This window comes from Tachyglossus aculeatus, chromosome 20 (assembly GCF_015852505.1).
Source record: "Tachyglossus aculeatus isolate mTacAcu1 chromosome 20, mTacAcu1.pri, whole genome shotgun sequence".
In the NCBI taxonomy this organism is placed as follows: domain Eukaryota; kingdom Metazoa; phylum Chordata; class Mammalia; order Monotremata; family Tachyglossidae; genus Tachyglossus; species Tachyglossus aculeatus.
In genome coordinates, this window is record NC_052085.1 from 28,197,563 (window position 1) to 28,319,458 (window position 121,896).

The 121,896-nt window shown below is 44.7% G+C and overlaps 3 protein-coding genes across 3 annotated transcripts; 1 reads left to right on the forward strand and 2 right to left on the reverse strand.

The window, feature by feature from the left end:
• Window positions 1-4,146: 4,146 nt before the first annotated feature.
• On the forward strand, window positions 4,147-25,727 carry CHORDC1 (cysteine and histidine rich domain containing 1). Its single transcript, XM_038761683.1, has 11 exons — window positions 4,147-4,229; window positions 10,869-10,918; window positions 12,077-12,133; window positions 12,652-12,812; window positions 18,222-18,325; window positions 19,330-19,388; window positions 19,893-19,963; window positions 21,120-21,225; window positions 21,812-21,931; window positions 22,776-22,838; window positions 23,100-25,727. Exons 1-11 carry the CDS (start codon window positions 4,166-4,168, stop codon window positions 23,253-23,255), a joined length of 1,011 nt encoding a protein of 336 aa, XP_038617611.1. The 5' UTR covers window positions 4,147-4,165; the 3' UTR covers window positions 23,256-25,727.
• Window positions 25,728-27,983: 2,256 nt separating this feature from the next.
• On the reverse strand, window positions 27,984-66,828 carry LOC119941399 (N-acetylated-alpha-linked acidic dipeptidase 2-like). Its single transcript, XM_038761821.1, has 19 exons — window positions 66,750-66,828; window positions 58,687-58,792; window positions 57,724-57,910; window positions 55,661-55,762; window positions 53,781-53,906; window positions 52,420-52,606; window positions 50,960-51,053; window positions 48,097-48,195; window positions 45,652-45,737; window positions 44,937-45,056; window positions 44,074-44,156; window positions 42,620-42,683; window positions 41,496-41,563; window positions 38,526-38,617; window positions 34,909-34,999; window positions 33,294-33,558; window positions 32,071-32,152; window positions 30,977-31,069; window positions 27,984-28,215 (listed from the first exon to the last, which is right to left on the reverse strand). Exons 2-19 carry the CDS (start codon window positions 58,725-58,727, stop codon window positions 28,026-28,028), a joined length of 2,070 nt encoding a protein of 689 aa, XP_038617749.1. The 5' UTR covers window positions 58,728-58,792; window positions 66,750-66,828; the 3' UTR covers window positions 27,984-28,025.
• A 7,201-nt stretch (window positions 66,829-74,029) lies between these two features.
• Window positions 74,030-118,773, reverse strand: LOC119941372 (putative N-acetylated-alpha-linked acidic dipeptidase). The gene is made up of 19 exons (XM_038761780.1): window positions 118,408-118,773; window positions 114,235-114,343; window positions 110,876-111,062; window positions 109,530-109,631; window positions 103,181-103,306; window positions 101,411-101,597; window positions 98,627-98,720; window positions 94,594-94,692; window positions 92,924-93,009; window positions 91,150-91,269; window positions 88,853-88,935; window positions 87,793-87,856; window positions 86,443-86,510; window positions 83,942-84,033; window positions 81,449-81,539; window positions 80,245-80,509; window positions 77,674-77,755; window positions 75,760-75,852; window positions 74,030-74,722 (listed from the first exon to the last, which is right to left on the reverse strand). The coding sequence occupies exons 1-19, from the start codon at window positions 118,523-118,525 to the stop codon at window positions 74,533-74,535; spliced, it is 2,256 nt and encodes a 751-aa protein (XP_038617708.1). The 5' UTR covers window positions 118,526-118,773; the 3' UTR covers window positions 74,030-74,532.
• Between the last annotated feature and the right edge of the window lie 3,123 nt (window positions 118,774-121,896).

A 121,896-nucleotide genomic window follows, 5' to 3' on the forward strand; every position in this document is an offset into this window, starting at 1 on the left:
CACCTCAGAAGCTCACAGCGCCTCTGGCTTTATAATTGAACAGGGGTTCTTTAGGTTCTGTTCTATACAATGATCAGATGGGCAACTTTCAAGAAACTTCAATCACCTCTGACAGTGGTTAAAAATTATAAGCAAAAATAGCCTGAGTTAAGTTTCCAAGGAAAATACTAAAAAAAAAAAGAATGAGGTGAGGAAGAAAAGAACATTAAGTTGGTGAGTGGAAAGTACTTTTCCAGAGTTCTCAGGGCACCCTATTAATGAGCCCAAGGCTCTTAAATGGTGTTGGTTCTCCCTCGGCTCTCCATGTCATCAGGCCAAGGACTTGCGCTTAGTACAGTGCTCTGCATATGTTAAGCGCTCAATAAATATGATTGAATGAATTTAAAAAAGCCTTATTCCTGACTTTGTGCTCGGTTTTTCAACTCTGTGGTCCCACTGACAACAGATCTCTTTGGGCTTAGTCCAGGGGCCAAACTTCTTTTCTGGTACTATTGCAGGGCAAGTCTCCCTCTACCTCCTGACACCCACTTCTTAAAGGCAGAGATGCAGAGTCTCGACATCATCAGCGACGGAGGCCAGACAGAGATGAGACCTATCAGAGGCGGAGACAAGACAGGTGAGAAACATCCAGATACAAGATGTGGGATCAACTTTCATAGATCCCTCCCCTCTGCCCCATTGATTGATTGACCCTGCTTCAGTGAGTGATTGATACCTTACAAAAAATAGTTTTCCCTCTGGGAGGGATCCTGAGCAGTGAACTGTTTCATCCTACTCCAGTCAATTGGTCCATGGTATCTACTGAGTGCTTACTGTGTGCAGAGCTCTGTACTAAGTGCTTGAGAGCTTATAATCTAGAGGGAAGTTTCCAAAATTATCCCTCTCTGTGGAGGCCTGGACTGCGCTGTCCCAAGGAACAAAAATGATTAAAGGTTTGGGAAATAGTCCCTGGGTAGAAAAATGAAAAGTTTATTTAGTCAGGGGGAAAAAAAGGCTGAGGGATGGCTTTACACAGACTGGATTGATATTCTTGATGCTTTGATTAAAAATCATTTATTTAGGGCACCTTTTCACATTTTACATAATGCTGAGAGTAAGAAGCTCCTGGCCATAAGAATTATTTCAGAAGCCAGCAGTGAGAATCTTTAGTCTGGGCATCAAGATCTAGTTTTAAAATATATGAAAAGGTTCTGTGTGATGCATTCTCACAAGTCCGTCCCGCCACCCATCCTCGTCCCGCTGAGCAGCGTGACTTAACGGAAAGGGCACAGGTTTGGGAGTCAGAGATCGTGGGTTCTAATCCCGGCTCTTCCACTTGTCAACTGAGTGACTTTAGGCAAGTCACGTCACTTCTCTGAGACCTCAGTTCCCTCATCTGTAAAATGGGGATTAAGACTCTGAGCCCCAAGTGGGACAACCTGATCACCTTGTATCTATGCCAGCACTTAAAACAGCACTTGGCACATCGTAAGTGCTTAACAAATACCATCATCATTATTATTATTATTGAGGAGGAAGAACAGGGATTTAATCCCCATTTTACATAAGAGGAAATGGAGACATTCAATTGTATTTATTAGTAATAATAATGATGGCAATTTATTAAGCGCTTACTGTGTGCAGAGCACTTTTCTAAGCATTTGGGAAAGTACAGTATGGCAGTCAAGAGTGACAATCCCATGAGGAAAAGTGGGAAGGCCTCTTGGAGGAGATGTGCCTTCCTCAAAGCTTTGAAGAGGCATAGAGAAGTGAATTGACTTGTCCAAGGTCACACAGAGCTGGATTTAGGGCCTGGGCTCCCTGTCTCATTCATTCGATCGTATTTATTGAGCGCTTACTGCGTGCAGAGCACTGTACTAAGTGCTTGGGAAGTACAAGTTGGCAACATATAGAGACGGTCCCTACCCAACAACGGGCAACCCTTGCCCATTCTACCAGGCTACCTTGCTTGTTGCAGTGTATTAGGATTTAACCCTCAATGATCCGGCTCAGCATCTTTTCCCCCATCCTCCTCACCCTGCCCACTAGCCCCTCCCACTCCCCTTTCATTCATTCAGTCAGATTTGTTGAGCTGTGCAGAGCACTGTACTAATTCATTCATTAATAATGGTATTTGTTAACCGCTTACTAGTAAGTGCAGAGCACTGTACTAATTAATTAATTCATTAATAATAATAATCATCATCATCAATCGTATTTATTGAGCGCTTACTGTGTGCAGAGCACTGTACTAAGCGCTTGGGAAGTACAAGTTGGCAACATATAGAGACAGTCCCTACCCAACAGTGGGTTCACAGTCTAAAAGGGAGAGACAGAGAACAAAACCAAACATACTAACAAAATAAAATAAATAGAATAGATAGGTACAAGTAAAATAAATAGAGTAACAAATATGTACAAACATACATACATATATACAGGTGCTGTGGGGAAGGGAAGGAGATAAGATGGGGGGATGGAGAGGGGGACGAAGGGGAGAGGAAGGAAGGGGCTCAGTCTGGGAAGGCCTCCTGGAGGAGGTGAGCTCTCACTAGGGCCTTGAAGGGAGGAAGAGAGCTAGCTTGGCGGATGGGCAGAGGGAGGGCATAATAATGGTATTTGTTAACCGCTTACTAGGTGCTAAGCACTACTAAGCACTTGGGAAGTACAATTCAGCAACAAAACGAGACCATCCCTGTCCACAACGGGCTCACAGTCTAGAAGGCTCGCTCTAGCCCATCCCATCATCGACCCCTGGCCCACGTGGAATGCCCTCCCTCTGCCCATCTGCCAAGCTAGCTCTCTTCCTCCCTTCAAAGCCCTACTGAGAGCTCACCTCCTCCAGGAGGCCTTCCCACACTGAGCCCCCTCCTTCCTCTCCCCCTCCCCATCCCCCCCAACCCTACCTCCTTCCCCTCCCCACAGCATCTGTATATATGTTTGTACAGATTTATTGTTCTCTTTATTTTACTTGTACATATTTACTATTCTATTTATTTTATTTTTAAAATATAAAAATGATAATAATGGCATTTGTTAAGCGCTTACTATGCGCAAAGCACTGTTCTAAGCGCTGGGGGGGATACAAGGTGATCAGGTTGTCCCATGGGGGGCTCACAGTCAATCCCCATTTTACAGATGAGGTAACTGAGGCTGTGAGAAGTTAAGTGACTTGCCCAAGGTCACACAGCAGACATGTGGCGGAGGCAGGATTCGAACCCATGACCTCTGACTCCCAAGCCCGTGCTCTTTCCACTGAGCCACGCTGCTTCTCTGCTGTGCTAAAGCAAATATGTTTGGTTTGGTTCTCTGTCTCCCCCTTCTAGACTGTGAGCCCGCTGTTGGGTAGGGACCGTCTCTAGATGTTGCCGACTTGTACTTCCCAAGCGCTTACTACAGTGCTGTGCACACGGTAAGCGCTCAATAAATACGATTGAATGAATGAATGAATGAATTTTTAGCCTGTGAGCCCACTGTTGGGTAGGGACCGTCTCCATATGTTGCCAATTTACAGTGCTCTGCACATAGTAAGCGCTCAATAAATACGATTGATGATGATGATGATGATGATGATGATGATGATGATGATGATGATGATGATGATGATGATGGATGAATGAATGAATGAATGAATGAATGAATGAACCTCGCTAACCCCGCCCACTCTCCCTCCCTAGCCCCGCCCACTCCCTCCGTCCTCCAATCATCTCCCTAGCCCCGCTCACTCCCTCCACCCTCCAATCACCTCCCCGGCCCCGCCCCCTCCCCTCCCCTCCCTAACCCCGCCCACTCCCCCACCCTCCAATCAATCATCTCCCTAGCCACGCCCACTCCCTCCACCCTCCAATCAATCATCTCCCCGGCCCCGCCCACTCCCCCCCACCCTCCTGCCCTGCCCACTCCCTCCATCCTCCACTCCCCTCCCCGGCCCCGCCCCCTCCCCCTCTGTAGCCCCGCCCCTCCCTCCCGTCCCTCCGTCCGGGCCCGTAGCGCCCCCTCCCTGCGCCCCGCGGCCCCGCCCCCCCTCCCCCCCCCCCTCCCCCCCCCCCCCCCAGCGCCGGGCTGCGCCTGCGCAGGACCGGAAAGTTCGCGAAGGTTCCCGAAGCGGATCCAGGCGGCCGGCCGGCCGGGCCCGGAAGGCCGGTCACTTCCCGTCGGTTCCCCTCCGTGTCCCGGTCCGGGAGCCATGGCCTTACTGTGCTACAACCGCGGCTGCGGGCAGCGCTTCGACCCGGACACCAACCGAGACGGTCAGCTCCTCCTCCCCCCTCCTCCCCCCCCCCGCTTCCCCGGCCCGCGGCTCGCCCACCCGCAGGCCCTTCTCCTCCTCCTCCTCCTCCTCCTCCTCCAGCCCCCTCCTTTGCCCCCGTTCTGTCGCCCTCCTTTTCCTCCTCCCTTACCCCCTTCCCTTTCCTCCCTCCTTTCCCCCTTCCGTTTCCTCCTCCTTTCCCCCTTCCCCCCCTTTCCCCTTCCTTTTCCCTCCCTCCTTTCCCTCTTCCTTCCCCCCCTTTTTCCCCTTCCTTTTCCTCCTTCCTTTCTCCTCCCTCCTTTCCCCCTTCCTTCCCCCCCATTTCCCCCTTTTCCTCCTCCCTTTCCCCCTTCCTTTTCCCTCCCTCCTTTTCCCTTTTTCCCCTTCCTTTTCCCTCTCCTTTTCTCCTTCCCTTTCCCGCTTCCTTTCCTTTTCCCTCCATCCTTTCCCCCATCCCTTCCCCCCCTCCTTTCCCCTTCCATTTCCCCCTCCTTTCCCCCTTCCCCCCTTCCTTTTCCTCCTCTTTCCTCTTCCCTTTCCTCCTTCCTTTTCCCCTTTCCCCTTCCTTTTCCCTTCCTTTTCCTTCCCTCCTTTCCCCCTTCCTTTTTCCCCCCTTCCTTTTTCCCCCTCCCCTTTTCCCCTTCCTTTTCCCTCTTTTCCCTTCCTTTTCCCTCCCTCCTTTTTCCCTCTTCCCTTTTCCCCCTTCCTTTTCCCTCCCTCCTTTTTCCCTCTTCCCTTTTCCCCCTTCCTTTTCCCCCTTCCTTTTCCCCCTTCCTTTTCCTCCTTCCCCCCTCCTTTTCCTTCCTCCTTTCCCTCCCTTCTTTTTCTCCCTCCTTTCCCCCCCCTTCCTCCTTCCTTTTCCCTTCCCCATCTTACTATTATGTTCATTATGGCATTTAAGTGCTTACTGTTTACCAAGATATTTACTATTCTATTTATTTTGTTAATGACACACGTATAGCCATAATTCTATTTGTTCTGACGGTTTTGACACCTGTCTACGTGTTTTGTTTTGTCGTCTGTCTCCCCCTTCTAGACTGTGAGCCCGTTGTTGGGTAGGGACCGTCTCTATATTTTGCCGACGTGTACTTTCCAAGCGCTTAGTACAGTGCTCTGCAAACAGTAAGCGCTCAGTAAGTACGATTGAATGAATGAATGAACCAAGCACCGTTCTAAGCTGTGGGGTAGATAGAAGGTGATCAGGTTGTCCCACGTGGGGCTCACAGTCTTCATCCCCATTTTACAGATGAGAGAACTGAGGGCCAGAGAAGTGAAGCGGCTCGCCCAAGGTCACAGAGCAGACAAGTGACTCCCAAGCCCAGGCGCTACTCACTAGGCCACACTGCTCCTCCTCCTCCTCCTCCTCCTCCTCCTGGAAGAGCATCAGGACCTGCCCATCCTCATCAGATCCCTGTGGGCAGATCATAATAATAATAATAATGGCATTTGTTAAGCACTTACTATGTGGAAAGCACTGTTCTAAGCGCTGGGGAGGTTACAAGGTGATCAGATTGTCCCACGTGGGGCTCACAGGCTTAATCCCCATTTTACAGATGAGGTCACTGAGGCACAGAGAAGTGAAGTGACTTGCCCAAAGTCACACAGGTGACAAGTGGCAGAGCCGGGATTTGAACCCATGACCTCTGACTCCAAAGCCCGGGCTCACAGACACACACACACTCACTCACACTTTCTCCATCTCTCTTCCTTTCTCCCCCACCCCATAGGACCAAAGGTTTACAAGATCCATCATAGTTGCTCTTTTTTTATGGTATTAGGTGCTTACTATGTGCCAGGCACCGTACTAAGCGCTGGGGTTGATGCATGCTAATCGGTTTGGTCACAGTCCCTGTCCCCCATGGGGCTCAAAGGCTTAATCCTCATTTTACAGATGCGGTAACGGAGGCCCAGAGAAGCGAAGGGACTTGCCCGAGGTCACGCAGCAGACAAGTGCTGGCGCTGGGATTTAGAACCCAGGTCCTCGTGACTCCACTAGGCCACATTGATTCATTTAATCGTATTTATTGCTTCAATCGTATTTATTGGGCGACAGCACAAACCTGCAGTCCTGAGTGTTCAACCCAACTTGCTCCATGAATGGGAGGTGTTGAGGACAGAAGTTTCCATCTAATTGTTTTCATCTAGAAGTGCTTATTGAGCGCCTGCTGGGTGCAGAGCCTTGTACTAAATGCCTGGGAGGGCTTAGTACAGTGCTAAGCGCTTAGTACATTGCTCTGAACACAGGAAGCGCTCGATAAATACGATTGAATGAATTAGGAGCTGACATCGTAGCGGGGGAAGCAGACAGTAAGATAAATTATGAGTAGGGGATGCCAGAGTTTAAAGATATGTACCTAAGTGCTAGGGAGGGGTAATAATGATAATGATGGCATTTATTAAGCGCTCACTATATGCAAAGCACTGTTCTAAGAGCTGGGGAGGTTACAAGGTGATCAGGTTGTCCCACAGGGTGCTCACAGGCAATCCCCATTTTACAGATGAGGTAACTGAGGCGCAGAGAAGTTAAGTGACTTGCCCAAAGTCACACAGCTGACAGTTGGCGGAGTCGGAATTGGAACCCATGACCACTGACTCCAAAGCCCGGGCTCTTTCCACTGAGCCACACTGCTTCTCCTTGTGCTGGGGGAAGGCCCCTCAAGTGCTTGGATGATGCAGTAGGGGTGGGGAAGATGGGCGGTTCGTCAGAAAAGACCACCCGGAGGAGATGTGGTTTTAATCTTCTTACAAGACGTTGTTACTATATGGCATCGTAGTTGAGGTGCACTTGTTGTCAATCGGTCATTGTTTTTGGTTGAGGGAGAACTCCACGCCGACCACTGTACTGAGCCCTTGGGAGAGTCTAGGTAGCAGACACAATCCCTGCCCTGGGGGAGCTTACAGTCAAGTGGAGAAAACTGATGGAGTCTTAGGAGCAGTGAAGAAAGGTGGTGGGTGCACTTTATTAAGTGTTTAGCAGCTCCTCCTCTTTGGAGAACATGGTAGTTACTGAGAGCTCACCTCCTCCAGGTGGCCTTCCCAGACTGAGCCCCCTCCTCCCCCACCCCATCCCCCATGCCTTACCTCCTTCCCTTCCCCCCAGCACCTGTATATATGTATATATGTTTGTACGGATTTATTACTCTATTTATTTTACTTGTGCATTTTTATTCTACTTTTTTTATTTTGTTAATATGTTTTGTTCTCTGTCTCCCCCTTCTAGACTGCGAGCCCACTGTTGGGTAGGGACCGTCTCTATATGTTGCCAACTTGTACTTCCCAAGCGCTTAGTACAGTGCTCTGCACACAGTAAGCGCTCAATAAATACGATTGAATGAATGAATGGAGCCTTAATGCAGCATAAGATCAATGGGCTAAAATGTGATAAGAAAAGCTGAGAAAAGAAAGTAATATATTGGGAAGCTGAAACTATCAATCGGGGGTATTTACTGTGTGCTAAGCACCGTTCTAGACACTGGGCAGCACAATGCAGTGGAGTTGGTAGATGCATTGCCTGAGCTCACAAGGAGTTCAGAGACCAGAGGGTGAAATAAATTACCGAAAGGAAAATTGGAAGGTATAGGGTTATGTAGTTAGGTTGCTGTGGGGCTACTTGATCATATAAGGAGTAAGAGAAGATCAGAGCCGGGATCGCCGATTTATCGGGAGAATGGCAAGACTTGGTTATAGAATGGATGAGGAGACCTGGTGGCGTATGTCGACGTTTGGTTTGGGGAGATGAATGCATCATCATCGTCAATTGTATTTATTGAGCGCTTACTGTGTGCAGAGCACTGTACTAAACGCTTGGGAAGTACAAGTTGGCAACATGTAGAGACGGCCCCTACCCAACAGTGGGCTCACAGTCTAAAAGGGGGAGACAGAGAACAAAACCAAACATACTAACAAAATAAAATAAATAGAATAGATATGTACAGGTAAAATTAATAGAGTAATAAATATGTGCAAACATATATACATATATACAGGTGCTGTGGGGAAGGGAAGGAGGTAAGATGAGGGGGATGGAGAGGGGGACGAGGAGGAGAGGAAGGAAGGGACTCAGTCTGGGAAGGCCTCCTGGAGGAGGTGATTTCTTAGTATGCATTGCTGGATTAACTGAAAAAGTGGATGGGAGGAAGTAGAGCCCTGCAAGGATTTCCAGTCAGGCTGGGTCAGAACAAAAGTAGATCATACTCCACCCCTTAGAGCTTCAGAGGAAACTGATGGATGACCCCCGAGGCACTATGCGGTCATGTATGCTGGGGCAACTGGAATCAGCATTTCTGGGGACAACCTTAGCTGCAGAACTCCCTGGGCCTGGGTTGGACTTGGGCTGGGATGGAGATTATCATCAGCCTGTACACACTTCTAAGGGGAAGGATCCTGGGAGAAAGATAAGGAAGATCGTAAAGAATAGAGGTGAAATTGAATTTTAGGGAGTGAGTGAAGGGACAGGTAGATCTGAGAGTCATCCATCCTGAATTGGTAGCCAAGGGAGGAGGGAAAGAGCATAGGGCCTGGATCAGTTTGTGTGTGATCATGACCTCAGGTATGAGGAGGAAAAGGACAGTCGTAATTAAGCATAAAAAATATGTCCAGCTGTGTAGTTCTTCCGGATAATAGTGACCATGTACTGCATTAATATTATTTCACAGCTGAAGTCATAGTACTGATTAAGCATATGACAGCAAAAATTAGTCAGAAATGTTTTAGTCTAGCCGGAACCGTGTTAACATTCTTTAATTTGGTGGATGCATTAAGGCATTCTAATTGGCCAGAAATAGCCCTCTGTTACTGTAGTGTTTTGGGTTTTAGTGTTTTTAAAAAACGTGAAATTTGGTGGTTGCTCTCTGGTTACTTAACTTCTCTGTGCCTCAGTTCCCTCATCTGGAAAATGGGGATGAAGACTGTGAGCCCCCCGTGGGACAACCTGATCACCTTGTATCCTCCCCAGCGCTTAGAACAGTGCTTTGCACAAAGTAAGCGCTTAATAAATGCCATTATTATTATTATTATTGTTTATAGAATGTTAAATTTTTCTGAGAGAAAACTGATTAGCTGATAAGAACCTGCAAATCTTAACTGCAAGTTACGTAATTTTTCTCATATGCAGACATATGGTTTCATATTTTAAAGAATCCTTGCTTTTTATGTAGTATCAGTGACAGCACTATTTATTGAACACTTGTGGTCATTCACTGGGTGCGAGTTGTACAGAATCCAAGTGCAATGCTCATTATCTGCCATCAAGGACAAACTATTAGGGAACACAATGAGATGTGTGGTCATTGATAATTATCAGGTGTTAATTGTGCAATGTACAATGGTTAACAGACCGTGAGGATAGATATGTGATAAATATGGATAAAAACATCAGAAAAAAAGGATCGTATGTAAAGGCATTGAAGAGGTAGGAAAGATATGACTAAGATGGTGTGGAGATTAATCGGGGAATTACCGAGTGTGGAGATGGGGAAACTGAGGGCCTAGCAGTGGTTTGGAGATGGAGAGTTTAAGAATGAAGGATGATTAGATTACATTTGGAAGGAACACAGAGAAGAGGAACCTTTGGCATGCAAGTGCCAGAGTAGTAGCAAAGCAATCATGCTGTTTAAAACCCTTGAAGAATAGATGGTGTCCCACCCTGAGTTCTACTATATTTTTTTAGTATATTCTGCTATATATTTTATAATTCCTGTGCAGAAGGAATTCATAAGACCAGCCTCCCTGATGATTGAAATAGCATGAAATATGACAAATAGTTCTTATTTTGTTGCATAAGAATAAATCAGTTCTTCCCCCCCAACTAATAGTTTGTACAAAGGTGCGTTGAAAAATAAGAACTAGTAATTGTAGTAGATTTGCAAAAGTCACATGTGATTCATTTTATTTTTTAAAACGTAAAAGTCTTCATTGTGTGGTATCTCACACTGCCCAGGAAAGCCATCAGTGCTCATGGGTAAAATGTGTTTCACCAGTAAAAATGTATGGCGATTTCCGAGAAGATGGTTTTTAAAATACAGTACTCTATTTTGATATATAGCACACATCAACTCCGGGAATGTCATCAATAGCACTTACTGAGTGCTTCCTGTGAACTGAAGCAGTATATTCTGTGCTTGTGTTGGCGCGGGAGGTGTGCTATAAAAGAAATGAGCTACAATTCCTACCCACTGAGTTTGCAGCCCCTTTGGGATGAGCAGATACAAATTGGCAAATAAAATTAAGTAAAAAAAAAAAGAGAGAGGAAAAAGAGGATAAACGTAAGTCAGTAAAGAAGTAGCAAACAGGCACATAAGTGCTAAGGCAATTGGTTACATGTGAAGTTTTGATGTAGAGGTTTGAAGAAATTAAAAATAGAAGTTACAAATACCATAATTATTATTAGAAATGACTCAGCATGCCAGCATAGGCTTACTGGGGGCTAGGCACGTTTTGAAAATCCCTGAGCAGTCTGATTATCACTACCATAGCAACTATAACCTTTGAATTTCTGGCATCTGTGTGTATCATTTTAGCAAAATCTATGAACTTATTTTGATTATTTGAGGGAGGGTGTTGAAAAAAACAGTCAAAGGAATGAACAAACAGTGACTTAGTCTTATTCCTTATAAATCCTATTGGTGTCTTTATTTTTTAGATTCCTGCACATATCACCCGGGTGTTCCTGTCTTTCATGATGCTTTGAAGGTAGGCAACGGCCACCACACAAAATAGACCCTGAACAGTATTTTAAATGTTGTTTTTTATATATTTATTTAGCCCTCACATTTCTGCTCTTTTTAATGCCACTAATTTGGGATTGTGTGTAAATGTGAACACACTTGAGGTAGGGCAACAGATTGACTTTTCAATTGTTTCAACCTCTGTAGTTCTATAAATCCTGTATCTGTATCCTGTATCTACCCCAGCGCTTAGAACAGTGTGTGGCACATAGTAAGCGCTTAACAAATACCATAATTATTATTATTATTACACAAGTACTAAATTTTCATTTAAAATGGATTAACAAGTGGTTTACAGCAAATTGAGAAACTTGGGGAAAGATGACTGTTTTCTTTTTAGACACTCAGGTTTCTAGACGCTCTCTCTTTCCTAAAATGGTAATTTAGTGTTTGTTCCAAATTCAAGAATACAATAAATTCTCATTGTAACAAACCTCAGGAGCTCCTAGATTTATATTTTTTTAAATTGTCGTATTGATGTTAGGGTAGCCTGGTTTGAAAAACCACTGTGGCTTTTTAAAGTTTTCTCATTTCTTCTTAAATGAGAGGCAGTCGATATTTGTATAAATCAGTTGATTATATTTAGTTTTCAGTTAGCAAATCAAGTGTTTGAATCTTGCTCAGTTCTTCATTAATTTTTTTCTGCTGGCTTCTAACCTGAAACAGTGTTGAATTGTCCATATATCCTATTGTTTATCGTGTTTGTGTGTGTGTAGAATCACGTTTTTCCAAGATCCTGAGGCACGTTTATAGGATCTTTTATTAATGGTTCCCTTGATAAACGATCTCATTGGACCACACTTTACTTTTCTGAAGTCAAATGAATTGAAAGGGTATACGCCATAGTTCAGAGATTTCAATCATTTTGAGTCCCCAGTATAATCAGTCAATCAGTGGTATTTATTGAGCACTTACTGAAGATAGAGCACTGTACTAAGCACTTGGTAGAGTACAGTACAACAGTTGGTAGACACATTCTATGTGATTTGTCTTACCAATAGGTGCCCAAAGAAGTTGGCGAAATAGAGAAAGCTATGATTAGGGAGATAATGTCAGATTTTTTTACATTTGCTATTGGATGGGAATGTTTAAGTTAATTATTTTTCCCCCTTGAATTTCATAGGGTTGGTCATGCTGTAAAAGAAGAACAACTGATTTTTCTGATTTCTTAAGCATTGTGGTACGTATTACTGCTTTGTTCTGATGCTTATTTTAAAGAAGTAAATTATTGCAATGACACATTAGGCTGTCTTGTCTTCACAAGGCTTTGTTCTGCCCTGTGATGATTTTTAATTTTTGGTTCTACCAGCTTCTAAATGTCTCCAGGATTGTGTCTCTGACAGAAATGAACCTTTGGTAATACAAATTTGAATCTTTGTGTTAATGTACAGTGTAGTCTCTAAAATTATTGATTATAAGGGAATCGAGGGAGTCTTCCCGTGTTGAGATTCAAAAGTCATCTTAATCCATGTAATTTAGATGCAGAAATCTACATTTCATTAAGCCTATATATCCACTATATTAGCAATCTGGTTTTACGAGCAAATTAATTTGCATTGAGTTGTATCTCTAAACCTGGATTTTGTAAGGTGAAATGTCCCGGACCCGTGCCAGAATAATTTGTAGGAGTTTTGGGAAATGCGAAACTCTCCCTATTTAACACTTACAGAATACTTTTGCGGCTATTTTTGAGCACAGGGGTGTACCAAAGGCAAACATAGTAACGAGAAGCCCCCTGAGCCTGTTAAGCCCGAAGTGAAGAATACCACCGAGAGGAAGGAGCTGTCTGAGTTGAAACCGAAATTCCAGGAACACATCATTCAAGCCCCTAAGCCAGTAGAAGCCATAAAGCGGCCAAGGTAGAGTACTGGACGATTGTGCATTTACACCATATTTTGGAACTCCTTTTACTTTCTCCAAAGATGGGTAAAAAGCCTGCTAAATGCTCGCTCTGGTAGGAGCTCACAGAAAGCTGCAGGACTCGTCCACAGTAGCTCAGTGAGAACAAGTGGCTGAGCGAGTTAACAATGAAAGCAGAAAAACATGAGGGTAACATTAAATACAGTAAGGGCAGCAGACCAGAATTTTGGGGTCTCTCACCACTCAGGAAGGGGCTCTTCAGAGTCCACCAGTCCCAGTGGCCACAGCCTTCCCAACTTTCTAAAAGTTGACCTCCTGGTGGCTTTGGGGCCAGACAGCTGGTCCTTTTCCTTCTGCCTCCCTTCAGGGGAACCGAAAGGCCTTCACAACTAGCCACAGGGGTCCACACCATTCACCCCAGCTCCTTGGGAGAATCCCAGACCACGCTGCCTTGCTCCCACCTCTGCTGCCACACTGTATTTGGGGATTCAGAGGAAGGGGATCCCATTCCCACCACATAGGAAGACCGGGAAGCCCGCATGTTGTTTTCTTCCGGGGGGTAAATTTTGAGCTTATTTTATTTCTTCTGCTTTCCGCGTTCATAAGGCATAGGCCTGCTCCCTGACTATATGTTCAGTGGAGGCAACTGGGGAATGGGATGACAGCATGGGCGGGAATGTCAAATCACCCACAGGTGGTTGGTTGTGAACATTCCGTTCCCACATGTGTGGTGATGGGTCCGGGAATGTTTTTTCCTGTTCCCCAATCCCTCGAGTTATAAAATGAACTCAGAAACAAGAGGTCATTGCACATGGGCGTGCTTCCCTCCCTCCTTCCCTCCCTTTCGCTCTCGCATCATTATCAATATTTATTGACTGCAAACCCAAAGCACACTGGGCCTTTGGGAGGCTACAATAGAAGATGACGAATCCCTGCCCTTGGAGCTCCATCCTCTTGCTTTTTTTCCTTCTTCCCTAGCATCTGGCTCCTTCCTCGGACATTCAGAAACTCAGTATTGAATCATTCATTCTATAATTTAAAAATGCCCTACCTACTTTTTTTTTTAAAAAAACAAACCCTTATCTCCCTGCCTTCCACCCCATGAGTTTTCTCATCCTGACTTCTCCATGCTCAATTGGTAGCATGGAGGTTAACAATAATAATTGTGGAATTTGTTAAGCGCTTACTATTTGTCGATTACTGTTCAAAGCGCCGGGATAGCTATAACCAGGCCCCACATGGGCCTCACAGTCTAAGTAGGAAGAAGAACAGGTATTGAATCCCCATTTTGCAGACGAGGGAACTAAGGCCCATGGTCACACAGCAGGCAAGTGCAGAGCTGGGATTAGAACCCAGGTCCTCTGACTCCCAGCCTCTTGCTTTTTTCACTAGACCACACTGCTTTTCTAGCGGGGCTTCTAGCAGGAAGAAACTTCATGCTTCCCTGGCAGAAAGAAGCTAATCATGGTCATATAGACCTGTCCCTCTTGAAGCCAGCTCTCTAGGGCTGTTACGTTGCCAACTTGTACTTCCCAAGCGCTTAGTACAGTGCTCTGCGCACATTAAGCGCTCAATAAATACGAATGATTGATTGATTAGGGGTCTTCCACCTTGAGAAACAGAGCCTGACTCTTGCTTCCAGGAGGAGCAGTTACCATCTGGCATGTCCTTTATCTGTCTTTGGACCAACAAGAGGTGCCATAACTCGGGCTTAACTGGTGCTGCTGAGGAGGATGATGCTATTTATTAAGCACTTGCTGTGTGCCCGGTGCTGAGGTCGATTGAAGGTAATTCATTCAGTCGTATTTATTGAGTGCTTACTGTGTGCAGAGCACACTACTAAGCGCTTGGGAAGTACAAGTTGACAACATATAGAGACGGTCCCTAACCAACAACAGGCTCACAGTCTAGAAGGGGGAGACAGACGACAAAACAAAACATGTAGACAGGTGACAAGTTGTCAGAACAAATAGAATTAAAGCTAAATGCACATCATTAACAAAATAAATAGAATAGTAAATATGTACAAGTAAAATAGAGTGAGAAATCTGTACAAACATATATACAGGTGCTGTGAGGTAGGGTTGTGGGGATGAGGAGGAGAGGAAAAAGGGGGCTCAGTCTGGGAAGGCCTCTTGGAGGAGGGGAGCTCTCAGTAGCGTTTTGAAGGTAATCTAGGTCAGGGTGCAGTTCCTTTCAAGCTTTTTTGGGCCAAATCCTAAGGCTATCCAAGTTGACTACAAGAGAGATTCCTCTGTCACAACTGTGACAGATACCCCTTAGTCCTGGCCTGTCAAATTTGTTATTTATTCCAGATGTATGTGCAATTACCTAAGCACATCCCGTAAAATCAAAACAAAAAGGTATAGCCAGGTAACGATAGTGAACAGGATAACCCAAGGTTCTCAAACTTCCATCCTTTAATGCCCCCAACCCCACCCCCAAATGGAAATCTTTAGATCGTCCCTTTTGGACATAGCAGCAGAATTTAACTTCCTTAAAATATTGCTTGATAGACTTAGACCTCCTCCAGAGTGAGCTTATAGATGCAGTCCGTCTAATCAGGACTGACTTCCCTCCTCATCCCCTTCCCAGTTCTCAGAGTTGTCTGCCATAAGTGCTATTCTGTTAGCAGTCTTTCTGCTCTAGGAGGCAACAAAGCAGACATGCCTCCTTCGCTCTTATGCTCGAGCTGCTGAACGCTGCTGGCGAAAGTCTAAACACCATGCCAACCTCGTTCACTTCAAGTTTATCCTTTCCTGCCTTAACTCAGCCCTCTCTTCTGCCAGACAAAACTATTTCTCCTCCCTTATTGACACCCATGCCCATCACCCCCGCCAGCTCTTCCGTACATTCAACTCCCTTCTCAGGCCCCCGGTTCCTCCCCCTCCTCCTTCCCTCACCCCCAACGATCTGGCCTCCTACTTCATTAACAAAATTAAATCCATCAGGTCCGACCTCCCCAAAGTCTCTTCCCCCCCTTTCTCCAACCCCCCGGCTCTCAACACTCTCTGCTACTCTCCCATCCTTCCCAGCGGTATCCTCAGAGGAACTCTCCTCCCTCCTCTCAAGTGCTACTCCGGCCACCTGTGCTTCTGACCCCATTCCCTCTCATCTTATGAAATCTCTCGCTCCATTCCTTCTCCCCTCCTTAACTTCCATCTTCAACCGCTCACTCTCCACTGGTTCCTTCCCCTCTGCCTTCAAACATGCCCATGTCTCTCCCATCCTAAAAAAACCCTCTCTTGACCCCACCTCACCTTCTAGTTATCGTCCCATATCCCTCCTACCATTCCTTTCCAAACTCCTTGAACGAGTTGTCTACACGCGCTGCCTAGAATTCCTCAACAACAACTCTCTCCTCGACCCCCTCCAGTCTGGCTTCCGTCCCCTTCATTCCACGGAAACTGCGCTCTCAAAGGTCACCAATGACCTCCTGCTTGCCAAATCCAACGGCTCATACTCTGTCCTAATCCTCCTCGACCTCTCAGCTGCCTTTGACACTGTGGACCACCCCCTTCTCCTCAACACGTTATCTGACCTTGGCTTCACAGACTCCGTCCTCTCCTGGTTCTCCTCTTATCTCTCCGGTCGTTCCTTCTCAGTCTCTTTTGCAGGCTCCTCCTCCCCCTCCCATCCTCTTACTGTGGGGGTTCCCCAAGGTTCAGTGCTTGGTCCCCTTCTGTTCTCAATATACACTCACTCCCTTGGTGACCTCATTCGCTCCCATGGCTTCAACTATCATCTCTACGCTGATGACACCCAGATCTACATCTCTGCCCCTGCTCTCTCCCCCTCCCTCCAGGCTCGCATCTCCTCCTGCCTTCAGGACATCTCCATCTGGATGTCCGCCCGCCACCTAAAGCTCAACATGTCGAAGACTGAGCTCCTTGTCTTCCCTCCCAAACCTTGTCCTCTCCCTGACTTTCCCATCTCTGTTGACGGCACTACCATCCTTCCCGTCTCACAAGCCCACAACCTTGGTGTCATCCTCGACTCCGCTCTCTCATTCACCCCTCACATCCAAGCCGTCACCAAAACCTGCCGGTCTCAGCTCCGCAACATTGCCAAGATCCGCCCTTTCCTCTCCATCCAAACCGCTACCCTGCTAATTCAAGCTCTCATCCTATCCCGTCTGGACTACTGCACTAGCCTTCTCTCTGATCTCCCATCCTCGTGTCTCTCTCCACTTCAATCCATACTTCATGCTGCTGCCCGGATTATCTTTGTCCAGAAACGCTCTGGACATATTACTCCCCTCCTCAAAAACCTCCAATGGCTACCGATCAATCTGCGCATCAAGCAGAAACTCCTCACCCTGGGCTTCAAGGCTGTCCATCACCTCGCCCCCTCCTACCTCACCTCCCTTCTCTCCTTCTACTGCCCAGCCCGCACCCTCCGCTCCTCCACCACTAATCTCCTCACTGTACCTCGCTCTCGCCTGTCCCGCCAAGCTAGCTCTCTTCCTCCCTTCAAGGCCCTGCTGAGAGCTCACCTCCTCCAGGAGGCCTTCCCAGACTGAGCCCCTTCTTTCCTCTCCCCCTCGTCCCCCTCTCCATCCCCCCGTCTTACCTCCTTCCCTTCCCCACAGCACCTGTATATATGTATATATGGTTGTACATATTTATTACTCTATTTATCTATTTATTTATTTATTTTACTTGTACATTTCTATCCTACTTATTTTATTTTGTTGGTATGTTTGGTTCTGTTCTCTGTCTCCCCCTTTTAGACTGTGAGCCCACTGTTGGGTAGGGACTGTCTCTATGTGATGCCAATTTGTACTTCCCAAGCGCTTAGTACAGTGCTCTGCACATAGTAAGCGCTCAATAAATACGATTGATTGATTGATTGATTTACAGGTGTATTTGGCCTGATATTTCACTACTTAAAATATTAATCCTGGGAAATTAAAGCTTCAGCCTTGGGTCCGATAATCCATTTTTAACAGGAAATTTTAGATGTTGTACATCATCTATTAAATATTGGGTTGACTGTGCTTGGAAAGGGAACTTGGTTTAAAAGTGGTGGACTGTGGCCTGGTAACAGTTGAACTCAAGTCTTGGAGTGCATTTCCTTGGCCAGACGTTAGCTGCTTTAGCGTAAATTAGTGTCTTACTATGTACAGAAATGCAAAGGCGCACTTAAAATCAAAATTCAACATATGCCTTACCCAGTGATTTTAGAACCACCCAGACTTATGGCCTTATGTCCCAGTTAAGACAGTTTTATGATTTGGTTCTGTCAGAGTTTTGGTGCTTTCCTTCCTTTTTATAAGGTGTTGCTGAAACGATTTGCTAAATAGGTACTCTAAAATTTTGGCTGGAGAAAAATTGCTTTGCATTTTGGTTCAAAGAAAACTTTACTGAATGTTCTCCAGGGTTGTAACAGTGTTAACGTTTCTGTAGCCCAGATGAACCAATGGAAAACTTGCAGTTGAAAATATCTGCCTCTCTGAAACAAGCACTGGATAAACTTAAGCTGACGCCTGGGGGTGAAGAAGAAAAAAAGGGTAAGCAATCACATAGGTCCTGCTGCCTATAATGACAATAAACTCGCATTGTCCTCTCTCCATAATGGTAACCATGCCCAGTTTTGTTTTTTTTCCCTTACCCTCAGTCCACAGGAATAGCAAGATGTGTTTTAAGATTTCACATGGGAGGGGCCGAATTAGGGGAGAACTGTGATTTTTTTTCCCACCTGCTCCCACCCAATTCACATCCCCCCGCAATCAGACCAGGCTGTTCCACTCTCTCTTGGATTCAGCGTGTCCACCAGGGTTGCATAGTACGCATTGCGTCTGTGCTTGGGTGATGGACAGCGTAGCCATGTGACAGGAGGGGGATTTGTATGGCCTTTAACCCTTTCTGTATAGACAGGCTACTCCCGGAGAGAGGGGAATGGGGTAGTATAGGTTTGGGTTGCCACAAGTGTGTTTTTAAAATGCTGGGTTAATAATTTAACACAGTTGCTTTGTAGTGTAATCTACATTTTCAGTGTATACTTGTATGCCTGCATTTTCAAAGCTTCAGAAAATGCGAATGTTTAATACGATCAATGTGTGCAGGGTGTGTATGCGTCTATATGGTTTTGGTTTCAGATTCAGAGTTGCTGCCACTAGCGGTAAAGTTAACCTGCAGATGTGGACTAAGGCTGATGCAGGGGTGGGGCTATGATGTGCCAGCTCTTTTCAGCCCCTGATAACTTATCCTCAGTCTCCTCCAGATAAGGGACAACCTAACAGAAACAAGATGGGTTGGAAGGTGGGAAGCTTTTTTTAATGCAAAGTATAAAGCCTTCCCACATATGTTCCTGGGAGTGTAGGGAAAACGTATTCAGACACTTGTGGCTGCTGTCCTCTCCCTTTCGGTGGAGGTTATTTAGATTACAGCACAGCCCAATAGGACTGTTCTTTAGTAAAGAAAGCCATTTGCCAACCATCACGGTTGAAAGTATAGAGGGATTGAATAGTTTGGTCCTGGGGGTAGTGATGAAGTTTTTTTTTTCATGTTACAGAGGAGGACAGTGATGAAATCAAGATTGGGACGTCATGTAAAAATGGAGGCTGCTCAAAGGTATTAAGAAAAAAGCATTCTTTGAATTTTGTTCATTGAAGTTTTTTTAGGAAGCTAGGTTGATGAAGTTCAGTACTCACTGTGAAATCCCTAAAGCAAAATGTGGGTCAGGATCTTTTCATTTAGAAATGGAGCTGCTAAGGAGATTCTTGTTTTGGGCCTTGGGTCAGGTGGTTGGGAGATGCCAGAGACCTGAGGATGTTGGAAGCTGTTCCTGACTGCCAACTACCCACAGGGTCATGGTGGTTAAAATAGCACCACCAGTCAGAAGAGCATCTACAAAACTAATTTCCTGAAAACAGAAGAAACTGAGTCAAACCACTGGTCTTTTACATCAGGCGTTTATTTAGAAAAACCTTTCTCTTAGGTCTCTTGGGGTTTTTGGTTTGATTTTACTATTCCAAGTCTACTGCAGTTCTAGGAATTGACTTAAAAAAAATTGACTTAAAATTCCTAAATAATTGCATCATGCATACACTTGAAATATATTCTGTTTGATTTCAGACATATCAAGGTCCCCAGAGTCTAGAAGAAGTCTGCATATTTCATTCTGGAGTGCCTATTTTCCATGAAGGGTAAGCGTGATTCAGTGCGGTGCTTTGTCTTAGCAGCCCTGGATGATTATCGTAGAATTTTTGCCCTGATACTACTATGCTTTCTTTAGCCCAATTCTGCTGGGGAACATAATTCCCTCTATCAGTCCAGCTCCATTTGCGAATATTAATGAAAATTGTGTATTTATGTTCAGAACCAGAGCTGAGATGGACACATTATTGCTCCTCAACTCTCATCACAAACTCAGTTGCAATTATGGAGCGCTGACTGTGTGCAGGGTACAATATAACAGAGCTGATAGACAACATTCCCGGCCCACAAAGGAGCTTATGGAGGGAAACTGCTTACGCATTCCTCCAGGTTGCTACCTTTGCTCCAATCAGCTCTGTCATTCCACGCTGAAAGGACCTAGACTTCGGTGTAATGAAAGATCCTTGCTATGGCAGTAGAAGTAGAGGCAGCTGCATGAACAGACCAGCACTGGGTTCTGGTAAAAGACTGCCCAATGACCAGTCTGGACTTTTTCGTGGTGCGACTTCTACAAAGTAACAGTGTTGAAATCGTAGTGATGAGGAAGAGTTAATTTGCCAAGACGCTCAATAGCCAGAGTCTTGTTAACGTTGACTAGTTTGCTGTGGCATGGTTATTATCTAATGTAGTGACTGTTTATGTGATGTTGCCATCTATAATGACTGATTTTGGGGTAACAGCATGAGTAAACCAACTACAGCAGCTAATTGTACTTACACCCTAGGTATGTTTATTGTACGTCACTCTGGGCAGGGAATGTGTCTACCAAATCCTTGTGTCGTACGCTGCCAAGCTCTTTGTACAGTGCTCTTTTTAGACTGTGAGCCCACTGTTGGGTAGGGACTGTCTCTATATGTTGCCAACTTGTACTTCCCAAGCGCTTAGTACAGTGCTTTGCACACAGTAAGCGCTCAATAAGTACGATTGATTGATTGATTGCTCTCTGCACACAGTAAGCACTCAGTAAATACCACTGATTGATGGCTGTATGTTAATGCTGAATCTGCAGCTTTCTGGGTGCCTTTGCAGAACAGGCTCTAGTTGCCTACCATGTCCCCGTGGCATGTGGTGGAAGACGAGGTCTAGACTGAACCCATACCAATGTTCCTCCAATTTTAAATATAAACATTGTTTTGGAATTCACAGGATGAAGTACTGGAGCTGTTGCAGAAGAAAAACATCTGATTTCAATACATTTTTGGCCCAAGAAGGTTGTACGACGGGAAAGCATATGTGGATTAAGAAGGATGCTGTAAGTCAGTCATTTTTTATCACCAGGGGTCAGCCCTACTTAACATTCATATTGTAGGAGTTTGTACTGCCTTTAGAGGAAATAGCCTTTTTCATCTACATGATACTATGCATTTTGGTGGTGGTAATTGAAAAGCCTAAAGTGATCATAACTTTTCTCCCCTGATGTCTTCTATGCTACCTTTATTGGAAATAGAATTTTCAACCATTGATTCCACTTAAACTCATTGTCTTATTCCTGTCATAAGAAAATAACTTTCATGGGCATTCTCAGATTGTGATGGGTTTTTTTTATTACTATAATATAGATTCAACTATCGATCACAAGTATTAGTAAATATCTTGTTAGGAATATGTGCTACAATTTGTACTTGCACTGATTGTTTCTCCATAATATGTATTTAATGTCTGTCTTCCCCTCTAGGCTGTAAGCTCCTTGTGGGCATCAACCCAACTTTGTTTTATTGTCCTCTACCAAGTGATTTGGACAGTGCTGTCTGCACACAGTAAGTCCTCAAATACCACTGGGCTTTCTAGACACAGACAAATATTAAATCTGTTGTTTTTCTTCATCGATGTCATTGCAGGGGAAAAAGGTTATTCCTTGTAGACATGACTGGCATCAGACTGGAGGTGAAGTGACCATTTCAGTATATGCTAAAAATTCTCTTCCAGAACTTAGTCATGTAGAAGCGAACAGTACACTGGTGAGTGTTTAAATTATAATGCTGTTACATTCTTGCCCTGGCGTTTTGGACTGAGGGTTCCTCATCTGTAACTGGAGTTAGAGCCTACTCCTTTCTCCTTAAGAGACTGTGAGCCCCATGGACTTTGACCACCTGATTATCTTGTATCTACCCTCATGCTTAGTAGAGTTCTAATACTATTATCATTACTAGGGAAAGTGAAGGAGGTCTCCTTTTTTCCACCATCAGATGAAATTAAAACTGAACTCAGTTATTGTGGAAAATAAAGGAACAGCTATAATGCATGATGTGTTTTTCTAAGTTTTGAGAACTACTTTAAATTTTTAAATCAAAGTCTGCCTTCATTTTGAAATAGTTATAAGAGGTCATTCTTACCCTGCATACTGACCAACTCAAAATGCAATGCACTAACAAGAGTCCTATGTATATGTATTTTATATATTTTAAGGGAATTCCCTTCTCTTGCCCCTTCAGCAAAATGTTTACTGAACCTTCTCCAGGTTAACTTTTATGGTTAGGAAATCCCAGCCTTTTAAAACATGTTTCCCTTTTAAAAAAAAAAAAAAACCAAATCAGCCGGAATGCTGGTTACTTTAGTATGATTGATTTTTCAAAAGTCCTAATACAGTACGTAGTCTCTCCTTGGACTTCCCTGTATGACACTCCCTGGGTGCTCTTGTTTTCAGAAGATAAATGGAGTCTATTCAACCAAAGCGTGTTATGCTTTGCCTATCATGTGCTCTTCTCAACAGAATAGACAAGTTATTGCTATTGGTGCAAAAGTGGAGTTTGCAGAAATGCTTATCATTTTGAACATGATAAATTGAGTGCTTTTTCTTTCCAGTTAAATATTCATATTGTATTTGAAGGAGAAAAGGAATTCCATCACCATGTGAAATTGTGGGGTGTAAGTATTATCATATACTCCTTCCAGATTTTTCTAGTGGTCCACAATTCATCATCTTAACAGACATACGTCATTAAGAGGGGTGACTGGGTAGGGGATATGATTGTGTGCCAATTAGAGAAAACTGCAGTACCACTGCTAACCCCCAAGTTCAATTTACAATGCAGAAAACAGGGAATTGGGGGACCATTACTGCAAGTAAAGAACGGGATTATTTTGTCCTGAGCACACTTTCAGTATGCCTCCATTCTTTTGCTACAGGTGATTGATGTAAAGAGAAGCTGTGTAAATATGACGGCCACAAAGATTGAAATCTCTATGAAGAAAGCAGAACCCATGCTATGGGCAAGGCTAGAACTCCCTCCTCCCAAAACACAAGAAAAACAGAAAGAGGCTGGCTTAAAAGATCAAGAGTAAAGAAAGAACGAACTACTAGCTATCACTTACCCCTCTGGCATCCTGTTGCTGCAGGGTGGAATGGTGACTTGCTGCTGTAATCCGGTTGAAGTAATTTTTATTGCTTCTATCCATTGCGGGGAATATTCTTACCTTAATGCTGGACTTAGGCACTGTAACTAAAGGCAGGGAAGAGGAAAAGTCACAGAAAGCGTTTCCCAATATCACCTTTGAGTTAAAATGGGAAATACTAAGAGCTGTGTACCTCCTTTTTCTTCTTTGCTCCCTTCCCAACTTTTATCTCATAGTGACCTAGAATGGAAGTTATTGTAAGATTCATTTTGATGTTTAGGTTCTTGCCTTTTTTTTTCTTTGAAGCTTCAGCTTTTGAAAACATGTTTAATTTGCTGTGTTTCCCACGATTCAGACTAACTGGACCATTGGAATCGACGCTAGTGATTGGGCACCAGGAAAAATTTTACTCATCCACATTTCTAAGAGGAGAGCCTCAGTTTTGCCTTCCAGCACCCTAGCCAAATGGGGAATTAAGGACCTTTCATCTGGAAGGAAATAGTTTGTTCATGTGAGCTCTTTCTTCAGGGTTTTTTTACAAGAACATTTCCCCGATTAAGAGGACTGGTGTATCTTCCTAAATGGAATTTACCTGAGGGAAGAGGATTCTTAATTGTGTAATGAAAACAGGCATTACTGCAGAACTGGGTGTGCACTTCCCCATAGAACTTACCAGCAACTCTAGCCCCCCAAAAAAACAGTTGTATAAAGCAAACTGCCAGGTTCACCCACTATTTTCAGGCTGAGAGAAGCATTTTAGGAAACTGGGCAACTAATCAAATCCTAGATGTGAGGGTTGGTTTGTCTGACTTCTCTCTAGTGCCGGTGAAATGAGGACTACTTTGCGAGCTCTTGCGTTCTTACAGGAGGCAAAGCTAGGTATTCCTCTCTTCCAGCTGCCACACAGCAGATGGTTAAATCTAATTGAGGTAGCATACCCATTAAGGAGTAATTAGAATTTCACAATGTTAGGCAAAGCTCTGAGAAAACCACAAGTCTTCTGAGCACTTACTGGGTGAGTTACAATAATGCCCCCCAAGTCAAGTTCTAGGAGATGGTTTGTGTTCCCCCAACAATCAGTGAATGTAAGGGAGTGAATATTTCTTTGAAACTTGGGTCAACAAAGCTATGCTAAAATACATTTTTACCTGCATTCTCATCTTTTCAGCCCCCTATTTTCTAGATTAAAAAACTCCTGCCTCACAGACTGCTTATCAAATTTGGGGCTGGGAGCTGCTTGCATGCTTTTCCTCTCAAATGGTCTCTTTCACATGTGCTCGATTTTCTCTGAGATAGATATGCCTGTCTTTCGAGGGCGAACAGCCTTCTTTTAACAGAACAAATGCTTTTACCCTACTATGCTGGATTTGTTAAACCATGCCATTTTGTTTACCTTTAGTGATATTCCAGATTCTCATCCATTTCTGGTGAAGAGCTAGCTAGAACCTTTGGCTTCTGTTCACCTCCAGTGCTGAAAAGAAATATCTCAAGGAATGTTACTTCATTTAAGATCCCACCTTTCTGTTTTCAAAAAAAAAACAAAAAACAGGTTGCTTGAAAGGGAGCAAGGAAGTTTTTATAATGGAGAAATAGGGTTTTTTTTTGTTTTGTAGCAAATGATGTAAATACTTGTAAAAATGTAAACTCAGATCAACATACCCTAAATGACCATTGTAACTTGTTGATCTAGTTAATCCGTGTGTTACTATTATTAGATCTGTTCACACTAGTTAGAATGGCACAAGACTGTGCTCTGTGTACTGTATTTATTATCTGTTCTTTCAGAGCATTCTTTTTACCCTTGCTCTCATTGGAATGTTTAATTAGAGCAACCCACACCCACTCAACAGATTAATTCTCTCCCAAATACCTTGGGGATGCTCACCTTTTGGATCCAGGCTCCCTGGTTTTACTCTTTACTCAGTACAGAAATAGCACTGAAGTGATATCCATGTCTTCTGGTTTAAGGATTGTTTTTCTTACAGCTCTCCCTTTCTGTTCTTTTGGAACCAAATGACTCCTGCTTTTTTTTTTTAGTAATATTAATATTGTGACACTGGTTTGCTGAAACATAATGAAATTTTACTTCTGAATTGGTGGCCTGTCAGTGTTTTTCTTTTTGCATGGGAATTGTCTAAATGTTACAGATTTGTTTTGAGTTGAATTTTCCCCCTATATTTCTGAATAAATTATCATTATACCAGCAAACTGTTTACCATCTGCTAATCTGAACAATTCGTTTTAGCCATGGGCTAAATACATTAAAATGTAGTAAACTCCCTTTGTTATGCACTATGAAATGTTGGTGTCTTTGGATTTTCACTTTTGGAAACCTTGGTGTGGGTATAGCCACGGGAAGTACTCACTACCCACTACTGATAATTTTATAACCTGACCCATTAAATAAATGCAATAACTTTTTCACTCAGTCACATTTTCTCTTAAAAATATAGCCTATCTGGATTTTTGAGAACATTACATCTAGGAGATCTGTCCAGCTCCACAGGATTTCAGAGAGAAACTATGTTTCCAAGTCCCTTTCAAAACCTACTCACTCTTGGGAACAGGGAACCTGGTGCTGTGTAAAAACCACTGAGCATTTGTGGATAATTCACCCTTCACAAGATGGGGGCAGCTGACATTTGTTTCAGATCTTATTCCTTTAGAAGTGCTAACCAATAACGAGGTCTTTGCTGGGAAAAACTGAGGTCATGATTTTAAAATAGATTTTAAAAGAATCTTTTAACAAGCCAGGGTCTGAACTGGTACCACTAATCCCCCGTACCACATGGAGAATTTTAAATTTAGATTTGAGACAAGAGCCTAGTGCAAAGGGGGATTTCTCTACCCTTATTGGGCTTACTGTAGAAACTGTAGAGGGTGAACCCTGGAAAAGGCAGACATAGATTTCAATGCTCTAGTCACACTGGGCTGGGACTATAGGAGTCTCAGGTTGAGTTCTTCACCAGGTGTTATCTTGAGCAATCTGGCCTGGTGGTATTACTATTCTGGTATTTGTTAAGCACTATGTGTCTAGCACTGCGATCAAAACAAACTCATCGGGTTGGATTTGGATACAGTCCTTGTCCCACGTGAAGCTCACAGTTTAAGAGGGAGTAGGATTTAATCCTCATTTGACAGTTGAGGAAACTGAGGCCCAGAGAAGTTGTGATTTGCCCACAGCAAGCAATCGGAAGAGCTGGGGTTAGAATCTGGCCTTTTGGGCAGACAGTGCAAGTGGTGAAAGGCAATACCTTTCCCAAAGTGCATTACCTGGCCCAAGAACAAGTCCCTCTACTCAACTGGTCTCAAGAAGCTTCGGGGATGAGAGGGAAGCTTGTATATAAAGGGATCCACTACCTAAGCCACCTACTTCCATTTACAGACTGCAGCTCACAGGCAAACTGACAGGAAACTGATTTTGGTCAACAAACATCAATCACTACAGTCCCTGGGGTCTCTTGTGAGGAAAACTGCAGTGTGTAAGTTAACAGTCTCAATTATCAGCTCACAGACCAGAGCACTATTACTTGACTGATGGTAAAGGCAGTACAGAGTCCAGTCCCCATTTATCTTAGCCCAAATTCTATCACTAGCAGATGGGGGAAAAACACACATCCAATCTGGGACCAATTTGTGGTTGTGTATTGTACATACTCTGCTCCCCAATTAAAGCCAGAAGCTGTAATTATTGCTACAACAGCCTATAAAACATCCTTCAAAGGGCTTGGCTGCTTTAAAAGCTCGCCTCTCTCCTTTAATAAACATTTTAGCAGTGGGAAGTCCATCTGTGTCCCTTCCAAATCCTTTTCTCCTTTGCACAATAGTCTGGCAAAGACAAAGTGGAGCGTATCTGGAGCTTGTAGATACTCAGTGCTTAGTACAGTAAGCACTTAACAAATACCATTAAAAAAAATCCCCACCTTTTCTGGTGCCTTGACTGGTTGGGCTTATTCAAGATTGGGCATGTCTTTTTTTTTAAGAGGAGGAGATGCAGGCTTCTTAACATAACTGGAAGGCAACTGCTTTGAATTTGGTCTCCTTCAGCTTGCCAATGAATTTTATTCTGATAAGGGATTTCTCTCTGCTTTGATCTCCAGTGAGGTGGCTGGGCATTATTAAACATCAAGCAGATTTTTCCCTCAGGAATTCACTTCTCAGACTAGGAAATTCCTTAGAAAACTCACAGGCTAATATAGACAAATTTGGTGTGGGGGGGGAGGTGAGAAGTGAGAGAGTCTACCTGGGGAGCTCCTCATTTTAACATTGCCATTTCAGATAACTGGATTTGTGACTTGTTAAAAATTGTGGTATTTGTTAAGTGCTTACTGTGTGCCAAGCACTGGGGTAGATACAAGACCATCAGGTCAACACAGTCCCTGCTTGACATGGGGCTCACAGTCTAAGGGAGAGAACAAGCATTTAATCCCCATTTTACAGAGAGGGAAACAAGCAAAGTAGTTAAATGACTTGCCCAAGGTCACACAGCAGACACGGATGTTCTCTGAGAATGCACCCCTCGCGTTTGAGAAGCGAGTCATCACGAAAGACAGAGACCACAGTCTCCTCTGAACATACAGTACCTACCCCAATGTGCAGCACAGGGTTTACGCATACAGACGACCCTACAACGAGACTGGACACCAGAAACAGAAAATTTGGTTTACTGACCATAATCGTCCGAAAGCATCCTTATCGCTGGCACCTGTGGGCCCCTCCCTATGCCACCTCCATCAGGGTTCCCGCAGCTGCCTGGACTGTGAAGGCCGCGATGGAGATCTGCCTCTTGACTTCGGCCCAGGCCTTCGGGGGGTCGGCGTGGTTTCCAATATCAAACAGGGCGTCGAAGATCCCCGGGAACGACTCCCCTGCGTACTTATTGTGGCTGCTCGGAGCGAACACCACGTGCCTGTGAGAAAAAAACAAACATAAGATGCTTGGGAAAGAGTGACATCCGTGCCTGGACACCGGGTAACTCAAGGTAGGAGAGTCTACGTCTAGAATGCGAGAAGCGGGGGCTGGACCAATCGATCCATTGTATTTATTGAACACTGTACTAAGCGCTTGGGACAAGACACTATAGCAGACTTGGTAGACACATTCCCTGCCCCACCACGCGCTTAGAAGGCGAGACTGTGGGGCTGAGGGAGGGGTGAATAAAGGCAGCAAATCCAAGCTCAAAGGCAACATGGAGGGAGGTTCCTTCACCTCTAGTAGGATCCGAGGCAACCGGAGACTAGGTGAAGAGCCGAGGAGAAAAAGACAGGATGAATCAAGAATGGAGGAGGTAATAATAGTAATAATGATGGCGTTTATTAAGCACTTACTATGTGCAAAGCACTGTTCTAAGCGCTGGGGAGGTTACAGGGCGATTAGGTTCTCCCACGGGGGGCTCACAGTCTTCATCCCCATTTTACAGATGAGGTAATAGGCACAGAGAAGTGAAGTGACTTGCCCAAAGTCACACAGCTGACAATTGGCAGAGCTGGGATTTGAACCCCTGACCCCCTTCCTTCCTCTCCCCCTTGTCCCCCTCTCCATCCCCCGCATCTTACCTCCTTCCCTTCCCCACAGCACCTGTATATATGTATATATGTACATATTTATTACTCTATTCATTTATTTATTTTACTTGTACATATCTATTCTATTTATTTTATTTTGTTAGTATGTTTGGTTTTGTTCTCTGTCTCCCCCTTTTAGACTGTGAGCCCACTGGGTAGGGACTGGCTCTATATGTTGCCAACTTCTACTTCCCAAGTGCTTAGTACAGTGCTCTGCACACAGTAAGCGCTCAATAAATACAATTGATTGATTGATTGATGGACCTCTGACTCCAAAGCCTGTGCTCTTTCCACTGAGCCACGCTGCTTCTCATGGCCTCCCATCAGTGGGTGGGCAGGGAATGTGTCTGTTTATTGTTGTGCTCTTCTCTCCCTATAATTAAAAGAATAAGACAATAAAACCTATACATTTTACTTATAGTTTCTAAGGTTTTTCAGCACAACCAGACTGCTCTGATGTCTAAGTCCAGTAGCTTGTCCTTTTGACTGTGGATGGCATGAGGAAACGAGTGCTAAGCTTCCTGGAGGAGAACCAGGGTGGCTTAGCAGAGCATGAGCTTGTTATATTGTACTCTCCCAAGCGCTTAGTCCAGCGTTCTGCACACAGAGAGCGTTCAATAAATACAACTGACAGGAGAGTTAAAAGTTTTCTAACCCTGGCTATGCCAGTTGCCTATTATGTGATCTTGGGTAACATCTTTTCTCTGCTTTGGTTACCTCATCTGTAAAATAGAGATAATAATACCTGGTTTTTTTCTGTCCCTCTTAGATGATGGGCCCCATGAAGGACAGAGACTGTGCCCAGACCTGCTTATATTGCATCTACCCCAGAGCTTACTACATTGGTCTGTATACAGTAAGCGCCTAACAAATACCACAATTAATAATAATAATGACATTCAAGCGCTTACTATGTGCAAAACACTGTTCTAAGCACTAGGGAGGTTACAAGGTGATCAGGTTGTCCCACCTGGGGCTCACAGTCTTAATCCCCCTTTTACAGATGAGGTAACTGAGGCCCAGAGAAGTGAAATGACTTGCCCAAAGCCACACAGCTGACAAGTGGCAGAGCCGGGATTTGAACCCACGTCCTCTGACTCCAAAGCCCGGGCTCTTTTCACTGAGCCTCGCTGCTTCTCTATTACTACTACTACTATCACACAACGAAACACAGAAGGAGGGTAAGAGACTGCACTCCCTCTGACCTCTGATATAATAGCCAACTACAGATCTTTATTCTTTCTACCAGAAGACAACAAGAGTGCTCTGGTGGAACACCCTGATTAGCATGTACCCCAGCACTTACAACAGTGCCTGGCATATAGCAAGTGCTTAACAAATACCATCACTATTATTATTATTATTATTATTATTGTTATTATCAAAATAGCAACAGCAAGGACCTTGCCCGAGAGAAGCAGTGTGGCTTTGTGGATAGAACATGGGATTCAGAAGGACCTAGGTTTTAATCCCGTATCGGCTGTGTGACCTTGGGCAAGCCACTTAACTTCTCTGCACCTCAGTTACCTCATCTGTAAAATGGGGATGAAGACCGTGAGCCCCTTGTGGGACAGGGACTGTTTGCAACCTGACTAACCTGTACCTACCCCAATGCTTAGAACAGTGCTTGGCCCATACTAAGCGCTTACCAAGTACCGTAAACTATGATTATTATTATCCCCCCGCCCTACCTCCTTCCCCTCCCCACAGCACCTTTATATATGTTTGTACAGATTTATTACTCTATTTCACTTGTACATATTTACTATTCTCTTTATTTTGTTAATGATGTGCATTTAGCTTTAATTCTATTTGTTCTGACGACTTGACACCTGTCCACATGTTCTGTTTTGTTGTCTGTCTCCCCCTTCTAGACCGTGAGCCCGTTGTTGGGTAGGGACTGTCTCTAGATGTTGCCAACTTGTACTTCCCAAGTGCTCTGCACACAGTAAGTGCTCAATAAATACGACAATGCATGAATTAACCACCTCCATGATGCCTGCGCATTCTGTGTCTGCTGTCTTCTTTCTTGTCATTACAGACCAACTATCTGAGCAGTGCCTGACAACTGTGCTCCCTGATGGTTAATGCGGTTCACGCTCTTACCGGTAGAATGGCCTCCCAGGTAAACCGAGGGGATCGATGAAAGCTCTTTCCACCAACATCAACTGGTCATTGACGATCCTCACTGCCAGGGCGCTGCCGGAGGAAGCCACACGCACACAGGTCAGTCACTAAGACTCAGACTGCAGCCACCTAAGCAGTGTGGCCTAGTGGACAGAGCTTGGGCCTGGGAAGCAGAAAGTCACGGGTTCTAATCCCAAATCTGCCACTTGTCTGCTGGGGGACCTTGGACAAGTTACTTCACTTCTCTGTGCCCCAGTTCCCTCAACTGTAAAATGGGGACGAAAACTGAGCCCCGCGTGGGACGAGGACTGTGTCCAACCCAATTATATCTCCCCGAGCGCTTAGAGCAGTGCTGGCACATAGTAAGCGCTTAACAAATATCATAATTATTAGTATTAAGCAGCCTGACAGAGAGACCACTGCAGAGAAGTAGTGTGGCCTAATGGATAGAGCCCGGGAGTCAGAGGGACCTGGGTTTTAAGCCAAGCTCTGCCACTATGCTGCGTGACCTTGGGCAAGTCACTTAGCTTCTCTGTGCTTCAGTTCCCTCATCTGTAAAATGGGGATTAAGACTGGGAGCCCCATGTGGGACAGAGACTGTGTCCAACCTGATTAGCTTGTATTACAGTGCCTGACACATAGTAAATGCTTAACAAATATCATAAAAACAACTCTAAAAATTCTATAAAGGCTTCCTGGAGGAGATGTGATTTCAAAAAGGCTTTGAAGTTGGGGAGAGCGATTGCCTGTTCCACATGAAGGGGGTGAGAATTCCAGATAGGGGGTCAATGGCAAGCAGGAGAAGATCGAGGGACAGTGAATGGATAAAGCCTGGGAATCAGAAGGACTTGGGTGGGGGAGAGGAGTGAGGATAGGTAAGGTGGAGAAGAGATGGTGTGCCAGAGTTTCTCTTTGATGCAGAAATGGATGGGTACCACTGAAATTCCAGAAACCCAATGTTCTGCAGCTCTAAGCACCACAGTGGACTGTCACAATGCTCTGGGCCTGCCAGCAATGGAGGAAAGCATTTTACCGGCTCATCCCATTTCCCTCCTGAAACGAACCCAACTTACTCATTAAAATCTATCTGTGCCAATCTTCGGTGAAAATCCGTGGCAGCCTGCGAGAAGTTTCTCACGGCAGAAAACAGGGGGTCTGAAAAATAAAGAGTCAGTAGTAGTTAGGCTGATCCCAAGCTGAGCAACTGTCGCGGGCATGATGGATTCTAAACTTATGCCTGTGACGTCACTTGTTACGCAGGGCAGGCAGTGTCATGCCGTGACATCACACAAGCACTGGTTTGTGGCAGCCCATCTGAGGTCTCTTGAACCTCACGTGCTTCTCTGAGCCTTCCTTGCTCCCAAACCCATGAATTCCCCTCCCAGATCCAGATTTCCTCATCTGAAAAATGGGGATTCAATTACCCATTCTCCCTCCTACTTGGACTGTGAGCCCCATGTGAGACAGGAACTGTGTCTGAGCTGATTATTGTATATCTCTAGACTGTAAACTCAATAGTAATAATAATAATAATAATAATGGTATTTGTTAAGCACTTACTATGTGCAAAGCACTGTTCTAAGCGCTGGGGGGATACAAGGTGATCAGGTTGCCCCACATAGGGCTCACAGTCTTAATCCCCATTTTACAGATGAGGGAACTGAGGCACAGAGAAGTTAAGTGACTTGCCCAAAGTCACACAACTGACAATTGGCAGAGCCAGGATTTGAACCCATGACCTCTGACTCCAAAGCCCGGGCTCTTTCCACTGAGCCACGCTGCTTCCCCTCGTTGTGGTCAGAGAACGTGTCGGTTCAATCTGTTGCGCTGTAATCTCCCAAGCGCTTTGGGTCGGTCCTCTGCTCATAGCAAGCGTTCAATAAACACCATTGATTGATCTCCCCCACCGCTTAGCCCAGTGTTTGGCACATCATAAGTACTTAAATATTGAACAGAAGCCTGGGAGTTGGAAAGAACTGGGTTCTAATCCCGGCTCTGCCTCTTGTCTGCTACGTGACCTTGGGCAAGTGGCTTAACTTCTCTATGCCCCAGTTGCTTTATCTGTAAAATGGGGATTAAGACTGTGAGCCCCATGTGGGACAGGGACTGTGTCCAACCCAATTTGCTTGTATTCATTCAATTGTATTTATTGAGCGCTTACTGGGTGCAGAGCACTGTACTAAGCGCTTGTATCCACCCCAGTGCTTAGTATAATGCCTGGCACATAGGAGGCACTTAAATACCACAACTATTGTTGCTACTACTAAGACTAGTAATAATAACGAATCTAACTTACCAAACGACACTCCATACTCCTTAACTTGTTGCTCATGTTTCTTGGACAGATTGTAGATCCCGGAGGCGTAGTTTTCTAAAGCGCCCGCGTAGTCTTGACAGTCGAAAGGGATCACTCTCGAGTCTGCCAGTTCATACACTAGCCCGCCCCGTACTTGGGCGACGGCGAGCTGCTTCGCAAATGTGGGATCGTAAAACTGCTCTACGACCTCGAACGTCTCGTAGATGGTGTGATAGACCGGATAGCTGCTGAACTTGTCGGTCTTCTATGGAGGGATAAAAAGCAGAGCAAGCACAATATGTCAGATCCAAAGTAATTTAGATAAGCAAAGGAGACTGCAGTGTGAAGGCCGCCCTATGTCGGGCCGCGATGAAACCAACTCCAAGCACTGACTCGAACTCTCATCTCCCCATGCTTGCTAATTTGGAGAGGGCCCAACTTTGCGCACCACTCAGCGCACGCAGAAGTTCTGTTATTTATTATTAATCGTATTTATTGAGCGCTGTGTGCAAGGCACTGTACTAAGTGCTTGGGAGAGCCCGGACTTTGGAGTCTGCTCTGCACACAGTAAGCGCTCAATAAATACGATTGATGATGATGATGATGAGTCAGAGTCATGGGTTCAAATCCCAGCTCTGCCATTTGTCAGCTGTGTGACTGTGGGCAAGTCACTTCACTTCTCTGGGCCTCAGTTCCCTCATCTGTAAAATGGGGATGAAGACTGTGAGCCCCCCCCGTGGGACAACCCGATCACCTTGTAACCTCCCCAGCGCTTAGAACAGTGCTCTGCACATAGTAAACGCTTAATAAATACCATCATTATTATTATTATAACATCACACACATTCCCTGCCCTCAAGCTCACAGTCTAGACAGCGTTCCCTGCACTGGCTAGCTTCCCCTACAGGAAATTGGCTTTCGTGTTTGTCCCCCACCCCTGCTAGATTGTCGGCTCCTTGAAGGCAGGCACCGTGCCTACTAGCTCTATTGAACGCTCCCCAGTGTTTAGTACAGTGCTCTTCCCACAGTGCTCAACAAATAATAATTGTGGTATTTGTGAAGTGCTTAAATGTGCCCGCTTGTAAACTGGGCTGGACACAGTCCCTGTCCCAAATGAGGCTCACAGTGTTAATCCCCATTTTACAGATGAGGTTACTGAGGCACAGAGAAATGAAGTGTCTTGTCCAGTGACACACAGTAGACAAGTGGGGGGATTAGAACCCAGGTCCTTCTGAATCCCAGACCCATGCTCTATCCATAGTCCACGCTGCTTTTCAGCATGGCTTAGTGGAAAGAACACGGGCTTGGGAGTGAGAGGGCTTGGGTTCTAATCCTGGCTCCGCCACTTGTCAGCTGTGTGACATTGGGACAGGTCTCAACTTCTCTGTGCCTCAGTTACCTCATCTGTAAAATGGGGATTAACACTGTGAGCCCCACATGGGATAGCCTCATTACCTTGCATCTATCCCGGCGCTTAGAACAGTGCTTGGCACGTAGTAAGCACTTAGATACCATAATTATTATTGCCACTGATTAACTGATAGGGCTGGGAGATCACATATGCAACCAGGAAGCAACAACCAAAAATTTTAGTCTGGCTAATAAAATGACTTACCCGATTCTTGGTATAACGGACTCTACCGGAAGCAATTCCCAGCCTCTGGAAATAAGCTTCAAAATCGCTTCCAGATCCCAGCTTGTTGATTCTAGAGGAGGAGAAGGGCAGTCGAGTCAGCAGGGTGGGAGAGGTCAGCTCGGAGTGCTCACCGGAAAAATGCTTCTCGCCCTTAGGGAAGCAGTGTGACCTAGTGGCTAGAGCACAGGTCTGGGGGTCAGAAGGACCTGGGTTCTAATCCTGACTCCGCCGCGTGTCTGCTGGGTGACCTTGGGCAAGTCACTTCTCTCAGTGCCTCAGTTACCTCATCTGTAAAGTGGGGATTAAGATCGTAAGCCCTATGTGGGTCAGGTTGGACACAGTTGGAACAGTGCTTTGCACATAGTAAGCGCTTAACAAATGCCATTATTATTATTATTATTACCTGCTTGTATCTCTATCCCAGTGCTTAGTGTGGTGCCTGGCACATAGTAAACGCTTAACAAAGACATTATTGGAGGCGGGAAAAGAAAGGGATCGTTTGGACCCAGCCTAATGAAAAAGTGCTCACTTTATCCTGGGGGAACAAGCCTATTCCGTGCTCTTTCTTGGGAAACAAGGCTTTGGGAGCCGGGAAAAGGGACTTGATCCCTGAATCCAGAAACAGAGCGTTTAATACAATTTCAGCTTTGGGCTATGTGAGCTACAATTCGCTGGCACCACCCGGTGGACATCGCAAAGATTACACAGCACAAGGACAAACCCTAAATAATAATAATAATAATAGTAATAATAATAATACCGATAATAATAATAACAATGGTATTTGTTAAGCACTTACTATGTGTAAACACTGTTCTAAGCGCTGGGGTGGATACAAGGTAATCAGGTTGTCCCCCGTGGGGTGCACAGTTAACTCAGCGCTTAGAACAGTGCTTTGCACATAGTAAGTGCTTAATAAATGCCATTTTAAAAAAATCCCCATTTTACAGACGAGGGAACTGAGGCACAGAGAAGTTAAGTGACTTGCCCAAGGTCACACAGCTAAAAAGTGGCGGAGCCGGAATTAGAACCCACGACCTCTGACTCCCAAGCCCGTGCTCTTTCCACTGAGCCACTCTAGGCAGAAAAAAAGGAAAAAAAAAAAACGACCGGAGAGAAAAACCAGATACCAGAATGTCAGCTTTATACATCAGCATATTCCAGGAAAAACGGTTGAACTGGGGGGGGTGACAAAATGAGGGCAACTATTATGTTAAAAAGCAAAAAAGGATGCCGTCTGCGCTTTCCACTTCATCAGCATCAACTTCCATTTAAATGATTGATGAATCTCCTGAATAAACATCTGGGGGCATTTACATATCGGAAGGCAAAGTAATAACTAATAACACAAGCCTGGCCCACAGACTGACACCGGAATAGACAGATGGTGTTTTAGAGCTCCCCAAAGGGATACAGTTTTGATGAACAAAACAATCTCCTTTCCTCTCCCAATAGACCTCCACCTGGTAAACTTCAATAATAATGATGGTATTTGTTAAGCGCTTACTACGTGCCAAGAAAAATATCACCCTGGGTAGTGCCAGGAGAGGCAGAAATCCAAGAGAGCAAACACCAAACGGCACAGTGCTTAGTCTGATGTGAGTCGGATGTTCCCGATAAATTAGTATTCAGTGTATCGCTACGCGTGTGTATGTAATTAATCCTTTTTAGAGAAGCAGCATGGCCTAGTGGAAAAACATGGGCCTGGCTGTCGGAAAGCCCCGGTCCCAATCCTGGCTCTGCCACTTGTCAGCTGCGTGACCTTGGGCAAGTCACTTAACTTCTCTGCGCCTCAGTTACCTCATCTGTAAAATGGGGGTGAAGACTGTAAGCCCCACGTGGGACAAGCTGATTACCTTGTATCTACCCCAGCGCTTAGAACAGTGCTTGACACACAGTAAGTGCTTAATACCAACATTATTATTATTATTATTAGTAGTAGTAGTAGTATTATTAGTATTATTATTATTCTTCACTGGGCCCCATTTGTAAAATGGGGATTAAGACTGGGAGCCCAATGTGGTCAGGGATTTGCTTGTATCTACCCCAGTGCTTAGCACATAGTAAGCACTTACCAAATGCATAATACATAATAATACCTAATATAATAATAATAATAATTATTATTATTATTATTTGTGTTGCTAAGCCTAGTCCTGGTGGGGAAAGTGTTCTTCGGCCATTTAGCAGATCCCCCTGCTCCCCACTGGATGCAGCCCCGTGAGCAGGTTGTCTCTGAATCAGGAGGCTGCTCTGCATATGGGAAGCAGCGTGGCTCAGTGGAAAGAGCGGAGGCTTTGGAGTCAGAGTTCATGGGTTCAAATCCCGGCTCCGCCAATTGTTCAGTTGTGTGACTTTGGGCAAGTCCCTTCACTTCTCTGGGCCTCAGTTACCTCATCTGTAAAATGGGGATTAACACTGTGAGCACCCCCTGTGAGACAACCCAATCACCTTGTAACCTCCCCAGCACTTAGAACAGTGCTTTGCACATAGTAAGCGCTTAATAAATGCCATTATTATTATTATATCAGGCTACCCCAAGAACCGGAAGACTCGGCGCTGCTTAATAACACTTAAATACCACCAGAATGGTTTACAAGATCCTATCTGGTTTCCAATCGTATTTTGCTCACCCGCATCTGACTGGCTACCCCTAGCACTTGACTGTTTGTTTTTGCCCCAGCATACAGATGCTTAAATAACCGTCCTTTGGCTCCTCACTCTGACGTCCCCACCCCTAGAGATTTATATGCCTATCTTCCCTTCCACGGCAAATGCCCAGTGAGAGCAGGAATCACGTCACGTGCTTCGGTCACACTCTTCCAAGCGCTTGGACCAGTGCTCAATAAATAGCACCTCGAGTGCTCCCGTCACCCCTGAAGAGTCATCACCCACGACTGCTGAATTATCAGCTTCCGCCAGCCATGGTAGACAAACAGAACCACTTGGCATGAGCCCATTAAGCTCTTGTGGAAAGATGTGTGTGTTTACTGTTCTATCGTACTCTCCCAAGCGCTTAGTACAGTGCTCTGCACATGGTAAGCGCTCAATAAATACGACAATGAATGAACGCAATTGAACAAATACCTGAACGGCCCCTTCTAGTCAATCAGCCAATCGTATTTATTGCGTGCTTATTGTGTGTAGACACTGTACTAAGCGCTCGGGAGAGTACGGAACAACAAAGCGGTGTGGCTCAGTGGAAAGAGCCCGGGCTTTGGAGTCAGAGGTCATGGGTTCAAATTCCAGCTCCGCCACTTGTCAGCTGTGTGACTTTGGGCAAGTCACTTCACGCAGTAAGCGCTCAATAAATGCGATTGATTGATTGATTCTCTGAGCCTCAGTTACCTCATCTGTAAAATGGGGATGAAGACTGTGAGCCTCCGTGGGACAACCGGATCACGTTGTAACATACCCAGCACTTAGAACAGTGCTTTGCACACAGTAAGTGCTTAATAAATGCCATCATTATTACTATTATTATTATAACAGACACATTCCCTACTCACAAAAAAAAGCTGTCAGTCTCCAGCCAGAGTGCCCGAAGCCATTAATCAAAAAACAGTGACCCCAAAACTTTGCCGGGCAAATGTTACCTGGGCACTTCCTCCCCCTCGGGAGACGGATCCCTTTGCAGCCAGGTCTCATAAAGGGACTTGCCTTCATAGCCATCATCAGGACTGGGCACCTGGTAAAAAGAAGCCAAGGTTCAACCAGGAACTGGTTAAGTAGTCGCGACGCTTAAAGCACCTCCCTGCTAATGCCTGTAGAGAGCAAGTTCCTTGTGGGCAGGGATCGTGTCTACCAACTCCGTTGTAGTGTACTTTCCCAAGTGCTTAGTTATAATAATAATGATGATGGCATTTGTTAAGCACTTACCATGTGTGAAACACTGTTCTAAGCGCTGCGGGGGGATACAAGGTAATCGGGTTGTCCCATGTGGGGCTCACAGTCTTCATCCCCATTTTACAGATGAGGTAACTGAGGCCCAGAGAAGTGACTTGCCCAAAGTCACACAGTTGACAAGTGGCGGAGTGAAGATTATAACCCATGACCTCTGGCTCCCAAACTGGTGCTCTTTCCACCGAGCCACGCTGCTTCTCTGGTACAGTGCTCTGGCCCCAGTAAGCACTCAATAAATTTCACTCATATGGGCTGCTTGATTTTAAAGAACGGGTTAAGTCGAAAACATCATTTTAAAGGCCGGAATCAGTGACAGCATGGACATGTGAACTTTAGTGCTGCTTGCCCGGTTAAAAAGAGTCTTCTATCACGCGAGTTTATTGGGAAAATCTCTATGTAACGCCGTGCCACTCGCTTTAGGGCAAATCAATTCACATGCTCTGCTGTTTATGCACTTCTTCCTTGCCGAATATTATTATGTGTCTGTCTTCCCCTTTACTCATTCATTCAATCGTATTTATTGAGCGCTTACTGTGTGCAGAGCACTGTACTAAGCGCTTGGGAAGTACAAGTTGGCAACATATAGAGACGGTCCTTACCCAACAACGGGCTCACCTTTAGACTATAAGCTCCTTTTGGCGGAGGAACTGTGTCTTCTAACTCTACTGTACTCTCCCAAACAGTGCAGTGCCAAGCACGCAGTTGGTGTTCCATTGATATAATTGGCAGACTGGAAGCTGCTTGAAGACAGGGGTTGTGACTAACAACTCTGTCGTATTCTCCCAAGCGCTGAGTACAGTGCTCTGCACACAGTAAGTACTCAATAAACAGCACTGATTGATTGTACTCTATCATTTAGTACAGTGCTCTGCTCACAGTAAGCATTCAATAAATACCATCAATTGATTGATTGATTGATAGATCCCCGCAGGCACTTCAGCCCTCCAAAAGGGAAAGGGGCTAGGCTGGCAGAGAGCCATGGATCCACTAGCCAGGCAGATTTCCGCAGGAACTGGGCTAGAGAGTTATGACCAGGAGTGGCTCGCCCCCTCCTCTTAGAGAAGCAGTGTGGCTCAGTGGAAAGAGCCCGGGCTTCGGAGTCAGAGGTCATGGGTTCAAATCCCAGCTCTGCCAATCGTCAGCTGGGTGACTTGGGGCAAGTCACTTCACTTCTCCACGCCTCAGTGGGGACAACCTGATCATGTGGGATAACCTGATCACCTTGTAACCTCCCCAGCGCTTAGAACGGTGCTTTGCACATCGTAAGCGCTTAATAAATGCCATCATTATTATTATTATTGCCGCCTGCTCACAGCATGACAAGAAAGCAGGTCAGTCTGGGGATGAGACCTTGTTAAATACCATCCAGTGAGGATGGTGTTTAGGAAGCATTTACTATTTTACAGTCTTTTAGACTGTGAGCCCACTGTTGGGTAGGGACTGTCTCTATATGTTGCCAACTTGTACTTCCCAAGCGCTTAGTACAGTGCTCTGCACACAGTAAGCGCTCAATAAATACAATTGATGATGATGATATTTGCCAAGCACCAGGCTAAATGCTGGGGGTAATACAAGGTAAATAGGTTAGACACAGCCCCTGGGCTCACAGCCTAAGGGAGAAGGATAACAGGTATTGAATCCCCATTTCCCAGAGGAGAATACTAAGGCTAGAAGAGGCTAAGTGACTTGCCCAAGGTCATACGGCAGACCAGAGGTTGGGCTGGGGCTAGAAAGCAGATCTACTGTCTCTCAGGCCTGTGCTTTTTCCACTAAGCCATGCTGCCTCCTTGTAAGCTCATTCATTCATTCAATCGTATTTATTGAGCGCTTACTGTGTGCAGAGCACTATACTAAGCCCTTGGGAAGTACAAGTTGGCAACATATAGCGACGGTCCCTACCCAACAGCGGAGAGAATTTGGGGATTGTGAGGCAATTAAACTATTTAACCAGGGTTGTAGCATTTTGCTCCTTTCTAATTTCTTTCAGTTTTTAGAACATAATTAAAGATTGTGAGAAGGGTATGTTTCGTGGCTCAGTGGAAAGAGCCCAGGCTTGGGAGCCAGAGGTCATGGGTTCTAATCCCTACTCTGCCCTTTGTCAGCTGTGTGACTTTGGGCAAGTCACTTAACTTCTCTGTGCCTCAGTTACCTCATCTGTAAAATGGGGATTAAGACTGTGAGCCCCACATGGGACAACCTGATCACCCAGTGCTTAAAACAGTGCTTTGCACATAGTAAGTGCTTAATAAATGCCATTATTATTATTATCACCTTGTATCCCCTCCAGCGCTTAGAACAGTGCTTCGCACGTAGTAAGCGCTTAACAAATGCCATCATCATTGTGTTGTACTCTCCCAAGAGCATAGTACAGTGCCCTGCATGATTGATTGGTTTTCTCCCCATTGTGCAGGAGGCAGAACCAAGGAAAAGGGTCAGTTGGTAGGAAAGGAGTCCTGCCGGCAATAGTGTACTCCCCTATGTGCTTAGAACAGTGCTTTGTGCACAGTAAACACTCAATAAATACCACTGCCTGATTGATTCTGGACCCTGCTACCTGTGTGGCTCGGGGGCTATTTAAAGTGGCCACAGCCAATTCAGGGCACCTGATGGAAAAGGGTTCCCAAGGCCCAGAGTAGGGGGGGGATCGGGGTCTTTGGTGGTACCTCTTTGGTCAGCTGATACACCAGCCGGTAAAGAAGGGGGGTGCAGTCGACTCGCAGAGTGTAATTGCCTGAAAAAAATCACAAATTGGGAGGGCGATTTATTCAGAGTCCACCGCTGCATTGTTCTTAGGAACATGCAGATGGGTCAGGGATGGTCCCTGAGAAATTCAAGAGGGAAATTACGTTCGAAGCAAATGCGCATTATTTAATAATGGGGGAGAATACCATGTCATACTATCCTAGGAGAGAAAATGAGAGGCAAAAAGGAGGCAAAGAGAAAAGGAAGAGTCACAGCGAGAATTGACATCAAATTGACAGATTGACATAAAATCCTGCCAAGAGACAGAAGTAAACACGATCAGATTGGGACCTTCCATATTCAACAGGGAGCTCTACTTTCAAGGCCTAAAGTGCATCCTGTGTTTATCAGATGGGATAAGACCCTTTGTGATATGAAACTCCTTATGCAACCAATCACACAGGTACGAAGTGGGGGCTCTACCCCCGGAGAATTCAAAGACGCTCACCGTGCGGGATTTAAGTCCCCACAAGGAGCACTCCGCCACTTTTCTGCTGTGTTTTCCTTGGGCAAAGCCACTTCGCTTCTCAGGGCCTCGGTTACCTCATCTTTAAAATGAGGATTAAGACTGTGAGCCCCATGTAGAACAGGGCCTGAATCCCAACTGATTAGTTTGTATCTATTTTATTACTTATTATTATTTATTGATGGCATTTATTAAGCGCTTACTATGTGCAGAGCACTGTTCTAAGCGCTGGGGAGGTTACAAGGTGATGAGGTTGTCCCACAGGGGGCTCACAGTCTTAATCCCCATTTTACAGATGAGGGAACTGAGGCCCAGAGAAGTTAAGTGACTTGCCCAGAGTCACACAGCTGACAATTGGCAGAGCCGGGATTTGAACCCACGACCTCTGACTCCAAAGCCCGGGCTCTTTCCACTGACCCATCTGGCACATAGTAAGGGCTTAACATGTACCACAATTATTAAAAAGAGGTAGAAGACTCCCAACTTCGCTGATCTCCCTAATCAAACAAAGGTAAAAACAGCCTCTAGGCCCTAAAGCTGTGCTTTAATGTGAATTTTCTGAGCAGAAATGGGAGTTACCTTCTATGGATGAATCTGAATTAATGTAAGCAACGCTTCGCTCCTGCAGGATTCTGGCATTCTCCTATAAATAAAATAAAGGCATAACTGTCTTAGGTATTATTACTGCATAAAGTGATCCACTGATTCGGTGAAAATAGCCAGCGACCTACAATGCTGTCCTCAGCAGTGAGCTAGAGATAAATAAATGTTCAGGAAGCCAGCCAACACACCCTCTCCCCAAACACCCCGCAGCCACAGGCAGAGATAAACCAGGATATGCCAACCACTGGTTTGCCCCAGGAACTGGTGAGCACTTCTTAAACAAGACATCTTTTCTCTTTCAGAGAAGCAGCGTGGCTCCGTGGGAAGAGCACAGGCTTTGGAGCCAGAGATCATGGGTTCAAATCCCAGCTCCGCCAATTATCAGCTGTGTGACTTTGGGCAAGACACTTAACTTCTCTGTGCCTCAGTAATCTCATCTGTAAAACAGGGATTAAGACTGTGAGCCCCCCGTGGGACAACCTGATCGCCTTGTATCCTCCCTAGCGCTTAGAACAGTGCTTTGCACATAGTAAGCGCTTAAATGCCATCATCATCATCTTTTCCTCATCAAAATAGGAAAACAAAAAGGTCGCTCTCAAGGGACACTGTGGAAATGGTGTCAACTGTGGTGAATTCCATTTGCTGGTCTACAGTAAGTTTTGTGGTTTGGATATTTTTCTGGGGTGAACATGGAAATGCCGATTTGTAGAAATCAATGGCTGGTGAGCAATTGGGGCAGCTCAAATTTGAAACAAGACAATCAAAAATGCACACCAATCATCATGAGATGATCATGAGATGTGTTTTATCTCCTGTCCTTATACAGTCATTATTATATGTATATACACGTCCCTACACACACAATTTAGATCTGCCTTTGTACCCCATTATATTGAAAGCTTCTTGAGAGGAAGGGCCAAATCTGTCCCTCTGCTCCATGCTCCCAACTGTCTGGTACAGTGCTCTGCACACAGCAGATGCTCAATAAACACAAATCAATGAATGAATGAAAACAGAAGACTCCTGTGCTCTTCATTTTCCCACCTTCCTCCAGATTTAGGATGCTATTTTTTATGGTAATTGTTATGCGCTCACTATATGTCAAATACTGTTCTAAGCACTGGGGTAGGAACAAGTCAATTAGGTCGCACATAGTCCCTGTCCCGCATGGGGCTCATGTAGGAGGGAGAACAAGTATTCCCATTTCTTAGTTGAGGAAACAGAGGCACAGAGAAGTTAAGTGACGTGCCCAAGGTCACACAGCAAGCCATTGGTAGAGCTGGGATTAGAACCCAGGTCCTTCTGTCTCCCAGGCCTATACTTTAGTCACTAGACCATGCTGCTTAGCAAAGGAGACTTATGTGCAGGTGCCTTTGAGCTTTACAATGCCAACAAGGGAAAAGTGACAAAAAATGATTTTCCTTACTTACCTCAGCCCACTCTGTGGAACCCAGGAGTCCAAATTCTTCTGCATCCCAACTAGCAAAGATAATAGTCCGCTTAGGCCTCCAGCCTGCAATCATATAAGCAATCAAGGGCATTTATTTAGTGCTTATTATGTGCAGCGTAACTTGACTTACTTTTAAAGACAGAAAAATTAATAACTTGTTTCCAGATACCCCAAAATCTCATTTTAGCACTTCTCCCTTGATCTCCATCACCAATTTATTTTACTATTACTACTACTGTTGTCATTAAGTGCTCATGCTAAGCCTCGGGCTAGATGCATGGAGCTTACAATCTGTCCCATCCCCACTTTTAGATGGAGAAACAGACCCAGAGAGGGCAAGTGACTTTTCCAAGGACCCACAGCAGGCCGGAGCGGAGCTGGGATTTCAACTCAGTTCTCCCGAGCCCCTAGTCTTGTACCCTCTCCAGGACTCCAAGAGCTCAGCTAACAAATGTGGACTGGAACTGTCTTAAGTTTCTCAGCCCTCTTTTAGAGCAGAGCAGGGAGCGAGAAGCCATTCGCAAAACCACAAAAGTCTCAGTCAGATTCTAGGGGCAGGCGAGAAGAGTGGAATAACAATAACAACTCACATTTGTTCAGCGTGTGCTAAGCGTCAAAGTAGATCAAACATAAGCGGATCAGACCCAGTCCCTGTCCCCAGTCCCCAGACCCCACGGCCTAAGAAAGTGGGGGGACAGGGTGCTTCCGAAGACTTTGAAGGAGAATCATGCTGAAAACGAAATAGCAACTCATATGCCCCTTGAATTTACAGAGCAGGAAAACGACCCTGGCCGCTCATGGATGCTTTGGTTTTCCACCAAAGGGTCGCTCTTTTTCCCTTACCTCCTTGTACCATTTTTCCAAAGCTCCGGGCGATCTCTTGGAGAACGGCTGTTCCGGTGGTCGGGTCGATGCCACCAAATACCCAGGAATCTCGGTGACCTCCCAGAATAACGTACCTGTCTGCAATTACAACAACCATTAAGGTATGTGTTAAGTCCCTACCATGCGCTTACCAAGCGCTGTGGCAGATACGATATTGTTGAGTAGGGATCATCTCTATATGTTGCCGATTTGTACTTTCCAAGCACTTAGTACAGTGCTCTGCACACAGTAAGTGCTCAATACAATTGAATGAATATAAGGAGAATGGAAACCATATGGAAATCGATCGAACATATTCACTGAACGTTTTGTGGGGTTTTTTATGGTATTTGTTAAGCCCTTACTATACGCCAAGCTCTGTTCTAAACGCTGAGGTAGGTACAGGGTAATCAGTTGGACACAGCCCCTATCCCATATGGGGCTCACAGCCTAATCCCCGTTTTATAGATGAGGGAACTGAGGCCCAGAGAAGTTAAGAGACTTGTCCAAGGTCACACAGCAGACAAGCAGTGGAGCTGGGATTAGAACCCAGGTCCTTCTGACTCCCAGCCCCATGCTCCATTCATTCAATCATATTTACTGAGCGCTTACTGTGTGCAGAGCACTGTACTAAGCGCTTGACCCACTAGGCCACGCTGCTTCTGCAGCCAGGTCTGCAGAGAGTGATGCTTACCGGGTTCCACTGCACCTCTGATGGTTCCAATCACATTGTAAATCCTGGTTATCTTATTGTTGCTGTGGACATGCATTCTCACCTTTCTGCAGCAGCAAACAAGATGATAATATTATTTCTTAGAGGGGGTGGTCATCAGAATGAACAATTTCTTCTTTGCTCTTTTAATCCCCAAATTTGAGGTTCTTCTCTAAGTAGCTGGGGGTAATAAAAACTAAAAAGCTCCTCAGAGGAGCTAAATAGGATATCGTCGATCCATCAGTGGGATTTATATAGCTCTTACTATATGCAGAACACTGTAACTAAGCACTTCCTCCCTTCAGAACCCTACTGATAACTCATCTCCTCCAGGAGGTCTTCCCAGACTGAGCCCCCCCTTTCCTCTGCTCCTCCTCCTCAACCCCCGCACTCCCTCCCTCTGCCGTACCCCCCACCCTATAGCACTTGTGTATCTATGTACATGGCTATAATTCTGTTTATTTATATTAATGCCTGTTTACTTGTTCTGATGTGCATAGTTATCTATAAATCTATTTATTTATATTGATGCTGTTGATGCCTGTTTACCTGTTTCGATGTCTGTCTCCCCCACTTCTAGACTGTGAGCCCACTGTGGGCAGGGATTGTCTCTCTTTGTTGCTGAATTGTACTTTCCAAGCGCTTAGTATAGTGCTCTGCACACAGTAAGCGCTCAACAAATACGACTGATTGATCGATTGATTTGGGGGAGTACAATGCAGCAGAGTCGGGAGACATGATCCCTGCCCTCAGTGATCTTACTGTCTAAAGGGGGATGCAGACATTAAAGTCAATTATAAGTAGGAGAAATGGGAGAGTATATGGATATGCACATAAGTGCTGTGGGGCACATATCAAGTCTTAAGGGATACTGATCCAAAAAATATAGAAAACCTCAAAATCAACTTGCACTCATTATAAAAATATGATAATGGTGGCTCCCTCCAGTGAGTAGGTTTTGGGGACAATTGGACAAAAACAATTTTAAAGCACTTCAGTGGTGTGTGAGCTTCACAATCAATGATATTTACTGAGTGCTTACTATGTGCAACGCACTATACTAAGCACTTGGGAGAGTTGACTACAACAAAATTAGCAGACATGTTCCCTGCCCATAACGAGCTTACAGCTTCATGCCCCAATGAAAAATTCTCTCACCTGGAAATTTCAGAATTGACATTGAAATGGTACAGCAAGCCCACCTGAAGCAAATGATAGCATTTAATAATAATAATAATAGCATTTATTAAGCACTTACTATGTGCAAAGCACTGTTCTAAGCGCTGGGGAGGTTACAAGGTGAACAGGTTGTCCCACAGGGGGCTCAGAGTCTTAATCCCCATTCTACAGATGAGGTAACTGAGGCCCAGAGAAGTTAAGTGACTTGCCCAGAGTCACACAGCTGACAATTGGCGGAGCAGGGATTTGCTCTTTCCACTGAGCCATGCTACTTCTCTAAGTACTTCTCTAAATGACTATCCATGTTGTTGTTTGTGACTTTCATCCAAGAAGTGTGATAAAATAAATTAGAGGGTAAAAGTAAAAAAGTAATCTGCTTCTGACACAGAGAGGAAAAAGATATATATATATATATATATATATATATATATATATATGTATATATATGTATATATGTATATATATACATATATAGTCTCCTGGCAGCTTTGAATAGCTCTGGAAGGACTTAGGGGAAGGTCAAGCTTCCTTGTCATCGAAAAATAAAAAAACATGTACTCAACTGTTCTAGGACAAAGTAGGGAAGTTTCTAATTTGTGGTGATTTCCTACATGGAAATTCTAAATGACTGTCAAAGCCAACATTGTCTTCAGTGAATTTAAGGCTTTGTGCCCCAAAAGGAAATTAAGGGTGCAGCCCACAGAATCCCTGCTCAAAATACCACAAACTAAAATGGAATCTTCCAAAGAAATACCTCAATAATATAGTGTCGCTTATTTTATGTCTGAATTTTTTATTTTTAAGAAAGGAATTAAGGTGGAAAAAGTAAATATTTCTACGGACTTTCGATGAGGGTGGAATTAAACGCAAACTCACTGTATGTGGTAAGCTCAAGGAAAAAGATCAATCGATATATCGTATATATTGAGCACTTACTGTGTGCAGAGCACTGTACAAGGGAGAGTACAATATAACAAAGTCGGTAGACACGGTCCGTGGATACAATGAACTGACATTCTAAAGGGCGCTGTATCATCATCAATCGTATTTATTGAACGCTTACTGCGTGCAGAGCACTGTACTAAGCGCTTGGGAAGTACAAATTGGCAACATATAGAGACAGTCCCTACCCAACAGTGGGCTCACATAGTCTAGAAGGATTGGACCAGATTGGACACAGTTCCTGATCCACACCGCGATTCCATGGGAAAGGGGAAGGGAGAGGGCTGGGAAGGAGGGAGGGCTTACCGAGAAGAATCTTCACCCACAAAGCCAGGCCCAATGTTATAGGACACATTCAGGTTTCCCTTCCAGCCATTGTCCGGTGGAGGAGGCCCTCCCATGTTGCTGAGGAGAGAATAACAGCAGAACAAACAAATCACTGATCAACCTCACTTCCTAAGAAAAACCAGCCAGCTTCCTAAGGAAATTCAGCCAGCTTCCTGCCTAAGTCAGAAATAAGTACTATTATTACTACTTCTAAGCCCTGTCTTCCCTTTGTTACTTGGGGTTGCTAACAGAAACTGAAGTCCAAACTACTGCCTTGGAAGGGGAGGGTACTATGGAGGGAGGTCACAGGAGGGAAGAAGTTAAGAGAACTGGTGAAGTAAGGCAGAGAAGCTGGAAGGGATATTCCCAGGTCCTCCAGGAAGTCTTCCTGATCATCACACATCTTTCCTGGCGCTTAGAGAAGTGCCTTATACATAGTAAACCCTTAAATGCCACATGCATTCCCTAGCTTCTCACCTGTGTTCATATCCATAAGGACTTTTCACTTATGTACAGATCCTTATATGCTGCTACTTCCCCTTCCTGTAATGTATTTTAATATCCGTTTCCCCAAGTGGACTTTAAGCTCCTTAAGAGCAGAGATTGTGTCTACCTACTCTACTGAACTCTCCCAAGTGCTTAATACCGTGCTCAGCACACAGTCAGCATTCAATAAATACCACTGATTGATTATACTGTTCGTTGCCTGTTCGGCACAAAAGTCAAAGCGAGGAAAGATGGAGAACCAAAAAAAAAAAGAAAAAAGAAAAAATCAGAATGTTTAGACCAGAAAAACCTATACGTTGTGCAACTCAGATGAGCTTAAAAGACAAAATCCCTGTACATTATGACTCCATTATATTAAAATAGAGTGGCTACCAGCCTAAATCTAGGAGATCAGCTTACAGCCTGGATAGTCTTTCTTCTATATTTGCCTCCACAAATTAAGGAAATAACATGCAACTCCCCTAAGCCCCTTGCAACCTGATAAAAATCTGTACATTTCATTTCATTACCTTCCTGTTAGATAAGCAGTGAGGACTGAGCCCCACACTCAGTTACAATAACTTCAGTTTCAATGATGTTTATTTTCCATTACCACCTGATGTACATTTAAGCCTGAAAATTGGGGCAAATTGCGGAATAATATTGCTTCAAATTGTGTGCCAGAAAGTCCAAGCAGCTAAGATCATTAGCTTCACTGTCCCAACCCCAATCCCTAAAATGCTATCAATCAATAAGCCGCTTCAGGAAATGACTGAAATCTGGGCCACCACCAACAGAATGCTGTTAACATTCATATCACAAATACTTGAAAAATGTTCTGCAATCTCATCTATAAACTGTCCCAAATTGCACAGTATCACTGTTTCCATCAAATGAAGAAATGAATAACGATATCTTTGTTCGCCTGGCTTATGGGGCTGTAATGAGGATGGGGGCACCAATTAATCAATCAATGGTATTTAATTGAGTGCTTTATTGTGTGTAGAGCACTGTACTAAGCACTTGGGAGAGTACAATATACAGAGTTAGTAGACACATTTCCCGCAATTACTGCCCCCACCTTCAAAGCTTTACTGGAGGCACATCTCCTCCAAGAAGCCTTCCCTGTCTAAGCCCTTCTTTCCTCTTCTCTCATTCCCTTCTGCATCGCCCTGACTTGCTCCCTTTGTTCATCACCCCACCTCCAAGCCCCACAGCACTTAATGTACATATTTATTTATTTATATTAGTGTCTCTCTTCCCCTCTAGACTATAAGCTTATTGTGGGCAGAGAATGTGTCTTTTTTTGTTATAATGTACTTTCCCCAAGTGCTTAGTACAGTGCTCTACACACAGTAAGTGCTCAATAAACACGATTGACTGCCGCCTCCAATGAGCTTACTAGAAATAGAACACACACAAAAGCACAGCAGACAATTCAGGAGGCTTTAAATAACTCTCTGGTAACTTGCAATTTTGCAGTCGTCATTATTCCCAATAAAAATAAACACTTGAAGGAAGTGGGCAGCAATTTCCCAGCTCTCTGACTTCAGAGGCTGGCACGCTTGAATGTCTGTCACATGACAATTCTCAACAACTGAGAATTCTAACCTACTTGGCCAAATGGCGGTCTGGTTGGACTCTGGAAAGGCCAGAGATTACCTGGGAAATAAAGGTGAGAGACTAGGTCTAAAAAGCATTCTTCTTCACAGAGAGCACCACACACATACGCAGGAGAGACAGAGGTAAGGAGGAGGAATGGAGTGGTCAGAAAAAAAAAATCAAAAAATGCAAGAGCTATGCTCCATTTCTTATGACTTTGGAAAAGAGGACACAGCAAGCCAAACATGCTTCCCCTTTGTTATTTTCCCCTACAAAAGGGTCCTTTAGGCAGATAAAGATGTTTCATTTGGGTGTTGAGGCAGAAGGATATTTGTTTTAGATTAAAAGGCGGATATTTGGAACCAAAGCATTAATCTTCTATCCAACTACAAACATAGACTTCAATTAAAGGTTTTTAATCCAGCACTTAGTGTGTGCAGAGTACTGTACTAAATTCTTGGGAGAGTACATCACAACAGAGTTGGTAGGCATGTTCCCTCCCCATGACAAGTTTATGGTCTAGATTAAGTGGAACTGTGACTGGGCAATTGCTGAGTTGACAGATTCTTCTCTCAGCTCAGCCACGTGTGACCTTAAACAGATTGCTTAAACTCTCTGAACCTCAGTTTCCTCATGTAGAAAATGGAGATAAGATGCCTACTTTCCCTACCTCCAACCGGGGAAGGGACTGTGAACAATCTGCTGATTCTGTAGCTACCCTAGCAATTAATACCATGACTATACAAAACTGTACCGTAATAACTTTTCTGCATCGTGAAATCCGATGGGATGAACAGGAATTTTGGGGATTCCGACACCCTCGCCGGCCTCGTGCCTGAAGGTGTATTCTGCAAAATGAAGAGCATGTGGTGTGGATTATGTCTGCTTTCTTCTTGGTTGCTATAACATTTGGGTCCTATAACATTATAAGGGTGAAGTAGTCTGTTTTGGCAAGGTTGTGAATGCCTTGCTTTTTCCTTATTCAACTACCCTCAATCTTCAGTGGCAATTAAAGATCACTTTATTGTTCAACGGGAAAACTATGCAATTCCCATAGAGGAAGTCTCCCAGGAAGCAGATGTCTTTATAGGGAGATGTAAACACTGAGAGCCAGATGAATATGGGGGGAAAAAAGATAAAATTAGGGTGAGCAGAAAGACACTGTTTCTTTGCATATAATGAAAGATATTGTCATTTCCCCTAAATAGCTTTAAGACTTCCTAGACACATGGCCTACAAGGCAAAGCTATCTGTAATTTATTTAATATTAATGTCTGTCTCCCCCTCTAGAGTTTGAACTCTTTGTGGGCAGGGAATGTGTTTAGCAACTCTGTTGTTTTGTATTCTCCCAAGTGCATAGCCCAGTGGCTCTGCACACAGTAAGCATTCAATAAGTATGACTGATTGATTGAAAGCTATGCTGGGGTTTGGAATCACTGAGCTGGCTTTATTCATGGAGTTGACAGCCTCTATTCTTGTCTGGATTAATAGCCTGAGCAGCATGATCTAGTAAAAAGAGTCCAAGCCCAGGAGTCCAGAGGATCTAGATTCTAACCCTGGCTCTGTTATTTGATTACTGTGTAACCTTGGGCTCTTGAGGAGCAGTCTTGTCTAGTGGGAAGAGCACAGTCCTGGGAGTCAGAGGACCTGGGTTCTAATTCCAGCTCTGCTACATGCCTGCCGTGTGACCTAGGGCTAGTTGTTTAACTTCTCTGTGCCTCAGTTACCTCATATATAAAATGGGGATTCAATACGTGTTCCCCCTCCTACTTAGATTGGGAACCCAGTGTGGGACGGGGGCTGTAGCTGACCTGATTATCTTGTATATTCCCCAGCACTTAAAACAGTGCTTGGCACATATTAAGTGCTTAACAAATACCACAATTATTATTAACTTGGGCAAGTCACCTAACTTCTCTGTACTTCAGTTTTCCCAAAGGGGGATTCAATACCTGTTCTCTCCCCCACTTAGAACTGTGAGCCCTATGTGGGGCCAGGGCCATGTCTGACCTAAGTACTTCATATCTACTCCACCGCTTAGTTCAGTGTGCCACACAAACCCCACACAAACCCCAATAATAATATTATTACTATTTCCCAGGCTGAGCTCTTCTCCCTATCATCCCCAATATTCAGATTGTCCCCACTGTCTCACTGGCAGAGAAATGGCCTTTGAGGCACTTCCAGGGATAGGAGGGTGAGTCCAAAGCTCACCTTTGGCGGGATACCCTGGCGTGAGGGGGTCACCGGCTCCGTTGAGATTCAGTACATTCCCTCTTTGGGCGGCATCTCCGGGGAGGTTCCAGCCCTTCGGGTAGGGCTCCACACCAGGCGCGCTGTAGTCAGCCGGGTCTGAGAACAGGATGAGCCCCAAGGCTCCAGCCTGCATGGCGTTTTTCACCTGGGCACCAGCAGGAGGGAGATATGGGGCATAATAATTATAATAATAATTGTGTCATTTGTTAAGTGCTTACTATGTGCCAGACACTGTACTAAGTGGTGGAATGGATACAAGCAAATTGGGTTGGAGGCGGTTCCTGTCCCACGTGGGGCTCACAGTCTCAATCCCCATTTTACAGGTGTGGTAACTGATGCCCAGAGAAGTGAAGTGACTTGCCTAAGGTCACACAGCAGACAAGTGACAGAGCTGCAATTGGAACCCATAATCTTCTGATTCCCAGGCCTGTGCTCTAACCATTATGCCAGGCTGCTTCACATCAGCCTCCCTAACAAGTTCCCTCCATTATACCCGGAAAGCCCCACTCCACCTTAAAGGCTTCAGAAAAGATTAAAATGAGTTCTCCAAAGCCCTCTTCTTCTCAGCCTGTTTTGTCAGGGGGTGGGGAGGAAAGGGGAAAAGAATATTATTTACTAAATACTAGTATTTATTTATTTATTTTACTTGTACATATCTATTCTATCTATTCTATTTATTTTATTTTGTTAATATGTTTGGTTTTGTTCTCTGTCTCCCCCTTCTAGACTGTCAGCCCACCGTTGGGTAGGGACTGTCTCTATATGTTGCCAACTTGTACTTCCCAAGCACTTAGTACAGTGCTCTGCACACAGTAAGTGCTCAATAAATACGATTGATTGATTGTAATAATTATTATGACACTTGTTAAGCACTTAATCTGTGCCAAGCACTGTTCTAAGTGGTGGAGTAGATACAGGTTGATTAGGTTGGGCACAGTTCTTGTCCCACATGGGGTTCACACTCTTAATCCCCATTTTACAGTAGAGGTATCAGGCACAGAGAATAATAATGATTATGGTATTTGTTAAGCACCTACTATGTTCTGGACACTGTACTAACCACTGGGGTAATTGTATTTGACACAGTCCCTGTCCCACATTGGGCTCACAATCTTAATCCCTATTTTACAGTTGAGGTAACTGTGGCCCAGAGAAGTTAAGTGGACTTGCCCAAGCCCATGATCTATCCATTAAGCCATGCTGCTTCACTAAGTATACTAAATATAATTCACTTTCTGAAAGAGCTTCCCCATTTGGAATTGGAAAGAGGGGCCTAGTTTTCTGCCTGTAGCAGGTTATCAAAGAAACCGATCCATTACTTTGTTCCCTCTGAAGATTTTTCCATATCGAGCAATAACGATCTTGCTGGTGCAGTTGATATTCATCTCCCGCTCTAGTTTGAAAAAGTCCTCAGTCCGAGCGTAGTTCACATATATGAGATCTCCCTGTGAAAGCCAGAGGTTTAAAAATTAACTGTTGGGATGATGAAGTGAGCAGGAGAATTCCCTTGTAGCAGGTTGAACCAGAGGCCCGAACCCCTGAGACAATTTCAGAAGACGGGCCCAGCCCACAGCAGGACAGCAAATACTGCTGTGAAGAGACTGTTTTGCTCAGTAGCTTAGGTTTCAAAGTTGTTTTCTTTTTTTCACCTGCTCTAAAATCACCAGGAGGATCCTGCAGCTATGGCCTTTACATTTATAACACAAATAATTGTGGTATTTGTTAAGCGCTTACTATGCATCAACAGTGTGCTAAGCACTAGGGTAAACTATAATCAATAAATGTGTATTTAATAATAGTAATAATAATAATAATATAATGGTATTTGTCAAACACTTCCTACGTGCCAAGCACTGTACTAAATGCTGGAGTAGCTGCAATAGTCCCTGTCCCACATAGGGCTCAAAGGTTTAATCCCCATTTTCCAGATAAAGTAACAAGCACAGAGAAGTGAACTGACTTGCCCAAGATCACACAGCAGACAAGTGGCAGAGCAGGGATTAGAACCCAGATCCTCCAACTCCCAGGCCTGTGCTCTGTCCACTAAGCCATGCTGCTTCTCTCTGTGCAGGACACTGTACTAAGCAATACTAAGTAGACATGAACCCTGCTCACAAGGAGCTTGCAGTCTGCAGGAGGAGACAGAAATCAAAATAAGTTCCAGATAGGGGAAATAGTAGAGTATATGGTTATGCACATATAAGCAGATAGCATTCAGTCCCTATCCCACATAGGGTGAAGAGTCAAAGTAGGGGAGAACAGGTACTAATCCCCATGAGGTAAACAGATCAGTGGAAAGACCACGGGGCTGGGAGTCAGGGAACCTGGGTTCTAAACCCAGCTCGGCCACTTGCCTGCTGTTCCCTTGAGCAAGTCACTTACCTTTGCTGCGCCTCAGTTTCTTCAACCTTAAAAATGAAGATTAAATACCTGTCGTTTCTCCTAGATTGTGAGCCCCTCGTGGGACAAGGACTGTGTCCAACTTAACTTGTGTCTATCCCAGCCTGATGCATAGTGAGCGCTTAATGAACACCATAATAAAAAATAAAGAATATTCTGGGCCCTGCTGCTCAGATTCACAGAAATTTCCAGAAAATTTCTGGAACCAGAAATCCAGAGGTCCATTCGGGACATGCGTTTATATCAAAGGAAGAAACTGAATAATCAACCAAGGGTATTTATTGAGTGCTAGGTGCACAGCACTGTACTAAGCACGTGGGAGAGTACAATTGGTAAAATGCATATAAAATGTAGCCAAGGCATGATTCCGAGTCCTTACAAGAGGTTCTTCAGGCTCAAACACCAACTGACCTGCTATACTCATCAGAATATAATAATAATAATGGTATTTAAGCACTTACTATGTGCCAAGCACTGTTCTAAGTGCTGGAGGGGATACAAGATAATCAGGTTGTCTCCCGAGGGGATCACAGTCTTATTCCCCATTTTACAGATGAGGTAACAGGCACAGAGAAGTTAAGTGACTTGCCAAAAGTCACAAAGCTGACAAGTGGCGGAGCCCTGATGAGAACCCATGACCTCTGACTCCCAAGCCCGAGCTCTTTCTACTGAGCCAGGGTGGATTAATCTCCTTTTCATTTTCCAAAGGCAGAATCATTGGGCTTAGTCTTCTATAGAGGATTTCATAGGAGTAAAGAAACACCTCTGGACTTTGAAAAACGCCAGCTCTCCCCCTTACCTCAGGCGTGCCTTGGGCGGAGAAAGCATTATATGGAGGCACCAACTCAGAAACGTTTTCGTATCCTTCTGGAGGCAGTTCAAGGAACGAGGTGTTAAAAATCTGGGAAGAATTCAAACAAGAGACAACTTTTAAGCAAAAAGATTCTGACATTATTCAAGTTACACGATGAGAGCTATAGGAATGGGAAGTATTCCTATAATCTAACACCCCAAACTGGACTCTAGGTTGGTTCTGTTTGTCAGGCAAGAATTGTGATGGCCTCTTTTTGTGCAAAGCTGCTAACTTCTCAGACTGAGTGCCAGGAGGCGGCACTATTTATTTCTATTAATGTTTGTCTCCTACTCTAGACTGTAAGCTCACGGTGGGCATAGAGTGTGCCTGTTTATTGTTGTATTATACTCTCCCAAGCGCTTAGAATAGTGCTTTGCACATAGTAAGCACTCAATAAATACGATCAAATTGAACTGAATTGAGTCTCAATGAGAGACTACTTCAGGAAAGCCGCCATCCTGGGTCCTTTCAGTCCTGACTCTCAGGTCTTGTTTTTAATAATATTAAAATAGTAATAATGATAATAAAAATGTAATCTCCCAAGTGCTTAGGACAGTGTTCTAAATTCAGTAAAGTGCTCAGTAAATATGATTGAATTAAATTGGATTGAGTCTAAATGAGAGACTACACCAAAAAGCCACCATCTTGGGTCTTTTCAGTCCTGACTCAGGTCTTATTTTTAATAACAACAATTCTGGTATTTGTTAAGCACTTACTAAGTGCCAGGCACTGTACTAAGCGCTGTGGTAGATACAGATAATCAGGGCGGACACAGTGGCTGTCCCACATGGGGCTCACAGTCTTAATCCCCACTTTATAGATGAAGTAACTGAGTCACAGAGAAGAGAAGTGACTAGCCCGAGGTCACACAACAGATGGCTCAGTGGAAAAAGCCCGGGCTATGGAGTCAGAGGTCATGGGTTCGAATCCCAACTCTGCCAATTGTCAGCTGTGTGACTTTGGGCAAGTCACTTAACTTCTCTGGGCCTCAATTCCCTCATCTGTAAAATGGGGATTAAGACTGTGAGCCCCCCATGGGGCAACCTGATCACCATGTAACCTCCCCAGCGCTTAGAACAGTGCTCTGCATATAGTAAGTGCTTAATAAATGCCATCATTATTATTATTATAAGTGGAGGAGCCAGTATTAGAGCCCAGGTCCTCTTATTCTCAGGTCGATGCTCTTTCCACCAGGCCATATTGCTTCTCATCATCATCATCATCAATCGTATTTATTGAGCGCTTACTATGTGCAGAGCACTGTACTAAGCGCCTGGGAAGTACAAATTGGCAACATATAGAGACAGTCCCTACCCAACAGTGGGCTCACAGTCTAAAAGACCCAGTGTTTTGGGGTAACGAAAATTGGGAGTCCATCTTAATACGGGGGCCGTCGCTCCCCTCGCCCCCACGGACACCCACACTTGTGTGAAGCTTTAGAAAAATGTTCACAAGATTACACTTCACTAATCCAAGAATTGAAAGGATGGCCCGTGACCTTCGATAGGTAGAGGGGCAGCTCTCAAAGGAAGGCCGTTTTAAAGGAAGACACCTCTTCTCCTGAATAATGAGGCCATTTAGATGACTGACTGATGTCACCTTCTGGTTTCACATCAAAGAGAAGCAGTGTGGTCTAGAGCACAGGCCTGGGAGTTAAAAGGGAACTGGGTTCTAGTCCTGGCTCTACCACGGGCAAGTCACTTCACTTCTCTGCACCTCAGTTACCTAATCAATCAATCAATCATATTTATTGAGCGCTTACTGTGTGCAGAGCACTGTACTAAGCGCTTGGGAAGTACAAGTTAACCTAATTAGTTACCTAATCCATAAAATGGGGATTGTGACTGTGAGCCCTATGTGGGACAGGGACTGGGTCCACCCTGATCATCTGGTACGGACACCAGCACTTAGTACAGTGCCCGGCGTATAGTAAGCGTTTCACAAATACTGTAAAATAAAGAACAATGCTATCAGATTTAAGAAACAGCCAGAAAAGCAGGCAAGTTTACCTCAGCCCCGTGCTCCTCCACGACTGAAATGTAATTGGGGTTGCTCTTGTTGGGAAAGGACAGGAGGACATCATAGTTGACCAACTTGGCCGAGTCCAGGCCAAATTCCTTCCACTGGGCTTGGATTTGCCTTGCAAGTCGCAAATTCTGTGCTGTTCCTGCCAGGTGAGGGAACTTCGTAAAGGAACTGAAAATGAAATCAAAGGCAGCCAGTAAGCAGGAGATGTAGTGTGGCCTAGTGGAAAGCGCATGTCAGAAGACCTGGCTTCTCATCCCAGCTCTCCTACTTGCCTTCTGGGTGACACTGAGCAAGTGCCAGCACATCAGTCTCCTCCTGCAAACTGTAAGTTCCTTTATTCAATCCTTATTTATTGAGTGGTAACTGTGTGCAGAGCACCATACTGAGAACTTGGGAGAGTACAATATAACAATAAACAGACATGTTCCCTGCCCACAATGAACTCACAGTTTAGTTCCTTGTCAGCAGAGAGTGTGTCTACCGACTCTAATATATTGTGCTTTCTCAAACACTTAATACAGTGCTCTGCTTAAAGTAAGCACTCAATAAATACCATTGTCAAATCTCCTCTTCCACCATTTGGGCATGATAATAATAACAATAATAATGATGGCATTTGTTAAGTGCTTACTATGAGCAAAGCACTGTTCTAAGCACTGGGGAGGATATAAGTGATCAGGTTGTCTCACGTGGGGCTCACAGTCTTAATCCCCATTTTACAGATGAGGAAACTGAGGCCCAGAGAAGTGAAGTGACTTGCCCAAAGTCACACAGCTGACAAGTGGCGGAACTGGAATTCGAACCCATTACCTCTGACTCCCAAGCTGTTTCATGATCAGCTGTGGTGCTAGAGAGGGTCACCACCAATACCGCCAAGATATTTTCACCTTAAATTGAGAGTCACATAATTGTTTTAAAAAAATAACATCAAACATCAGGTTTACCGTAGAAAGTGCTTAATGTTTTCAGCCTTCATTTCAGACATCAGATTCCACCTTAGGTTTTGATAGGAGGATGTGGCGGTGTCTTCAACGGGCTTAACTAACCAGCCTGAAAACATAAAAATAACCTGTTGCCAAGAATCCCCTTAGATTGTGAACCCCACGTGGGTCAGGGACTGAGTCCGATCTGATTCATTCATTCATTCAATCGTATTTATTGAGCACTTGCTGTGTGCAGAGCACTGTACTAAGCGCTTGGGAAGTACAAGTTGGCAACAGATAGAGACGGTCCCTACCCAACAGCGGGCTCACAGTCTAGAAGGGGGAAATAGAGTAGTCAGAAACAGCATGTCCTAGTGGAAAGAATACAAGCCTGGGAGTCAGAGGATCTGGGTTCTAATTCCGGTTCTGCTGTATGACCTAGGGCATGTCACTTAACTGCTCTGTGCCTCGGTTTCCTCATCTGTAAAAAGGGGATTAATTCTTACTCCCTCTAGAGTATAAGAGCCAGGAGGGACACAGTTTGGGTCCAACTTGAATATTGTGTATCTACCCAGTGCTTTGTACAATGCTTGACACAAAATAAGTCCTTAACAAATACAATAATAATTATTACTATACTGCCACCACTCCAGTGCTTGGCATATAATAAACACTTAACAATAATAATAATGATGGTATTTAAGCACTATGTGCCAAGCACTGTTCTAAGAGCTGAGCACTGTTCTAAGTTCTGGATAACTAAGCGCTTAGTACAGTGCTCTGCACACAGTAAGCACTCAATAAATATGATTGAATGAATAACAACTGTGGTATTTAATGATGGCATTTATTAAGCGCTTACTATGTGCAGGGCACTGTTCTAAGCGCTGGGGAGGTTACAAGGCAATCAGGTTGTCCCACAGGGGGCTCACAATCAATCCCCATTTTACAGATGAGGTAACTGAGGCCCAGAGAAGTTAAGTGACATGCCCAAAGTCACAAAACTGACAATTGGCAGAGCCAGGATTTGAACCCATGACCTCTGACTCCAAAGCCCGTGCTCTTTCCACTGAGCCACGCCGCTTCTCTAAGGCCTTATCATGTGCCAATCACTGTACGAAGCTGCTTCTCTAAATCCTTATCATGTGCCTATCACTGTACTAAGCACCTCGGTCTAATGTGGGGCTCACAGTGAGAAAACTGGGGAACAGAGCAATTACTTGACCGAGGTCACCAGCAGGTAGGTGAGAAAGTCAGGATTACAACCCAGATCCTCCAATTCCCAGGCCCGAGCTCTTTCCACTAGGTCATACTGCTTCTCAACAAACCAGGCTGCCTGTTAACCAATACCGCTATTATTATCACACTGACTATAGAAACCATGGAAACATCTTGGCGGGCTCAGAGATTTGTCCTGATTTTTAATTAATGTGCATAAATATGAGCTTGACTATATTATCAAAGGAAGAACATAAGTCAATTATCACACACTCCTTTCCTCTCTTCCAGAAGCTCTTCCAAACTGCCTCCCATCACCTCCTCTTCCATCCTGTCATACCATGGCTACCTCTGCTTCTGTCATTTGATGGATACCAAATGATTTTTTTATAGGCTCCAGATCACATTTCCCTGAGTCAACGAATCGTTATTGACTTTAAGACCGCTAAGAGGGTTTCAATTGTTGGAAACTGAAGGAGGCTGCAGGTTTGTTTTGTTTTGTTTAATCCTTTTTGTGATACATTGTTGTTGGCTGGCTACCTCTTCTTTCTGCTGTGTGCTTCGCAATCAGGGTGTGCATTAGGGATGCTTTCCATGCATGTGGGCCTGGGATTCATCCAATCTCATTATCTCACATCAATCCCAAGCACTTAGCACAGTGTGTGCACACAGAAACAGCTCAATGAATAGCACCATTGTCGTTATTTTCCACAATAGCCCTATTGCAAACAACTTATTGCAACCCAGCCCACATACTTCACTCTAACACCAATTTACTCATTATGCCTCAATCTCGTCTATCTCTCGCCCACATCCTCCCTCTTCATAACCGACAATTACGCTCCCCACCTTCAGAGACTTAATGAAAACACACCTCCTCCAAGAGGCCTTCCTTAAGACATTTCCTCTTTTCCCCACTCCCTTCTGCATCACCCTGATAGGCTCCCTTTATTCACTCCTTCCTCAGCCCCACAGCATTTATGTACATATCTGTAATTCATTTATATCAATGTCCACCTCCCTCTCTAGACTGTGAGCATGTTCATTCATTCATATTTATTGTACTAAGCACTTGGAAGGATACACTATAACCATAAACAGAAGGATATAACCATAAACAAACAGAATATTTACAGTCTGTTTTCCCTTCTAAACTGTAAGCTCATTGAGCTGGGGAACGTGTCTACCAACTCTGTTACACTGTCCTCTCCCAAGCGCTTAGTACAATGCTGTGCACACAGTAAGCACTCAGTTAAAATCACTGATTATAAATAGTAATTGTAATCCCCTCCTCCAGGAGGTCTTCCCAGACTGAGCCCCTTCCTTCCTCTCCCCCTCGTCCCCCTCTCCATCCCCCCATCTTACCTCCTTCCCTTCCCCACAGCACCTGTATATATGTATATATGTTTGTACATATTTATCACTCTATTTATTTATTTTACTTGTACATATCTATTCTATTTATTTTATTTTGTTAGTATGTTTGGTTTTGTTCTCTGTCTCCCCCTTTTAGACTGTGAGCCCACTGTTGGGTAGGGACTGTCTCTATATGTGGCCAATTTGTTCTTCCCAAGCGCTTAGTACAGTGCTCTACACATAGTAAGTGTTCAATAAATACGATTGATGATGATGATTATAAATAGTAATGTCTGTCTTCCCATCTAAGATGTAAGGTCACCGTGTTCAAGAAACGTATCTACCCACTCTGTTGCATTGTCCTCTCCCAAGCGCTTAGTACAGTGCTGGGCACACAGCAAGTGCTCAATAGAAACCACTTTTTATTTATAGTAATGTCTGCCTTCCCCTCTAGAATGTAAGGTCACTGTGTCCAAGGAACGTGTCTACCAACTCATTCATTCAATCGTATTTACTGAGTGCTTACTGTGTGCAGAGAACTGTACTAAGCGCTTGGGAAGTACAAATAGGCAACATATAGAGATGGTCCCTACCCAACAATGGACTCACAGTCTAGAAGGGGGAGACAGACAACAAAACATGTACCCAAATGCTTAGTACAGTGTTGTGCACACAGTAAGCGCTCAATAAATTTATTTTATTTTGTTTTGTTTTATTTATTTTATTTTATTTTGTTAGTATGTTTGGTTTTGTTCTCTGTCCCCTGCTTTTAGACTGTGAGCCCACTGTTGGGTAGGGACTGTCTCTATATGTTGCCAATTTGTACTTCCCAAGCGCTTAGTACAGTGCTCTGCACATAGTAAGCGCTCAATAAATACGATTGATGATGATGGTGATGAATAAATCCCATGGATTATAGTAATGTCTGTTTTTCCTTTTGGACTGTAAGCTTGGGGTTAGGGAACGAGTCTACCAACTCTGTTGCACTGTACTCTTCCAACTGCTTAGCGCAGTGCTCTGCACACCGTAAGCCCTCCATAAATATGATTGATTGTTGCAGGGGGGCTGATTAAGTTATTCGCTCCCGGTGGAAACCAGAGCAGCTGCAACCCAACGAAGCCCGGGGGCTTTGCACACCCCAGGAGTCGTGGGGCACGTGGGGCCTGGTTTGGCCTCCCTGGGGAGGGGTCCCTACTACAGGTGGGGAACGGCCAGGGCAATCACTCATATTTACTGAGCGCCTACTTGGTGCACAGCACTGTACTAAGCTCTTGGAAACGTACGGTGCAACAGAGTTGGCAGACACGTTCCCTAACCACAGCGAGCTTACAATTCAAAAGGGGAAGACGGACCTTAATATAATCAATTATACTTATTGAGCGCTCACTGTGTGCACTGAACTAGGCACTTGGGAGAGGACAGTAATAATAATGATGGTATTTGTTAAGCGCTTACTATGTGCAAAGTGCTGTTCTAAGCGCTGGGGAGATTACAAGGTGATCAGGTTGTCCCACAGTGGGCTCACAGTTTTAATCCCCATTTTACAGATGAGGTAACTGAGGCCCAGAGAAGTGAAGTGACTTGCCCAATGCAACAGATTAATAATAATAATAATAATGATGGCATTTATTAAGCGCTTACTATGTGCAAAGCACTGTTCTAAGAGCTGGGGAGGTTACAGGGTGATCAGGTTGTCCCACGGGGGGGGGGGGGGGGGGGGCTCACAGTTTTAATCCCATTTTCCAGATGAGGTAACTGAGGCCCAGAGAAGTGAAGTGACTTGCCCAGAGTCACACAGCTGACAAGTGGCAGAGCCGGGGTTTGAACCCATGACCTCTGACTCCAAAGCCCGGGTTCTTTCCACTGAGCCACGCTGCTTCTCTAATTAAGACTGTGAGCCCCACGTGGGACAGCCTGATCACCTTGTAACCTCCCCAGCGCTTAGCACAGTGTTTTGCACATAGTAAGCGCTTAATAAATGCCATTATTGTTATTATCATTATTAATAATAGAGTTGGTAGACACGTTCCCTAGACACAACGACCTTACATTCTGGGGGGGGGGGGGGCACAGACGTTATTATAAGTAATCAACAGCATTTATTGAGCGCTTACTGTGTGCACAGCACTGTACTGAGCGCTTGGGAGAGGACAATGCAACAAAGTTGATAAACACGTTTCCTGGACACAACAACCTTACAGACATTAGTATAAATAATCAACGGCATTTACTGAGCACTTACTATGTGCCCAGAACTGTACTAGGCGCTTGGAAGAGGACAAATGCAACAGTCAATAGACACTGCCCACCAAGAGTTAACAGTTTAGAAGGAAAGACGCACATTAATATAATCATCGGTACTTATTGAGCACCTATGGTGTGCAGAGCCCTGTACTAAGCGCCAGTAGACACGTTCCCTGTCCACCATGAGTTTACAGTTTAGAAGGGGAAGACACACATTAATATAATCATTGGTATTTATTGAGCGCCTCCATTGGGCAAGCACACATTAATATAAATAATCATGGCTATTTACTGAGTGCTTATGGTGTGCAGAGCACTGTACTAAGTGCTTGGGGGAGCCCAAATGCAACAGAATCGCTAGACACTGCACACAATGATCTTACAATTTAGAAGGGAAGACGCCCATCAATATAAATAATCATCGGTACTTACTGAGCACTTACAGTGTGCAGAGCACTGTACTGAGCGCTTGGGAGAGCCCAAATGCAAAAGAGTTGATAGACACTGCCCACAACAACTTTACAATTTAGGAGGGAAGACGCCCATCAATATAAATAATCATAGGTACTTACTGAGCACTTACGGTGTGCAGAGCACTGTATTAAGCGCTTGGGAGAACCCAAATGCAACAGAGTCTATCGACACTGCTGACAACGACTTTACAATTTAGGAGAGAAGATGCCCATCAAATAAATGATCATGGGTACTTACTGAGCGCTTACGGTGTGCAGAGCACTGTACTAAACGCTTGGGACAGCCCAAATGCAACAGAGTCCATCGACACTGCTGACAACGACTTTACAATTTAGGAGAGAAGATGCCCATCAAAATAAATGATCATGGGTACTTACTGAGCGCTTACGGTGTGCAGAGCACTGTACTAAACGCTTGGGACAGCCCAAATGCAACAGAGTCTATAGACACTGCTCACAACGACTTTACAATTTAGGAGAGAAGATGCCCATCAATATAAATAATCATGGGTACTTACTGAGCGCTTACGGTGTGCAGAGCACTGTACCAAGCGCTTGGCACAGCCCAAATGCAATAGAGTCGATAGACACTGCCCACAACGAGCTTACAATTTAGAAGGGAAGACGCCTATCAATATAAATAATCACCGGTACTTATTGAGCGCTTACAGCGTGCAAACCACTGTAGTAAGCGCTTGGGACGGCCCAAATGCAACAGAGTCGATAGACACTGCCCACAACGACTTTGCAACTTAGGTGGGGAAGACGCCCTTCAATATAAATAATCATAGGTACTTACTGAGCGCTTACGGTGTACAGAGCACTGTACTAAGCGCTTGGGAGAGCCCAAATGCAACAGAGTCGATAGATACTGCTCACAACGGCTTTACAATTTAGGAGAGAAGACGCCTATCAATATAAATAATCATGGGTGCTTACTGAGCGCTTACGGTGTGCAGAGCACTGTACTAAGCGCTTGGGACAGCCCACATGCAATAGAGTCGATAGACACTGCCCACAACGAGCTTACAATTTAGAAGGGAAGACGCCCATCAATATAAATAATCATGGGTACTTACTGAGCGCTTACGGTGTGCAGAGCACTGTACCAAGCGCTTGGGAGAGCCCAAATGCAACAGAGTCGATAGATACTGCTCACAACGACTTTACAATTTAGAAGGGAAGACGCCCATCAATATAAGTAACCATGGGTACTTACTGAGCGCTTACGGTGTGCAGAGCACTGTACTAAGCGCTTGGGAGAGCCCAAATGCAACAGAGTCGATAGACACTACCCACAACGACTTTACAATTTAGAAGGGAAGACGCCCATTAATATAAATAATCATGGGTACTTACTGAGCGCTTACGGTGTGCAGAGCACTGTACTAAGCGCTTGGGACAGCCCACATGCAATAGAGTCGATAGACACTGCCCACAACGAGCTTACAATTTAGAAGGGAAGACGCCTATCAATATAAATAATCATCGGTACTTATTGAGCGCTTACAGCGTGCAAACCACTGTAGTAAGCGCTTGGGACGGCCCAAATGCAACAGAGTCGATAGACACTGCCCACAGCGACTTTGCAATTTAGGTGGGGAAGACGCCCATCAATATAAATAATCATGGGTACTTACTGAGCGCTTACGGTGTGCAGAGCACTGTACTAAGCGCTTGGGAGAGCCCAAATGCAACAGAGTCGATAGATACTGCTCACAACGGCTTTACAGTTTAGGAGAGAAGACGCCTATCAATATAAATAATCATGGGTGCTTACTGAGCGCTTACGGTGTGCAGAGCACTGTACTAAGCGCTTGGGACAGCCCACATGCAATAGAGTCGATAGACACTGCCCACAACGAGCTTACAATTTAGAAGGGAAGACGCCCATCAATATAAATAATCATGGGTACTTACTGAGCGCTTACGGTGTGCAGAGCACTGTACTAAGCGCTTGGGAGAGCCCAAATGCAACAGAGTCGATAGACACTGCCCACAACGACTTTACAATTTAGAAGGGAAGACGCCCATCAATATAAATAATCATGGGTACTTACTGAGCGCTTACGGTGTGCAGAGCACTGTACCAAGCGCTTGGGAGAGCCCAAATGCAACAGAGTCGATAGATACTGCTCACAACGACTTTACAATTTAGAAGGGAAGACGCCCATCAATATAAGTAACCATGGGTACTTACTGAGCGCTTACGGTGTGCAGAGCACTGTACTAAGCGCTTGGGAGAGCCCAAATGCAACAGAGTCGATAGACACTACCCACAACGACTTTACAATTTAGAAGGGAAGACGCCCATCAATATAAATAATCATGGGTACTTACTGAGCGCTTACGGTGTGCAGAGCACTGTACTAAGCGCTTGGGACAGCCCACATGCAATAGAGTCGATAGACACTGCCCACAACGAGCTTACAATTTAGAAGGGAAGACGCCTATCAATATAAATAATCATCGGTACTTATTGAGCGCTTACAGCGTGCAAACCACTGTAGTAAGCGCTTGGGACGGCCCAAATGCAACAGAGTCGATAGCCACTGCCCACAGCGACTTTGCAATTTAGGTGGGGAAGAAGCCCATCAATATAAATAATCATAGGTACTTACTGAGCGCTTACGGTGTGCAGGCCACTGTACTAAGCGCTTTGGGGAGGACACTCTAGCAATATAATAGACACGGTCGCTGCCCCAAACGGGGTTCTGCTGGAGGCTGAGGTGGGGGGGCGTCTCCCCCAGCCCCCCGGGCCCTCCCACCGTCCGTCCTGGGGCGAGTACTTACCCAGGAGGAAGCCCAGCAGGAAGGTCGCCAGCCCCAGGGCCACGGCCCCCCAGGGCCCCGGGGCGTCGACTACAGCCTCGGCCCTGGCCGTGCCGGGGCTGTGCTGAACGGGACAATCGGGGCTGAGGACAAAGGACACAGCCGCCCGCCCACCCAGCCCGTTGTCCTCCACCCCAGGGGCAGGGGCTTCCACCCGCCCCATAATAACTAATAATAATAAGAACGCGTGCTAAGCGCTTAGTACAGTGCTCTGCACACAGTAAGCGCTCAATAAATACGATTGATGGATTTGTTAAGCGCTTTCTAGGCGCCAAGCTTCTGTCTGCGCGAAACGAGGCTTGCGCAAACCAGGGCACACAAATTACAGCTGTCTTGGATTCCAAACCCCGTGGATTTCCTTTCCCATCCTGGATTTCTCCCCAGGGGCTTCATTTTCCTTTAAAGCAGCCCCCCCGTCCACTGACTGCCCTGGTTATTTTCCCGGACCTAAGCAGAGGGCTTCCACCCATCCCTGAATAATAATAATAATAATACATAATGGTACTTGTTAAGAGCTTTCTATATGCCAAGTTTCTGTCTGCGCGCCCCGGGCAGGAAACGAGGTTTGTGCAAACCAGGGCGCACTAACTACAACTGTCTTGGATTCCAAACCCCGTGGATTTCCTTTCCCATCCTGGATTTCTCCCCAGGGGCTTCATTTTCCTTTAAAGCAGCCCCCCCTATCCACTGACTGCCCTGGTTATTTTCCCCGACCTAAGCAGAGGGCTTCTACCCATCCCTGAATATCAATAGTAATAATAATAATAATAAATAATGGTATTTGTTAAGAGCTTTCTATAGGCCAAGCTTCTGTCTGCGAGCCCCAGGCAGGAAACGAGGTTTGCGCAAACCAGGGCGCACTAACTACAACTGTCTGGGATTCCAAACCCCGTGGATTTCCTTTCCCATCCTGGATTTCTCCCCAGGGGCTTCATTTTCCTTTCAAGCAGCCCCCTAACCCACCGACTGCCCTGGTTATTTTCCCCGACCTGGGCAAGGGCTTCCACCCTTCCCATAATAATAATAATAATAATAAATAATGGTATTTGTTAAGCGCTTACTATGTGCCAAGAGTCTCTGTGCGCGCCCCGGGCAGGGGACGAGGTTTGCGCAAACCAGGGCCCATCGAGCCCAGCTGCCTTGATTCCAAACCCCGTGGACTTCCTTCCCATCCTGGATTTCCCCCCAGGGGCTTCATTTTCCTTTAAAGCAGCCCCCCTATCCACTGACTGCCCTGGTTATTTTCCCCGACCTAAGCAGAGGGCTTCCACCCATCCCTGAATAATAATAATAATAATACATAATGGTATTTGTTAAGAGCTTTCTATATGCCAAGTTTCTGTCTGCGCGCCCCGGGCAGGAAACGAGGTTTGTGCAAACCAGGGCGCACTAACTACAACTGTCTTGGATTCCAAACCCCGTGGATTTCCTTTCCCATCCTGGATTTCTCCCCAGGGGCTTCATTTTCCTTTAAAGCAGCCCCCCTACCCACCGACTGCCCTGGTTATTTTCCCCGACCTGGGCAGGGGCTTCCACCCATCCCTGAATAATTAATAATAGTAATAGTAATAATAAATAATGGTATTTGTTAGGCGCTTACTATGTGCCAAGAGTCTCTGTGCGCGCCCCGGGCAGGGGACGAGGTTTGCGCAAAGCAGGGCCCATCGAGCCCAGCTGCCTTGATTCCAAACCCCGTGGACTTCCTTCCCATCCTAGATTTCCCCCCAGGGGCTTCATTTTCCTTTAAAGCAGCCCCCCTATCCACTGACTGCCCTGGTTATTTTCCCCGACCTAAGCAGAGGGCTTCCACCCATCCCTGAATAATAATAATAATACATAATGGTATTTAAGAGCTTTCTATATGCCAAGTTTCTGTCTGCGCGCCCCGGGCAGGAAACGAGGTTTGCGCAAACCAGGGCGCACTAAAACTGGCTTGGATTCCAAACCCTGTGGATTTCCTTTCCCATCCTGGATTTCTCCCCAGGGGCTTCATTTTCCACTAGAGCAGCCCCCCTACCCACAGACTGCCCTGGTTATTTTCCCCGACATAGGCAGGGGCTTCCACCCATCCCTGAATAATAATAATAATAATAAAATAATAATAATAAGTAATGGTATTTGTTAAGCTCTTACTATGTGCCAAGCTTCTCTGTGCACTCCCCTGGCAGGGGACGAGGTTTGTGCAAACCAGGGCCCATCGACCCCATCTGCCTTGATTCCAAACCCCGTGGATTTCCTTTCCCATCCTGGATTTCTCCCCAGGGGCTTCATTTTCCTTTAGAGCAGCCCCCCTCCCACCGACTGCCCTGGCTATTCTCCCCGACCTGGGCAGGACTTCCCAGGAATAATAAATTATTATTCCCCTGAATAATAATAATGATAAGAAGAATGATGATAATAATAATAATATTTGTTAAGCACTTACTATGTGCCAAGCATTCCTCTGCGCGTCCCGGGCAGGAGACTAGGTTTGTCCAAACCAGGGCACACGGACTACAGCTGCCTTAGATTCCAAACCTCGTGGATTTCCTCTCCTATCCAGGATTTCTCCCCAGGGGCTTTCATTCGGGTCGCGCATTTCTTTAAAGAGCAGCCCCCCTACTCACTGCCCTTTTTATTCTCTCCAGGGGGTTGGGGAGTAGAGTTTACACACTTCCTCCCCTTCCAAACTTGTAAAAACGTTGGGCAGGTCCAGTCTCCAAAAGGGGATTTCAAATATAAAGAAATCTTTCCACTCGCAGAAATGACTACAGGTTACTAAAGCAGAGATCATTTACTGGGTGCTTTAAAATTCCACTGAAGCCATTTTTTCATAGAGGGCTGAAATACATGAAAGGTGTCCTGCAGGAACAGGATTAAAATTTATGGCAGGGGGAAGCATTTGTTTGCCATGGAGGGACACGGCTAATCTTTTGTAAATCTTTAAGGGGCTATACACCATACATACTTGGTGTTCACAATTCATATAAATAGACCTTAACTTATGTCATGTATACAATAAAAACTTTTCAGGTCATTTTACCCAAATTTACCATAGGCATAATAATATATGATATATGCAATAATATAACATTTATTTCCTCAAATACAGGAAGCCTCATGACCAGTTACTTTATATTTTAATATGTATGCACATATGTAGTGATAATAATAATCATGATAATGGTATTTGTTAAGTGTTTACTTTGGGCCAAGCACTTTACTAAGCACTGGGGCAGATACGAGATAATCACATGAGGCTCACAATATAAGTAGAAGGGAGAACAAATATTGAATCTCCATTTTGCACATGAGGAAACTGAAGCACAGAGATGTGTCTTGCCCAATGTTACACAGGAGGTACACGGAAGTTGCCAGTATTAGAACTCAGGTCCTCTGCCAAATACAAGAGAAAATTGATGCATAACCAACTACGATCTGGATAAATCTCTTCTCTAGATTTAAATTCCATCTCGTTGTTGATTACTTGGAAGCAGGGAGAGGAGTTCTGGTTAAAAGGAGAAAAAAAAATTGGTGGGGAGGTTCAAAACTGATTAAACTGGTGATTTGTAATTATGTGTGGAATCAATTTATCCAGGCTTCAATTGTTGCCCACTACCAAAGATGACGGAGTTGCCTGTATGATACTAGGTAATTGATTTTCCTTGTCCGACAACACTCAGATGTCCGATTTGGCTAATGAATCTGCCCAAATTCAGCCTGTCTCATTACCTTGTAAGTGGAAAATGACAATGTCTCACTGTGTGTCCAATGAGATCCATATCCTCAGGCTCCAGCCTGGAGAAAAGCAGATAGTGGTTCACACCATCTTTGGCCCGGAATTGCTAAACACTGTAAACAATTACAATTTACCCAAGTAACCCAGCTAGCAATAACAGTCTGTTTCCCCTAGCGCTGTCTCATTATTTGCACTTCAACAAAGACTCAATGTACCTTACAAAGTCCTGCTTCTGGAAAAAAATGGTTCCATTACTTTATTCCCACCAACCTTTAATTTTTCACTGCAAAGCCATCTTTCTCCATAAAGGCAAATAGTACTTCCAGTTGTTAAAACTCATACCCCTGGAAAATTAACTTTACAGCAGAACTACTGGAGTACAACACTTAATCCAATTAGTCTGCACATACCAAGCCAGGGCAAAACTACAAAATTCCCCTCTCCCTCTTTAGTTATACTCCCTTCATCTTTCTCTCTTCCCCCCACCACTTACCCACCATTCCTCTCCCCCATCCCTCTCTACCCACAAAGCCATCCCATCTACTCCCTTTCTGTCCCCCCACTTCCTCTCTTTCCCATTGCCTCTCCCCCAAAGCTCCCACTAAAGTAGAATTACCGAACTCCTCAGCTCACTGATCCATTAGCCAGTTTCCAACTTTCAAAAAAGGGGAAATAATCAATCCATGGTATTCATTGAGCACTTACTATGTGCAGGGAACCGTACTCAGCGCTTGGGAGAGTACAGTACAACAGAATTAGCAGACACATTCCCTGTCCATAATGAGAAGGAAAGAATCCTGGAGCTAGTTAGGAACTCCAGCTTGTGGGCTACTGGTTTCTTACCCACCAAATGTGTCAGGTAAATAATAATAATGATGGCATTTGTTAAGCACTTACTATGTGGGAAGCACTGTTCTAACAATGAGGTAGTAACAATGAGATACTCAACTACTAACCAAAATTCTCCAATTACCAAAACTGCCCCCAAAGCGAAAGAGCTGACTCTCTGCTAAAAAACTGTGTAGGTTTTACAGGAAACACCAGCAGCTAAAACCTACAAAATGGATACAAGCCGAGTGCACTGTTCTCACCTGAATACTCACCACTCTGCAAAAGTCAGGGAGCAGATGCCATTAATGACATCACAAGGTAGCATTGCTGAAGAGTCACTAGAGTCACTTGTGAACATAATGACCAAAGACCACAATGTTCATTTATGCACTGACAGATGAATATGATTATGATTATATGAATATGATGAATTATAGGGTTAACTTCTAGACTGTGAGCCCGCTGTTGGGTAGGGACCGTCTACATATGTTGCCAATGTGTACTTCCCAAGCGCTTAGTACAGTGCTCTGCACACAGTAAGCGCTCAATAAATACGATTGAATGAATGAATGAAGGGTTGGACTTGCTTGCCCCTGGACTTTGGATGAAATGAGAGATCACTTCAGTGGCACTGTTCAATATCTTTTTGGCCCAAAGAAAAATTAGGTTTCTTATTTAAAATAAGGTGACAGTCTATTAATGTCTTTAAGAACAGTTTACAACTGGGCCTGGAGTTTATAAAAACCGGAGAAAAAGATACAAGAATAGAAAGTCTTTGAATTATAGGGTTAAGAATAAATGAGGAAAAGCAGAGGAGGAAATGGAAAAGAATTAAGTGATCAGGTAAGGTGTTCTTGGTGTCGTAACTACTCTTACCGATGAATGAATATGTACGATTAGCTATGTTCTTCCTGTTCAAATATTTTGGTGGTGGATTCCATCCAGGGATGTGAGTGTTGTTGAAAGATTAAATCTTCTTCATTGGCTAGAAATTATGAGAAAGGCTGAGGGAGCAATAGGCGTCGAAAGAGGAATAGTAGTGTGGTATAGGAAGCTAGAATATCTTTGCTCATTCCCATCCTGGAATAGTTGGCACCTGGATTAAGAATCAGAAGTTCACATTTCACCAGTGTGTTTTGACATTTGGGGTACCTTCCCAATAATTAATGATGGTATCTATTAAGTGCTTAATCTGTGCTAAATGCTGGGATGAAATCGAGATACCCAAAGCGGTTAATACAAGCCTCTGCTCTCAGTGGGTGTCCAATAAATACCTGGTTGAAAATGTCACATACTTTTTGTGACTATAAACACACATCTGTTTGCACATATATATTTCTTTTTTGGGTACACTGCTGGTTTTATCAATCAGCCCATGATGGGTATTTATTAAGCATTTATTGAGTGTACAATATAAAGAAGTCAGTAGACATGTTCCTGGCCTACAATGAGCTACTTTAACAGAAAGCAGTGTCCCACCATTAATACAGCATTTGTTAAGCACTGTGCGTCAAACACTGTTCTAAGAACTGGGGTAGATACAAGCTAATCAGGTTGATTACAGTCCCTATCCCACAGGGACTAACAGCCATTGTAGAGAACCATGGCCCATCCATGCCTGGAATGCTACATGGAGTTTTGGTTACCATATTAAGTGCTTGTTATGTGTCAGGCATTGTTCTAAGTACTGGGGTACAAATAAGTCAGGTTGGACAGAGTCCCTGTCCCACATGGGGCTAATGGTGAGGAAAAGCAAAGCTTGAGAAGGAAAAGGGCAGCAAAGATGATGGTGGGGTGAGGAGGGGATGAGCAACTTGGCAGTTCTGGGTACAGACTCGAGTGAAAAGATCAATACTACTGATTGGACAGGCAATGGCTGGAGGAGACATGACTTGAAAGATGTGGTCAGGGCAAATGTAAAATTTATTTTTGATAATAGCATTTATTAAATACTTACTGCATAAAGCACTGTACTAAGCCCTTGGAAAGAATACACGGGAGGGAAAAGATACGGTCCCTGACCCTCATGGGGATCTTCATCTCCTTGTTGCTTATCACATTCCTTCGCAACAGGATGGGGGCCATTCACTGAGCCACCAAGCAGCAGAAGAAAAATACTTCCACATGGTAGGTGGTTAGGTTACGAAATTAATTTTCACAAGAAGCTGGGCAGCAGAAAATACAGATTCAGAGGAGTTGGATAAATTTATAGGTGACCCATACGGGTTATTAAGGGGAAAAAAAGAAGCTAGAAGGTAGATCCCAAACTATTCTGTTAGTTGCCCCGTGTGGAGACAGAATACTGGGCTGGAAGGCCCATTGCCTTGACTTTGCTACTCAGGAGTATCACTGATGGCCTTTTACTCCTGGCACTTGGGCTTCTTGTATGTTTTGGTTTATTCCCCATTAAAAAGTAAACTCAATGCCTTCTGCTTCTTGTAAAAGTAACCGCACAAAAAGGTGATGTTTATAATGACAAAAACATGTTCCCAGAGTGTCAAATAATAATAATAATGATGGTATTTGTTAAGCGCTTACTATGTGCCAAACACTAAGCGCTGGGGGGATACAAGGTAATCAAGGTTGTCCCACTTGGGGCTCACAGTCTTAAACCCCATTTTACAGATGAGGAAACTGAGGCACAGAGAAGTGAAGTGACTTGCCCAAAGTCACACAGGTGACAAGTGGTGGAGCCAGGCTTAGAGCCCATGACCTCTGACTCCCAAATCCAAGCCCTTTCCACTGAGCCACGCTGCTTCTCTAAACTCCTCTGGGGAATAGTTCAACTTGGGCCAGGACCAAAGGGTAGATTCCATTTTGTTTTATTGGTGGAAGGCTGTGTTGGGGGATCCTTCATTGGTGAAAAGGGAAGGAGGCCCTTTAAAGCCCCATTTACAATGCCAGGGAGGGATGGAAGCAGTCACACTGTTCTAAGCACTTGGGAGAGTGAAATACATATTCCCTGCCCACAAAGAGTGCTGAATGGACCAAACAAATTAGACCCAAGGTTACCTGTTAGCCCTTCCATCCTTCTAACTACCAGTGTGATTTTAATTTTTTTTTTAATTACCACCTTATTTTACAACTGATCTCAACCCCAACCTGACTTATAAAATGGCCCCGGTAATACAGTTAAAAGGCGAGCACAAAAGAGGGTATATTCTAACCCCACAAACCCCAAATCCTCCCAGGGGGTCAGGCCACCTCCTTCAGAGTGCCCGCAGCCGCCTGGACTGTGAAGGCCGCGATGGAGATCTGCCTCTTGACTTCGGCCCAGGCCTTCGGGGGGTCGGCGTGGTTCCCAATATCAAACAGGGCGTCAAAGATCCCCGGGAACGATTCCCCTGCGTACTTATTGTGGCTGCTCGGAGCAAAGATCACGTGTCTGTGGACAGAATAAAACTGAATATCAACCAAGTGAACCAAAAAGGGTGTCCGTGGTCTAGTGGCCACAGCAAGGGCTTGAGAGTCAGGGGACCTGGATTCTAATCCCGATTTGCCACTTGCCTGCTGTGTGACTCTGGGCAAGTCACTTGCTTCTCTGTGCCTCAGTGTCCTCATCTGTAAAATAGGGATTCAATACCTGTTCTCCCTCCCACTTGGGCTGTACGCCCATTATTACAGTTCAACCGAGAAGCAGTGGGGCCCAGTGTGAGGAGCATTACGCCGAAAGCCAGGACACCTAGGCTCTTGTCTCAGCTTTATCCCTATTCTGCTTGGTGACTTTGGACAAGTCACCTAACCTCTCTGGACCCCAGTTTCTTCATCGGTAAAATGGGGCTAAGTTCTCTGATCTTTCTGCCTCTTAAGGCATAAGTCCCATATGGAACAGGGGCAATGTCTTACCTGGTTATCTTGCAGGTACTCTAGGTCTTAGCACAGTGCTTGACATGTAATAAGTGCATAATAAATACAGTAATAGAAGATCATCATCTGGGGATTCTGGAAACGTAGGATGTGTTTCTCAGTGATACCTACATCTCACTGTGAGAGAAGGATCTGATTAGCTTCTCCCACCCTTTTTATAATGGTATCTGTTAAGCGCTTACTATATGCTGGGCACTGTATTAAGCACTGTGATAGATACAAGATCATCCGGTTGAACCCAGTCCCTGTCCCACATAGGATTCGCAATCTTCATCCCCATTTTACAGATGAGACAACTTAGGCACAGAGAAGTGACTTATCCAAGGTCACATAGCAGACAAGTGGCACAGCAGAGATTAGAACCCAGGTCCTTCTGACTCCCAGGCTTGTGCTCTATTCACTAGGCCATACCGCTCCACCCAGGGAGAAAAAATAGGGGTTACTTTTGTTTCCAAAGAAACACTCAACAGCTCCTTTTTTCTATCATGATTTCAATTGTCTTCCAAACGCTGAACTCTGAAACGGAATCTGAGCAGCTGAAGGTCTTTTCCTTACCTATAGAAGGGCCTGCCGGGTAATCCTAGAGGATCGATGAAAGCCCTTTCCAAAAACATTAGTTGATCATTCACACTTCTCACCGAGATTGGGCTGAAAAGGAAATGGAAATGCTTTAGTTTCTGATGATGATGGTATTTGTTAATCGCTTACTATGTATCAGGCACAGTACTAAGCACTGGGGTAGATACAAGCAAATCAGGTTGGACCCAGTCCCTACCCTACAAAGGGCTCCCAGTCTCAATCCCCATTTTACAGATGAGTTAACTAACGCACAGAGAAGTGAAAGAACTTGCCCAAAAAGACAAGAGTTGGAGCGGCTTTAGAACTCAGGTCCTTTTGATTCCCAAGCCCGTGCTCTATCCACTAGGCCATACTGCGTGGCTCAGTGGAAAGAGCACAGGCTTGGGAGTCAGAGATCATGGATTCTAATCCTGACTCCACCATTTACTGGCTGGGTGACTTTGGGCAAGTCACAACTTCTCTGTGCCTCAGTTACCTCATCTCTAAAACTGGGACTTTAATTGTGAGCCCCACGTGGGACAACCTGATCACCTTGTATCCCCCAGCGCTTAGAACAGTGCTTTGCACATAGTAAGCACTTAACAAATACCATCATTATTAGTATTATACTGCTTCTCTGCCTGGGGTTCTGTTAAACTAAGGAGAAGGAGGGAATGAAGAAGGTGGGGGAAAGGCATGCTGCCAGCACGATGTGGAGCCTAAAATGCACAGCCTCACATTTGGGCCATCCCTTGGTGTAATCAATCAATTAATCAATCAGTCAATCAATGGTACTAACTGAGTGCCTACTCTGTGCAGAGCACTGAACTAAAAGCTAGGGAGCATTTAACAGAGTAGACACAATCCCCTCCCTCATGGAGTCACTGTGTGCAGAACACTACTGAGCACTTGGGAGAGAACAACAGAATTAACAGACCCGCTCCCTGCCCTCCAGAAGTTTACAATTCAGCGATAATAACAATAATTGTGATATTAATTAAGTGCTTACTATGTACAAAGAGTTGGGGTAGATACAAAATAAGCAGGTCCCACATTGGGCTCAGATTCTAAACTAAAGGGAGATAAGGTATTGGATCACCATTTTGCAGATGAGGGAACTGAGGCACAGAGAAGTGAAGTGACTTGCCTAAGGTCACACAGCAGGTGAGTGGCAGAGCTGGGATTGGAACCCAGGTTCTCTGATTCCCAGGCCTGTGCTCTTTTCAATAAGCCACTGGTGCTCTTTCCACTGCACCAGACATAATTGTAGATGGATCACTGGGTAGGAAGAGCAGAAATGGTGGCAGTAGAGTCACCAGGTACAGAAGCCTAGGTGGTTTAGTCCCTCTGAGCTGTAAGCTCATAGTGGGCAGGGAATGTGTCTGCCATATTCTTATATTTTACTCTCCCAAGCGCTTAGTACAGTGCTCTGCACACATTAAGCACTCAATAAATACGACTGACTGACTGGTAGCAATGGTACTTATTAAGAGCTTTTTGAATGCAGAGCTCTGTAGTACGTACTGGGCAGCGTACCAATCACTTGAGTAGTGTCCCAAAGCAGAAGGTTAATATGATGCCAGCACTTTCCAGGGACTCAGCTCTATGTAGAAGTGCTAACTCCATTAAAATTCCATTTAGAAGTGCCAACTCCATTAAAATTCCATGAGAATGCCCAGCTTCATTAATCTTATATCTCTGCAGAGACATTAACCCCATATCTCTGACAAGACTTGAGACTTCAGGGTAAAAAAAAGTCCCCCAAATGATGATTCATTATTCTTTCTTTGAAACCAGTTCTCAACTTCTTATGCCCTCCACACTTAGAATGAAAAGCTAGCACCTTTGTCTCTGTTTACTTTCATGCACAACTCTGTTCATTGAACAATTACCGCTTTAGTGAGCACTTACCGGTTTGGGTCCACTTGCTGGAGTCTCCTGTGAAAGTCAGCAGCTGTTACTGTAAAATTTCTCACTGCAGAAAAGAGGGAGTCTGGAAGAAATGAAAGCCGTGAGCACCGAATGCAAAGCAAACCAAATTTCTAGCCATCTAAAACCAAACAGCCTGGCAAGGAATCACTGCAGTCATGATGAAAACTAGTCTCCTATTGGAGTGGCAGGGAATGTGAGTTTTGCTTCTGCTTTACTTTTCCAAGTACTTAGGATTGAAGCAAAATGAACACATTGTTCTGCTGCACTCTCCCACGTGCTTAGTACAGGGCTCTGCACACAGTAAGCGCTCAGTAAATATGATAGATTGATTATTAAACTCCTGCTGTTAGGGAAAGATGGAGGGGGGAGACGTGGGCATTAAATAATGAATTCCTTTCCCCAGTATTCCTGTCATTCAATTATTTCCCACAAGTCCTTAGGAGGCTTTGTCAAAGGAGGATTGTAAACAAATGTTCACCTAACCAAACTTCAAGGGGCTTAATGTGGACTGTGTTGTTTCATGGTAATAACACTCTCCTGGTGGGTTCTGAACAGAGAGAACTTAGCAACAGCACATAGGCTTTACTGATCAGATAAACAGGCACGTTTAGTTAGACTTAGATTAACAAGGTGGTAAAATAATCCTGGGAGGCAGGAGTCCTTGTATCCTCTTCTCAATCTTAGTTCTACTAGAGGGTGGTGGGAAATTGAGTGAGAATAGCTTCAACTACCCTCTCCGGGATTCATCTGGACACACGCCATTTAATCCCCCGCTATGGGGACGCTTAATACCCAGTTCTCCTAGGACAGCAAACAACTCACGGCTAAAAGAAGCATGTTTGGTATGGGCTGTGTCAGACACCATAAGCATGTGCACAACCATGTCTCAATCAACCAATGAATAGTATTGAGGCAACTACTCTGTGCACAGCACTGTACTAAGCAATTGGAAGGAGCACAATAGAATTAGGAGACATGATCCCTGCCTTTGAAGATCTTACAAGTCTAACAGGTGCCAAGAACTGTGAGCTCATTGTGGGAAGGGACCATGTCTGCCAAATCTATTTTGTTGTACTCTCCCAAGTGCTTAGTACAGTGCTCAATACATAGTAAGTGCTCAATAAATGCCACTGATGATGACTGAACAAAACACCTGGGAAGGTACGACAGAGTTGATGGACATGATCCTTGCCATTGAGGATCTTAAAATTCCCCCAACAGCATGTCATGCTGTATCCAAACAGATATGGACAGTCAGACAAATGTTCCCTAAATCCCTACCAGTTTCTCTGTCCAGTTTAAATAGCAATGGCAGATAAGGTGGGATTCACAAAACCTCGAGTTAAAATTCTCACAGTATGAATACACAGTCTTTTAGACTGTGAGCCCACTGTTGGGTAGGGACTGTCTCTATATGTTGCCAATTTGTACTTCCCAAGCGCTTAGTACAGTGCTCTGCACATAGTAAGCACTCAATAAATAAATACGATTGATGATGATACCCGCAAACTGTATCAACAAAACGTGGGAAATAAAGCAAGGACAGAAAACTACTGTGGCCAATCACATGACATCCCACAGCTTATGGAAAATAGCTCTTGAAGTCAACCCTATCTTCAATGCTTTCCCCAAAGTCTGCCTCCTGGAAGCTTTCTATGATCAGACATCTACCAGGGGAACAGGAAGACTCAAAAGTAAAAGCATATTGGACATGGGGGGAGAATCACAGTTTCTCTAAGAATGGTGGTATTTATAAGGGTTCACTTTACATTTAGAGCACTGCACTAAGCAATGAGGTAAACAAGATAATCAGTACAGACACAGTCCCTGCCCTCAACCTCCAAGAGGGCTCAACCTTCCCCTTAGACAGGAAGATCCATCAGGGACAGGGACTGTGTTTAATCTGCTTATACTGTTTCTGTCCTAGTGCTTAGTACAGTGCCTGGCACATAGAAACAAATACTGTTATTATTGTTATTATGGAGGCAGAGCAGGTACCTTCTCCCCACCTTACAGATGAGGAAACTGAGGTTCAGAAAAGTTAAGCAATTTGCCCAGCATCACACAGCAGGACAGTGGCAATGTTGGCTTTAGAACCTATGTTATCTGATTCTTAATTGCCCCTTGCTCTTTCCACTAGGCCATTTCGCCTCCAATGTAAAGGGTTAATAACCAGGATATTCCTGAGACTGGGGTTACAGGGAGGAACTACTTAAGCAGCCTGTGTTGTCTTTGCTGTTTCTGAACATGCGGAAGCTTCTGTAACATCTGTTTTCAGTCAGTGCTAACACCCAAAAACTTTGCCATGTCAGCTCCAGATTTAATCAATGCCATTTTTAAAAACAAAGAGAGAACAAAATTGAGTAGTACTCTTAATTTGCTGGAGATCTCTCACTTTAATATCATCATTATGAGCATAATCCAAGCCTCTCACAACTGCAAAACCTCCGTAGTTATTAAAAGCAGAGATTGCAAGAGGAATAGAGGAGATGGGCCCATCAGAAAATCTGATTTTTTTTTTCCCCAAGGGACTCAGAATGTGAGACATACCAAATGATACCTGGTAGCTTTCCAATTCCTTTTGGTACTTCTTTGCTATATCATAAATGTTGCGTGCATATTTTTCTAGAGCTTCTGCGTAGTCGCGGCAGTCGAAGGGAAGGATGATGGAGTCTGCCAATTCGAAGACCAACCCTCCTCGAACCTGGGCCACCGTGAGGTGATTCTTCCAGGTGGGGTCGTAAAATCTGTCCACCATCTCGTAGGTTTCATAGACACTGTGATATACTGGGTAGCCACTGAATCTGTCCACTTTCTGTAAGGAAAAGAAAACCAGAAATCATAAATTCACACTGCTTATAAGCAGAGTGTTCACACTGCTGACAACAGGAAGGGAAATGCCTCTGAGTAAAGAGCGGTAAATGAAATACGTCGGTTTCTCTTGGGCCTCCTCTTTCTCCTTCTCTCTCCTTCCTTCACTTCCCCGCTTTCCTCATCCATTAACCTAGTATTTAAAGTTGTAATATAGATTTAAATCCTTCTCTGGCTGGTAAGGAGGGAGGCAGTGTGGCTTTGGGAAAAGAGCACAGGCCTGGGAATAATGATATCCAGATTCTAGTCCTAGCTCTGCCACCTGCCTCCTGTGTGCGTGACCTCAGTTTCCTCAACCGTAAAATGGGAATCCAAAACCTGTTCTTACACTGTGACACTGTGAGCCCCACGTGGGACAGGGATTGTGTCCAATCTAATTATCTTGCATCTACCCCAGCTGTTAGAATAGTGCTTGGTACATGGTAATTGCTTTAATAATATTATTGTTGTTATTTCTACTGAAATGGGAAGATTAGAACTTGGCCAGGTAAGGGGTTTTTTTATGCGAAGGTAGATGGGCTTCTATTGCAGGTCTTTGAGGAGTGGGGAGATGTGAACTGAATGTGTTTTTTCAGTGAAGGGGCTGATGCAGTAATCAAGGTAGGGATATAAGTGCTTAGTTGGGATGAAAAAGAGAGGGTAAGGGAGAATTTTAGCATTGTTTTGGAGGTAGAACCAACAGAACTTGGTGATAGATTAAATAGGTGGGTTAAATAAGAGAGATGAGTCCAGGATAATGCCGAAGTTACGGGGTTTGTGAGAAAGGGTGGATAGTGGTGTTGTCTACTGGTATGGGAAAGACAGGAGAAGCCCCTGTGTACTTCAAGTCAGGCAAGACTGAATTTGTTTTCTCCAGTGCGAACCCCCAGTCTGCCACACTCACCCAGTTTTTCGTGTACCGGGCCCGGCCTGAAGCAATGCCAAGTCGCTGGAAAAAAACTTCAAAGTCATTGCCAGATCCTAACTTGTTAATCCTTTTGAAGAGACAATGAAAGCACAATTTAAGGGCAAGAAGGTTGAGTTCAACCCAGAATAATACCACAATGAACAGAAACAGGAAGCTTTCCCTTAAGGATTTTCCTCCATAGAGCTAAAGCTAGAGCCACCCTACTAGGTCTGCTCTCAGAGTTAGGACCCCATTCAAGCATTTTCCTAAAAATAATTTTCTTTCTTTTTGTGATCACTCATGGTTCAGAAAGAACCTTTCAAAGGATAAGACATTCCTTACCTAGCATATTCCTAGGACTTTCAAACACTTCAGAGAAATGTTTATAAGCTCCTTGTAAGCAGGAAATGTGTCTACAAACTCAGTTATACTATCCTTGCTCAAGTGCTTAATACAGTGCTCTTCATACAGTAAGCACTCAATAATCACCATTGGCTGATTCATTCATTCTTTCATTTCTAAGGGTCTTTAGAACTTAATTGGTAGAACTGGGTATACTCGATGGCTTCTGCGTCATCTTTTCCAAATAGATTTCTAAAGCTTGGAGAAAAGAGAGAAAACTTGGCAGGCAACAGAGACCCTTCAAGCATCCCTTTGGTGGGGATGAATGAATGAAGTTTGGCTTTGGGCTCCCCTTCTGGAAGAAAACTGGCTGAGAAACTCTGTTGGGAGAAAGCCAAACGTGAACATTAGATTGACAAACTATGGTCCAATCAGATGATTCGCTGCTTAAGAGTCATCATCATCATTAATCGTATTTATTGAGCGCTTACTATGTGCAGAACACTGTACTAAGTGCTTGGGAAGTACAAATTGGCAACATATAGAGACAGTCCCTACCCAACAGTGGGCTCACAGTCTAAAAGTCCCAACAATCTCTGACTTTCTCAGCAATGCCAACACAGTGTGGACCGGAAAGATGGAGGAACACAAAAAGTAGAAACTAGAAACATATCTGTGACGATTTCCACCCTCCCCGTACCCATATATATGGAAGGCCACGTGGTCTAATGATGATGATGATGGCATTTGTTAAGCGCTTACTGGGTGCCAAGCACTGTTCTAAGCACTGGGGGAGAGTCAAGGTGATCAGGTTGTTCCACGTGGGGCTCACAGTCTTAATCCCCATAACACAGATGAGGTCACTGAGGCACAGAGAAGTTAAGTGACCTGCCCAACGTCACACAGCTGACAAGTGGTGGAGCCGGGATTAGAACTCACGACCTCTGACTCCCAAGCCTGTGCTCCTTCCACTGAGCCATGCTCGTTCTCTAACAGAAAAAGCATTGGACTGCAAGTCCAAAGAATGGGGTTCTAAGCCCAGCTCAGCCACCGATCTGCTGTGTGACTTGGACAAATCACTTTACCTCTCTGGGCTTCAGTTACCTCACCTGTAAAGTGAGGTTAGGTTCCTGCTCTTTCTACCTCTTAGACTGTGTGTGATCAGAATAACTCGTACCTATCCCAGAGTTTAGCACAGACCTTGCCACCTAGTAAGTGCTTATTTTATTTATTTATTTATTTATTTTGTTAGTATGTTTGGTTTTGTCTCCCCATTTTAGACTGTGAGCCCACTGTTGGGTAGGGACTGTCTCTATATGTTGCCAATTTGTACTTCCCAAGCGCTTAGTACAGTGCTCTGCACACAGTAAGCGCTCAATAAATACGATTGATGATGATGATGATGCTTAGAGAAGCAGTGTAGCCTAGTGGATTGACACAGACCTGAGAGTCAGAAGGCCCTGGGTTCTAATCCCAGCTCTGCCATTTGTCTGAGTGACCTTGGACAAGTCGCTTCACTTCTCTGTGTCTCAGTTACCTCATCTATAAAATGCAGCTGAAGACTGTGTCCAACCTGATTCGCTTGCCTATCCTAGTGCTTAGTACAGTGCCTGGACCATTGTCAGCACTCTTCAAATACCATTATTATCATTATTATTATTAACAGCATATTAGTTTGGGTCATTCAAAGATCTATTATTCAAGCTAAATGCCCAAGTTTTCCATGCACTTCTCAGAGGCAAGGCCATAAGAGTGAATAACAGAGAATATCAACTTTTCTTCTCGTGAAACACACACAAAAAATTCTCACCCTTTCACCCTGCTTCACTCTAAATTGCATCATTTCACACTTCGCAGTCTGTTGATTTGCTGAGAGAGCAGGGATTCAGCTACGGACACAAAGGAATAACTTTCTTACTAACTTCTGAAGATTTAACAACATGAGCTAAGGAGCGATGGGAAAGTGAAAACCATACATGTCATTCAGAAGCATCTCTCCCTCTCAACCTTCTCTCTCCCCTTAACTCCTCTCTCCTTCCTTTCATCAGCTGTGGAAGCATTTTCACACCATTAACACTGTAGGGGAAAAGCCCCCAGATTTGCAATGTAGACCATACTCTGTCAATTCCCAGGAAGACACGTATTTACCAAGGAACGCCGATGAATTCATCTGAAGGATTTTTCTCATACCAGCTTTCAAAGAGAGATTTATCTTCAAAACCTTCATCAGGGCTTGGCAGCTGCAGGACATTTCCAACGGATTAAAGTTAAGCTACATTAGGGATAGTAGGAGATGAACAATCTACAATATTAGGCCCAAACCATGGTCAGCCTTTTTAGGGGGTAGAGGGGAGAGATCTGTGGTCATATGGACCCTAAATTGGAACACATCATAAACTACAGAGAGTGTGTTGTATAATCATAGCAGGTTATCTGTTGCAATATAAACGTAAGTAATCAACCAATGATATTTACTTGAGCACTTACTGTGTTCAGGACACTGTACTAAGTGCTTGGGAGAGTATAATACAACAGATTTGGCAATACAACAGAATTGGCAGACAAATTCCCTGCCCATAGAGAGTTTACAGTGTGAAGAGGGAGACAGACATTAATATGAACAAATTACAGATATGTATGTAAGTGTTGTTGGGATGAGAGTGGGGTGAATATCAGTGCTTAAAAGGGTACAGATATAATAATAATAATAATAATAATGGTGGTACCTGTTAAGCGCTTACTAAGTGTGAAGCACTGTTCTAAGCGCTGGGATGACACAAGGTGTTCAGGTTGTCCCACGTGGGGCTCACAGTCTTAATCCCCACTTTACAGGTGAGGTAACTGAGGCAGAAAGAAGTGAAGTGGCTTGCCTAAGGTCACACAGCTGAAAAGTGGCAGAGTTGGGATTCGAACCCATGACCTCTGACTCCCAAGCCCAGGCTCTTTCCACTGAGCCACGCTGCATTGCATAGCCAATGCAGAAGGAAGAAAAAGTGGGGGGAAAAGAGTCCTGTGCTGCTTCATGAAGTAGTAATAATGGTATTTACTGAGGATCTACTGAAAGTAATGCAATATACTGAGCATTTGGGAGTTAATAATAATAATGATAATAATGGTATTTATTAAGCTCTTACTATGTGTCAAACATTGTTTAAAGCACTGGGGTAGATACAAGCTAGTCAGGTTGGACACAGTCCGTTTTACATGGAGCTCACAGCCTTAATCCCCATTTTACAGATGAGGTAACTGAGGCACAGAGAAGTGAACTGACTTGCCCGAGGTCACAAAGCAGACAAGTGGCAGAGTCAGGATTAGAACTCAAGTCTTTCTGACTCCCAAGCCCATGCTCAATCCACTAGGCCAATGGGACTTCGTAAGCCTGTTGTGGGCAGGGAATGTGTCTGCGAACCCTGTTATATTATTCTTTCCCAAATGCTTAGTTATGCACACAGTAAATGCTCAATAAAATACAACTGATTGGGCTTTAAAGCGCTCTGCACCCTTTAAAAGCTCAATAAATGCTACTGATGGATTGATTATGAACATACTTGAGCTAGCTTGAAAAATAAAGCTTATCTTTCCTTTGTCATAGCCTAATAAATGAGCAACATGCCACCAGAACATAAAATTTAGTGATAGCTTTGTTTCATTTGTAGTATCTCAGTGGAGCAAAACTGATTGTGTATACAAAGTAATTATGTTCTACTGTGTAAGTTTATTAACCGTAAATCTTCTTTTTCAGATCAGATTAGTTTCGCACTCTGACAATTGTAACAACTATGGAAGTCAGAACTCAGCCAATTTCACCCAAGAAATCCTATGTTTCGCTTTGCTGCTAGTCACAGGAATCTCTTGACAGGAAAATTGGTTGGGAACAAGAATGTTTAAGGTGTTTTTAACGGGGTCACACCCACACACCCACTCTTCTAGAAATGCTGTTTGTTGGGGCCATACTGAAATTGAGTGTGGGACAGGGACTGTGGCTGACCTGACTGTATTCTAGCTACCCCAGTGTTTAGTGCAGTGTGTACCATAAACCACAGTTATTATGATTGTCACAACTTCTCTGTGCTTCAGTTTTCTCAACTGTAAAATTCTTTAATTATCTCTGTGGGCCTGGTGGGACTGGGACTGTCTTTGATCTGATTATCTGTATCTTGGGGAAGCGGGAAAGAGTTTGGGCCTGAGAGTCAGAGGACCTGGGATCTAATCCCAGCTCCACCACTTGTCTGCTGTGTGACTTTGAGCCAGTCACTTCACTTCTCTGTGCCTCAGTTTTCTCACCTGTAAAATGGGGAGTCAATCCTTGTCCTTCCTCCTACTTAGACTGTGATTATTATTGGTGATGAATCTGAGAACAGAGAACATTAGGAGGCTGAAACAGTTCAGAAGCAGTGATGTGCTTCATATTGAAATTGTTAGTGAAATCTGTCCTCTCCTATAACTTGATCTCCTTTAAGCCTAGTCTATACTTGTTAGTCCATAAATCTGAACTCAACTGTTAGGTCAGATCGATGCATCTAATGAATCTTGAAGCTATTAAGGTAAGCCTTGTGCTCTGTTTTAAGTAGCACAATTTTTATGATGAAATTACAGGGGAAGAATTGAACAAGACCAAAGTATTTTCACATGTAACATAAAGCCTTTACCTCTTTTGTCAGGTTGTATACCAGTGAGTACATCAGTGGAGTACAGTCAATTCTCAGAGTGTAGTTTCCTGAAAGATGGAAATAAGGTATACCATTAATACAAGAAGCAACGTATGAAAATCATAAAGAAGCATGAGGTAGCACAGCCTGGAAGAAGGCAGCCTGGAACTAGGAGAGTCAGGAAACCTGGATTCCAATCCCAGTTCTGCCCCTGGCCTGCTGGATGATATTGGGCAAGTCACAGTTTTAATGATAATAATAATAATAATAATAATAGTAATAATGGCATTTAAGCATTTATGATGTGCCAAGTACTGTACTAGATGCTGGGGTAGATACAAGCTAATTAGGAAAGACACAGTCCTTGTTCCATACGGGGCTCCCAGTCTAAATGGAAGGAAGAAGAGGGACTGAATCCCCATTTTACAGATTAGGAAATTGGGGCACAGAGAAGGTAAGTGATTTGCCCAAGGTGACACAGCAGCCAAGTGGTGGAGTCAGGATTATAACTCAGGTGCTCTGACTCATAGGCCCATGCTCTCTCCTCTAAACCACACTGCTTTTCTTATTGTACTTCAGTTTCCTGATCTGTAAAATGGGATAAAATACTTGCTCTCCCTCCCTCTTATATTATGAGCCCCAAATAATAATAATAATAATAATGATAATTATGGTATTTGTTAAACTCTTACTATGCGCCTAGCACTGTTCTAGGAGAAAGAGACTGTGGCTGATCAGATTAGCCCATATCCGTCCCAGTGCTCAGCATAGTGTTTAACTCTTGGTTAAGTACTTAACAGATATCATGGCTAACTATAGAGGATGCTTTTATTCCCTTTGGGTTTTAATATCTTGCTGGCTAGTGGCAGAACTAATTGTGAAGAATCATGGCTTGCTTAGAATCTATTATTCTGAGGCCTTATTTGAAGGGCGAAGCTGACTTAAAATGGGGGGGAATGGAGGTAAGTGGAGGAATCTCCCTCCTACTTAGACATGAACTCCATGTGGGATAGGCACTGTGTCTGGACTGGGTATCCTGTCTCTAACCCAGTGCTTAGCACAGTGTTGGCACGGAGTAAGTGCTTAACAAGTACCATAATTAATTAATTAACCCAACCAACCAGCTACTCATTGCTTAAAAAGCTAATGATGCAGACTTGTATTTCCCCTACAAGCAGCACAAAATTTTAGGGATATTTTAGAGGTGCAAATCTCCCTCTAGACCACAGTCTTCTTGTACAAGGATCAAATCTACCACCTCTGTTGTATTGTAATCCCCCAAGTACTTAGTACAGTGCTCTGCACACGGTAAGTGCTCAACAAATACTACTGATTGATTGATAGACTGACCTTCCACAGATGAATCTGCATTGATATAAGCCACTCCACGTTCCTGAAGTATTCTGGAATTTTCCTATTGAAAGAAGGAAAAAAAAAAGCAGCATGAACACATGTTCCCTGCCAAGAAGACAATTTTTTAAAAATCCCCTCGATTTCTTCATTACAAGGTAGTGTGCATAGGGCTTTTGGCCACTGTTTTCTCAGAACTAAATTTCAGACAATCTCAGAATCACAGATCCTGAGAGTAGCCTTGAGAGGTCACCAGATCTAACCCCCTGTCTCCACACAGGAAATAAACTGAGTCACCCAGGACTGACGGTTGCCTCTTCTTTGCCAAAAAACACCTCCAAGGTTTGGAGATGCCACTTCCCAGGTAACTGATTCCAGGGGTTTCACTCTCAAGATGGGGCAGGATTTGGTGAACAGTAATTCCATGTCTGTCCTGTCCATATTGCTCGTGGCTTTGTGAATTTCAAATATGTCTCCTCTGCCTTCATCTTTCCAGACTAAGGCATCCTGATCCTTACCAGGAAGTTGCTCCATCCCCTAATCATTCTTGCTACCCTTCTTCTGAACTTTTTTTGCAACTTGAAAATTGAGATGAGCTAGTTTTGAGCTCTCCACAAAGATGACAAGAGATTCATAGTGGAGACGGCTCAACCACAGTGAAAGTCACACTGAGGCCAGTCATGATGTGACCCAAGATTAATGGTGAGTGTTTTTCGTTTGCTTTTTTTTTAATAGTATTTGTCAAGCACCTACTATGTGCCAGGCATTACACTCAGCCTTGGGGTAGATACAAGTTAATTAGGTTGGACGCAGTCCATTTTCCACAAGGGGCTCATAGTCTTTATCCCTATCTTGGAGACGTGGTAACTAAGGCACTAAGAAGTTAATTGACTTCCCCAAGGTCACACAGCAGACAATGGTGAATGATTTCAGAATGATATCTGCTTTTGGTTCCAGAAAAAACACTTGGGCTGTTATCTGGAATCCTGGATGGCCATCTCAAGGAAATAGAGGCCCATCCAGCCTGCCTCTGGAAATGTTTTCATGTTGTCTGACAGACCTCAGCCCACTCGGTAGAGCCCAACAGTCCAAATTCTTCTGCATCCCAGCTTGCAAATAGCATTGTTCTCCTTGGCCTCCACCCTACAAAAACAACACAAACACAGCCATTCTGAATACACACAACTCTCAGCCGTCTCTGATTGATGTTCACTTCAATTATGCACACACTGAGCGTGACATGTAGAACTAGTGAAGCAGCGTGAGTAGAACATGGGCCTGGGAATCAGGAGGACCTCGGTTTTTACCCTGGCTCTGCCACTTTTCTGCTGTGTGACCCTGGGCAAGTCACTTAATTTCTCTGGGCCTCAGTTAGCTTATCTTTAAAATGGAGATTGAGACTGCAAGCCCAATTTGGGACAGGGATTGTGTCCAACCTGCTTAGCTTGTAGACACCCCAGCACTTAGTACAGGGCCTGACACATAGTAAGTGCTTAACAAGTACCATTTTTTTTTAAAAAGAGGACCAAGTCAAAAGTTCTCTGGAGAAAAAACCACACAAAGGACTAATGACTCAGTCACCCAACAAGGCCTGCATTTTCTCAAAAGTACCAAAAACAAAATCTTGCTTAAATAAGCAACACCAGCAGGAATGTTGCAAACAGCTCCCAGATAAGCAAAACTGTTTGCTCAGGGGAAGACAGAGTTGATGACAATCTTTCCTTATCCACTCTCCTCTTTTATTAACAGGCACAGCAGCTGCAGTTTCTTGCATGAATTAAAGAACTGGGTTCATCATCTATTCTGAAGCCACTTACCAGTTCTCCCAACATAATTATAATAATATTTGTTCAGCAACTACTATGTGTCAAGCATAGTTGAGCACTGTCTCCTGTCTTAATTTCTAACACTCACTTGCCTTCTCCATCACTTTGTACCCATTCTCCAGCCTGCCTTTTTTATGGTATTTGTTAAGCACTTACTATGTACCAGGAACTGTACTAAGCACTGGGATAAATATATGATAATTAGATTGGACACAGACCCTGTTCATTCAATCATATTTACTGAGCTCTTACTGTATGCAGAGCACTGTATTAAGTGCTTGGGAAAGCACAGTACAACATTAAACAGTGACATTCCCTGCCCACAACGAGTTTATGAGGCTCATAGTCCTAATCCCTATTTTGCAGATGAGGTAACTGAGGCACAGAGAAGTTAACTGACTTGCCTAAGGTCACACAGCAAATAAGTGTCGGAGCCAGGATTAGAACCGAGGTCTTTTTCTAAAAACCTCTTCATTCCAGCTCTCAAGAGAAAATTAAAGTATGACCAGATATTTGTTTTTGAGGAAGAGGTCACTAACTCCTTAGATTAGTGGCAGGTTCTGAGGTAGAAACTACTGGAAAGAAATATTGGGTATTTTTAGGACGACTTGCTATGAAGAGCCTGGAAAAAGTCATGAAATGTGCTGATGCAACAATTGCCACAAAAATACAAATTGCCATCTCTATGGTGTTTTCAGTGACAATGTATGGAACTGAAAGCTAGACAGTGAAATAACAGGATAGAAAGAACATCGATTCTTTTGAAATGTGGTGTTGGAGAAGGCTTTTGTGAATACCATGGACTGCCTGAAAAACAAACAAATCGATATTAGAGCAAATTAAATCAAAGTGGTCTTTGGAAGGCAGGTGACAACTTAGATTAGCAGATAGTTTGGACACATAATCAGGAGGACTAATTCTCTGAAGAAGACACTAATGCTGGGAAAAGTCCAGGGAAAACGTGGAAGAGACAGATCAGCAGCCAGATGGATAGAGACCATACCAACGATAATGGAAGACCCGATAGAAAGGTTGTGGATTATGGCAGAGGACAGGATATTCTGGAGAAAGTATATCCATGGAGTCACTATGAATCGGAAACGACTCGATGGCACATAGTAATAATAATAATAATCCTGCCATTGGGGAATTTCCTCCCTGACTCTAAAATAAAATCCAGTGTAAGAGAGAAGCCCAAATGATTAACTTGCTGTGCTTAGCATACATGTGCTTAATAGAGAGCACTTTAAAGAAGTTTGATTTTTAAATGCTTTGGCCATGCTGATTGGGCAACGGGGTTTAAAAGGTGTCCCTCTTTATGGCCATGTAGGATGAAAGAGGATCTTTTAAATGACACACATAGTTAGAATCTCACTATTAGCAACACCACCTTGAACTAATATAATGAAAATCTTCTCTCCATCTCCTTGTGCTTTCTACACAAATGTAGAATCTCTATCTACACACTTGTCATCCTCAAGACCACACTGATTGCTTTTCTTTCTGCTTCTTTTCTCTTTAGATACAGTACCTTCCTTCTTCAGTTTCCCCAAACTCCTGACAATCTCATGGACGACAGCGGCTCCACTCTGAGGGTCGATGCCTCCGAACACCCACGAGTCCCGATGACCTCCCAGAATGACGTACCTGTCTGGGAAGAATCATTACAGAAGACTACAAAATGCACATGTCACTTCTCTGTTCTTGATCCAGGTCAGAGGTTTCTCAATTTATTTTTCCCTCACGTGGCCTAGAAATTCCTTGAGTCATACTACAATATCCATTGACCCCTCAAGCCCCTCTTCAGAGCAATTTTAGGTTTATGTGGCCTCTTCAGAATACATTAAAAAGAGGTTTAGGAATGCTTAGCAAGTTTTTCAGTACTTCTAGCACTCAGTACTTCTAGTGCCCATGCTACTTAAACTAAGAGAGGTTGTTTTTGTTTTTTTTTACTTTGTTCAGGGCTGGTTTGAATCGATCAATCAATGGTATTTATTGAGTGTGTACTGAATGCAACGCACTGTACTAAGCTCTTGGGAGAGTACAACGGACTGGGGCTTTGGCTATCTTTAACATTAAAAAACAAGGTTTAGACTTCAAACTGACTATAAATAATCACACAAATATTCTGAGGGAAAGTGTTCAGATCATTCTACCCCAGTTTCTTCCCACTGTCTTTCCCTCTTTGGCTCTGGGCCAAAAGAGGGAGCAGAGACCAGAGTTGGGAACTGGAATTGCTACAAACACTTGTCTCCTCTGCCAGTGAGCGATGAGGGTAAGACCCAGCTCTAAGCAAGCCTCAAGGACAAACGAAGATTCACTTTGGCTTCTACCCCAGATCACTCTTTCACTCAGATCCTTCTCTCCCTTTTGCCCCCTTTTTCTCATGGCTTTCTCAACACACACACACACGCACACACGCGCGCACACACAGGCATACGCACACCACCACACTTCTAGGGACTGTCTTAAATCCAGAATCACCTTAATTTTGGAACACTAAGGTAGAATGTCTCCAAAGCCTGAAAATTAAGCTCTCCAGTCTTGCAAAACAATTAAGAAAGCAAAGACATGGCTTTTAATTAGGAGAATCTGTCAGAACACTAGTAAATCAATCAATTGTATTTATTGAGTGCTTACTGTGTGCAGAGCACTACACTAAGCACTTGAGAAAGTACACTACAACAGAGTTGGGAAACCTGTTCCATGCCCAGTATGAGCTTACAGTCTAGAGGGAGTATAACTCTCTAAATCATCCCAGCCCACCAGTGGAATGACTGTTCTTAATGAGAGGGTCCTCCCGTCACGTGAACAAAAGAGATTAGTGCAGGGATATTTTTTTTGCTCCCATGTGACTAATAGCAAGGCCTAATGGGAAGCAGAGTGGCCTAGTGGCTACAACATGGGCCTGGGATTCAAAATACCTGGGTTGTAATCCCAGTTCCACCACTTATCTGCTGTGTATGCTTGGGCAAATCACTTCACTTCTCTGGGCCTCAGAGAGGCATGTGTGTAAAAGGGGGATTGAGACTGTACCACGTGGGACAGGGTCTGTGTCCAACCTGATTTGCTTGTATCTATCCCAGCACTTGGAGCACTTAATACTGTTATTATTATTATTATCATCCCCTATACTGTAAACTCATTGTGGGAAGGGAACACATCTTCCAACTCTGGTATACTGTACTCTCCCAAGTGCTTAGTACAGTGTTCTGCAAACAGTAACTGCTCAATGAATACAATTAATGGATTGATATGTACAGTTCCCTCTGCTCTCAAGGATGACAAATAGGTAAAGGCACTACCTGGTTCTACTGCTCCTCTGAGGGTGCCGATTACATTGTAGATTCTCGTCACTTTATTGTTGGTCTGGATGCGCATCTTGACCTTCCTAAAGCAAGAAAAAGCAAACATACGGCAAACCACATACACCCATGCCATGAAGACTCAAAAGCATTGAACAACTCTTGAAGACCTCTTTTGGCTGTACTTGCTACCATTTTGCCACCCAAGATCAATGGCGCATAGTCAAATTTAGATGGTCAGGCATTGCTGGCTCCAAACCAGTTTAGGTCGAATGAAGACCCTCACTCTTTGAAACACCTAGTTTCTATCTTCAGACCAAGAACAAAAGAAAAAACCATACTTTGCAATGAAGGCTCACAAGTAACCTTGCAAACCATTTATCTAAGCCTTGCATTCAGATTTATTTTTATGCTGCCGGTCAGTTCTTCCATTTCACAAGTTTTCGCTTGATGTTTCAGGTAGGATACTGTTAGGGAATTAGGGAATGTTCTTCTGACAACACCCTTCTATATGAATATAATGTAAGTGCGAGAGCGGTGTGTGTCAAGAAGCATGGACTATGGGGTATATTTTCCTCAGTGCAGGGCTTGTCAGGGACATAATCTCTGGGATAGAATAGGAAAATTGAACACACTCATCCAAGTTACAGGACACCTTTTGGTTTTAAGTGAGCACCTGAATGAAAAATAAACAAAGATTTGAGTGATCTCCCTAGAGAAAATAGTCGCTCTGGTTTGAGAAAGGCAAAACTCATGGTGAGATTAAAGGTGACATTTTCCTGCTACCCAATCAATCACTCATACTGACTGAGCACTTACTATGTGCAGAGCACTATACTAGGCACTTAAAAGAATATAACAGACACATTCCCTGCCCAAAACAAGCTTATGTTCTACTGTCTATCTGAAATGATAGACTTTATTTCTTGCATGACCATTCTAATCAGAGCAGCATTTACAAAAGGAAGCATTTTGATTTTGTGTCCCACAGCTAAAACGAAAAATGGCAAATTTGAATGTAAGACTCCCAGCTCCGACACTTGTTTGCTCTGTGACCTTGAGCAAGTCATTTAACTTCACTGTGCTTCAGTTACCTTATCTGTAAAATGGGGATTAAGACTGTCAGCCCCATGTGGGACATGGACTGTGCCCAACCTAAGTAGCCTGTATCTATTCCAGCGCTTAGTAAAGTGCCTGTCAAATAGTAAGTGCTCAACAATTACCATTAAAACAAACAAAAATAAACCAACTGAAAGCCGCAATTGGAGCTGCTGGTAGGCTGCTAATTTTTGTTTCATTTTTGTTTTATGGTATTTGTTAAGTACTACTACATTGCAGGCACTGTACTTAGTGCTGGGGTAGATAAAAGCTAATCGGGTTGGATACTGTCCCTGTCCCAAAGGGGGCTTACAGTCTTAATTCCCATTTTACAGAAGAGGTAACCGAGGGCTATGACTCAGAAACGACTCGACGGCACTTAATAATAATAAGTTGAGGTCCAGAGAAGTGAAGTGTCTTGCCCACGGTCCCACAGCAGACAAACGGCAGAGCCAGAACTACGACCCAGGTCCTTCTGATTCCCAGGCCTAGGCTATCCCCATTTGTCATTCTTTTGGATACATTTTCCTGGGGGATGAAAGAAAAAGCCAAGCAGAGTTTGGCGAGCTCACCAGGAAGAGTAGTTTGCAGTGAAACCAGGGCCAAGGTTATAGGATATGTTGAGGTTTCCTTTCCAGCTCGTCTCTGGAGGGGGAGAGCCGCCCATGTTCCTGTTTGGATACAAAAATACTGACTGATGAGAGAAGCCATTGGGTGGGTGGGCTTTCTGGGAAGCCAACTAGGACCATCCAAATTGGGGAATTGATTTTCTTCAATTTGCTAAATATTTAGGTCATCGTCTTTGCGATCAACCAATAACGAATGATTGATTAAAATTTTAGCTGAGCAGGGCACTAGGTCAGCTCCCTCAAGACTCACCTACTGGATGGCCTTATAGAGATTTTTTTTCCATGAACAGGGTTTGGTTGGGAGAGAGAGTCGAATCCCTGGGAATATTTCAAAGCGGGGACTTGAGAAGAAAAAAGCCATTCTGACTGTATTGAGGCAAATAATGGGAATTCCAGGGAACACAGCATGAGACAGCAGGAGCAGCTGTGAAGAAAATGTCTTTCCCAGGAAGTCAGGCTTTGAGGCACAGCAGAGTTATTTTCTCTTATCACCTTCCCCCGTGGCTATTGCTCTTTGCTCCTCCAGGAGAAGAACTCAGCAGGAATGTAGGAGTGTACTTTTCTTTTCATGTGTGTGTTCTTGAATGGAGATCCTGGGAGAGGAGGAGAGGAGAAGTCTGGGTGTGAGGGGCAGGAAATACATGAAGTTGGGAAGGACTTCAGGGGTTGCCTGAAGTTTCTGAAAAAAAATAGTGGAAAACTGAAAATTAGACTGGTTTGAGTACAACAGTCCTGGGCAGAATCCTTCACTGGAAAAAAATTCAGTGTGAGTCGTCGCATCTGCTATAGGAGGAACTGAATCATCCTCCCTCATTGACGTTCTGCAGAACCCAAGAATGGGGAGCAATGCAGGCACCAGTGAAGGTTAAAGAGAAATACTGGGAGTCCAGTCTCTTTGGATATTGGCCAGGGTCACCACCTGGGAAAGTTGTGTGTCTGGCAACAAGAATATGAATTACATCATTTCTCCTGGTCTCTTACCAGCCAATAATCTCATATCTTACACTTAGGGACAGTGACTTGTCCAATAGGAGTGAGCCTAGGTTGAATATCTGCCTTCAAAATAAATGTTAGTTTTGTTTGTTTTATGATATTTGTTACTATGTGTCAAACACTGTTCTAAGCGCTGGGGTAGGTACAAGTTAATTAGGTCAAACAGTCCCTGTCCTGCATGGGAGAACAGGTATTGAATCCCCATTTACAGATGAGGAAACTGAGGCACAGGGAAGTGACGTGACTTGACCATGGTCACACAGCAAGCTTCTGGCAGAGCCAGGATTATAACCAAGATCCTCTGATTCCCAAGCCTGTGCTCTTTCCACTAGACCACGCTGCTTCGCTATAACAATTGGCTGGAAGACCAGATGAAGGTTTAGGTTGGGTTGGGAGATGGTGGTGGAAGAGGAGAGAAGAATGGAGAAATAAGCAGGTGCTTAGTGAGTCACGCTGGCCCTAACTGCTTGAAGGATTCCCATTCCTCTGTTCCTACTCCCTCAGCAGATTCCTTTTTTCTGCCCTTTGGTCCAAAACTGAATTTGGCAGCCAGGATCCTGGACACATTCCCAAAAAGTGAAGCCTCCCAGAAGCGGCACAAGGCTGGGAGTTTGGAGACCTGATTTCTAATCTCGGCTCCATTACTTACCTGCTCTGTGACCTCAAGGAATTCACTTAGCCTCTCTGTGCCTCAGTTTCTTCATCTGTAAAATGGGGGTAAAATATCTGTCTTCCTCCCTCTTTGACAGTGACCCCATGTGGGATAGAGATTGTTTCCAATCTATCTTGTATCTACCCCAGCGCTTAGCACAGTGCTTGACAAACAGTAAGCTCAAATAAATACCCATAATATTACTTTAGAATTATTAGTAAAATGGAATTCCCATTTCCTTTATCAATGCTTTCACCTTAAACAGAAAGCTTGCTTTGGAGAAATTCCCACATCTTGTTTACAATTTTTGAAATACCAGATACGGCATCTGCTAAGCAGCAACAACTTGAGCACAAGTAACTTCTAGCAATCTTAAGAAGCAGAAAGACAGCTCACAAAAAGCAGAAAAACATCCCCAGGAAATCACTAGTCTATTCCATTTCTATTTTACTCGCAGCCAAAATGTGACATAAACTCAGCTGAGGGGACAAAACAAATTTGTTTTCAACGAACTGTGCCCTTCCTCTTGCCACACATTCTAAGACAGCAGATGTTACAGTTGAATCAAGAAGCTGAAGCAATGTGGTTGGGGTGTAGGGGGGTGGCATTTCAATTTAATTGCTTTTCTTTTCGGTAACATGTTGACACTAACCAAATACATGAAAAGGGGTAAGAAATGCCCATTTCTGAAGCAGAAACACAGCCACATTATTTTAAAATAATTAGTAGAAAAATATAAAAAGGTCTTTGCTTTACATAGCTTTTTTTAAATAGTATTCATTAAGTGCTTACTATGTGCCAGGCACTGTACTAAGCGCTGGGGTACATTCAAGCTAATCAGATTGGCCATAGTCCATGCCCCACAAGGGGCTCACAGTCTTAATCCTGATTTTACAGATGAGGCAACTAAGACACACAGAGAAGTGAAGTGACTTGCTCAAAGTCACAAAGCAGACAAGTAGTAGAGCTGGGATTAGAATCCAGGTCCTCCCAGACACACGCTCTATCCACTTGGCCAAGCTGTTTCTCTGTTGCCTGTCCCTCGGGGGCCTCACAAATTCAGAATATAATAATAATAGTAATAATAATGGCATTTATTAAGATCTTATTATGTGCAAAGCACTGTTCTAAGTGCTGGGGAGGTTACAAGGTGATCAGGTTGTCCCACGGGGGGCTCACAGTCGATCCCCATTTTACAGGTGAGGTAACTGAGGCCCAGAGAAGTTAAGTGACCTGCCGAAAGTCACACAGCTGACAAGTGGTGGAACCGGTATTTGAACCCATGACCTCTGACTCCAAGCCCGGGCTCTTTCCACTGAACCACGCTGCTTCTCTACTATAAACTGGGGAGAGAAGGGCTTGAGACAGAAAAATCAGGGGTGATGAAGCTATGAAACAGTAAGGCACTAAAACAGCATAAAAGATAAATACACAAAATATAAGTGTGTTTAGTAGAGAGTTGCTAGAGAGATGGGTCGATCAGTGTCTTGAGAGGCAGTGTTGCCTCATGGGAAGAGCATGGAACAATTGTTCTGCCTCTCTATGGCTTTGTTGAGGGTGCAGGTTGAAACCAAGTGAATTAGAAATTCGTTGGGCATCCAGTATGAACGTTGGAATTCAGTATTCCCGCCCAAAGCCCACCGTATCCTTAAGAAAACCTTGTAAGAATAATTATAATAATCGTGGTATTTGTTAAACACTTACTATGTGCCAATCACTGTTCTAAGCACTGTGGAAGATACAAGATAATCAGGTCAGTCACAGTCCCTGTCCCACTCAGGGCTAACAATCTAAATAGAAGGGGGAAGAGGTATCGAATTCCCATTTTACAGATGAAGGAATTGAGGCACAGAGAAGTGACGTGACTTGCCCACTGTCACAAAGCATACAAGTGGAGAAGCAGCGTGGCTCAGTGGAAAGAGCACGGGCTTTGGAGTCAGAGGTCATGGGTTCAAATTCCGACTCCACCAACTGTCAGCTGTGTGACTTTGGGCTAGTCACTTAACTTCTCTGGGACTCAGTTACCTCATCTGGAAAATGGGGATTAAAACTGTGAGCTCCCGGTGGGACAACCTGATCACCTTGTAACCTCCCCAGTGCTTAGAACAGTGCTATGCACATAGTAAGTGCTTAACAAATACCATCATTATTATTATTATTACTAAGTGGAGAAGCCAGAATTAGAACCCAGGGCCTTCTGACTCCCAAGCCTAAGATCTATCCACTAGGCCACACTGCTTCTTGTAAGTGTTTGAGTCAACTAGGTTATGTCCCTTTCCCCTTTCTTAGACATTTTAAACATTCCATATGATCCTGTTTCCCCATACTTACTCCAGAAGTTTCTGGGCATCATGGTATCCAATTGGATGAACAGGAATTTGAGGGAGCCCAACAGCCTCTGCCATTTCGTACCTAAAGGCGTATTCTGGAAGAGTAAGACAAATTTACTTTGTTTTAATTTAAGGATAATCAGTACTAATTAAACAATTCTCTATGAAATCAAGCCATCACTGATATTTACTGAACACCTACAAAATGAGGAGCACTGTACTAATTGCTTGGGAGAGTTGAAGAATCACAGGACTGTTGAGAAGTAGCATAGTCTACTGAAAAGAGCATGGGCCTGAGGGTCAGAGGACCTGGTTTCTCAACCTGGCTCCACCACATGTCTGCTGTGTGACCTTGGGCAAGACACTTAACCTCTCTGTACCTCAGTTTCCTCATCTGTAAAATAGGGATTAAGACTGTGAGCCCCATGTGGGATGCGGACCGCGTTTCAACCTGATTACCTTGTATCTACCCCAGCTCTTAGAACAGGCCCTGGCACATAGTAAATGTTTAACAAATACCATTTAAAAAAAGACATTCATTCCATAGCCTCAAGGAGTTTGGAGTTTGTACTCAATGAATCAATCTGAGGCATTTATTAAGCGCTTATTATGGGCAGAGCTGAGTACTAAGTGCTTAGGAGAGTACAATAGAATTAGCAGACAGATTCTGTGTTCACAAAGAGTTCAGAGCCTAGAAGGGGAGACAGGTATTAATCGAGAAGCAGTGTGGCTCAGTGGAAAGAGCACAGGCTTGGGAGTCAAGAGATCATGGGTTCGAATCCCAGCTCTGCCAATTGTCAGCTGTGTGACTTTGGACAAGTCACTTAACTTCTCTGTGCCTCAGTTACCTCATCTGTAAAATGGGGATTAAGACTGTGAACCCCCTGTGGGACAACCTGATCACCTTGTATTCTCCCCAGCGCTTAGAACAGTGCTTTGCACATAGTAAGTGCTTAACAAATGCCATTATTATTATAATTAATATGACTACACAAATTATGGATATGTACCTAAGTGCTATGCGGCTGCGAGTAGGGTGAACAGCAAGGTCTTAAAATGAATGGATCCAAGTCCATAGGGCAGGTGGAAGGGAGAGGGACCTGGGGAAAAAAGAGGCCTTCTGGAGGAGACATGATTTTAGTAAGGCTTTGAAAGTGGCGAGAGTGGTGGTTTGGCGTATCTGGTATATACGGAGGGGGAAGGAATTCCAGGCCAGAGGGAGATGTGGGGAAGGGGCTGGCGGCAATAATAATAATAATGATAAAAATGATGGTATTTGTTAAGCGCTTACTATGTGCAAAGCACTGTTCTAAGCCCTGGGGGGATACAAGGTGATCAGGTTGCCCCACGTGGGGCTCACAATCTTAATCCCCATTTTACAGATGAGGTAACTGAGGCCCAGAGAAGATAAGTGACTTGCCCAAAGTCACACAGCTGACAAGTGGCAGAGCTGGGATAGATAGATGAGCTCAAGATCCAGGGAGCAAGCAGGCACTAAAGAAGCAAAGTGTGTAGGCTGTGTTACAAAAGGAATCTGGTGAGGTGAAGTGGGAGGGGGTGAGCTCATTGAGTGCTTTAAAGCCCGTGGTAAGGAGTTTCTGGTTAATGAACATCTCTTGCTGGGTCTTTGGAGGAAAAAGATACAACTATTCTTTTTGTCCCCAGCAGGGAGCTCAGTATTCCTAGTAGAAATCAGTCACAGCACAAATACTTCACAAGAGAAACTGGGATTTGCGGGGAGGGCCTTTTTGTTGTTTGAGGAATCATGAATTTGGCATTATCCAAATCCAAAACAGCCCACAGTCATGACTTAAGCAGACTTCCCGGGAATGAGGGCTAATAACAAGGGACTAGTCAGGGTTTCTTTTTCTGGCTAGGATCCTAGAACAACAAACAGCTAACGTTTCCCCAAGGTTTCCAATAGATGCCAGAAAAACTAAGATCTCAGGCAAGCAAAGGGCCTGAGAAGCTGCGTGGCCTAGTGGAAAGAGCCCGGGCCTGGGACTCAGAGGACCTGGGTTCTAATCTCAATTCTACCAATTACTTGCTTGTGATCTGAGGAAAGTCACTTCATTTCTCTGTTCCTCAGCTTCCTCAACTGTGAAATGGGGATTAAATCCTACTCCCTCCTACCTAGACTGGGAGCCCCATGTGGGACAGGGACTACAGTTGGAACAGTGCTTAACACATAGTGCTTAACAAATACCATTAAAAAAAAGGGTGAAAGACAAGCTTGTCATAGAACAAGCAAGAGCAGGAAAAAGGGCTCTGACTCACATGCTCAAACCCCAAATTCTAGTTGGATGGCATTCTCAGACATTTTATCTGCTTGCTCTGGGCCTTTAGAATCCACATCCCCCAGGCAAGATGAGTAGGGTCCAGGGAAAAAAGAGGTTGCTTTCATTTCATTCATTCATTCAATTGTATTTACTGAGCACTTACTGTATGAAAAACACTGAACTAAGGCTTGGGAGAGTACAATACAAGAATAAACAGACCCATTCCCTGCCCACAATGAATTAATAGTCTAGAGGGGGAGACAGACATTAATACACATAAATAAATAAATTTCAGATATGTACACAAGCGCTGTGGGACCAGACGAGGGGACGAATAAAGGGGGCAAGTCAGGGTGATGCAGAAGATGAAAGAAGGGCTTGGTCGGAGAAGACCTCTCGGAAGAGATGTGCCTCCAATAAGGCTATGAAGTGGGAGAGAGTAATTGTCCATCCGTTGCTTCCGTTTCATAGGTCTCTTGAGACGTGGTCACCTCAGGATCACTCACCAGTAGCTGGGTAACCTGGTGTGAGGGGATCTCCTGCGCCGTTTAGATTTAGCACATTGCCACGCTGAGCCCCTCCCCCTGGGAGATTCCACCCCTTCGGGTAGGGCTCGACGCCAGGGGCACAGTAGTCAGCTGGGTCTGAGTACAGGATGACGCCAATGGCTCCTGCCAGCTGGGCATTCTTGACCTGGAAAAAAACAGGCATCCACTTTCACTCCAACTCTGGATTGCCAAATTCCTCCACATAAAGGCTGAATGCTGTTAGAAAGTGTGCCATGTTCCACCCGCATTCTTTCTATCTGGGAACCTACAAAGCCACTGTTTCCTGTTGGAATTCTAGAGGATCACCACCTTCAATGTCATCCTGAGAAATCTGAGTCCACTGTGTCCATCACTACTTTGTCTCCCACTGAGAATCCCACGACAATCAGTGGGGTGGAGTAGAAACCTGAACCACCCATGCCAAAATTGATTATCCCTGGCTCCCAAATCCTCTCTGCAAAATAAGGCATCCAGGTCATATTGTTATATTGTACTCTCCCAGGCACTTAGTACAGTACACTCTTCATTCAGTCGTATTTATTGAGTGCTTACTGTGTGCAGAGTACTATACTAAGCACTTGGAAAGTACAATTCAACAATAGAGACAATCTCTGCCCACAATGGGCTTACAGTATAGGAAGGGGGAGACAAACATCAAAACAAATAAACAGGCATCAGTAGCATCAAAATAAATAGGATTATAGATATATACACATCAAAACAAATAAACAGGCATTAATATAAATAAATAGAATTTTAGATATGTTCATATATACACAAGTTCTGTGGGGAGGGGAGGTACAGCAAAGGGAGCAAGTTGGGGTTATGGGGAGGGGAGGGGGAGTTGAGGAAAAGGGGTCCCCCCCACCACCAAGTAAGCATTCAATAACAGTAAGCACTGAATAAATATTACTGACTGATGCAGTGGAAAATTGCCAGGCAAAGTGTGTTCATATGGGGAATAACTGGGTCAATTATAATAAAGGAACAGAAATTCTACGATACCAAAACAAACCCTAGAATGAACTCCACCTCAGTATAACCAGTGCCTATTTTTGGGGGGTGGATCAGGGGCTGTGGGGGACGGGGATGATCAGTTGATAACACGTGTTCAAACCTTTCCATTCCAGAACATCCCAGGTTCAAAAAATTCTGCCATAGCTCCCTCTGTTACCGCTCAGGGAAGAAGTGATTCTTCAGAGGGCATGTTTCATATCACTAGCCATTAATCACTCGCACTAATATACCAAACACCACTAATGAAAAGGAGACAATGTGGCCTAGTGGAAAGATCATGGTACTGGAGTCAGGAGAACTAAATTCTAAGCCCAGTTCTGCCACTTATCTGCTGCATGACTTTGGGCATCTCACATAACCTCTTTGGGCCTCAGTTTCCTCACCTGCAAAAATTGGAATAAAATATTCATTCATTCAATCATATTTATTGAGCTCTTACAGTAGAGCACTGTACTAAGCATTTGGGAAGTACAAGTTGGCAACATATAGAGATGGTCCCTACCCAACAACGAGCTCACAGTCCAGATACTGTGAGCCAGATGTGGGAGACTGACTTGGTTCAATCTGACAATCTTGTATCCCCACAGTGCTTAGCACAAAGTACTTAATACATATAATTAATATGAGGCCACTAACTGGAACTAGCATATGTACAGGAACCATCCACACAAATCATATGAAATGAGCAGAGGTGTTGAGATGTGGCTTTACCTTATTGCCTCTGAAAATTTTCCCATATCTAGCGATTACAATCTTCCCAGTACAATTGATTCCCAAATCCCGCTCCAGCTTGAAGAAATCCTGAGTCCGGCCATAGTTCACGTATACCAAATCCCCCTGTTGGAAAACAGAAATTATTTGCAGCACAGCCAGAAAAGGAAGCTTCTGGTGATTCCGCCTATATAAATGAAACCCCTCTAAAAATAGAAGTTTGGAGAACTAATCCAAGAAGGATGGAAGTAGACAGGAGATTCAGGGAAGAAGCAGGCAAGTGAACAGTGTGGGAGCTGGTAAAATACAGAGCAGATAAATAAATGTGCCAATCACTGGCTTCCCTATATCCATGGATGCTACAGAGACACCTAGCAGAACAGATTCTGGATCCATGTTGAGGAATTGTACAGAACATGGATGACTTAACTCACAGTCCTTTTTCCAAGTTGATTGGAAGAGCAAATGAAAAACACCTTCCATTTTACTAGTACTTGGCATCAATTTTGGGGTCTCACCCAGGGGTCATACAATCAGGGAATGTGATGACACTGGAATAGAGTGATTAGAATTCCCAACACATGTTAATTTCCTGTTTCCTTCTATTTTGCACTCAAAGGCTTTGCCCATGTTCCAGCTAAATTCCTAAAGACAGATGCTATGAGTAACCTGCAATTTGACAACTGCAATCATAATGAAATTCATTCTTCCTTGTGGAAATGGGCCTTTCGTGGAACAGGACACAGAGGCATATGCACTCAGAATGCCTGATTGTTCTCTGATAGTGCAGGGAGAAATGATAACTGTGGTATTTCTTAAGTATTTATTATGTATTAAGCACTGTCTAGTCTTGGAACCTGTCTGTCTTGTCTCCGCTGGTAGAGACAAGATAATCTGGTGGTTCTAAATCCCTGCTTCACATGGTGCTCTAGTAAGGGTTTTTAAAAAATATTAGTGATGGTATTTATCAAGCCTTGCTCGGTGCCTCTAGACTGTAAGCTCGCTGTGGGCAAGGAATGTGTCTATTAGATTGTCATATTGTACTCTCCCAAGTGCTCTTACAGTGCTCTGCACACAGAAAGCGCTCGACTGACTGCCTGACAAGCACTGAGGTGAATACAACCAAATTGATCTATAATATTTGACCACTTACTCTGTTAAGAGCACTGTACTGAGCATTTGGGGAGAGTAAACTAGAGTTTGTAGACATGACCCTGGTGCTCAAGGAGCTAACAGTCTAGAGGGGGACAGACTGAATTGAACAAACAATTCCGCCGGAGTCCTGGACCCCATACAGAGCTCACAGTTTTAGGAGGGAGAGGACTGACAATTACTCTTCTCAGCCTAAGGGCCCCACTCCAAGTGAGGAGGGGAGGCAGGGGTGGGTGGTGGGACTTTTGGTGTCCTGGGGAGTTTGTGGGGGAAGAGGGAGGAAGCTGGGGAAAGAGGAGGTGGAGGTGGGAGAAGAAAGGGAGAAGGTAAAAGGGGGAGACAGGGAGAGGAGGAGGTAGGGAGAGGAGGGTTGTTTAAACACCCTGATGTGGGGAGACGGGCTCTACCGATCTCTCCCTGGTCTCTCGTCAGCATCGGAGCCCCATTGTCTTAAGGGGGAGGGTTCCTCCTTCCAAGATCTCTGCTGGGCTAAATGGTTTGTCGTGGTTAATTTGGTCTGTTGATTGTGTCGGTTATTATAATTCTATATTCCAATCTTATTGATCCTCTCCCCCATTTAGGTTAAAAACTGCTCTTGGGAGGGATTATAGCTCATCTGTTTACATTATATAGATTTACCCCAGTTTAGCACAGTGCTTTGCACAGAGAAAACACTACTAAAATCCCATTTCATTCCCCTTCCCCCCTTATCCCCAGACTGTAAACCCCTTGGAGTATAGGGACTATATCCTCAAATTTTTCCCAGTGCTTACCATAGTGCACTGCACATCTTAGGTGCTTAGTAAATGCTATCACTCCTCCTAATATCCTTGTTGAATTAATACACAGTGGAAAACCCAACATCCTCCACAGGTTCCTGACCAGATCTACGGGGTTACATGAACTCCTCCAATTCCCCATCTGAACCAGCAGTCACCTTCCCTGTCTGTAGGGGTTCCCAAAGCTGAGGACAATAAATTTCTTCTGTAGCAGCTAGTCATAAATGTTGCAGATAGCCAAGATTCCTGTTGATTCGGTTCACCACAACACATCACATTAGCTTTCAAATAACAACCCCTTAACTGTTCGCTCATATGGAATTTGTAGTCTATTCTAAGATCCAATCAGAGGACCTGGGTTCTAATCTCTGTTATGGCACCTCCCTGCTGTGTGACCATGGCCAAGTCACTTAACTTCTCTGTCCCTCAGCTGCCTCGTCCGCAAAATGGAAATGAAATACCTGTTCTCCCTCCCTCTTATATAGTGAACCCCATGTGGGACAGGCACTGAATCCAATCAGTAAATACTGTATCTACCTCAGGACTTGGTATACATAGTAAGTGCTTAACAAATGCCACAATTATTTTTGTTAGTATTATCTAATTCACCCCCATTGTGTTTCTTTAGTTCCAACTATGCTTAGCTAGACATCCCTATCTTGCATCTGGGGTGACTAGAACGTAAATCATCTTGGCTTCAATCCTTAAATGGAGAAGCTGCGTGGCCTAATGGATAGAGCACAGGCCTGGCAGTTAGTTAGAAGGACCTGGGTTCTGATCCCAGCTCTACCACCTGTCTGCTGTGTGACCTTGGGCATGTCACTTCACTTCTTTGTGCCTCAGTTCCCTCGTCTGTGAAATGGGGATTGAAACTGGGAGCCCTGTGTGGGACAAGGACTGTGTCCAACCCGATTATTGTGTATCTACCTCGTGCTCAGTACAGTGCCTGGCACATAGTGTTTAACAAATACCACAATATCAATAATAATAAGTGGGTTACTCTGCACTTGGCCCTCACACATGATTTTATCAATCAATGGTATTAATCATTATTATCATCGGTATTAACTGAGCACTCACAGTGTGCAGGGCACTGTACTAAGTGCTTGGGAGAATAAAATCCAATAGAATTGACAGATACATTCCCTACCTACAAGGAGGTTACAGTTCACAGGGAGAGACAGTCAGTGAAATAAATTACAGATATGTACATAAGTGCTACGGGGCTGAGGGTGGGATGAATATCAGAGGATTTCTCCAAAGTATCAGGATTTAATGCCATTTTCTGAGCTCCTAATAACCCTGCACATCCCAATTGGCACTGAGGCTGTGAGAATGGATTTGAACAGGACCTCCTAGGATAAAACACGCCATCTGACAACATCAGCACACCACTTCTCCGATGCCAATCGAGTTTGATTTTGAAATGCTCGGAGGACAAACAATAGCTGCCTTGTCTTGTTTACACTGCACTATTGTCCTCCAGAGGAGAGTAAAATACCGCATGGTACTGCATTATTGCTTCTTCAGGCGGATTCTCTCTTGTGCATTCCCTGCTGTGGAATCTGAAGGATTCAGGGGCAGGACTGGATTAGCGCTGGGATAGTGGAGATAAATTTTTCCAGCATTTCCAGAGCCCCCAGGGCTGGGAGAATCCTGGAAGGGGGGTTGGGGGAAGATCCATATTTTATCCAAAATTCCATTATTCCTTCCAAGCTGCTCTAATTTGCTCTGAGCCAAGAAGCCATGCAGATTCAGGTAGGAAAGCACAGATATGGAAGCAGTGCTAATAATGGTAATATTTGGTAAGCACTTACTGTGTGCTGAGTACTGTATTAAGCACTGGGGCAGATACAATTCAATCGGATCAGACCCAGATCCCATCCCACATGGGGTTTACAGTGTAAGGGAGAGGTAGAACAGATATTTTATCCTTTTTACGGATGAGGAAACTGAGGCACAGAATATTTAAGTGACCAACTTGCCCATGGTCTCACAGCGGGCAATATAGTGGCTGGGATTAGAACCCAGGTCTCCAGGCTCTTACTCTTGTGCTCTTTCCATGATACCTCTCAATCAATCAATGGTACTTACTTTTCCTACTTTCACTTCTGATACAGAAAACTGGGAGCCCTTGAGGGTAAACAAACTTCTCTCTGGCTTCTACTGTTTGCCTTAATTCCAGTTAGCATTTAAACATTTCAAGACTTCAGTGTTTCTCTCTCTGCACCAACCCCACCCCCATGACTGCCCCTCCTCCTCCAGATAAACTGGACCTCTCCACAGATGTGAAGTAAAATGGCTGGAATCCCCTGGGGCTGCTGTTTTCTCGGGAAAGTCCGGAATTCATTCCACTACCCAGATTCTGTTAGCTTCAAACGCTCTGGTGTGGAGCCAGTGAATCCTCATGGCAGAAATCCCCTGAATTTGGATTAGCAAATCAGACGGGTTGATCCAAATTTTAAGTGGAGAAACAAATTAGCCTCCAATGAGGAACAGAATTAACAGATAGAGCAGCCTGCCAAGATGGATATACTGATCAAGCAATTTGTGTTGTATTTTCCCATTGTACCAATCGGTTATCGCATTCAGTGATTACAACAGGGGTGAGACTTCACAGCAACAGAGAGTAGATTCAACACTACAAGTTTGAGACTTGGAAATCAGTGTACACAGCCTAGCCCAGTGGAAAGAGTGGAAAGAGCATGGGACACAGAGTGTCTCTGCCACTAGCTGCTGGATGACCTTGGCCAAGTCATTAGCCTCTCAGGATCTCCATTTCCTCATTGTTAAAATGGAGATAAGCTACCTACTCTATCTCGTAGATTGGGAACTCTGTGTAAAACAGGGACTGTGCCTGATACGATTATCTGGTATCTAACCCTGCCCATAGCACAGTGCTTAGCATACAAGTTGTTGATCAAGCCAGATGGAAAGAGCCCAGTCAGTCAATCAATCGTATTTATTGAGCGCTTACCATATGCAGTGCATTGTACTAAGTGCTTGGGAGAGTACCATACAACAATTAACAGACCTATTCCCTGCCCCAGTCTAAAGATTTGAGAGTCAGAGGATCTGGGTTCTAATCCCAGCCTCTGCCTCTTGCCTGCTGGGTGACTTTGGTTGAGTCATTTCACTTCTCTGGACCTCTGTTTCCTTATCTGTAAAACAGGGATTCAATACCTGTCAATCAATCAATCGTATTTATTGAGCGCTTACTGTGTGCAGAGCACTGTACTAAGCGTTTGGGAAGTACAAGTTGGCAACATATAGAGACAGTCCCTACCCAACAGTGGGCTCACAGTCTCCTACTTCGTCTGTGAGCTCCCTGTGGGACAGGGACTGTGTCCACCCTGATTCTCTTGAATCTACCCCAGCACTTAGTACAGTCCTTGGAAGCAGAGTGGCTTAGTGGAAAGAGCATGGGCTTGGGAGTAAAAGGTTGTGGGTTCTAATCCCAACTCTGTCACTTGTCAGCTGTGTGACTTTGGGCAAGTCACTTAACTTCTCAGTGCATCAGTTACCTCAACTGTAAAATGTGGGTTAATAATAATAATAACAATAATAATAATGACATTTATTAAGCACTTACTATGTGCAAAGCACTGTTTTAAGTGCTGGGAAGGTCACAAGGAGATCAGGTTGTCCCATGGGGGGCTCACAGTCTTAATCTCCATTTTACAGATGAGGGAACTGAGGCACAGAGAAGTTAAGTGACTTGCCCAAAGTCACACAGCTGACAATTGGCAGAGCCGGGATTCAAACCCATGACCCCGACTCCAAAGCCCATGCTCTTTCCACTGACCCATGCTGCTTCTCTGTGACTGTGAGCCCCACGTGGGATGACCTTATTATCTTGTATCTATCCCAGCACTTAGAACAGTATTCAGCACACAGTGATCACTTAACAAATACCATCATAATGATGGCATTGATTAAGCGCTTACTATGTGCAAAGCACTGTTCTAAGCGCTGGGGAGGATACAAAGTGATTAGGTTGTCCCACGTGGGGCTCACAGACTTCATCCCCATTTTACAGATGAGGGAACTGAGGCACAGAGAAGTCAAGTAACTTGCCCATAGTCACCCAGCTGACAAGTGGTGGAGCCGGGATTTGAACCCATGATCTCTGACTCCAAAGCCCGGGCTCTTTCCACTGAGCCACGCTGCTTCTCTGATGATGATGATCATCATCATCATCATCATCACAGAGTAAGTGCTTAAGAAATATCACAATGATTATCATCACCCTCCTCCAGCTTCCCAGGATGAACACAGAGATGGGAGCCCTTCCAACTCCTCATCCCACCCCAGAGTTGGCAGGGCCTGAGTGTCTCAAGTCTCTCCGTCAGCCACCCAGCTGCTTCCCACATTCCCCAGCCCTCCCTGACAAGAAGACGATGCACAGGGCTCCTCACCTCAGGCTTGCCTTGTGGGGAAAATGCGCTGAAGGGGGGCACCACATCAGAGACGTTTTCGTAGCCTTCCGGAGGTGGCTCGAACAATGATGTTTTGAAGATCTAAAGGAAAGTCACATTTCAACTTTCAGCTCCTTACAGGGAGGGATTGGGTCTTCTAATTCTATTGTACTTTCCCAAGCGCTCAGACCATCGTTTAAGAGTTAAAAGACAAGCACCCTACTCTCTAGGGTACAGCCTAATAGAACAAGGTAAGTCTCCATAACTAAATCTGAGAAGTGAAGGTTGCTTTTCGTTTTAGCATCTGGTCTATCAGTGGTATTTATTGAGAGCTTACTGTGTGCAAAGCATTGTACTAAGCACTTGGGAGAGTGCAATACAACATTCATTCATTCAATCGTATTTATTGAGTGCTTACTGTGTGCAGAGCACTGTACTAAGTGCTTGGAAAGTACAATTCAGCTCAAAAGAGAGACAATCCCTGCCCATAATGGGCTCACAGTCTAGAAGGGGGGAGACAGACATCAAAACAAGTGAACAGGCATCAATAGCATCAATATAAATAAATAGAATTATAGATATATAAAAAGATTGTAAATACCTAGGAGGGTCTAGAATAGATCACCTAAGAGTGCTGAGATAAAATTTTCTCCCCCTTTTAGACTGTGAGCCCACTGTTGGGTAGGGACTGTCTCTATGTGTTGCCAATTTGTACTTCCCAAGCGCTTAGTACAGTGCTCTGCACATAGTAAGCGCTCAATAAATACGATTGATGATGATGATGATATATACACATAAAAACAAGTAAACAGGCATTAATGTAAATATATAGAATTATAGATATGTACATATATACACAAATGATGTGGGGTGGGGGTGTAGAGCAAAGGGAGCAAGTCGGGCGATGGGGAGGGGAAGGGGAGCTGAGGAAAATGGGGGCTTAGTCTGGGAAGGCCTCTTGGAGGAGGTGAGCCTTCAGTAGGGTTTTGAAGGGGGGGAATGTGATTGTTTGGCAGATTTGAGGAGGGAGGGCGTTCCAGGACAGAGGTAGGACGTGGGCAGGGGTCGACAGCAGGACAGGCGAGAACGAGGCCCAGTGAGAAGGTTAGCATCAGAGGAGCAGAGTGTATGGGCTGGGATGGAGAAGGAGAGGAGAGTTAGTACATACGTTCCTTGCCCCCAACAAGTTTACAGTCTAGCCTAACTTCACGATAAATTATTAGTCCGGTTAGCTAGACTCAGGGGTTTGAAGTGGGCAATGAAATACTAAAGCAATCCCATTTCCCACTTTGACTAATGACACACAGTATATACAAGGGACTTCCAGAATATTCCCTTCCCTTTACCTCGGTTCCATCTTCGTCGACGATTGCGATGTAGTTGGGATCAGTCTCATTAGGGTGGGATAAAAGGACATCATAATGAGTGATCTCAGCTGAATCCAGTCCAAACTCCTTCCACTGGGCTTGGATTTGCTGTGCCAGAAGGAAGTTCTGCTCTGTCCCTGCCAGATGTGGGAGTCGGGTAAAATTGCTAATGGGCAGAAATGTGCAGTCATTAGAAACCCACCGTGGCAACCGATGTTTGATGTTCGGCTGGGTGAGCGCTTCAGAGAACAGGCACCCTCTAAACCCAAGATATTCTTAATTTCAACAAGACGCTGTACCATTGGCAGCACAAATAAGCTTTTCAGAAGGCCATTAATTGACAAGAGTCAAAATGCAGACTTTTTAACGATTTTTTCAGCTTTTGGGGTGGGAATCACTCTTCATATGGAATAAATATTTTTGTTGGCAAGCCAATGTCACTGACTAGAAGTTCAGCTCTTTATTTCATATGGAAAAACAGCTCCATTTGTGAGGCATATTCTGATGGCTAAGCCAGTCTTAATTATAATCAATGTGTCCTTTGGGAGGAAAAGGTATTTTGCGAAATCACTCTAAGACCATATTAGCCAAATCAAAATGAAGGTGAGAATCACAGTAGTTATTCAAATAATTCTGACTGAAAATAATAATAATAACAATGGTATTTGTTAAGCGCTTACTATGTGCTAGGCACTGTTCTAAGCATCGGGGTAGATACAAGATAATTGGGTTGGACAAAGTCCTTGTCCCACGGGGCTCACCGTCTTAATCCCCATTTTACAGATGAGGGAACTGAGGTCCAGAGAAGTTAAGTGGCTTGCCCAAGGTCACAGAGCAGACAAGTGGCAGAGCCGGGATTAGAACTCATGACCTTCTGACTCCCATGCCCTTATCTGAAGTTTACGGTACTTCTTTTGAGGGGCAGGCCATATCTTGCACAGCTTGAAACAAATTCTGAAGCCCTGTGGATAACGTTATGGTTTCAAAAAATATATAATGTGAAGAAACCCATTATCTACTATTAATAGGCTAAGTCATTTTGCTTCCCAAGGTCCACTGTGACCTCCGGTGTGTTTTGATAGATAACTCAAATTAATCCAATCACTTTCGGGCATTAACTTTTATGCTAGATCTGCAATCCGGGCATAGAAAAACATCTGTGGGTTTTTGTACTGTTGTTTTTGTTTGGGTTAGTATAAAGTTGTATACACTAGTCTTAATGACTGCCGATATTTGTCAATTGCACTGCTGTATTTTACTTTTTTGTTTGGGTTAATATAAAGCTATGTACACTAGTCACAATGACTGCTGATGTTTGTCAATATCAACACTGCATTAGCTGCCAGACTACACTGCCCTTTGGGAGAAATTTTTTGGGTCAGGTTTACAATCCTTTCCACCCATATGTTGAGAGGTGTAGAACCTTGCCAACTGCCAGGGTCATCAATTGGCTGCATCAGGTCACTAGCCTGTGTCACTAATCAAGTGACTGAGAACCAGCTTCCTTCATTTCACTGGAATTTGGGAAAAAGAAGTTTTCTGGAGCCAACTCAGCTCTCCCCAGGTGGTCTCATATTGAAGGAAGATGGGCCCATCAGAAGTAGAAAGGTTTTCCAGTGGCTGATTTGCTCTCATCTGCCAGGGATCTATCCCCTCAAAACAGTTGTATGATATTTCAGCAGGTCATCATGATCTCGTTGAAAGGTGGTGGAATTTGCATAGCCATGCTGAAAGGCTGTTTCTAGCAATCAAATAAAACTCCCATCATCAAAAGATGCAACTTGGTCCTTTAAGGACAGAAGATGCTTATTGCAGCAGACCTCTGGAGTTTAGGTCAGGTCTAAGTCCCTAAAACCCAAGAGCTGAACATAGTGGGCTTTGTAGATGGGAGGACTAGGTCTCCTCATAAGATTCCAATTTTCATTAGGTGGATGACTTGGATATTATTTTGAAAGTAAAGACCATTGAACTTGGGCTCATTCAAAACTTTCATTGAACTATACTATTAGATGAAGAGAAAACTGGGGGTTCAGGTGCCCAGGGATGACTTCTTTGGTCAAGAGAAAAAAATTGTGGCTATAAGGAATGCTACAGTGGTACCTAGGTCACACTTCTTAAAGATTAGGTTCATAACCAAAGTTCCAACCAGGAAGGACCTTAGTCAAGTTATTTAATGGTATTTGAGTGCTCATTATTCTGGTAAGCACAGCTATGTGCCCAAGTCATGATCCCCATTGTGGGCATAGCGGGGCAGCAAGAGTCAATCGTGTAGATACAGCAGGAGCAAAAACAAGGATGTAGTGGTTAGTAATAACAGTATAATGGGGTGAAGTTACCAAATGAATAATTGAATATGTGTATACATTAATGCTGAAGGTGGATGGGAAGAGCCCAGGCTTGGGAGTCGGAGGATGTGGGTTCTAATCCCAGATCTCTGCCACTTGTCTGCTCTGTGACCTTCGGCAAGTCACTTAACTTGTGTGCCTCAGTTACCTCATCTGTAAAATGGGGATTAAGACTGTGAGCCCATGTGGGACATGGGACTGTGATCAATTGATTATGTTGTATCTACCCCAGGACTTAGAACAACAGCTGGCGCATAGTACATGCTTAACAAATACCATTATTATTAGTATTTATTAATGCTTACTATGTACCAAGCACTGGATTAAGTATTGGAGTAAATACAAGGTTATGAGATCAGACACAGTTTCTGTCCCACAAGGGGCTCACAATCTAAGAGGAGAGAGAACAGGTATTGAATTCCCCTTTAACAAATGAAGAAATTGAGGCACAGAGAAATTACTGACTTGCCTAAGGTCACAGAGCAGATAAGTGGCCAAGGTGTGATTAGAATCCAGGTCTCCTGACTCCCAGTCTTGAACTCTTTCTAGACTGTGAGCCTGTTGTTGGGTAGGGATTGTCTCTATTTGTTGCCAAATTTTACTCTCCAAGCTCTTAGTACAGTGTTCTGCACACAGTAAGCGCTCAATAAATGTGACTGAATGAATGAATTTCCACTAGACCACTCGGCTTCTGATATGCAATTTGCAGATGAAAAATCAAAAGTGAGGCTTGGGGAACCTATTCATTCATTCAATCATATTTATTGAGTGCTTACACTGTACTAAGCGCTTGGGAAGAACAAGTCAGCAACATATAGAGACGGTCTCTACCCAACAACGGGCTCACAGTCTAGAAGCGGGAGACAGAAAACAAAACAAAACATGCTTGGGGGGGTGGTCTTGATTCCTGAATATGACGTTATAAAGCAGTCCCCCTTCCCAAGGATATATCCTGACTTTTACTTTTTCATAAAAAGAGTATGTGGTACCTACTATAAGAACTTCTTGATGTTTTCAGCTTTCATTTCTGCCAGAAATGATTTCTTCATACTTCCCTGAGGACTGATGGTGCTACAATTACTGCTGGGCTTTGCAAACCATCCTGGAAAACAGACCCAAATGTAATAAGGACAGATGCTGGAAAGGAGCAAATGGACCTCATTGTGGATTGCTTTGATCAATCGATCAGTTGTATTTAACACTTACTGTGTGCAAAGCACTGTATTAAGCACTTGGGAGAGCACAAAACAATAATATAACAGACACATTCCCTGCCCAAGAGCTTCAAACCTTGTCCTACTGATCTTCTCATGATACTTCCTGATTCTCACCCTTGTCCATTTTGCAATAACAACTTTGACTTGCAAAGCAATATAAAAACCACCCTGTCCTCTAAAGATATGACTTCCTTCTCCAAAGACTCTCTGAGGAATACTTCTTCTGAATCGAAGTCTGCTTCTGGGTCTCTTCCTCATTTAAAATGTGGGTTGGGGAAGGAGAAGCATGGTAAATTGGAAACCAGAGCTTTCCCCTGCCAGTCTGACCTCTTTCATTGTTAAAATACCTTAGAAAACCATTATTCAAGTAAGGGATGCTGTGTGGCTTTTAGAGAACCTTTAGAAAGCTATTTAGAAACAATTCATTTCTGACAAGTAATCACTGGATTATGATTATAATGAGATGGCAATGTAAGATGGGAGTTGTTTCTACTGTGCTTTTAACTGCTAATGTCACCTAATCCTTCCAAATGAGGATGTATTTTTCCAGGGAAATGTTGTCACATTTAAATAGGTAGGTTGTAAGGGTTCAAGGTAATTCATTAAAATGCAAAGCCAAATGCTTTCACTGTCATGACTGTGAACTTGAAAGGGGCCAAGAGCCTTTTATAAATAACTGGTATTTGTAAAGTGCTTGCTCTATGCCAAGCACTGGACTAAGAGCTGGGGTAGAGAAAATTATTTTATGAGCACTTAGTCAGATTTTAGCAGCCCTGTCCTACATGGGAGGGAAAACTGGGATCTAATCTCCATTTTACAGGTGAGGAAACTGAAGTGACTCGCTCAAGTTAACACAGCAGGCAAGTAGCAGAGGTGGGATTAGAACCCAGGTCCTCTGCCGCCCAAGCCTGTGCTCTTTCCAGTAGGTCATCTCCCAAAGCTGCAGCTTTCCAGATCGGGAGCCTTGAATCTCTCCCTTGATTTTTGGACCACTGGCCCGCAAACCTTTTCTGTCTGAGGAGTACCGCAGAGGTGGAAAGGCCCTCTTGATCCTTTCCTCTTCTCCCAAGTGCCCTGACTTGTTCCTTTTATTCATCCCCCCCTTCCAGCCCCACAGAACTTACGTACATATCTATCATTTATTTATTTATACTAATGTTTGTCTCCCCCTCTAGACTGTAAGCTCATTGTGGGCTGGGAAAGTGTCTGTTGTGCGGTCCTCTCCCAAGCGTTTTGTCCAGTGATCTGCAGATAATAAGCGCTCAGTAAATAATAAGATTGACAGATCGATAGGTGGGTTCCTGCATGCCTCCCCACCTGGGAGTAACTCTGCAAGGCATCTGAAGGAAACGTCTGTGGCTGAGGACACCGTCTTCATAATTCTTTCCTGCTGTTAGGGGTGGCCCTGTATGTCACCCAAAGCGGACAAGTCCCCAAAAACGTGGAGCACGTGAGTAGTAATGAGAATAACTGTGTCATTTGTTAAGTATTTACTATGTGCCAGGCACTGTACTAAGCGCTTTGAAGCCTAGTGGAAAGAACACGGGCCTGGGAATCAGAAGGACTTGAGTTCTAATCCCAGCTCTGCCACTTCTCTGCTGTGTGACTTTGTGCAAGTCACATCACTTTTCTGGGCCTCTGTTCCCTCATCTCTAAAATGGGGATCAAGACTGTGGGCCCCTTGTGGGACAGGGACTATGTCCACTCTATCTTGTGTCTATCCCAGTACTTAGTACAGTACTTGGCACATAGTAAATGCTTAAAAAATATACCAAAGTTATTATTATTAATACAAGCAAATTATTCATCTATTCAATTGTATTTATTGAGCTCTTACTATGTGCAAAGCACTGCACTAGGCACTTGGAAGAGTATTGTATAACAAGAAACTCACATTCCCTCCCACCACGAGGTCAGGATTAGAAGCCGTCCCCCATGGGCTCACGGTCTTAACCCCCATTTCACAGATGAGGTCACCGAGGCACAAAGAAGTCACTTGCACAAGGTCACGCAGCTAAGCGGCCAGGGCGGAATTAGAACCCAGAACCTGCGCCGTCCCCTGCTGCTGGAGGATTCATCCATTCACTCGTAGTTACTGAGCGCTTACTGTGTGCAAAGCACTGTACTAAGCAGTCAGCGTAGCTCAGTGGAAAGAGCGCGGGCTTGGGAGTCAGAGGTCATGGGTTCGAATCCTGACTCAGCCACTTGTCAGCTGTGTGACCTTGGGCAACTTCTCTGTGGCTTAGTTAAATCAACTGTAAAATGGGGATTAAGACTGTAAATCCCACGTGGGATAACCTGATCACCTTGTATCCCCCCCGGCGCTTAGAACAGTGCTTCGCCCATAGTAAGCGCTTATCAAATACCATCATTATTATTATTAATACCATTATTATTATTATTACAATACAACAATAAAGAGAGACGATCCCTGCCCACAACGTGTTCACAGTGTGAAGCGGCATGGCTTGGTGGATAAACCAAGGGCCTGAGAGTTATAAATTCACGGGTTCTAATCCCACTTGTCTGCTGTGTGACCTTGGGCGAGTCGTTTCTCTTCCTCCTGGCCTCAGTTCCCTCATCTGTAAAACGGGGGTTGAAAAAGCGAGCCCCGGTGGGGGACAGGGGCCTGTGTCCAACCCGATTCGCTTGTGTCCGCCCCAGCGCTTAGCACAGTGCCTGGCACAGAGTAAGCGCTTAACAAATGCCCCATAGAGGCAGCGTGAGCACGGGCTTTGGGCACAGTGCCTGGCACAAAGTAAGCGCTTAACAAATGCCCCGTAGAAGCACCGTGGCTCAGTGGAAAGAGCACGGACTTTTGGATTCAGAGGTCATGGGTTCAAATTCCGGCTCCTCCAATTGTCAGCTGTGTGACTTTGGGCGAGTCACTTCACTTCTCTGGGCTTCGGTTCCCTTATCTGTAAAATGGAGATTAAGACTGTGAGCCCCCCGTGGGACAACCTGAATACCCTGTAACCTCCCCCAGCGCTTAGCACAGTCCTTTGCACATAGTAAGCGCTTAACAGATGCCCCGTGGAAGCAGCGGGGCTTAGTGGAAAGTGCACGGGCTTTGAGCACAGTGCCTGGCACAAAGTACGCGCTTAACAAATGCCCCGTAGAAGCACCGTGGCTCAGTGGAAAGAGCCCGGACTTTTTTGGACTCAGAGGTTATGGGTTCAAATGCCGCTCCGCCAACTGTCAGCTGTGTGACTTTGAGCGAGTCCACTTCTCTGTGCCTCGGTTCCCTCATCTGTAAAATGGGGATGAAAACTGTGAGGCCCCCATGGGACAACCTGATCACCCTGTGACCTCCCCAGCGCTTAGCACAGTGCCTGGCACAAAGTAAGCGCTTAACAAATGCCCCGTAGAAGCAGCGTGGCTCAGTGGAAAGAGCACGGACTTTTTTGTACTCAGAGGTTATGGGTTCAAATCCCTACTCCGCCAACTGTCAGCTGTGTGACTTTGGACCAGTCCACTTCTCTGTGCCTCGGTTCCCTCATCTCTAAAATGGGGATGAAAACTGTGAGCCCCCCATGGGACAACCTGATCACCCTGTAACCTCCCCAGCGCTTAGCACAGTGCCTGGCACAAAGTAAGCGCTTAACAAATGCCCCGTAGAAGCAGCGTGGCTCAGTGGAAAGAGCCCGGACTTTTTTGGACTCAGAGGTCTTGGGTTCAAATCCCGACTCCGTCAGCTGCGTGACTTTGAGCGAGTCCACTTCTCTGTGCCTCGGTTCCCTCGTCTGTCAAATGGGGATGAAGACTGTGGGCCCCCCGTGGGACAACCTGATCACCCTGTGACCTCCCCAGCGCTTAGAACAGTGCTTTGCACATAGTAAGCGCTTAACAAATGCCATTATTATTATTATTATTGTGATTATTGGAGGAGGCGAAGTTCCGGAGGGGCTAGAGTTGTGGGGGCGAGAGGAGGACGAGGGTCCGGTCCTACCGATTAGGAAGCCGAGCAGGAGGAGGAGGAGGAGGAGGAGGAGGAAGCAGAGGAGGGGGATGGAGGCGGTGCCCGGCCCCCGGACGGGCTCTGCGCGCTCCTGCAGCGGACTCCACATCCTCGGGCTACGGGATGCTCGTGCACCGGGATGCTCGTGCACCGGGATGCTCGTCCACCGGGATGCTCGTGCACCGGGATGCTCGTGCACCGGGCTCGTCGTAGTCCGAGCTGCTCGTGCACAGGGATGCCCGTGCACCGGGATACTTGTGCTCTGGGTTGCTCGTGCACAGGGATGCTCGTGCACCGGCTTGCTCGTGCACAGGGATGCGCGTGCACCGGGCTCCTCGTGCTCCGAGCTGCTCGTGGTCCGGGTTGCTCGTGCACAGGGATGCTCGTGCACCAGGCTCCTCGTGGTACGAGCTGCTCATGCACCGGGATGCTCGTGCTCCGAGCTGTTCGTGCACCGGGATGCTCGTGCACTGGGTTCCTCGTGGCCCGAGGTGCTCGTGCACCGGGATGCTCCTGCACCGAGAGGCTCGTGCTCCGGGTTGCTCGTGCACAGGGATGCTCGTGCACCGGGCTCCTCGTGCACAGGGCTCCGCGTGCACCGGGTTCCTCGAGGTCCGAGCTGCTCGTGCACCGGGATGCTCGTGCACCGGGCTGCTCGTGCACCGGGCTTCTTGTGGTCCGAGCTGCTCGTGCACCGGGATGCTCGTGCACCGGGATGCTCGTGCACCGGGATGCTCGTGCACTGGGCTCCTCGAGGTCCGAGATGCTCGTGCACCGGGATGCTCGTGTTCCGAGCTGCTCGTGCACCGGGATGCTCGTGCACCGGGATGCTCGTGCACCGGGATGCTCGTGCTCCGAGCTGCTCGTGCACCGGGATGCTCGTGCACCGAACTGCTCGTGCACCGGGCTCCTCGTGGTCCGAGCTGCTCGTGCACTGGGCTCCTCGTGGTCCGAGCTGCTCGTGCACCGGGATGCTCGTGCTCCGGGCTGCTCGTGCACCGGGCTGCTCGTGCACCCGGATGCGCGTGCACCGAGATGCTCGTGCTCCGGGTTGCTCGTTCACCGGACTCCTCGTGCACCAAGATGCTCGTGCACCGGGCTCCAAGTGGACTGGGATGCTCGTGCTCCGGGCTCCTCGTACACCGAGATGCTCGTGCACCGGAATGCTCGTGCTCCGAGATAATAATAATAATAGTAATGGCATTTATTAAGCTTTTACTATCAATCAATCAATCGTATTTATTGAGCGCTTACTGTGTGCAGAGCACTGTACTAAGCGCTTGGGAAGTACAAGTTGGCAACATATAGAGACAGTCCCTACCCAACAGTGGGCTCACAGTCTAGAAGGGGGAGACAGAGAACAAAACAAAACATATTAACAAAATACAATAAGTAGAATGGATATGTACAAGTAAAATAAATCAATAAATAGAGTAATAAATACGTACAAACACATATACAGGTGCTGTGGGGAGGGGAAGGAGGTAAGGCGGCGGGGTGGAGAGGGGGAGGAGGGGGAGAGGAATCAATCGTATTTATTGAGCGCTTACTGTGTGCAGAGCACTGTACTAAGCGCTTGGGAAGTACAAATTAGCAACATACAGAGACAGTCCCTACCCAACAGTGGGCTCACAGTCTAGAAGGGGGAGACAGAGAACAATACCAAACATATTAACAAAATAAAATAAATAGAATAGATATAGAAATAGAAGGAGGCGGCTCAGTCTGGGAAGGCCTCCTGGAGGAGGTGAGCTCTCAGTAGGGCCTTGAAGGGAGGAAGAGAGCGAGCTTGGCGGATGGGCAGAGGGAGGGCATTCCAGGCCCGGGGGAGGACGTGGGACGGGGGTCGACTGCGGGACAGGCGAGAATGAGGCATGGTGAGGAGATTAGCGGTGGCAGAGGAGCGGAGGGTGCGGGCTGGGCTGGAGAAGGAGAGAAGGGAGGTGAGGTAGGAGGGGGCGAGGTGATGGACAGCCTTGAAGCCCGGGGTGAGGAGTTTCTGCCTGATGCGCAGGTTGATTGGTAGCCACTGGAGATTTTTGAGGAGGGGAGTAACATGCCCAGAGCGTTTCTGGACAAAGACAATCTGGGCAGCAGCATAAAGTATGGATTGAAGTGGGGAGAGACATGACAATGGGAGATCAGAGAGAAGGCTGATGCAGTAGTCCAGACGGGATAGGATGAGAGCTTGAACGAGCAGGGTAGCGGTTTGGATGGAGAGGTAAGGGCGGATCTTGGCAGTGTTGCGGAGCTATGACCAGCAGGTTTTGGTGACGGCTTGGATGTGAGGGGTGAACGAGAGAGCGGAGTCGAGGATGACACCAAGGTTGTGGGCTTGTGAGACGGGAAGGATGGTAGTGCCGTCAACGGTGAAGGGAAAGTCAGGGAGAGGGCAGGGTTTGGGAGGGAAGACAAGGAGTTCAGTCTTGGACATGTTGAGTTTTAGGTGGCGGGCAGACATCCAGATGGAGATGTCCTGAAGGCAGGAGGAGATGCGAGCCTGGAGGGAAGGGGAGAGAGCAGGGGCAGAGATGTAGATTTGGGTGTCATCAGCGTAGAGATGATAGTTGAAGCCTTGGGAGTGAATGAGGTCACCAAGGGATCAAGTGTAGAGTTTAGAGTGTAGTGTAGAGTGAGTGAGTGTTTACTATGTGCAAAGTACTGTTCTAAGCATTGGGGAGGTTACAAGGAGATCAGGTTGTCCCACGGGGGGCTCACAGTCTTCATCCTCATATTACAGATGAGGTAACTGAGGCCCAGAGAAGTTGTGACTTGCCCAGAGTCACACAGCTGACAAGTGGCAGAGACGGGATTCGAACCCATGGCCCCTGGCTCCAAAGCCTGGGCTCTTTCCACTGAGCCACGCTGCTTCTCGTGCACCGTGCTCTTCGTGCACCTGGATGCTTGTGCACCAGGCTGTTCGTGCATCGGGATAATAATAATAATCATTTTGGTATTTGTTAAGCGCTTACTATGTGCAAAGAACTGTTCTTAGCGCTGAAGAGGATACAAGGTGAGCAGGTTGTCCCTTGTGGGGCTCACAATCTTAATCCCCATTTTACAGATGAAGTCACTGAGGCCCGGAGAAGTTAAGTAACTTGCCCAAAGTCACACAGCTGACAAGCGGCGGAGCTGGGATTTGAACCCATGACCTCTGACTCCAAAGCCCATCCTTTTTCTACGATGCTCGTGCACCGGGCTGCACCTTCCCTGTGCTGCCCAGGGCTCACAGTCTTAATCCCTATTTTGTAGGTAACCTAACTGAGGGGCAGAGAAGTGAAGTGACTTCCCCAAAGACACACAACAGATACGTGGTGGAGTCGGAATTAGAACCCAGGTCCTCGGACTCCCAGGCCCCTCCACTTTCTACTAGCTATAATAATGATGGCATTTGTTAAGCCCTTACTATGTGCCAGGCACTGTACTAAGCGCTGGGGTGGATACAAGCCAATCGGGTTGGACCCAATCCCTGTCCCACGT

Bases quoted from the DNA above. Each gene is read 5' to 3' on its own strand.
- CHORDC1 (XM_038761683.1), top strand. From the start codon at position 4,166: ATGGCCTTACTGTGCTACAACCGCGGCTGCGGGCAGCGCTTCGACCCG. The intron at 12,813-18,221 runs GTAGAGTACTGG...ACGTTTCTGTAG, and splicing joins GAAGCCATAAAGCGGCCAAG to CCCAGATGAACCAATGGAAA. The intron at 19,389-19,892 runs GTATTAAGAAAA...GTTTGATTTCAG, and splicing joins AAAATGGAGGCTGCTCAAAG to ACATATCAAGGTCCCCAGAG.
- LOC119941399 (XM_038761821.1), bottom strand. From the start codon at position 58,727: ATGTCTGAAATGAAGGCTGAAAACATTAAGCACTTTCTACG. The intron at 32,153-33,293 runs GTAAGTTAGATT...TTTATTTTTCAG, and splicing joins GGAGTATGGAGTGTCGTTTG to ACCCCCTGTTTTCTGCCGTG. The intron at 28,216-30,976 runs GTAAGAGCGTGA...TTTTTCTCACAG, and splicing joins CCTGGGAGGCCATTCTACCG to GCACGTGGTGTTCGCTCCGA.
- LOC119941372 (XM_038761780.1), bottom strand. From the start codon at position 118,525: ATGTGGAGTCCGCTGCAGGAGCGCGCAGAGCCCGTCCGGGGGCCGGGC. The intron at 86,511-87,792 runs GTCAGTCTATCA...TCCATCTTTCAG, and splicing joins TGCAGATTCATCTGTGGAAG to GAAACTACACTCTGAGAATT. The intron at 80,510-81,448 runs GTGAGTGTGGCA...TTTTCCTTACAG, and splicing joins CCCGGTACACGAAAAACTGG to AAAGTGGACAGATTCAGTGG.